At 35.7% G+C, this 115,791-nt stretch overlaps 10 protein-coding genes and 1 long non-coding RNA gene across 11 annotated transcripts; 3 read left to right on the forward strand and 8 right to left on the reverse strand.

The window, feature by feature from the left end:
- Positions 1–7,244: 7,244 nt before the first annotated feature.
- Positions 7,245–10,842, reverse strand: LOC110800271 (glycine-rich cell wall structural protein). The gene is made up of 4 exons (XM_022005576.2): positions 10,664–10,842; positions 10,351–10,395; positions 9,313–10,218; positions 7,245–7,750 (listed from the first exon to the last, which is right to left on the reverse strand). The coding sequence occupies exons 1-4, from the start codon at positions 10,764–10,766 to the stop codon at positions 7,536–7,538; spliced, it is 1,269 nt and encodes a 422-aa protein (XP_021861268.2). The 5' UTR covers positions 10,767–10,842; the 3' UTR covers positions 7,245–7,535.
- Positions 10,843–11,923: 1,081 nt separating this feature from the next.
- LOC130467107 (uncharacterized) lies at positions 11,924–13,163 on the reverse strand. Its single transcript, XR_008927272.1, has 2 exons — positions 12,867–13,163; positions 11,924–12,727 (listed from the first exon to the last, which is right to left on the reverse strand). It is a non-coding gene; the product is annotated as an uncharacterized lncRNA (long non-coding RNA).
- A 4,078-nt stretch (positions 13,164–17,241) lies between these two features.
- Positions 17,242–18,892, reverse strand: LOC110780087 (glycine-rich cell wall structural protein-like). Its single transcript, XM_021984517.2, has 2 exons — positions 18,820–18,892; positions 17,242–18,668 (listed from the first exon to the last, which is right to left on the reverse strand). Exons 1-2 carry the CDS (start codon positions 18,890–18,892, stop codon positions 17,242–17,244), a joined length of 1,500 nt encoding a protein of 499 aa, XP_021840209.2.
- A 17,044-nt stretch (positions 18,893–35,936) lies between these two features.
- Positions 35,937–37,628, reverse strand: LOC130467654 (uncharacterized). Its single transcript, XM_056836228.1, has 3 exons — positions 36,993–37,628; positions 36,514–36,775; positions 35,937–36,400 (listed from the first exon to the last, which is right to left on the reverse strand). Exons 1-3 carry the CDS (start codon positions 37,626–37,628, stop codon positions 35,937–35,939), a joined length of 1,362 nt encoding a protein of 453 aa, XP_056692206.1.
- On the reverse strand, positions 37,625–38,133 carry LOC110791489 (uncharacterized). Its single transcript, XM_056836229.1, has 2 exons — positions 37,836–38,133; positions 37,625–37,779 (listed from the first exon to the last, which is right to left on the reverse strand). Exons 1-2 carry the CDS (start codon positions 38,131–38,133, stop codon positions 37,625–37,627), a joined length of 453 nt encoding a protein of 150 aa, XP_056692207.1.
- Positions 38,134–44,468: 6,335 nt separating this feature from the next.
- On the reverse strand, positions 44,469–45,967 carry LOC110791468 (glycine-rich protein 3 short isoform). The gene is made up of 2 exons (XM_021996219.2): positions 45,778–45,967; positions 44,469–45,005 (listed from the first exon to the last, which is right to left on the reverse strand). The coding sequence occupies exons 1-2, from the start codon at positions 45,884–45,886 to the stop codon at positions 44,728–44,730; spliced, it is 387 nt and encodes a 128-aa protein (XP_021851911.1). The 5' UTR covers positions 45,887–45,967; the 3' UTR covers positions 44,469–44,727.
- An 8,337-nt stretch (positions 45,968–54,304) lies between these two features.
- On the forward strand, positions 54,305–56,056 carry LOC110791470 (glycine-rich cell wall structural protein). The gene is made up of 2 exons (XM_021996220.2): positions 54,305–54,487; positions 55,403–56,056. The coding sequence occupies exons 1-2, from the start codon at positions 54,373–54,375 to the stop codon at positions 55,846–55,848; spliced, it is 561 nt and encodes a 186-aa protein (XP_021851912.1). The 5' UTR covers positions 54,305–54,372; the 3' UTR covers positions 55,849–56,056.
- Positions 56,057–64,382: 8,326 nt separating this feature from the next.
- On the reverse strand, positions 64,383–66,955 carry LOC110791471 (60S ribosomal protein L23A). Its single transcript, XM_021996221.2, has 4 exons — positions 66,836–66,955; positions 66,702–66,739; positions 64,907–65,270; positions 64,383–64,688 (listed from the first exon to the last, which is right to left on the reverse strand). The coding sequence occupies exons 2-4, from the start codon at positions 66,718–66,720 to the stop codon at positions 64,604–64,606; spliced, it is 468 nt and encodes a 155-aa protein (XP_021851913.1). The 5' UTR covers positions 66,721–66,739; positions 66,836–66,955; the 3' UTR covers positions 64,383–64,603.
- Positions 66,956–71,522: 4,567 nt separating this feature from the next.
- Positions 71,523–73,780, forward strand: LOC110791472 (protein IQ-DOMAIN 33). The gene is made up of 6 exons (XM_021996222.2): positions 71,523–71,822; positions 71,921–72,211; positions 72,307–72,504; positions 72,690–72,803; positions 72,970–73,353; positions 73,460–73,780. The coding sequence occupies exons 1-6, from the start codon at positions 71,745–71,747 to the stop codon at positions 73,613–73,615; spliced, it is 1,221 nt and encodes a 406-aa protein (XP_021851914.1). The 5' UTR covers positions 71,523–71,744; the 3' UTR covers positions 73,616–73,780.
- Positions 73,781–73,976: 196 nt separating this feature from the next.
- Positions 73,977–84,157, reverse strand: LOC110791473 (uncharacterized). The gene is made up of 11 exons (XM_021996223.2): positions 84,001–84,157; positions 78,921–79,054; positions 78,459–78,540; positions 77,650–77,720; positions 77,295–77,396; positions 77,107–77,196; positions 76,591–76,665; positions 75,064–75,096; positions 74,894–74,974; positions 74,439–74,495; positions 73,977–74,362 (listed from the first exon to the last, which is right to left on the reverse strand). The coding sequence occupies exons 1-11, from the start codon at positions 84,059–84,061 to the stop codon at positions 74,183–74,185; spliced, it is 966 nt and encodes a 321-aa protein (XP_021851915.1). The 5' UTR covers positions 84,062–84,157; the 3' UTR covers positions 73,977–74,182.
- A 13,873-nt stretch (positions 84,158–98,030) lies between these two features.
- On the forward strand, positions 98,031–114,198 carry LOC110791475 (putative BPI/LBP family protein At1g04970). The gene is made up of 6 exons (XM_021996224.2): positions 98,031–98,573; positions 101,228–101,367; positions 105,215–105,629; positions 107,332–107,580; positions 110,640–110,765; positions 113,639–114,198. Exons 1-6 carry the CDS (start codon positions 98,124–98,126, stop codon positions 113,840–113,842), a joined length of 1,584 nt encoding a protein of 527 aa, XP_021851916.2. The 5' UTR covers positions 98,031–98,123; the 3' UTR covers positions 113,843–114,198.
- The last annotated feature ends 1,593 nt before the right edge of the window (positions 114,199–115,791 follow it).

Below are 115,791 nucleotides of genomic sequence, written 5' to 3' on the forward strand. Positions count from 1 at the left end.
ATGACATAAACTAAAGATTGACGGAGTGTTTATATTTTATTATTCAATTGATATTAATTGTCGAGGTTGTAATATTGTTATATATGCTATTAATTACTTTTTTTTTGGGGGGGGGGTGAATTTTAATTTTAATCTAGTTTTCTTAATACTATGTATGAGTTATAAATTTTATAATGTAATCATTTGTTTGATATTTTATGTTGTGAAAATAAAAGAACAATACAATAAGTTAATTGTACAATAATAAATTTCGATTTCTATTTTCTATTTAAATTTTTTCCAAGTTTATTTTAGCAGTTATGAATGATAGTTTTAAAAGTGGAGCGCTAAAAGCCGCCCCAATATACTCAAAACCGCCCTATTCTTTTACATCAATACCCTTATTTAATTTAAAGTAACTTTTCATTTTTCAACCCTCCCTCTCTCTTAGGAGAGAGAAACTCCCTTCACCGGCAGTGTAAAAAACGGACCACCACCACACCCTTCACCGTCCCCTTTCACCGGCACCCCTTTCACCGGCGCTTTCACCGGCACCCACTTCGTTCCCCTCGTCGGCGTTGTCCCCCTTTCACCGGCACCCACTTCGTTCCCCCACCCCTCTTCGTTCCATCACCAGCTCGCTTCCAAAATCTAGCAACGGAACCTGCCCATTTAAAAAAATAAATTCTTTAAACAAAGTAATTTTTATATTCAATATATAAGAAAAATACTAATTTTATTTTTATGACACAAACTTATGCAGTTTAAGCTCATACCATGGTAAGGACTTATGCATTTTAAGCTCACACCATGGTGTAGACTTATGCAGTTTAAGCTCCTGCCATGGTATGAGCTTAAAACACATAAGTCTGTCTCATGGTACAAACTTAAAATGCATAAGTCTGTACCATGGTCGGAGCTAGAATTGCATAAGTTTATGAATTGTTTTAAGTACACAAATTTTTTTTAAAAAAATCTTGTGAATTAACAGACTTGTGTATCGTAAGCCCACACCATGGTGTAGACTTATGCATTGTAAGCCCCTGCCATGGTACGAGCTTAAAATTCATAAGTCTGTACCATGGTACAAACTTAAAATGCATAAGTCAGTAATGTTTTTTTCGGAAAAAATTAACCAAATTAAACAACAAATAAAAAACTTAAAAATTTAACGGACTTATGAATTTCTAGTTCCAACCATGGTATAGACTTATGAAGTTTTAGCTCCGTCCATGGTTGGAGCTAGAATTGCATAAGTCTGTACCATAGTTGGAGCTGTAATTGCATAAGTCTGTACCATGGTACAGACTTAAAACTCATAAGTCTGTACCATGGTCGGAGCTAGAATTGCATAAGTCCATTAAATTTTTTTCCGGAAAAAAAAATACATCTTGTGAATTTGAAGTTCCTCCGGTAGTCTCGGCCATGTAAAAGTTGTTTCGCATTGTGGTGGTCGGCGTGGTGTTGGAAGTGGGTTCCGGCGGCGGTGCTCTAGCGGTGGCGATGGTGCTCCGGTGGCGGCGCTCCGGCTGCGGTGGTCCGACGGTGGTGCTCCGACAGTGATGTTCCGACGGTGGGGGAAACGGTAAAAAAAGAAATGGTAATGATAAATGTTAAAAAAAAAGGGGTAAATAAAGAGGGTTATACAAGTAAAATATTAGGGCGGTTTTGAGTAATGTGGGGCGGTAAATAGTAAGCCCCTTTTAAAATAGTCAATTATTATGTTTTTGTTAATATAGATTCCTTTTAATTTTTTTTTTATTATTATTTATCAATATTGACTTAAATAGTCCACCTCTTAAGCATTCATACCCCACATACATTTATATCTCATGATATTGTTATGGATAAGTATATAATCAAATTATTATTGGCGTAATTAATTAATGGTTAGTGATTAAGTTAGTGACCTATTAATTGTTTAAATTTTATAATCATCTAATAAATATTTAATAAAAAGTGCTTTAAAATTAAACAAAGTAAAAATTCATTTGTTAAGGTATATGATTCATATCATTAATAAAGTTAATCAATATTGGTGTCTATTTATAGAGCATACAACTATACAAGAATAAAGACATTTATAATTTTTTCTTTTTTGAGTTGTAATATTAATTTTGTGGGCATTGTAAATTTGCAATGGTTAAATATATATAACACAAAAAATCTAGGTCATTGAAGAGCGATTCCCGACAATAATGTTGGAAGATGTGTAAGTTCCCAAAATACGCCCAAAGTTATATAAATTCCCATAATACCGTCCACGTCAGCCAAATAAGAGAAAATTATATTTTTTTTCCCGGTTCAACTTTGAACCGCAAATCAATTGGCGGTTTGATTGTAGGAAAAACCTCCATTTGAATTGGTGGTTTAATGAAATAACAAAAAAAATTACAATTCATGATAATAACATCTAACGAACAAATTAAAATACATAACAACAACATCAAACGAACTTGAATATACTTTGATTTTGAATTTACAATTTCAAATTAAAAATACATAAAACAAATTAAACGAACCTAAACATACATAAATCAAATTAACAAAAAAAAGTTATGGTATATAATTTGATTGTAGCCACTGCGGCAGATGGTGTTGCAACAGAATTAATTGCAGACAGGGAAGGAAATGCGGAGGCTAGTGGTTCCGGCCTCGCTGCTTGTGCTAAGAGGAATCCGTTGAGGATCGGAGGAAGGCTACTTGTGGCTAAGCGTTGCTCTGGGGGTTCTGCGGACTCCGCTGACGGTGGAGGCAACAACGACCGATGATGGGAGGGGATTTTCCAATCAGACTCAACGGTGGGTGGGGAGTTGCAAGTCAGACTCAATGGTGGATTGGTGGTTGAGCGGGAGAGGGGAATGTTATGAGTTTTGGTGAGTTCTTTGTGAAAAATATTTTTGTAATGTTGTGGGTTTGCAGTGCGTGGCGAAGGAAGAAGCCAAAAAGGTTTATACTTAACCGCTATTTGTGATAGCGGTTCATTTTTATACAAACCGCTCATTCAGTTAGCGGTTTATATAATATAACCGCTATTTCAATTGGCGGTTTTACGCTGAATAATAATAATAAAAAAGGCAGAACGATTTTTTTGATTACGTGGACGATAGTGTGAGAATTTATATAACATGAGACGTATTTTTGGAATTTACACATTTTCCAGCATTATTGCCGAAAATCGTTCGTCATTGAGATCACGTTGCATTTTTTTTTTTAAATCAATAATTTTGGTCCCCATATGACACATGTCAAGCTCTTCACACAAGAATTTTCTTTTCCATTTGGTGTTCATGAACACTAATTTTCTTTGGTTTCATTCTCTTTCTTTCTTTCTCACTCATCTCTCTACCTCTTTTATTATTTTTTATTTCCTTCTCTCTCTTGAATACCAAACCAAGGTGTTTGATAAACATACTCTAAGTCAAGAGGAAACTGTGGAAGAAGATGTTCTTGAGAGGCCGGAATAACATGCACCTAATTAGCTCGGTAATTAGAAAAAGTGTTACGATAGTTAATAACATATTAACATAAAAGATGTATATTCATGTCATAAAAATAAAAGAAATAAAGCATCAAAGATGTATACAACTAAACCACAAATTTATATATGTAATACTTATTTTGTCTGAACTTATCTTAACTTAAATTATTTAAAGAGATATTTTTTCAAAAACTTCCTTATAAAATTGATTTTTGTGAAAAACTACTTTATAGAAAAAATGTTGCAAGTAACTACCTTATAAAATTTTTATTTTGCAAGATACTAGCTTTCGTAGGATTATGAACATTAAATCATTTCAGGATTGACTTTACTATATACTTCCTCCGTCTTTTAATACTCGCAACGTTCCTTAGTTTCACGCATGCCAATGCACAACTCAGGGCCGGCTCCGACAATTTGGTGGCCCTGTGCTCAATACAAAAATGAGGCCCCATATTTTTTTTCCAAAGAACGACAACTACGGAGTATAAAAAATATTTCTACTCCGTATATGATTGATCAATATCAGCCCAAAACAAAAAAAACCATCAGTACATTGCCCCATTCCATTGCTATTAATCTCAAAGAACTGATGTAATTGGATCCAAGTTTTGTACCTGCTGGTACATCGAAGTATTATATCTCAATACAACTCAGACTTATCAAAAAAAAATATCAGCACAAATTTATTCAAAATTAGCAACCTTTTATTTTTATATCTCAATACCAACAATCATTCGCATAAATAAGCTTGTGTTTCATATGTAGAGCTCCCCCTTTATATAAGTTTAAATCTTCAGTTCGGTTATCTTTTTCAAAATTTCACAATCAAATTCATATTTCCTAATAGTATTAAGCATAATACAACAATTAGAAAACTAATACGATTACAATTGCAATTGGATTATGTCAAATTTTGAAAAATCAGAACTAAATTATACAAAAATAAAAGCAATAAAATCGTTTAAAGTAAGATAGACATACCTTGAATTGAACAATTGTCAAACGAAAAATAGAACAAATGAGCGCTTTAAACAACAATTCTTTCCCCTTTATAATGCAACTAATCGAAATTGCTATATTGATGAACTGGAAATAATTTAGTCAAATTAAAAATGTAAACCGGAGTAATTGGAAGTGCCATAATTTAGGGAATTAATTTTTTTGGGAAATCAAATCATAGGAATTGGAGAGAAGTTGAAGAAATTGTTAATGGGGATTTGGTTTCCACGGGGACCGGGGAAGTTATTTGGAGAAGGAGATGATTTTATAAAACTTATTTATTATACTCCCTCCGTATTTATTTAAGGGATACACTTGCCTTTTCCGGCCGTATTTATTTAAAAGATACACTTGCCATTTTTAGTAACTTATAAACCCCACCATCTAATTAAATAATATATTTACACCTCACCCCCACCCCTCACCACCTAAAATGACATGGTCCCCACTTGTTTTACTTATTAAAATATCTACTCAACCCCACTTGTTTTATTACTTTATTTCATTCAATTCTTCTTTTTAATACTCGTGTCCGACCAAGTGTATCTCTTAAATAAATACAGAGGGAGTAGCTGACAACAAATTTTATTTGGGCCCCCAAAAATTTGGGGCCCTGTGCTGTATATCCTATTGGACCTCCTAATAGCCGGGTCTGGCACAACTTTGATCATTTATATCTTAAATTCTCTTTATGCAAAAATTATAAAAAGTTGATATTTTGAAAATACACATTGAGACGAATTTAACAAGATCCCAGGTGACTATGTTTTATCTTATATGAAAAACACTAAAAATAGTCAAAGTAGATTATATGAATAGTGGCAAAAGTCCAAACGTTGCGAGTATTAAAAGACGGAGGAAGTATATTTCACGTGGTATCTAACTGAAAAAGGGTAATTACGTGGCACTTAAGATGCATATGGTAAAGGTCAATCCCAAAGCTAGTTTTGAGTCAACCTTCATACTTCGGAAAAAATGTAGTAACATAATTCTTTTTAATAAGATAGTTAATTAATTATTTTTTTATAAGGCAGCTTTTCGCAAAAACACAATTTTATAAGGTAGTTTTGACAAATTTATTTATCCGAAATTTTTTTTTGTCTAAATTAAACTTAATTTGTTTGTGAAATCTCTAAAAAAAAGTATTTTTTGAATTAATTTTATCTGAACTTATATAAACTTCATTTGTCTAAATAAGTCAAAATAAGTCGAATAAACCATAGCCTTATTTTGATTGTTAAACGTACTAATTAAGTACAGATATAAAAAAACAACTAAAGTTTAAGAAGACAATTTTTTCTCTCTCTCCCTCTTCTCTCAAAAACCTTAGCCTTCATTGTTTTGAATGTCTTTCATCGGTTTTTATCGGCGAAAAACCCTAAATTTTTTTCTTATTGCTTTCTTTTTGGGTTAAATTGTTTTTACCACTTAAAAAATTGACAAATTGTTTTTTATCACCTAAAAAAATAAAAATTATCTTTTATCACCTAAAAATAAAATAAAAAATTGTTTTTAACCACCTCTTAACCGAAAAATTGAAATGAAACGTTATGCGGATACATTTCACCGATTATATTTTTGATTTCCTTCCTTTCTCCCACGATTTTCATGCATATAAGCTACCATTTCCTACCATTTTTCCTTACTTCCCATTAATTCACATATTGTTTTCATCCATTTTGTAGTTAAGAGGTGGTAAAAGACAATTTTTATTTTTATTTTAGGTGGTAGAAAAATAATTTTTATTTTTTTAGGTGGTAAAAAACAATTTGTCAATTTTTATTTAACCTTCTTTTTGTTTTATTTATTTTGTTGGTTTGTTTTTTAGGTTTACAACTAGTGTGTGGCCCGGGCGATGCCCCGATCGCTACATTGAATAAAATTTTAGATTTTTCTTGAGCTCAATATTTGACGAAATGCATGTATACCTTAAAGTGAAAAACATTAATTAAGTTTTTCAACTACACAGACAGTCAGACACACTACGTCATTTATCATGCCAAGTAATTTTTCAATTAGATCATCTTACAATTGTATAATTTGTTTTCTAGTGGAACTAAGTGCTTCAAATTAATAACATCAAATTAGATATAAGCAGCCATGCAAGGTATTTCTATAGTTGATGCTTATGAGATTCATGACATCATGTTTCTTCATAGTTGTCCTAATTATTACTTTTTTATTTTTTTAAAAATATTCCATAGAAAATAAAAAATCAAATAAAAATTTAGTTGGTTTAGACTTCATGTTAACATTTATTTATAAATTAATGTGAAGAAATAAACCACAATTGGTGGTTGGTTAAGATGGTAATGAGAATTATCATTTAGACATGAGGTTTAATATATTAGTATAGATAATGCTTCCTTCTTCGCGAGGATCTTTTCTCCCTGGATGACAAGGTTTTTCTTTTCCTCCCTACGAGGGAAACTTTTCTTGTTTTTCCTATTGTCCAGGGTCGTCGCATATCACTGGATTTCCGTGAAATTGGTTGGTAGAAAATATCGCAAAAGTTATCAAATTGTCGAATGCACTCAGATGAATTAAATGAACCCCCTTACGACTATAACAAATTGGTAGATCGTCCCTTCGAAAATGTTGTATATTCTCACGGTATTTGAGAGAGATGTGCCAATGCAAATTTATTTAACGATCATAGCTAGTTTTGATGAAGACAACCTTTATTTGATCCGATTGGTATGTATTTGATGGATTCAAATTTCTTTTGTAGCATCTTATTAATGAAAAAAAAAACCAATGTTTAAGAACAATAATATTAGAGCAGTAGAACGCCTTTAGGGAATTATATTATGATTATAGTGTATCTGTTAAATTCACACTTATTTATCATACTCTGGTGTAGTGGTGGGTATTCATCCAATCCACATTTTCTTAACTTAGGCTAATGTTATACGTGGTACTAGCTACTTCATTGTTGGATTCTATAAAGTACTACATGTACGGATTAACATGCAAGGTACAGACTACCAGATTCCTTGTTGCCGGACTGCACTTCACTTGCCACGCCTTGGGCCTCATGTGTACCACAGATGCGGCCCCCATACCAACAACCTCAACACCCGCCATACCTACAACCTCCACCGTAGCCTCCTCGGCCACCACCATATCCGCCACCAGGACCATGGCCGCCGCCGCCATATCCATGGCCGCCGCTGCCTCCATATCCGCCACCAGGACCATGGCCGCTACCATAACCTCCACCACCATAGCCACCATGTCCACTATTCAGATTTGGGGATTCCATGGTGTTTGTCCCTTGGACATTTGCTGCACCATATTAAAAAAAACATGTTAATTACGAATTTACGATTCACTATATATACAAGAAGTATATCATACAAGTCAATGTAAAATTATGCTAACGTAATTACAAATTTACAATAATGACTTTGGTAGTAAATCTTACATGTTCCGTGGTTTTAGTTTACGAATCTTATTGGCTAGGTTTACAAATTAAAAATGTTGCCCAATAGCCCAACATCTATTTTGTGAACATAACATCACATTGACAAAATCCATACTCCCAGCATATATATTTCTATTTCTATTTCTACTCCGTATTTTTTTTAGGTGTCACTCCCTCCGTCCCTTAATACTCGTACCGCTTTTCTTTTTAATATAGAAGTTATGTATGCTAGCCGTATTTTTTTTAGGAGTTACATTTACTTTTTTGGATACGTAACTTCTATATTAAAAACTTACACGAAAGGTCTCCAACCCCCATTATTTCTTTCTATTTTCATGGCGGACTAACGGCGTGTCATTAGTAAGGGTAGTTTGGGTATTATATTAAAGGTGAGGGGCATTTCGTGAAAATTGAGGGGTATTTCATGAAAAATCCGAATTATTTATTGTAGTAAAAAGATGATGTAAGTAAGTGCACAATAAGAAGATAAATATTAATATAATTGGAAGTGGGGATCATGACATGCCAAAAAAAGAAAATAATGAAATATATATATCCTTTAATGAGATACGACAGTTTATAAAAAGTGTATCATTTAATAAATATACGGATAGAGACTCCGTAACATATTTCATGGAAATTTTGGTACTAACATATTTCCTCAATATAATTGGAAGTGAGGATCATGACATGTCAAAAAAAAGAAAAATACGAAGTATATATCCTTTAATGAAATACTACAGTTTATAAAAAGTGTATCATTTAATAAATATACGGATAGAGACTCCGTAACATATTTCATGGAAATTTTGGTACTAACATATTTCCTCAGTTTCTTATTAATCAGCAAAATTTAATTTTGACATTTATATTATTCATATGAGTTCATTTGACTTTCTTTTATGATTTATGTTTAAGAAAAACAGTCATGTAACACTTTATTAGATTCGTTTTAATGAGTACATTTAAATACCAATTTTTTATAATTTTTTAAAAATATTACTCCTTACGTTCCTAAATAAGTGTCACTTTTTCATTTTTGGCGTTCCTTTATAAGTGTCACATTTCTATTTTTGAACATGTACTTTTCCCACTTTTCTACAAATCATAATTACTTTTACTTACACATTCTACACTTTTCCACTTTTCAATCCCCACATACACTTTTATTTGTACTTTATGCAATTAAACAATTATCTTTATCCTTTCCCCAATAAAAACATTCACAATCATTAACTCTTACACATTTTACAATTTTCTTAAGCACCGTGTCGAAGCCCAAAAGTGACACTTATTTAGGGACGGAGGGGGTAATATTTAAAATTATGCATTGACAAACGTGTGTAAAAAATTATCTTTAAGATTAAAAAAAACCGATAATGTATTTCATAATGATAGATAGAGAGCAAGTTTCGATACTAACATATTTCATGGTATCCTCCACCATAGCCACCACCTCCACCACCCTTACCACCGTGTCCACCTTTAGAGCCACCTCTTCCACCTCCTCCATAACCACCCTTGCTACCTTGGCTTCCACCACTGCTACCTCTATGACCACCTTTGCCTCCCCCCGAGCCACCTTTTCCTCCTTGACTACCTCCCCCTCCTCCATAACCACCTTGTCCACCACCGCCTGTGCCTCCTTGACCGCCACCTTTACCCCCTTGTCCTCCTCCTGATCCTCCCTGGCCACCGCCTCCACCACCTCCTTTACTTCCTCCTCCACTTCCACCTTGACCACCACCTTTACCTCCTTGTCCTCCTCTTGATCCTCCCTGGCCACCGCCTCCACCACCTCCTTTACTTCCTCCTCCACTTCCACCTTGACCACCACTGCTACCGCTATGTCCTCCAGAGCCACCCTTGCCGCCACCTCCATATCCACCTTTGCTTCCTCCTGAGCCACCTTTACCTCCTCCGGTTCCGCCATGACCACCACCGCTACCTCCTTGTCCCCCTGAGCCGCCTCCTTTGCTTCCTCCCGAGGCACCTTTTCCTCCTCCATGACCACCTTGTCCGCCCCCACTTCCGCCTTGACCACCACCACCTCCTTTGCTTCCTCCCGAACTACCCTTCCCTCCCCCATGACCACCTTGCCCTCCTCCGCTTCCACTTCCGCCTTGTCCACCACCTCCACTCCCTCCTCCTCCTTGACTGCCTCCACCACCTCCATAACCACTTTGCCCTCCTCCAGTACCACCTTGTCCTCCGCCTCCTTGTCCCCCTCCGCTTCCACCTTTCCCACCACTACCTACTTGTCCTCCTCCTCCGTATCCTCCACCCCCTTGTACATTATCATTGATGATCTGCCCATCCACTATACTCTCTATATATGCAAAAGATGCGCATTATGCAAATTGAACGTCAATTTGATATTCATTAATTTACATATTACACCGATCAGCTTAAAATAAAAATCATTAATTAAAAGCCCATTTATGCTTAATTATGAACAAACCTTTTTCCGATGTGGCCTCACTGTTAATATCTTCAGTTTCATCCCCTGCATAAATTTATAATAAGGTACCATGATCATCATTTGTCATATAATAAATTTAGAAACTAATTGTATAAATCGCTCTATATTTATGATGGCATATCATATCATAACCTTAATTAGTCTATAGTCGATACTACTCTTGTATGTAATTGTGATGTAACTTAATTTTATAGGGATTATAACGATGCGACAACTATTATCGGTAGATTCGAACATATTATATTATATTATATCACATAATATCATATAATATCATATACGGAGTACTTACGCTTGTGTATTTGATTAGCCGAATTGGTATGAGCTCGAGCGGGCAAACAGACGAGGACTGCGAAAGCAAGCAGTCCTACAAAAACATAAGCCTTAAACTTCATCGTGTTCAATCAAGATATACAAACTAACTAAAAGGATATGATCGAGTTAGCTAACTTTAATTTTAGAAAGTGTAGTGTTTTAATTTACTGATATTATTACACTAACTTCAACTATGAAATTTATAGAGGAAATTTATGGGACAAAAAAACGGATTGCTCTTATCTGTATCTGGTCCACAATAATATTCGTGCGTACCCAAAATCAATTATTTTCTTTATCACTCTTTTAATGTACATAGTGGCCTCTATTGTTCATATTAACTATAATAAATTAAATACCAAAATTCTTAGATATAGTAACCATTTTTCAAATTATAGTAACCGTATGGTTTTAAAAGTGAATTATGACTTAAAATTAAATTATTCAAGCACAGATTTGTATCAACGACATTAATTTGATTTTTTTTCCAAAATAATCATAAAAAACAGACCAAAATAAATTAGGAACAATTTATTGACCTTTTTTAGGGCATTTTCAACAATAAATATAATATATCCCTCAAAAACAATAAAATTAGTATAGGATCAAGTCTATTTAAGAATTACGATTAGATTAAATTAAATTAAATTAAATAATAGTGCTTTGAATTCTGCTGCGCCCTGTAATGCTTGCGGATATAGATGGACCGATCAACATATTCTGCTCAATTTCGGATTTATCATATGCTCTTGTTTTTCCACTTTGTTTTTTACGACTACCACTACTAGAGTACTAGTAGCTACTTAAAGTTGTGTCAACAGCTTGGTGTTTCATGTTATACGTGGCTAAAAGTGTCTTCTGAGAGACACGTGCCATGAAAAAAGCTTTTGCGTAATCCCATTTTTAACAATGCTAGTACCGTTTTTTCATGAAATGCTCTTGAGGTTTGCAATAATGCACCAAATACCTCTGCGCGTTTTAAAATTCATATAATACCCCTATTTTTTCCAAACTGTTCATAAAATACCCCTATTATGACTTTCCGTTAGTCCTCCGTTAAGTCATGTTTATAATTCATAAAATACACCTATATATAAAGTTATTGCATAATATACACCAATTTATAAAGTTCTTTGCACCAAATACCCAAACTCCTTTAAAACTGCAGAATTTGAATTCAACGGCTAGTTTGAATTTCTAATTTTCCTAGCAATGAAGTAGAACCGTTTGTAACAAATTTCCAGCAATAAATAGGAATTATATTCCATAAAAAGCCGATTAATTTGCAGAGTAGCTTTACAAAAACTCTGATTATATTGCCATTGCCATTACATTTGAAAGTCTATAAAAGCTCTTGAAAATTCAAAGTAAGCCGGTAATAATACCCTTGCAATGAACATTTACAATCACTCTTGTACTACAATGCATCACATTCTTGGTTACCTTGCTTGAGCCATTTCCACCCTTAAATAGAAAGAACCACACCGGTAGAACGCAAATTAGTCATGCAGTCCCAATTGGTCGAAGATATAGGTACAGCTAGCGTCCAGAGTCTCTAAACCGCATTCATTTCGAGCACAATACTTCAATGCTCCCAAAAGCACCATAGGTTGCGCAATTGATATGATCATACATTCATACTGTCGCATCCACGAAACTCAACCTAAATTCTAACTATACAACCCAAAACACAAAGAAAAACCACAAACCTAATCCTAAAAAGAAATCTCCTTCTGAGTTCTAATTGCTTGAAAATTATCCCTAACATGAGTAATAAAATTGGAAAAACAAAATTACAGAACAATGAACAATCAAAATTGTCAATAATAAGCACACCACACTCAATCTAGCTTCAATTCATTATAATCCAATAAATCAATAACATTTTAACAAAATATTCTGAAATTTTAGCCGAAATTTTATAAAATTTTAACTGGAAAACACTAAAAATTACCTGGTGCACCGCAAACTGAGGTCATTGCAGGATCTATCACACATTTTCTCTCCCCGTTATCCGTTTATAATTATGCAATTCAACTTCCTGGTCATTATTTTTGCACAAATTGTTCAACAATTCAACGAAATTATAAGAAAAATTGAATCAAACCAAAGATAAAAACACAATTGGCAATTTAGCAGCTCACAACTTGAATAAATAAAGAAGGAAAGTTGAATCAAACCTTCATCCTCGTCATCCTCAGGCAAAGGGAAATCAATCCAAGTCTCAGGATGCATAGCATGATAGCAACATCCCTAGCAAACGACCCGGTCTCAAAACCCTAATTTCTCCCACCGAAATCGCCGCCGAATTCACCCACCATGACCACGCCAACAACAGACGTTTCTGGTGTTGCCCCTCCTCCGTCATCTCCGCCCAACGATGGTGGAAGCTCCTCTTCCTCCGCCAACCCGATTTTTTCTAATTCTCTCTCCTCCGCTCCGGGATCAACTCCTCCCGCCGTCTTCTCCTCCCCTTAATCAACGCCTCTCACCTTGATGAAATGTCACTCGTCGACAACGCCAATGGAGGAGATAGAGAGTTGACCGGGTCACCGATGCCATCGACGGTGCACCAGAGAAAGTCAAATCCTGACCGAGGTTGGCGACGGTAGCGGGGGCTAAGATGGTGACGGGGTGAGGAGTGGTGTTGGTTCAGTGGGAGGAGAGAGAAAGTTTGGGTGGGTTGGGTGGGAGAGAGAGAAAGTATACAGATGAATGGGATTTAAGCCACATAAGGGTAAAAACGTAAATTCCTACTAACGGAGGACTAACGGACGTTAAATCCAAGTGTATTTTATGAACAGTTGGAAAAAATAGGGGTATTCTATGAATTTTAAAACGCGCAGGGGTATTTGGTGCATTATTGCAAACCTTAGGGGCATTTCATGAAAAAACCGATGCTAGTATTGAAACCCGTACGATGCACAAATATATGAAAATTGATAAACCCGTGTATATATTTGTTTTATTATATGATCACATTTAAATGACAAATTTGCTAAAATAGAACTTTTATAGTCCAATGTTTGCGAAAATGGACCTTTAAAAAAAATATTGTATAACACACTTAAACGTAAACTAAGAAATTACATTTGTCAACGATTGTTCTTTCCTCGTGAATACTAAAAAGAGTAAAAACGAGTGCTGGATAGGATTATGTGCTTGTGACCAGCTAGCTGGTGGGTTTGTTCTAAGTAAACGTTCTTTTCATATGAATAATTCGGTTGATTAATATGCGTACTTCCTCCGTATCTTAAATATTACACCATAATTTACTTTACGTTTTTCAACATATTAACTCTTAATATCTCGAATTATGTATAAATAAAAATTATAAAGTTTATATGTAAAATATATATCGATACGAATCTAACAATATCCCACATGATTATGACTTTTCTTATGTATGAATCACTAAATATGATCAAAGGTTTAGTGTGAATAGTGTAATTGTGTAAAAAACAAGGGCTCTGTTTGGTGATTAGCGGTTAGCTGTAGCGGATTGAATTAGCAGTTTTGACTAGCTTATTGAATTAGCAGTTTTGACTAGCTGATTGGATTAGCAGTTTGTATAAAAGTGTTTGGTAAATAGCTATTAGCTGTTAGCTGTTTGAATATGTAAAATGACAAATAAGGACATTGTCATATTGAATTGTTTAACTTAAAAGTACAAATTTTTATTATGATAGATATACATGTAAAATATATTTTTGTGGAAATAAATGTACTACATATATCATGAAAATAATTAAACAATATTGCAAAAATAATATTTACATGTTTGTGCAAATAATTAAATAAATAAATATTTCAAGAAAAAAAATCCAAAATAAATAGAAAAGGGCAGTACATAATAAGAAAAAAAATTGGGAAAAAAAAATTACAAGGAAGGATTCTTACCTTGGATCTACTATGGAGGTGAAAGGTTTCGTTTTGAACCGTAGGTAAGAGAATGAAATAATGAAAGCAGTATGATGAATTAATGTAAAACACTAGGTTGTTGAGGACAATGTGGTAAATTCACGTTAAAATCCCAATCCTCTAATGAAAAAAGCTGCTCTCAGCTACTTTTTGGATTTAGAGGTTTGAGAAGAATCAACTATTCCAAACCTCTAACAACCAAACACTCCAATTAGAGGTTTTGAAAGGTCAAACCTCTAAATTGCTTCAATCCTCTAATTTTCTACCAAACCTCTAACAACCAAACACCACCAAGATGTTACGATATCTATGGAACAGAGGAAGTATTTGTATCCTTCTGTCTATGTTTGTTCTTCTTAGGTTTATGCCGAATACTTTTCTCTCTCCCTCTTCTCTCTCAAACCCCAGCCTCCATTGTTGATTTAAAGGGACTCTTAACGATTTTTACCAGTGGAAAGTCCCCGATCTTTATCTTTTTGCTGCTTTTTCTTTATCTTGTTTGTTTTATTTTTAGGTTTTTAATAACTTATCCTCCTTCCGCGAGAATCTTTTCTCCCTCAAAAGACTTTTTCTTGTATTTTTTTCCTTTTAATAGTCCATGATCGCAAATCTTTATAGATTATCGGGAAATTTGTTCATTTTTACATAATTATACGGGATTGTAAAAGTTATTAGTTTGTCGAATGCAATTATATGAATCAGATGAAAACCACCATCGCAACTGCAAAATCATTAAACTGTCCCTCCGAAAAGGATGTATATATATTTCTGCGATATGTGCGAAAGATGTCCCATGGTGCAAGATCTTCTCAACGATCGTAGTTTTGATGAAGGATATCATTTATTATATATTTATTAGAATCAATTTTCTTTTGTAGATGCCATATGACTATTTATTAATGAATTATTTTTACTATACTATCAAATACGTGTTCTTGTTACTTTGACTTTTTGTGATGAAAAGTTTCTATTTCGATTGTAACCTTATCAATATACCTTTTTATCTTAGATTTAGGACAACCGAGGAAAATATTCCAGATAAAAAACAATAGACTTAAATTAAAAAAACATCCACCATCAGCTAAATATAAGTATATACTACCTCTATTTATAATGATCCTTACGATTACTATTTGTATAAATATTAAAATAAAAGAGAAAGAGTATCTAAAAAGCAGGTGATTGAATAAAGTATAGATAAAATAAGATAGATGTGTAAAAAGATTGGTGGATGTAAAAAATGAATGAAATGGGAGAAAATGAGTAAAAATTTATAAATGATGTGGAATAAAAGAGGAAAGATATGATGGTATATTTTTATGTTCAAAAATAAAATACAATACAATATAAAAACATTAAGAGGCAGACTAAAATGAAAATATAAATATCATTTGACTCGTTTCCTTAGAATACTGCAGCATCACTACTTTGAATTGATATTGTAACACATACGTAGTATATACAACTTTCATTATTTATATATTTCATTATTTCTTTAATTCTTGATCAGTAACCGAATACTCTGTAATGCAGAGTACTATAAGAACTTTGACTCTATATTCAAAAAAATTGAAATACTTTGGCTAAAATGTTTGCCAAGATATAATTTATACTTTTTTTAAAAAATCTTAAAAATTTAAGATTATGAATAATAAATTAGTAAAAATATATAGTCAAAGTTGGTGTATGAATAATAGCAAAACTAAAATTGTTGCAATTTGTATGAAACAAATGAATTTTAGACTAAACCAGTATGAAATTAAATATTTCAACCTTTGTTTTCATGTTCTAGATTACTATTCACGTATTATAGTATAAGCAAAAATTAATATATGTGATCTTGTCACACTATTCATATGTATGTTCCGTCATATAAGTTTTCATATTATTACTCACATGAGAGTATGAGACGGTCCAAGTTATTGCGGATTCAAAACCTAATAATATGAAAACTGGAACATTTTTAAATTCATGGAGCATGTGGATAATGTAAACGTCTTATTGTTGCAATATAAATGAAACAAAAAATATATCACAAAATGTACCTGAAAATTCATGAAAAAGACAGCCTTATCTATAAGATAACTGAAAAGAGTACAAGATATACAAGACAATCTGTTTCTAATACTTCTTCATACATAAGTTTAAGATTTGATATAGAGGACATTCTCATCTTATTATTCTTATAATTTTACATCTATTTACTCCATTTAGCCCATATATATTAGACCTACATGATACTACGTTACTTAAACCCAAGGTGCGTGCGCCAGACTTGCCGCTTCATTTCTAGTTATACTTGTGCTTCAGTCCTGTATTTCCCACCACGCGCCTCATCAACCATTTATTCCGGCTAAACACGATAAACCATATTAGTGTGAGGATTAATTTTAAAAAATATGACAATTTATAAAAGGAACAAAAATAACTTTGCTCAAGGAACTTGAAGTTTAAAACTAGCTAAGTGCTATCCGATATAAGTGCAAACACTTCCTCCTCCTATGGGATTTGTTTACGCGATATCAACATTAAAAAGGGTAACACAATGAACATGCATCAATCTTCGGATTCAAAAAAATGAAACTACGTAGTATATTCAAGGAAGATACATACATTTAGAGGACACTAACCATTTTAGTTCAGTCCTCCCCCCCTGCCACCTCCAGAGCCTCCTCTACTACCTCCTCCACCTTGACCTCCTCCTGAGCTGCCTCCTCTACCTCCACCTTGGCCACCACCGGAGCCCCCTCCTTTACGTCCTCCTTGGCTACCTCCAGAGCTGCCTCCTCTACCTCCTCCTTGGCTACCTCCAGAGCCGCCTCCTCTACCTCCCCCTTGGCTACCTCCTCCACTTTGATTGATGTCTAAGACTTCTTCTTCGCTTCCACCTCCTCCTCTGCCTCCTCCACCACCACCCCTTCCTCCTCCTTGTCCACCTCCACCGCCGCCTCTTCCACCTCCTTGTCCACCACCGCCGCCTCTTCCTCCTTGGTTGATGTCTAACACTTCTTCCTCGCTACCACCTCCTCCTCTCCCTCCACCACCTCTCCCCCCTCCTTGCCCACCGCCGCCACCACCTCTTCCTCCTCCTTGCCCACCGCTGCCGCCTCTTCCTCCTTGGTTAATGTCTAAGACTTCTTCCTCGCTGCCCCCTCCACCTCTACCTCCACCACCCCTTCCTCCTCCTTGTCCACCACCGCCTCTTCCTCCTCCTTGTCCACCGCTACCGCCGCCTCGTCCTCCTTGGTTAATATCTAAGACTTCTTCCTCGCTGCCACCTCCTCCTCTGCCTCCTCCACCTCTTCCTCCTCCCATTCCACCACCACCACCCCCTCTTCCTCCTCCCTGTCCACCACCACCACCCCCTCTTCCTCCTTGGTTGATGTCTAAAACTTCTTCGCTTCCACCTCCTCCTCTACCTCCACCACCCTTTCCTCCTCCTTGTCCACCACCGCCTCTTCCTCCTCCTTGTCCACCACCGCTGCCGCCTCGTCCTCCTTGGTTAATGTCTAAGACTTCTTCCTCACTGCCACCTCCTCCTCTGCCTCCACCACCTCTTCCTCCTCCCTGTCCACCACCACCACCCCCTCTTCCTCCTTGGTTGATGTCTAAACCTTCTTCGCTTCCACCTCCTCCTCTACCTCCACCACCTCTTCCTCCTCCTTGACCACCACCGCCTCTTCCTCCTCCTTGACCACCGCCGCCACCCCCTCTTCCGCCTTGGTTGATGTCTAAAACTTCTTCGCTTCCACCTCCTCCTTGACCGCCACCGCCTCTTCCTCCTCCTTGACCGCCACCGCCTCCTCTTCCTCCTTGGTTGATGTCTAAAACTTCTTCCTCGCTGCCTCCACCACCTCTTCCTCCTCCTTGTCCACCACCACCTCGTCCTCCTCCTTGACCACCACCACTACCTCCTCTACCTCCTTGGTTGATGTCAAAGGCAGGTACTTCATCTTTTCCTCCACCACCTCGACCTCCTCCTCCTCCACCTCTTCCTCCACCACCTCCCCTACCTCCTTGGTTGATGCCTTTAGTCGTGTCTTCTGCAATCTCCCCATAAACTACGTACACATAATGCATGCAACATGCAAAAAGAAATCATTAAGTACCTCGATCATAATTAAAATTATACTTCATTTTATATTATTAGTTACATTACTAAATAAATCCACATAATAATATAATATAAATGTATAAATAATGTATGCTCACCTTTCCCTAGTGAAGAAATGAAGAGAACCGAACCAAGCAAAAGACCAAGCAAAATGAACGTCTTAAACGTCATACTCTTTTGTCTAGCTATTTTTTAAGTAATGTTTTTGCCTTTGTTGTTGCAAATTGCAAAGTAGTACACTTGATATACTGAAAATAGTAACGTAATGGAGTCGTCAATTTATAGGGCAAACAATTTGGGTAAGTATTCGACACTTAGACAGTACACTTTGTCGTAGCATGTGACGACACCTTGATGTTAAGTTGTTGGGGTTTTGACATTTGACATTGTTGAGATTGACACGTGGTCATTTCGCATGTCAACATATCACCTTGGACGTGGTGACTTGCCCATGAGCAACTGCGACACTACTTCAATTCACTTTGCTTATTTCCACTATTCCATCAATTCATTTGTCGTTCCATCAAAATGTCAATTCGGTGGGATTATTCTTTTTTTAGATTTATAGCAACTTTGATGTTGGGAAGTTACGTGAGACAAATAAAACAATTAGGCATTTTTTGTGATTTGGTAAATCCTACTCCCTTCGTCCCTTAATATTCTAACCGGTTTAACGGTGCGGAGTTTAAAACATTTGAATTGACTTATTCATTTAATGAGTGTTAGTTGATAGTGGTGTATTTTTTTTAATATAGTTAGTAGGAAATGTGTAAGAGGTGGGGAGTGGTGAGTGGGGGTGTGAATTTTTAAATGATTTTTTTGTAGGGAATAGGGGTGTATGTGGGGTTAGTAAGTAAGTGTGAGAAATAATATAATATTAGTATATATTTCCATTTATAGAAGCGGTGCAAGTAGTAAGGGACGGCCGAAAAGGAAAGCGGTGCGAATAAGGGATGGAGGGAGTACTTATTTTCTACTCCGTATTCCCTAGTTAACGTACATAGTATATTGTAATTAGAGGAAAGTTTTTTTTGTTTTTTTTATCCAAATGAGTTACTGGGGGGATGTTGATTATACTTCTTCAGCTTCTAAATGCACGCAATATATAATTTGACTTTTCAAGTGTTTAACTATTAAATTTTGACTTTAAATTTTAACTAATGTATTAAAATTATGTCATATATTATGTAAAAGGTTGATAAATTTGTCTCAATATGTAAGGAGTATATATTTTCTGATCTACTTATTGACCCTTTATAGTTTTATTAATAATATAATTGAAAATATATATGGTTAAAGTTAAACATTAAAATTGACAAGTACGTACTACCTCCGTTTTAGAAAATTCTTTACGCTTTGGAAAATGTGTCCAAAGTATAAAAACTTTGATTGTAAATTCTCACCATTATATACATCAAAACGTTACATGTACGATCTTGTTACATTGGTCTCGGGATGTATTTTCAGAATATCAAATTTTTATGATTTTTTGACTTACGAAATTGGATATATTAGTAGTTAAATATTGCATTGGAGTCCGTGCAAATAGTAACTGTAAAGATCTTTATGAAACGGAGGTAGTATTTGATAATGGAGGAAATATGAAAGCGGATTAGTATTTGAATTTTGAATTAATTTTGGCGTACATTAAAAGCTCATGACCCGCCCCATTTATAGCTAATGAGTCCCATTAATTAATATTCCCTCTATCTCAAATTATTTCCACCAGTTTGAAATGACATGTTTTTCAATGTGCACTTTAACTACCAGTATCTTGAACTACCTATTTCCATCAGGAAATTCATACGTTTAGCCTGTAATAGGTTAATTTGGTCACGAGTCGGGTCTAGTGAGGCAGACCCTTAATGAGACAATTAGTTTTTTTTGTTTATTTTCACTACAAGAAATTGTACCATTTATGACGGGAAATCCCGTCGCTAAAGGCCAATATTCGTTGATTAATGACGAGATTTTCTGTCGCGAAACCATCATAAAAGGAGACCGTTATTAATGGAAAATCTCGTCGTTAACCCGTAGTAAAAGACAACAATTGTTCCTGTCCTTGTTTGGTTGTTAGTCCCGTTGCAAAAGACTTTTGCGACGGGATTTTTGACTTGTCGTTATTAGGTTGTCATTAAAATACAAATTATTGTAGAGTTTAACGTAATTCCTAAATTTGAGTATTTGTGTATTTGTTGTGGCCTTTTTTTTTTTTGCGAATGTGCCACAAGGGCAATATAAATTACAAATAGAGGTAGAGAAATTCGAAACTGATACCTATTATACATATGTCCTCGGTCTTAGCCACTAAGCCAAGACTTTATTGGTGCATACGTATTTGTTATGGACTTGTGCGGTTATACTTTCTATTGGGTTTGCATGTATACATATTACCTTTGTATATATATTTACTTAAATGAATTGGAATTGATTGTCTTGAACGTTCTTTGACCGACCCATAAGACCCACTTAACATTGATCCGACCCCAACCCACCCCACCCAGGCCCGACCATTTCCCGACCTGTTAAATAGGCCTTGTTAGATTGCAACCAACTCCTTGTATACAAGTACAACATTATTTATTTTACGGTTATTTCATGAAATGCCCTCGAGTTTTGCTGTAATTCACCAAACGCCCATCAAATTTCAACAATTCATAAAATACCCCTCACTATCCGTACAAATGCCCACCATACCCTTACTAATAACGTGCCATTAGTCCGCCGTTAGCTAAGTTTCTAATTCACCAAATGCCCCTAAATTCAAACTTATTTCACCAAATGCCCCCAATCTCAAACTTATTTCACCAAATGCCCTAACATGAAATTTAGCTAGTTTTGTTGTTCCAACGGCTAGTTTTTTTGTATGAAAAGTAGCCGTTGGTTCTGGTAGGCTATAAAAGCCCCCTTGTTGGGTTGTTCATGTACTTTTGTTGTTGTTTTGCTTTGGTTTTCTAATCTTATAAGATTTCTATCATGAGTTTTGTTTCAAAATCATCTTCCACACACAATGAGTCCACATATATTAGAGTACCTAACAAATTTTGTTATTGTGGTAGGAAATTTGTCATCCAAAGCTCTGATACAACGCTCAATCCACAAAGGTTGTACTACAAGTGTGATCCTTGCAACAATCTAAGATGGTGCAAGGGAGTAGTTGAGCAAGAAAACAGGGGGCAGCAGCTCGAAGGACAACACAGGGGAAGCTTAGACGAAAGAGAAAGTGCTGAAAACAGGGGAAGCAATAATATGCAAGAGGAATTGAAGCAAATGAAGAAAAAGCTAAAACAACAACAAAAAGTAGTTAAACTTGTAATTCAAATGGGGATATTGATGTTTGTAACCCTACTATTTGTAATCATGAAGTAGACACAATGAATAAGAAATAAAATCACATTTCATAATTGTTGTTGCATAAATTCCACAAAATACCAAAATGGGAAGCATATCTGTTTTTTAGCTTCACTTACAACACATCTTTGCACTAACTACATCTGTTTTCTACTTAATGAATATGTGCAAGATCAAAAACTACCCAAAAAACCCACTGTGCTCCTAAAACATTCCCCACCTCATGCTTGCTTTGATGTCTTCCCTTTTGGTGCTGCCTTGGATGTGCTTGCTCCATCATCACCAGTTTTCCTCTTCCTTGTTGAAACCCTCTGTTTTGGTGGTGCCTTGGAACTGCCAGTGCCAGACTTGCAAGTCCTTTCATTGTGGCCCATCTCCTTGCATTTGCTACACTTTACTGAAGTGTGCCTCTTCCTCTTCTTAGCTTCCATGACACCCCTCTGTAATCTCCCGTAAATTTATAAAATTATTAATATATTTTAACGTTTAATTAATTATATTCAGATGAAATATATATATATATATATATATAATGTATATTATTTTATTGAATGTATTATTTTATTGAATGTATATATTGAAGGAAATAATGCCCTTGGTCCAAGTATGCATTCTATGTTAAGTCTAATAAATGCGGTTCAGTATTAATTAACAAGTTAATAATTCAGTGAGATCAAGTGAGCTGAATGCCTAGCTAGAGGCCGCTTCAGTTCAAGTGGAATTAATGATATTAATCCACAGCTTACTCTTGACTGAACCCGTAGGGTCACACAAATAGTACGTAAACGGATCAAGTATTTAATGGCATTAAATACTCCATCTATGAATATTCGGAACCGACGGATCTTGGTTTCAGTGGGAGCTAAGATCGTCACAGGCAAGAAATGAATACTCCGGAAACGATGATATTGCCGGAAATGGAAATATGGATCGTATCGGAAATATGAATATTATCCAAGTCGTAGATGTTGCCGGAAACGGAAACATGGTACGTATCGGAAAATATTATTGGAAATGGAAATATTACCAGAATCGGAAATATTACCGGAAACGGAAATATTGTCAGAATCGGAAATATTACCGGAATCGGAAAATAATTCCGGAAACGGAAATATTAAATATTTGTTCGAAACGGAAATTAATTCCGGAATCGGAAATGTTAAATATTGTTCGTATCGGAAATAGATTCCGGAAATGGAAATTTAATCGGAAGCGTATCGTACGAATTAGCATCGGACGAGGCTTGCCGGACGAAGGCCCAGCACGAAGCCGGGGCCATCGCCCAGCAAGCATGCGCGCCACAAGCCCAGCCAAGGCAGCGGCCAGGCCTACCGCAAGGCAGGCCCAGCGCGCGCCAAGGGCCACGGCTGCGTGGGCCGTGCTGCGCGGGCTGCTGCTCGCACGCGCATGGGCAGCCCTTGTGGCTGCCGTGTGTGTGTGAGTTTGTGCTCATGCGTGATTCCTGAATCTACAAGAGTCAGTGTATGATTAAATTTCTATTCCTAATTGGATAAATTAATTAAATAGAATTCATGTAGGATTCTAATTCCAATTAATTCGCATCCTACTAGGATTACGATTCCTTTTCCATAACTCTATAAATAAAGGCCTAGGGGTCATAATTTATACACAAGTTTCAAAGTATTCAAAAGTGAGTTTTTGAGAGAAAATTAAAACACACATCTTGCTCATAAAGTGCCGAAATTTTCTAGTACCTTAAGGGCGATTCTAGTTGGTCAATCTTAAGGCGGATCCGGACGTACTGTGGACTATCTACGGAGGGACGACACTTGGAGTCCTAAAAGACTTGTTCTTGTTCGGCTCGGGCGCAGCTAGGGAGGGCACGCAACAAAGAGTATGCATCTAAATTATGCTATATGATTATGTGTAAATAATATGTTGTCCTGGGTTAATGGTTGTTTCCGCATGATCTATGTAGTGTCATATGTATCATAATCCAACAGTGGTATCACGAGCCCCTTATTATTTTCATAATCTAAATTGCATGAACATGGTTAAATATTACAAATTTGCAAGAATTAAAGGGGGTGATTAATTTTCGTAATTGTTAATTAATTGCAAATTGCGTTTATTTAATTATATGTACGCAGTTTTTCGGCAGTTTCTTCATTACTCATCCGAATTGAGTGATTTTTGTGTCAATTCCGCATGTAAAAGGCATTCTAAAATTTTGACAAAAATAGTGTTTTTCTGCCGAACCCAGAATTCTCAAATTCGAAGCCTAACTATGACTTTTCGAAGGTTTTAGTTTTTCGAATGCAAAATTTCGTAAATTTAAGATGTTAAATTAAATATTTGCGATTCTTGTTGATAAATCTTGAATTTTTGATTGACCTACTGCATATGTTTAACAAGTTTGAATGCCTAGTCTTGTTAATTATGCAATCTAATTTGTAATTATGATTAATTTGTTGAAAATTAGAATAATTTAGAATTAATTTGATTTTCATAATTAATTGTAATTTAATTAGAAACCTATGATTAAAAACCACCATAAAAATTGTAAATTTACGATAAATTTTAAATTTTTATGACCTAGACTTGAATCCATATCAATCGGAAATCAATTGGATAATAAATTTTCGATTTTTTCGCCCTAAAATTATGAAATTAATAATATTTATTAATTTGTCATTAATTTTAAATATAAATTTTAAATTTTTATGCGATTCGTTCAAATAACTTGCACGCACGAAGCAATGGACGCTTCGTGTTACCCTTAAGGGGTGTTGTATAATGCGGGCATGCGACGACGAGCAAGGGAGCTCGTCGCCCGTGCGGCACGAATGCAATGAGCAAGGGCGTAGTGCACGAGCACAAGGCAGCAGCCCTGCCTTGTGTCGTGTGCCACGAGCAATGAACGAATGGGCATGGGCGAAGGGCGAGCCAAGGCAGTCGCGTGTGGGCAGCAAGCGAGCTGCGCCACAACGCGCGCTGCCTCGCACAAGTGCGCGCAGCCTCGCGCGCAGCGAGCGCAAGCTCGCGTGCCACGAGCGCTGCGCCCAGCACTGCTCGCGCGCGCAGCGCGCGATGTCGCTCGCCCAGCGAGCGATGTCGCGCCCCAGCGAGCGATGGCTCGCGCGCGCAGCGCGCGATGTCGCTCGCCCAGCGAGCGATGTCGCGCCCCAGCGAGCGATGGCTCGCGCGCACAGCGAGCGAGCCAGCGCGCCCAGCGAGCGATCTCGCGCACGCACTGCGAGCGATAGCTCGCGTGCGATGGGGCGCTGTGCGGAGGCTTGCGATAGGACAGCAGCAGCTATGCGACGAGCGCATGGGCTGCGCGCACATGGCCAGCAATGGCTGTGTGCGTACGGCCCATGGGCGTGCAACGCGTAGGGTGTTTGCGTTACGATTAGATCGTTTTGAATGTTTAATTTGAAAATTTCAGTTCACGTAATTTTAATTAATTTTAAAATTAATAATTTGAATTAATTTCTTGGATTTTAATTTTGAATATTATAATTATAATAAATGGAATTTATTCTAATTATTTTACTAAAATTAAAATCATGAATTAATTTAAATACGACTGAGATTAAATTAAATTTTTGGATTCAATTATAAATTTATATGAGCTTTAAATTTTAATTAAATTTGTATGTTTCCGGTTAGACTAGAAATACAATTTTATGTTTAAAATTAGTAAAGCATATGAATTTATTGGTTTGAGTGGGAGCGCTTTTTAGTCATAAACTCTTGATTAGGTCTACAAATCCTTAAGGTTAAAACAACTCGATTAGAATTAATAAGGACTGAATAATTGGTAGATTATTGGTGCCCTTGATTAATTGCTGCAAATGTTTACGTGATGCATAATGTGTTTTACTAACCAGCTATGTGGGCCATTCATGATAATGAATGGGTGAATGGTATATATTGTATATGTACTGTTTTGCAGGTTATGAAGTGACTAGTATGGCCCAAATAGGATAGAAAATATGGTCTGCGTACCATTAATTTGAATGTAATTGGTCTAAAGCACCAAAGTTATTTTTCAATTCAAAATGGTCTGCGTACCATCAAATAGTTGTAATTAGTTATAGCTTATCCTATTTGAAGAAAATGGTGCCTCCCACGGAGATTTTCAAGACGGACTTTGAAGTCAAAGCTTCAAGATGAAGTCGGGCCATACTAGATCACAAATATCTTATGCATGTTTTAAGTTATTTATTGCTTTAAATATGTCTTAAAATGCATGAGATCAAAAGCTTGATTATGTTGCATGATTAAGGATTTTAGTTCACTTAAAATCTAACCAACATAGTAAGAGCCTTAAGTTCCAAACTTAAAAATTGAGTTAAAAGGTGCCATGCCAAAATATACACTTGCTTGGATATCCTTTACATCAATCTAGTAATAGTTTTCGCTCAGCGAGGTGTTACTTATTGGTCCTAAAGGGGCAAGGTACACAAATAATTGTGAGTACATGTTAGTTTTGGTGAAACTCAACGATATAAGTAAGGAGTCCTTTTATGTCGTGGCAAATTCGATAGGTTTACCTAATAAGTTCTTAGACGTACCTATCAACCAAGAATAGTTTCTAGACTATTAGCAAAAGGCTTTTGCTTACCTAAGATGTTCTAGGATTAAGTCGACAAACTGTGCTTAGTTCTTCAATGATTTTAGGATCTTGGAATCATTTTATTCACACCTGCCGGAACACATAATTTGAATAAAATGCTTAATAAACATTGAATTATGCATGTATGCTAGAATTTAAGTTTATTAAGAGAAACTGTGAATGGTTATTTATTTGTTTATTCTTTTCAATTGTAGTTTTTAATATGGCAAACAACAATTCATTCAACATTCGATCAATTCTCGAAAAGGAGAAGTTGAACGGGAAAAACTTCCTTGACTGGCAAAGGAACTTGCAAATAGTTCTTATGCAGGAAGAAAAGGAGTATGTCCTAGATGAGGCGATGCCCGAAGCTCCTGGCGACGGGGTCACTCAGGCTGCCCTCAATCGTTGGATTGATGCCAACAAGGATGTGAAATGTCTAATGCTCGCCACCATGAGTGCGGATCTGCAGAAAACGTTCATCAACTCAGATGCTTTCACAATCATCAGTGAGTTGAAGAACATGTTCCAAGATCTGGCTCGAGTCGAAAGATTCGAGACTCATAGGCAAATTCTTGAGACCAAGCTTAAGAAAGGCGAGCCCGTAAGTCCACATGTTCTCAAAATGATTGGACTCATTGAGAATATGAGTCGGCTGGATCAGCAATTTTCTGAGGAAATGGCTATAGACACCATCCTCCATTCTCTTCATAGCGGGTATGATCAGTTCAAACTGAACTACAGTATGAATAGTCTGGACAAAACGCTCACTGAGCTTCACGGTATGCTGAAGACCGCTGAAAAGACGCTCAAAAGTGATAAGCAGGATGTGCTTATGGTGCGTGGGGGCAAGTTCAAGAAATCTGGAAAGAAGAGGAATGCTAAGAAAGGTGGCAACAAGGCCAGCCCAACTAAGCAAACTGGCGCCAAATCTGCAAAGAGGAAGGTCAGTCAACCCACTTCTGAATCCGAATGCTTCTACTGCAAGAAGAAGGGGCATTGGAAGAGAGATTGCTTGAAGCTAAAGGAAGATCAGAAGAACGGAACAGTCGTTCCATCTTCAGGTATTTTCGTTATAGACTGTATACTTGCTAATTCAACTTCTTGGGTATTAGATACAGGTTGTGGCTCACACATATGTTCCAATCCACAGGGACTAAGAAGAAGTAGAAAGTTAAGCAAGGGTGAAGTCGACCTACGAGTGGGAAATGGAGCACGGATTACTGCATTAGCTGTAGGAACTTACTATTTGTCGTTGCCCTCCGGGCTAGTTTTGGAACTGGAAGAATGTTTCCATGTTCCAAGTCTTACAAAAAACATCATTTCAGTTTCTTGCTTAGATGCTAAGGGATTTTCCTTTATAATAAAAGACAATAGTTGTTCGTTTTATTTTAAAGAGATGTTTTATGGATCTGCTAGATTAGTCAATGGACTTTATTTATTAGATCACGACAAACAAGTATATAACATAAATACCAAAAGGGCCAAAAAGGATGATTCAGATCTCACCTATCTGTGGCATTGTCGATTAGGCCATATAAACTTGAAACGCTTAGAAAGACTTCAAAGGGAAGGAATTCTAGAACCATTTGACTTAGAGGATTATGGTAAATGCGAATCATGTTTACTTGGCAAAATGACAAAGCAACCTTTCTCTAAAGTTGGAGAAAGAGCAAATGAACTATTGGGTTTAATCCATACAGATGTATGTGGACCAATGAGTACAAATGCTAGAGGTGGTTTCAGCTACTTTATCACTTTCACTGATGACTTCAGTAGGTATGGTTATGTCTACCTAATGAAGCATAAGTCTGAATTCTTTGACAAATTCAAGGAATTTCAGAGTGAAGTAGAGAATCAATTAGGCAAGAAGATTAAGGCACTGCGGTCTGATAGAGGCGGTGAATATCTGAGCTATGAATTTGATGACCATCTGAAAGAATGTGGAATTCTATCAGAATTGACTCCTCCTGGAACACCACAATGGAACGGTGTGTCAGAACGGAGGAACAGAACCTTGCTAGACATGGTCAGGTCAATGATGGGTCAGGCCGAACTTCCATTAGAATTTTGGGGACATGCACTAAATACAGCTGCACTCACTATAAATAGAGCTCCGTCTAAAGCTGTCGAAAAGACTCCATACGAATTATGGTTTGGAAAGCCTCCAAATGTGTCTTTTCTTAAGATTTGGGGATGTGAAGTATACGTCAAACGATTAATTTCAGACAAACTTCATCCAAAATCTGACAAATGTATCCTTGTGGGCTATCCAAAGGAAACAAAGGGGTATTACTTCTACAATACATCTGAGAACAAAGTGTTTGTTGCTCGAGATGGTGTCTTTTTGGAGAAGGATCACATTTCCAAAATGACAAGTGGGAGAAAAGTAGACCTCGAAGAAATTCGAGTCGAACAACAAACTCTAGAGAATGCTCAAGATGACATTCAGGATGAAACTCAGAGATCTTTAGAAGAATCTGGTGAGAATCATGGTCAATCTAGAAATGTTACCCCGCGTAGATCGCAAAGATATAGATCTCAACCGGAAAGGTACTTAGGTATTTTGACGAACGAGAGCTATGAAGTTCTATTACTTGAAAGTGATGAACCTGCGACTTACAAGCAAGCTATGACGAGCCCTAGCTCCAAGCAGTGGCAAGAAGCCATGCAATCTGAATTAGACTCCATGTCTGAAAACCAAGTATGGGATTTGGTCGATTTGCCAGATGGCTACCAAGCCATTGGAAGCAAATGGGTTTTCAAACTGAAAAAGGACAAGGATGGGAAACTTGAAGTTTTCAAAGCTAGATTGGTTGCAAAAGGTTACAGGCAAGTCCACGGTGTGGATTACGATGAAACCTTTTCACCAGTTGCAATGCTAAAGTCTATTCGAATAATGTTAGCAATCGCTGCATATTACGATTACGAAATATGGCAGATGGATGTCAAAACTGCTTTCTTAAACGGCGTTTTAACAGAAACTGTGTTTATGACACAGCCTGAAGGTTTTGAGGATCCAAAGAATGCTAAAAAGGTATGCAAGCTAAAGAAGTCAATCTACGGATTGAAGCAGGCATCCAGGAGCTGGAATATACGTTTTGATGAAGCAGTCAGTGACTTTGGTTTCATCAAGAACGCAGACGAATCTTGTGTATACAAGAAGGTCAGTGGGAGCAAAATTGCTTTCCTAGTATTATATGTCGACGACATATTGCTTATCGGAAATGACATTCCTATGTTGAACTCTGTCAAGATTTGGCTTGGGAAATGTTTTTCGATGAAGGATCTAGGAGAAGCACAGTACATATTGGGCATCAAGATTTACAGAGATAGATCTAAAAAGATGATTGGACTTAGTCAAAGCACTTATATCAATAAGGTGCTTGATAGGTTCAAGATGGCGGACTCCAAGCGAGGCTACCTACCCATGTCTCATGGAATGACTCTAAGCAAGACTCAGTGCCCAAAAACACTTGATGAGCGTAGACGAATGAGTGGGATTCCATATGCATCATTGATTGGTTCAATAATGTATGCTATGATATGTACACGCCCGGATGTTGCGTACGCACTCAGTGCTACGAGCAGATACCAGTCAGACCCAGGAGAGGCGCATTGGACTGCTGCCAAGAACATTCTGAAGTACCTGAAAAGGCACAAAGATGACTTCCTGGTCTATGGTGGAGATGATGAATTAATTGTTAAAGGCTATACGGACGCAAGTTTCCAAACCGACAAAGATGATTTCAGATCACAGTCTGGGTTTGTCTTCTGCCTCAACGGAGGAGCAGTAAGCTGGAAAAGTGCTAAGCAAAGCACCATTGCGGATTCTACAACTGAAGCGGAGTACATTGCTGCACATGAAGCAGCAAAGGAAGCTATATGGCTAAGGAAGTTCATAGGAGAACTTGGTGTAGTCCCCTCCATTAAAGGACCAATAGCCCTGTATTGTGATAATAACGGAGCTATTGCACAGGCAAAAGAGCCTAGACACCACCAGAGAGTCAAGCATGTACTTCGTAGATTTCACCTTCTACGAGAGTTCGTTGAAAGAAAAGAAGTCGAGATAAGCAAAATTGGAACTGATGACAACATATCAGATCCATTAACTAAACCTCTGCCGCAAGCGAAACACAACTCGCACACTGCAGCTATGGGAATCAAGCATATTGGAGAATGGCTTTGATGTCTCTGTTTAATGTTTTAAAGTTTTAGAGTTTAAATCTTTGTAAAACATTATTGGTTAATCATTCACAATAAATGAAAGAAATTCATTTTTCCATTTAATTTGTGGTTTATTAAATGATGAGTCCCTTCAATTTGACGATATATTCAAGATAGACTGTCAGGACCAGTCCTGTGACTAAGAAATGTCTATCAAGTGAACTTGAATGTCAAAGGTTGAAAATGGTCCCTAATCGGAGTTTTCTATAAAATTGGACGCATGGAAAACGTTAGACGATTAGAGTGCAAGATGACTAGTAGTTCTGTTTCTTGAACTATGTGGACATGGCAATGTCATAATCATTTGCATAGATACTTACTTTGGGAAGACTAGTATCGGACAAGACCTATGAAACTTTACTGTAAGAGATGAAAGTCTGTCATAAGTAAATTTCATTAAATTATTAGACACTAAATCCTCAATACCTGAGTGATTTGAGATTACTTGTTTGAGAACTGGTTGCTTTGACGTTGACCAACCGTCGCACCGTAAAAGGAGGCTATAAAGGCAACGCTCAGGTAATCACCTATCAAACGAAGTCTAATCTCAAGATCGCAAGATTGGGATTGTCCTCCCATAAATCGGGATGAGATGCTTAAAAGTTGTACAAGGCCACTCGGAGAGCTAGAAACTGTGAAATGCATGGCCGTGCTCGGATGAATCATAGGCTATGATTATCTGTTTATTTGATCAGTTGAACTCTGAAACCGAGGAACACCTCTGGACATAATAAGGATGACAACTCTTACCTTATGTTCAAGAGCAAGCATCGAGCGACAAAGGAATTAGGAAATGCACACTTGTCCCTAAGGACAAGTGGGAGACTGAAGGAAATAATGCCCTTGGTCCAAGTATGCATTCTATGTTAAGTCTAATAAATGCGGTTCAGTATTAATTAACAAGTTAATAATTCAGTGAGATCAAGTGAGCTGAATGCCTAGCTAGAGGCCGCTTCAGTTCAAGTGGAATTAATGATATTAATCCACAGCTTACTCTTGACTGAACCCGTAGGGTCACACAAATAGTACGTAAACGGATCAAGTATTTAATGGCATTAAATACTCCATCTATGAATATTCGGAACCGACGGATCTTGGTTTCAGTGGGAGCTAAGATCGTCACAGGCAAGAAATGAATACTCCGGAAACGATGATATTGCCGGAAATGGAAATATGGATCGTATCGGAAATATGAATATTATCCAAGTCGTAGATGTTGCCGGAAACGGAAACATGGTACGTATCGGAAAATATTATTGGAAATGGAAATATTACCAGAATCGGAAATATTACCGGAAACGGAAATATTGTCAGAATCGGAAATATTACCGGAATCGGAAAATAATTCCGGAAACGGAAATATTAAATATTTGTTCGAAACGGAAATTAATTCCGGAATCGGAAATGTTAAATATTGTTCGTATCGGAAATAGATTCCGGAAATGGAAATTTAATCGGAAGCGTATCGTACGAATTAGCATCGGACGAGGCTTGCCGGACGAAGGCCCAGCACGAAGCCGGGGCCATCGCCCAGCAAGCATGCGCGCCACAAGCCCAGCCAAGGCAGCGGCCAGGCCTACCGCAAGGCAGGCCCAGCGCGCGCCAAGGGCCACGGCTGCGTGGGCCGTGCTGCGCGGGCTGCTGCTCGCACGCGCATGGGCAGCCCTTGTGGCTGCCGTGTGTGTGTGAGTTTGTGCTCATGCGTGATTCCTGAATCTACAAGAGTCAGTGTATGATTAAATTTCTATTCCTAATTGGATAAATTAATTAAATAGAATTCATGTAGGATTCTAATTCCAATTAATTCGCATCCTACTAGGATTACGATTCCTTTTCCATAACTCTATAAATAAAGGCCTAGGGGTCATAATTTATACACAAGTTTCAAAGTATTCAAAAGTGAGTTTTTGAGAGAAAATTAAAACACACATCTTGCTCATAAAGTGCCGAAATTTTCTAGTACCTTAAGGGCGATTCTAGTTGGTCAATCTTAAGGCGGATCCGGACGTACTGTGGACTATCTACGGAGGGACGACACTTGGAGTCCTAAAAGACTTGTTCTTGTTCGGCTCGGGCGCAGCTAGGGAGGGCACGCAACAAAGAGTATGCATCTAAATTATGCTATATGATTATGTGTAAATAATATGTTGTCCTGGGTTAATGGTTGTTTCCGCATGATCTATGTAGTGTCATATGTATCATAATCCAACATATATATATACATATTGAATGTATATTATTTTATTTAAATGCATTTCAAATATTTTAATGATTTATGAAATCAAATATTTAGAATCATAATTCGAAAACGATTTGAAACATAGAAACAATTCGGTTTTAGAAAAGTATTTCCATCCGGGTTCGGACTCGAACACTATTAAACTAGAAAAAGAATCCTAATTCTAGCCCAATTAAAATACCCAAGCCCAAATAAACCTCTAAACCCAAAAGTTTACCCATACAATTTCTCTCTCATCTCAACTCACAACCTACGTTATCTTCTCTCCTTTCACGTGAAGCCTCAACACAAACCTTCTCACTGCTTCTTGCGCAGCCTGCCGCCAACCACCGCCGCCGGTGTCGCTTCCCCGCTCCTTCTTTGATTGGTAATCTGCTCCTCCTCCTCTCGTTATCTTGTTGTTTATTCTTTTATCACCCTAACTTCTCTTTTTCTTTTTCTTCTTCCTCCTTCTGTCTCTGTTCTTTTCGTGCTCTCCCTCTCACGGCCAACCGCCAGCCTCACTGCGACGCCACCGTGCTCCACCGCGTTGCACATCCGCTGTACCTGTATAGCCGGCACTCTCCTTCTCCTCCTCTCTCCTTGCTTGTTGCTTACCCACGACAGAAACTGCTTTGCCCAGTCGCGACCAAGAGCCCAACCGCAACCACCACTTGCGCCCAGCCGTGTCGCCGAGTTCCCCTGAGCACCGCCCGCTGCCGTAGCTCCCTACCGCCGGCCAGCACCTCTCTTCCTATTTTCTTGGTTATTTCTTAAACCCTAAGTAACTAATTATTTTAATTAATTATAGTTTTTAATTTTAATTATGTTCTTAGTATTAAATTTATTATTTTTATGGCTTGAATTTGATTTTCAGTTTTGGTGTTGCTAATTATAAACGTATTATTATTAGTTTTGGTTAATTAAAAAATTTAGTTAGGACTTAATCATGTTTTGTTAATCCGAGTTATGTTTCCTTGAATTGAAGTTATGGTTTTTGTGATTTAAATTATAAATTTAAGATTATACGAATTATATAATAAAGTTATTAATTTTCAGATTATCTAATTAATTTGAAATATTGGTTTTTGATTGTTTAAAGTATGAAATTCAAGGTTTTATGATTGTAAATCATGGTAGGTTGAGTATGGATTATTAAATTTATTTTTTTGACGTACTAGGAACGTAGATTGACCTTGGTGAAGTTTTTAAATGAATTTATATTGCTGAGAATTTAAAGTACGATGTTTGCAAAAAGTTTTCGACGAATTTCAATCACTAGTTCAATAATTATGATGCTAGGAAATCAAATGTTTAAGTTTTGATATTGGGGAAAGTTCTAAATATGTTTAGGATGCATTTAGAATGCTCTCTTATGGTTGTCAATGATTAGGAATTGATTGGGATTATTTGTTGGTTGTTTTAGGCGGAGAATTCTCTTTAGGCGACTTTTGAAAGTGTTAAAGTGGCCTATCAGTTTGTTTACACAAGGTACGTACATACCTGTGTGCTTGGAATGTGTGCTAATTGTTGAAACCATGTTGAATTTGTTGTTGAACTTGGTTATGTTGATATTATTGTTGAACTTGGTGATGTTGATATTATTGACGAACTTGGTTATGTTGAAATTGCATGTTTAATACTGTTGGACGGACATATTGAACTTATATTGCATTATGAAAATTGTAACATGTTAGTATGGATGATTGATACAAACATGTTGAACACTAGATTATTCTATATGTTGGTTTGGATCGATTGATTATTGTTCCCTTTTAGCTTTTCACTACTTTATGAGGGCGGTGGACCTTGTTGAGTAAGTTGAAACTTTATACCCATATACAGGGTTGATCATGGTTAAAGGAAAGGTTGGGTAAATTGGAATGAGTCTTGATTGATGCCTTTATGATCACTTACTTAATTCCAAGATAAAAACAGTTGTGAACAAATGTGGACTGTATGCCTTATGTGATTGTTGAGTCATAACATAGTCTCAATTTGTAAATCATGTAAAGTGAAACTGAGTAGCAATAGCTTTAGACTGTGCACGTCTAAAGTGACGGACAAACAGGAGTTGGGGTTCATGGTGGTAGCCCATGGCCTTTTCTGGGACCGGATTGATCACCGTGTTCTATTTTTATTCAAATGTTCCTCGATATCGCAGGTCTCTGAGGTTACGGAGTCGCGCCCGTACCTCGTCTTCCTTAGTGAAGACTGCTGGACGGACAACTCGGTCCATTGTCTATTTCAACTAAAATAATATTATTGTTGTAGGTCTAGCCTAGTCTAGTCAAGTATGGTCGTCAAATTAGCATGTTATGTCTACCCTTGTTTATGTTCATTAGTATCATGTTAGGGTTGTTCGTTAATAGTATCATGTTAGGATTATTATTGTTTTAGTATGTAGTACTCAGCTTTGCTGATTACGTGCTTTGTTTGTGTGTGTTGATCATGGCTATGCCCTATTGATCCTGTGATGACCCAACTTTGGTGAGCAGTCTCTAAGGATCAATGAGCGTTGCCCATCTACAGGTTTGAAGATGATGCATCATTGGGATCGGGATTAGAGAGCTTGTAGTTATAATTGCTTTATTAAGTGGTTCGGTTTGTTAACTTAAAATTGAAACTGTCGTACTATTCGTATTTCCTTATTTCAGTTAATTGGTTTTGGACCTAATATGTAATAAGATTATTTATGAACCTACAAGTTAGTTTTATGTTTTCCGCTGCAAAATTCTGAATAAGCCGTTACGTTTTCACACGGGCGATAATGCCTTGATAATTCTCTACGTTTTATATTAAAAGGTTATTTTAGAAAATAGAGAATTGTCGGGGTGTTACACCCTCTTTCTTTGTTTAGGGGGTCTTCCAGCAGTCCTCTTAATTCCAGGAGGGTTAATGGTGGGAAGGTTGAACTCAGGCCACTGAGTAGGGTCAGGCATAGGGTGCATATGTTCTGCATATGCCAGCTTATAAGCAACACCCTTGAAGAAATGGGACACAAAGTCCAGAGGGTCTAGTCTCTGGTTGTAAATGACCCTCAAACCATGTTTGCAGGGAATACCAGACACCTGCCAAACTCCACACCCACAGGTTCTGCTGTCAATCTTGACTGGGAATTTCACATGGCCTTCCCTCACCTCATACTCCCCACCACCACATGGAGTAGAGTAGCAAAACCTGGATTCAGCTGTTCTCAACTCCAGTTCAACTTTGGCATGCTTAGTTAAGTCTTGAGGCTCCATGTCTGCTGCTTTGTCAAATCTGACCCCAATTCTCTGCATAGACCACTCCCTAATAGCTGCATTTTAACATAATAACCAATTAAACATAAGAACATAATCACTGGTAAATCCCTGTAGGGCTTGGTGACAACATTGAATGATTCCACAAAGTTTGTTGTGTTATGATCACAACACACTTCTGGCTCAAACTGATGTCTGGACCACTGCTCAGTACATGTATCCAAGTACCGTGTAGCCCTGGGATCAAAGTCAGTGATCTTCTCCATGGCCTTGTTGTACACATAGGGGTTGTAAGCATTAGCAGCTATCCAGAATAGTTTGTGGAACAAGTCTCCACTCCAACCACTATTCTTGCAGTTCATGTACAAGTGCTGACTGCAACACCTTCTAGTGGCCTTAGGGAAGTTCTCATGTACAGCTAAATCCACCCCCTAAGATTAAACAATGGCAAAGCAAACAATATTAAACTGTGGGATTATTGGTGAATAAGTTTTAACTTTGGGGTATTTGGTGAATTAAGTTTTAACTTTGGGGTATTTGGTGAATTAAGTTTTAACTTTGGGGTATTTGGTGAATTAAGTTCAAACTTAGGGGTATTTGGTGAATTTATAAAAACTTGAATATAAGAGATAAAAGTTCAGAATTTACCCTCATTCTGTCACTGATGAATGTCCAGTCATCCTTGTTGCAGCCTTCTCTCTGAAACAGTGCCCTGAGGTTCCTCATGAAATAGGTCCAGCTCTCTTGGCTTTCAGTGTCAACAACCCCATAAGCAAGCAAGAATATCTCATTGTTGCCATCAATCCCCAAGGCTGACAGCAGAATCCCCTTGAAATACCCACTAAGGTGAGCTCCATCAATTCCAATAATAGGCCTACACCCCTTCAGGAACCCCCTTACTTGTGCACCAAATGAGAAGAAGCAAGCCTTAAACCTTGGGTCCACATTCCCACCATCATTATGCCATGTGATCAATGCATAACTACCAGGATTAGTCTCTTTGATCATCTCTGCATACCTAGGTAGAAGGGCATATGACTCACTAAAACTCCCATGGATAATCTCCTTAGCCACTGCCTTAACCTTGTAGAATAGCCTCTTGTTAACTTGTAGCCTAAACATTTTTTGAGTCACATTCTGCAATGTTTCTACAGGAACATCTAGGTTTGCTTCAATCTCTGGCAACAACTTCTTCACTAACCATTTGGTGGTCACTATGGGGTTCACCTCTAGTCTACCACACTGTTTATGCTCCCCAGTTAGTGATTTTATAGCCCAACTCATCTTATCAGCCATCTTTGAAACATGAATCCTCCAATCCACCCCTCAATTGCACAAACAGCAGTGTATCTTCTACTGTCTGCCTTCTCAACACTTAACCCAAACCCCTCCTGTATACAATAGTCCTTAAGAACATCAAGAAAAGCCTCCCTATCTGTAAATATCAACCAAGGCTCAAGCTTAATTGAACCCCATTCCTGCTCAACATACACTTTCCATTCTTGTAATTTTTGTCCATTTTTGAGCTCCCATCTAAACAATCCTCAAATGACTTCTCATGGATTTCATCCATCAAATCCTCCAACCCCTCCTCTTCAACAATGAAGTCACCAATGTCTGTTTCATCCTCACTGTCTTCATCACTCCCATCACTGCCAGTTTCCTCAAAGTCAACATCTTCACTGTCCTCATCATCCTCAACATCAGATATCACATCACTACCCTTACCCTTCCCATTCCTAGCAGCCCTTGTGTTTCCCCTACCAGATTTAGGAACATATGTTCCCATTTTGACTTGTGTTTTTTTCCCCACCCTAAACCCCTTAGGTCTAGCCCTTCCTGATTTTTTGGGTTTGGTTGGGACCACTGGTTCAGGTCCTGCTTGCTGTGATGGATGTGGAGGGGCAGTTTCAGGTGCTGCTTGTTGTGATGGAGGTGGGGGGCAGTTTCAGGTTGTGTGGGCTAGGGTGCTTCTTGTGTAGGTTGTGTTGTTTCAGGTTGTGTGGGCTGGGGTGATTGTGGGTCAGTTTCAGTAGGCTGTGGGGGGGCAGGTTTTTATTTCCTCTTTTTTGGGGTAAGTTTCTTCTTAGGTTTTGATTTGGTAGTTTTCTTAGAGGGGGATTCTTGTGCTTTTTGGTTCTGGTTCTGGTTGAGATAGGCCAGGAAACATTTCATCAGCATCATCTGAGGTAATTATCCTCACATACTCAACCCCATCATTCTCCACATCCACCACTGGGACCTCTATGGCAACTGTGAACCCCATTTGTTCCTCCATTTCCTTCCTAACCCTCTCCTTTTCCTCCTCTGTCCTCCTCTGTTCTTCAGCCTCTTTTTGCATCTTCAAAACCTTTTCCTGTCTCTCCCTCATTTTCCTTTCATCCTCCTTCCTTTGCCTTTCAAGCAGAGCTACAGCAAACCTAAATGCTACCCCAGGACTGTCTGATTCCTCTACCCACAACTCTAGGGTGTCAGTCCCCATATTCCACCCCCACATTCTCAGCATTACACTATCATCAACCAATTCTACCCTCCCAGTGGGTGAGTTAGTGTATAACCTAAACTTTTCAGGCAAAAACACATTTTGCTTAGTCGATTCCTCAAAAATATCTATGAATATGTCTATCAACTGACATTTATCAGTGTCTACAACCCTCACATCAAAGTCATTAGACTTATAGTGCAGTAACAACCAAACAACATACATCCTAACACACAAAAGCAAATCAACAAAAAACATAAATTTCCATTAACAACTTGACATGCATGTCATTTAATTACTCAATTCCTACTTTATTTCATGAACACAAACAAACAAGTCATCATCCAACATCAAATTTTCCAGAAACCCTAAACCCTAATTTTGCGCAACAAAAGTTTAAAAAAGCGAATAAAAAGTTCAGCGATTGACATTACATACCTTAAACGATGCGTAGGTAACCTTAGAACACGAAATTCAACACTTGAACTTCTACAGCTTCCTTGCCCAATTCGCCAAAATCCCCTTTCTGAGAAAGCGTGTGTGGTTCAAAACCCAGAAACCTACTCCACCAACTAAATGCGTACCAAAATTCAGAAGCTTTTAGTGAGATTGATGATGCAGTTATGGTGGAAGAAGGAAGAAGAACAGGGGAGAGAGAGAGAGAGAGAGAAGCAAAGCAGTTACAGGGTCGCGATTTTTTTGAACTTTGGAATGGGTAACAAGGGTAGGGAAGGGTTATGGCGCCCAAAAGGAAAATAAGGGCAGAATGGTAAACTACCCGTAACGGAGACTTAACGTCTGTTAACAGTAAGGGTATGGTGGGCATTTGTACGGATGGTGAGGGGTATTTTATGAATTGTTGAAACTTGATGGGCGTTTGGTGAATTACAGCAAAACTCGAGGGCATTTCATGAAATTTCCGTTTATTTTATTTCAATTACTGTATCATTTTATTTGCGAATTGAAACGCATGTAAATTCAAGAAGTATATGTTTTGGATGAATCTAGCCTTGATGTCATACTACGTACCTCCGTTTCAAAATATATATTGTTTACGGTTATTATCTATATAAATATTAAGACACAAAAGTAAGATTGTGTAAAAATGTGGGTAAATGTAATAAAGTATGGATAAAATAATGAGGGAGTGTAGAAAGGTAAGTGAATATAAAGAAAAAATGAATAAAAATATTGGTACTTATTTAAACTTATTGGAACTTATCTAAATTTATTGGACATGAAACGTATTTTTTAAGGTGAAAACAGAACGCACCCTTACAAACATAGGATTATTCTTGCATGAACCTGGTCTACAATAATATTAGTGTGGACCCAAAATAAATATTTTCTCTAGCACGCTTTTTATCATCATAGTGACCTTTATTGTTTATATGATAACTATAATAAATTAAACACCAAAATTTTAAGACATAGTAACCATTTTTTGAAGCATAGTAACCCTATGTTTTAAAAGCGAATTGTGACTTAAAATCACATTATTCAAGCACAAATGTATCAACGACACTATTTTGATATTTTTTGCATAAATAATCCTAATAAAATGCCAAAATTAATTAGGAATAAATTGTTGACTTTATTTTAAGGCATGGTCCACAATAAATTTAGTGTGGACCAAGTCCATTTAAGAATTGGTGACAAACGTATAAATCAATCTGTATCTTTTACCTTCACTTACTTTCTTGTTCTTTTTTTTTCCCCCTATTCTACATAAATTTTACAATATAGTTGATTTCTTTAACCTTTTTATCTATACTATGAATCTTGTTGTTCAAAAGAATGTAATTTCTTGCTTGACAGACTTTATACACGATTGAGCCACTGCACAACAAACTAATTAATTTTCTTCTTGTCATGGAGCCTTTATAGACTATTATAATATATTTGAACATATATTAACATTATATGCTAGGTTGCGAAAATGTCTAAGACAAATTTTCTTATTGTGTCACCATGTAACAGCGCGGTCGACTTTGTTCCTCAAATTTCGTTTCTTAATAGATACTTCGTAAATCGTATTGACTTTTACACTATTTACAAACTAACTCGTTCTTAAGTATATTTCATAACATCAATTATATTTATAATTTTGTTTATATATAACTAGAGATATTAATAGGAAAATTTGTGTAAAAAAATGAAAAAAGTTAAACTGATGCATACTCTGTATCAAAGAGTAGACTTTATTTATTTGGAACAATTCTCTATTTACGTGTTTTAATTTGCGCATGAGGATATACATAAAATGTGGAGAGAAAGATGCGATGGAGTGTGTAAACTGTAAAGCACACCATTTCTATTTTTATTTATTATTTTTTTATAAGGAAAGAAAAATCAGGTTAAACCTTTTGAAAGGGCCAACCTAAAGCATTCTTACGGATGATGAGGGAAAGGGAATGGTCAAAAGACGAAAACCACAACGACATAACATTACAAGAAGTTCATTTTGCCGCCATAAAATCCGCCGCTTGATTAGCTTCCCGGTAACAATGGTTGGTCCTAAAACATTCGATCTTGGCTAGATCCGCCGATGCATCCTCAATGAGGCCACTAATTTCCCAAGGTACCTGCCAGACTCGATTCATGGAGTTGATGACCACCAAATTATCCCCTTCAATGATCAGTTTTTTATAACCCAAAGCCAGGCCCGGTGACATGGTTGTGCATCCAGCCCAATAGCACAGGGCCACCGAAAAATTGGGGCCTCAAATTTTGAAACAATTATACTATAATATTTTTATTCAGCCGATGTATCCTCAATGAGGCCACTAATTAACCATGTAATTTTGTCCATCAGACGTCAATATCAACACAATGCTTTTCATTTTTGGGTGTGAAATCTCTACCCTTCCAGCCTTATTATTAACCATGTAATTTCCCATTAATTTTATTCATCAAGCGTCAATACCAACACAATACTTTATTTTTTATAGAATCAATATACTAATCAATAGTCTGTGAATAAAATCATAATCTTAATACTGCGTACTACTTGTATGCATAATAATATTTTGAAATAACTTCTTACACGTATTACTCTGTATCAAAACCGTATATTTGTATATATTAAGGGCCCCTTTTTAAGGATTAAAACAGGGTCTCCGAAATGTTTAAGACGACCCTGCCCAAAGCTAAAGCACACTTGACCCCTTCTCTAAGCGCCGACGCTTCCGCAAACAAGATGGAGGCATCCGGGTGTAAAGCCTTAGCTCCAGCAAGTTTAAGCTCCCCTTTTTCGTCACGGATGACGAAACCCAAACTCATAGAGGAAGAACCTTTTTTGGCACCATCGAAGTTGAGCTTTACATAGTTTGGGGGTGGGCATGCCCAAGTGACTTGCTTTGGAGACACACTCTTTTTCTTAATCAATATTGTTGTAGAAGACTCTTTATCAACAATACTAGAATTTATTTGCAAATGGTTACAAATTAGCTTGTAGCTCTCTGTGATTGTAATGGACTCATTACGAAATACTAAAGCATTCCTTGCATACCAAATATGCCACCAAGCAGTGGTGATTCTTGATGTGTCTTCCCAACCTAACGAATTTTTCAAGTGGAGAAGATTATCTAGCATAGAAGAGTTGGGCATTGGCGAGAAACCATGCCAACCTTGGGAGTGTTGGAGCTTTTCAAGTAGATTTACACCATAAGGACAATGAAGAAAAAGATGAGAGTTATCTTCGGTGTGGTGGGAACAAAATTGACATTGGAGGGGGACTGCTACATGACTTCTAAACAATCTTTCCTTAGAAGGAAGAGCATCATTACAAATTTTTCATAATTTTTTTTTTATTTTTGGAATGACATTTAACTTCCAAATCCAACTAAAGTTGACCTTGTCATCTTGGGCTAAAGAAAATCCTTGAATTAAGCATGCTGCTGATTTAGTGGTGAAATTGCCACTTGGGTCAGGACCCCAAAATAATTTATCTAGGATCTCATTTCTAGGAATCGGGATTGATATTTAGCAACTAAACAAGTAGGTAAAACCTGCCCGAGCTTAGCCTCATCCCATTGTTTATCTAAGTTGATGAAATATGCCACTTTTTGGCTAAGAATAGGCGAAGGGTTGCTCACCAACTCTGCTATTGGAGATGAGAAAGCCCAATTGCTTTTCCAGAAGTCTAACTCTTACCATCCCCTACTTGCCAACGGAGCCCTTTTAGAAACATGGGTTTTAGCTTCATTAAATTGCGCCATTGCCAAGAACAGTTGGAAGAGGGAGCATATTCAATAAGAGAAACATTTTTAAGGTACTTTTTCTTCACCAGTTGGACCCAAAGATTTTCCGGGTTAGTAAGAAGTCTCCATAGGAGCTTAAATTGCATAGCCTTATTATTTACTTCCGCTTTCCTAAACCCTAAACCCTCTAGGCATTTGGGTTTGCAAATTCTATCCCAGCTTATAAGGCTTGGAGCTTTGGATGCGGGGTCTTTGTTCCAAAAGAAATTTCTATAGATTTTATCAAGCTTTGAATTCAAGGAACTAGCTAGGAAGCGTAAAGCTTTGCATTTGGCAATAAGCTTTAGAGGCTAGATTAGATTGAATTAGGATTGATCTTCCTGCTTGCGATAGAGAGTTTGCCTTCCATTTTGTAAGTTGGCTTTGGGTTGAGGTGACAATGTTAGCAAAGGTTTTATTTGTGACTCTACTATCTATAATAGGACAACCAAGATGGTTTCCCAAAGAATTATTTTCATCCATTTGGATAATTCTTTTAAAATCATTTCTTCGTTTTGACAGATATTTTTTATACACTGGAAAGCCGATTTGTTATACTCCTTCCGTCCCGGAATACTCGACCCGGTTTAACCGGCACAGAGTTTAAGGGACTTGAATTGACTTATTTAATTTAATAGGTAGTAGTTGATAGTGGGGTATTATTTTAATGTAGTTAGTGTGAGGTGGGTTAAGAGGTGGGGTTGGGGGAGAGTAGGGGTTGAATTTTTAATTATTTTTTGTTTGGAGTAGGGGTAGGTGGGTTAATAGGGATGGAGTGAGAAATAATATAATATTGTTAGAATATTTCCATTTTTAGAAACAGGTCAAGTATTAAGGGACGGCCCGATAAGGAAAACAGGTCAAGTATTCCGGGACGGAGGGAGTAGTTCACTAATTGGCCGGACATATTACAATATTTATCAAGAATGTTCTTAATGATTGTGCAACTTTGCGAAGTAGCTTTTGCAAAAATCATGGTGTCATCCGCAAAGGTTAGGAAAGGGATTTTTATGCGGGAATGATCCGGAGTAACACCAATTAATTTTTGATAATTCATACGTAGTACTATGAAAGTGCAATTTTCTAGCAAGCAACTCAGCACAGAGGATGAATAAGTATGGTGATAGAGGATCACCTTGCCTAATTCCTATTATATAGTCTAACTATCATATACTCCATACTCCGTGTGTATATACTCCGTATATACTACTTTTTTTACAAACTACTCCATATTCCTTTTATGTATACACTTTTATACAAACAGTAACTGTAAAAATCATTTTAAAACGGAGCTAGTAAAAAATATATTTCGTATATATCATATATGCACGTGTTCATTAATTAAATTAACATGGAGTAGTTAATTTGAACAAAGTACAATGAACATATATAACATTAGGGTAAACGAAAGAAAAGATAGATGCATATCATATAGTATAAACAAAATGCCAATACACTGATACAGTAATTAAAAGATCGAAAACCTCACACAAACACCATACATTATACGATCGTACGTACGTACAACGTAATTATAACGTAATTGATCGATAATACGTACAATAACTCGGTCGTACATAATACATTATAATTAGGAAAACAGCTTATATATATATATATGGTATTTAAATAAGCCAGAAGGCCTATTATTAATTCCTAGCTAGTTATGAGGCTTGTTCTCAACGGCCTCACCAGCATAACCACAACACCTTCTGCAGCCATTGTAACCGCGGTAGCAGCAACCATATCGGCAACCTCCTCCATATCCTCCTCGTCCTCCGTATCCACCTCGTCCTCCATATCCACCACCTGGGTAACCACCATATCCTCCACCGCCAGGATTCCCACCATATCCTCCTCCAGGATATCCACCGCCATATCCGCCTCCTTGATATCCTCCGTACTTGGCATCCTCTACCTTGGTATCAGCTTTCTTATCTGCATATATAATATTCTTAAACTTGTTACTTGTTATTACCTCTGTTTCAAAAAGATCTTTACGCTTATTATTTGTACGGACTACAGTGTAATGTTTGCCCGTTAATATATCCAATTTTGTACGATAAAATATTATAAAATTTTGATATTTATAAAATACATTTTAAGATGAATCTAACAAAATATCTCATGATAATTTTTTATAGATATAATAGTGAGAATTTATAGTCAAAGTTTTGATTTTTGAACACATTTTTCAAGGCGTAAAGAACTTAATGAAACGGAGGTAGTCTACGTTCCACACATATGAATATTAGTAAGCTAGACACTCCATAAAATATTAAAATCCACGTTTAGTTTTTCTATAATTAAGCCTATGTATAGAGTACGCTACATTATTACTCCGTATTATAATAATATACTACTCCCTTCGTCCCATATTTATAGTTCCGTTTGATAAAAAACACGGGTTTTAAGAAAAATGGAATATATATATTACATGAAAAAAAGTAGAATAAAGTACAAATGATGATTGAGTTGGATGAAAAAGTGGAGAATATAGTACATAGAAAAGTAGAATATAGTACATGGGGTGAGGTTTTTAATGCATTTTTAATTAATACAGTAAATGAGAAAGTGAGGGTCTTAATAACCAAAATTAGAAACATAACTATAATTTTAGGATGCCGGATTTGAAAAACATAACTATAATTTTAGGACGGAGGGAGTAGTAATTATTATTACAAAAAAGTACGTGAGAAAGTTGGCTTACCCGTAATGTCTTGAGCGGAAGTTTTGGTCACGTCTCTAGCTGCAACCTCAGAAGAGACGAGGAGAACAATAGCCAAAAGACCCAACAACAGAAAAACCCTAGAAACCATTTTTGTAAACTCAAATTTGATTTATTTATAAATGTAATTCGATTTTTGATGAAGAAAAGAATGTGTTCATATCGAGGCCTTATATAAGCTCTAGGAAAAGGTGGTGAAGAAACAAGAAGTTATGGCCAAAGTTAAGTTGTGGTTGGATGTTGAAATTATAGACCTAAATTTATTATCACAAGACCACATTTAATGCGATCTGCCATTGGATATAATATATATAATCAACTCCAACACTTAATTATTGTTCATGCACCCAATTTAATTTGATCGATTAGTTACATTCACCACCCATGCACATATAGATTCAAAATCATGATCTTACGTTGTATCTAGTGATGTTTGGTTGACATGAAATACAATGGGAATTATGACTTCCTAGGAAGTGAAAAGATTGTAAAGTTATTAGTTTGACAAAAATATAGGAAGTCGTACTTTCTAGGAAGTTCTACTTCATACAAAATGGAAGAAGTTGGAGTACTTACCTAGGTTCCCCTAAGTAAGTGGAAATTCCCATGGAAATTTATCTCCTATGTTTAACCAAACAATATCATCTAATTCCTAGGAAATTCTAATTCCCACGGTCAACCAAACTACCCCTAGGATTACATACACTATATACTTACTACCGCCGTCTTATTTTTCTTTCTCAGTATGCCAAAAAATGTGAGAGTTTATTTAGTTACCGGAGCAAGTAAAATAGAATGGAGTCTTTAGTAATAAAAATTACTCCCTACAATCTAATTTGTATTCAACACTTGCTACAACCTGTAAATACAAAGCAGATCTCCTTATATTTGTCTACTACAATTAGACTTCACAAATCAGGTAAGTTTAAATAAAAGTTGTATAAGTCGAAATTAACATATTTACAGGCAGCGCGCTAAGTCGAATTGTCCAAGTTGTAACATTAATCAATTGTACTATTCATTGACAAAGAGAGTCTTGCATAAGTGTTAAGATATGTTAAGATATTAGATATTATTCTGTGAATATTCTGTAGAGTCCTAACTATGGTAAGTTACCTAATGTGTACCTAGAGTTTAGGTAACTGAGTTGTACTATATATACGTGTGTGATTAATGAGAATGATACGAGATTACACAATATTTAACAATAAGTGTTACTCGTAAGAGTCAAACTAATAACTATTTTTGAATAATTTCCATCTTTAGCTTAAATCAGGGGGCCACGATGTGTCTAATTTCTGCCCTATCTAGAAAGAGATAAGATTTTACTCCAAATATATAAATTAATCGTTTAGTTGACTGACTGTAAAGTCATAATACCTGATATAGTGCCCCCTTTATTTACACAATTGGTTGAGGGAAAAATATATCATGAATGGAGTACCCCCTCTTTATTTTATAACAAAAATTCTTATTTATAAGTAATATATAATAAATATTATGCACTAGAGTGAAAGCTAGTTTAAAATACTTAAAAGTCATTTACTTTTTAGAGATAAATTTTTTCATTTTAATACAAATTACTTCTTCAAAATTACTCCCTCCGTATTTATTTAAGAGATATACTTGGCCGGACACAAGTATTAATAAGAAGAAGAATTGAATGAAATAAAATAATAAAGCAAGTAGGGTTGGGTAGATATTTTAATAAATAAACAAGTGGAGACCATGCAAAATATGGTTTATGCACCCGGGTGCACAATGTTCACTGTGCACCCTGTTTTACAAAGAACATATATTTCAAATGCAAATAACATATTGTTCATACCCAAATAACATATACCCAATGAACATATACCCAATGAACATATAGTTCAAATCTATAGAACATATAGTTTAATATTTCACTAGTACATGTACATTAAAATCGTTCTCAATGTTCATTAGATTTTCAATAAATGTTCAACAGGGTGCACAATGAGCACTGTGCACCAGGGTGTATAATCCAAATTGCGGAGACCATGTAATTTTGTGGGGTGGGAGGTGGAGTGGGTTTATGAAATTATTTGTTTAATAGGATGGTGTGTCATAAGGTAAATTAGATGTATTATTTAACACCAATTCTTAAATGGACTTGGTCCACACTAAATTTATTGTGGACCATGCCTTAAAATAAAGTCAACAACTTGTTCCTAATTTATTTTGACATTTTATTAGGAATATTATGAAAAAATTATCAAATTAGTGTCGTCGATACATGTTGTGCTTGAATAATGTAATTTTAAGTCACGATTCGCTTTTAAAAACATAGGGTTACTATGCTTCAAAAAATGGTTACTACGTCTAAGAATTTTGATGTTTAATTTATATAGTTACTATATGAACAATAAATGTCACTATGAGTACAATAAAGGTCACTATGAGTGTAAAAAGGTGCTAAAGAAAACCGTTGAGCTAGTTTTGGGTCCACACTAATATTATTGTGGACCAGGTCCACGCAAGAATAATCCATTATTTAATTAGATGGTGGGGTTGATAAGTTACTAAAATGGCAAGTGTATCTCTTAAATAAATACGGCCGGAAAAGGCAAGTGTATCCCTTCAATAAATACGCAGGGAGTATTAATAATGTATAAAATTATCGGTTTTTTCATGAAATGTCTCTGAGGTTTCACGAAATTCACCAAATACCCCGTGCGTGTTTCAAATTACATAGTACGCCCCTATTTTTTTCGTATTGTTCACCAAATACCCCTATTATGACTTTCCGTTAGTCCTCCGTTAAGTCATGTTTATAATTCACCAAATGCACCTATATATAAACTTTTTGCACAATATATTCCTATTTATAAACTTCTTCTCACCAAATACACAAACTCTTTTTAAACTGCAGAAATTGATATGGTTACCCATTGATATCACATATCAATTTTTGATTGATTTAAAGTCATAAATTGATGAGTTGGAGTGGTGGTTAAAACTTTACATCAATGCAAGCAAGATCACAAGTTCGAGCATTGATACTAACAACTTTTTATGTGAGGCCGATAGCAATATATGTAATATGTGCGCATGAAGCATGGCGCCCTATTAATTTCCAAGTCATGGGGACACGTAGAGAGATATCATGCATTGCCTTGCAGATTTAATAATATAGGAGTACTAGATATACTGTGCACACAGAGATATTCTTAAATTATTATTTGACCATATTTTTTTTACTCCGTATAAAATATTTCTCCCGTTAAAGCTAACGTATAATTAATAAATCTTGAACATACTTATTTATTCATCTAATATGAAATTTTTGTCCTACTATGTTTACATATTTTATATGCTTAATATGCTATTTTTCATTATTGATATACCGATTTGACTAAAATATTTCCAATATAATTTTGAACAAATTATTATGTGGTACCTATTATTGTCATATTTTGTAATCCTTATTCCAACATAAACCATTTATAAAAAAAAAATGGTAGAAAAAAAAGTAGATATATTTTAGGAAATAGGTTCTTGGCAGGGGAAAATTACGCTAGAAAGTGACATGTGTCGTTTCAGGTGTCTGTTTTAGTATAAAGTAATAGATGGACTAGTTTTTAGGTCCGGACAGTGTCCCATGTTACTACGTTAATAGCATTCACATTTATTTATATTATTTGTTTTTGCAATGGCAATATGACATGTGTAATAGTTTAGTGGTAAAATCTTTATTGTTTAAACCCAAGGTCAGGGGTTTAAACCTTACGCAAACCATGTTTTACATTTTTTTTAATGTACATGAAGATTTCATGAAACGAACGACCCATAAGCAAAGCGCCACATGACACAGATACTTTCTAATATCATTTTCGTAATATCTAATACCAATTGGCAAAAAAAATTCTATTTATGAAAAGAGATAATAACAAAAAATTTAAAGGGGGTTGCTAAATGCAGCATGATTTTACTTAACGCAACCCTTTTTTCTTTCATTTGTTTCATTCTGGAAAAAAAAACCTAACCCCCACTTTTATTGTTTTCTCTCAACCTTTTCCCCTATTATTTTTATTCACGTAAACTTGAATTTTTTTAGTGTAACGTGTATGTGATAAAATTAGAATACGTATTTGGATTGACATGGACGATTTTTTTTGAATTGGAAGACCTTGGAATTGAGGTAATATCCGTTTTTTTTCTGTTTTTTTCGAGTCACTTCATGTAACTTATATGAAATATACACTTCCATTTTGTACATATTGAACAAAACAGAATTAGCTATTTCGTATAGATTGAACATAGTGGAACTAACTATTTCGTACAGATTGAACAAAATAGAGTTAACTATTTCATACAGATTGAACAAAATATAGTTAACTATTTCATACAGAAACCAAAGAATTAAAAAGGGTATTTCTGATTTTTTATAGGGGTGCGCCAAAGTAATTGAAGGTTGCGTATAGCAACCGTGAATTTAAAAGCATACAAAATTTAATCAGTAATTAATCAGCGTTGTCAAAATATGGAACGATTAATTACCGGAAAACTTAAATTTACCAAAATATTATGTATTTAATATTATTTGATACTTAATTTTAATAATGTTCATGCAATTTTTTTTAAATTGAATTTGATATTATATATATTTCTTATGTAATTGACGCATGCATCACATGCATATAATATAAGACTAGTCACTTAATAAAACACAAAGTGAGTAATAACTTTTGATTTGCTAGTTTGTCTTCGTTTTTCTCTTTCTAATTTTGAAGGTTGGCTTTCTCGTTATTTTTTTTTTAACAAAAAAACACTTAGACTTGTAAGAGGAAATTTTGGCACAATAAGTTTATTTAGGAAGATAACAATACTTGTATAGACTTGTTTAAATGTCTTGCACGCATAAGGTGCACAATAAATTTTTGTACATTCGTATAACTTTTCCCTAGTTTATTTTAACTTTTTATATGTTTTTTGTAACTTTTATATTAGAAAAACATGGATAAATATTTTAATTAATTAAATGGTTAAATAGTTACCTTTATATATTATTAGTGATTTCCTTTCAAAAAAAAAATGTTATTAGTGAGTTTGAAGTAATAAGTTTTATTAAAAATGAAAAAAAAATTATTACTAAAAAATAGATAATTTTTACTTTACATTAAGGGTAATTTTTACACATTTTGAGTTAATTTTTACTCTAATGTACAATATTTATTGTACACCACCTTTAAATAAGAATTTGTTTAGTATTGTTCCCCCTACAAAAGATTGTACCCTGCAAAATAATGCCATCCGTATCAAACACTACAGGAATTTGTACCTTTAACGACAACCTAATTACGACGGGTCAAAAATCCCGTCGCAAAAGCCTTTTGCGACGGGACAAACAACCAAACAATGACGGGAATAACCGTCGTAAATGTCTTTTACGACGGGTTTACGATGGATTTACGACGGGATTTCTATTAACGACGGCCCCCTTTTATGACGGGTTCGCGACAGGAAATCCCGTTGTTAATCAAAGATTATTGGCCTTTCGCGACGGGATTTCCCGTCGTTAATAGTACAATTTCTTGTAGCGAAAGTTACTCACTTTATTTATTCTGCAATTATAAGTTTATAAAATTAAAATTGAGTTACACTTTTATTTCATCCGAATAGATCTGGATATGGCGTTAACTACCTATGTACTCCCTCCCTTTCATAACAATGTTTTACAATTTTGACACTAGTTATAATTGAAGATAATGCTGTAAATGTTTTTCAATATATAAGAAAAAACATATTCGTATGAGGGTCTTGTTTGATTCGTCTCAAAAAGTATTTAAAAAATAGGAATAAGGAAATTTTGGTAATACTAATCCAACTTTTCGCCAGTTTTCTTTTGTTAAGCCCACATGCGACATATTTTTTTAATAATCCCACCTCTACTACACAACGACTTTTATTGGGCCCAACACGTCATAAACCTATTGTAGGCGGTAATATGTCCCTACGTGGCAGTACTCTCTCTCGATATGTTCAATCATCATCATCAATTCATCACCATCTCGATGACTTTTTCACCGATTACCGGTCACTACTTAAGCCCAATAAAGTCGATGAGTAGTAAATTTGAGATTATTAAAAAAATATGTCGTATGTGGGATTAATAAAGAAAACCGGCCAAAAGTTAAATTAATATTAACAAATTTTCCTAAAAAATATCAAAACTTTATGTTGTTACTAATATATAATTAGAGATACAAATGTTATATAAATATGCATTGAAAAATGTGAAAACATAAACTGTAACATAATTATGGGACACATAAATATGCTGTATGTAAAGTGATTCACGCATATTACATTCGTTCCTTAATGTTTTGAACACTTTCCACATTGGCTAGTTCATTAATGTTATTTAAACTTCTACTTTATTTCATTTTTAATTTAGCAAAAACTTATATGATTATACTCTTACTTCATCCACTTGGATTGTTGGGAAATTAATAACCACTTATTTCTCCGCTTGTAACTTGTTGTCCACCTTTCACATACCCCTAAGTGTTAGGCCCTGTTCTGTTCACTTTATTTCCACTTATTTCAGGAAAAATAAGTTCAGATAAGTTCAGATAAGTTCAGTTAAGTTTAGATAAGTTCAGACAAGATAAGTTCAGGGAAAATAAGGGTTGGCCAAGTACAATTTATAACTAAAATAAGTTTTGATAAGTTCTAATAAGTTCAGATAAGTTCAGTTAAGTTCAGTTAAGTTCAGATAAGTTCAGATAAGATAAGTTCAAGAAAAATAAGTGGAAATCAGGTGAATAGAACGCAGCCTTAATCTTCGTGTAAATGGTAAGCAGTGGCTGGCGGAAGTACCAGGGGTGTTAATGAGCCGAGCCGAGACCGAGCCTTTATAGGCTCGGCTCGAGCTCGAAACTCGTGAGCACAGGCTCGGCTCGAGCTCGAAGCTCGTCGAGCCTGGGAAACTGGGCTCGAGCTCGAATTATGAAAACTGAATGCGGTTCGGCTCGAAGCTCGATAGGCTCGCTCGAGATTGATCATCAAATGTTTAATTAAGTAACATGTTTATCAACTTTTTCATGTTTTATATGTTAAAATTAAATATTTATTAAAGTTCATTTATGCAAAAACTTATTTTATACAAAATACATATATTAAAAAGAACTCGAGCTTGTTCACGAGCTTTCGAGCCGAGCCATTGATAACTCAGGCTTGGCTCGTTAAGTACTCGAGCCGAACCCGAGCAGGAGTCAAGCGTGCTCGAGCCGAGCTTTGACCGAGCTTTGTCGAGCCGAGCATCGAATAGTTCGCGAGCAGGCTCAGCTCATTAACACCCCTAGGCGGAACCATAAATTATACATGGGGGGCTAAATTTTAACATATAATTTTTATAACATTGAAAAAAAAAAAAAAAAAAATTAAGTATAAAATTGAGGGAGTTAAGTATTGAACCTTGAACCTCAGGTCATTGCACCTATTGAGCTATACTAAACATGTACTTTTGTAGTGCATATTTAATACTTGAACATATCATGGGGGGACCATGGCCCCTGCCACCCCCCCCCCCCCTCCTAATTCCGTCCATGATGGTAAGTGTCAAGAACAATAAAATCGTGTTAGATATAGATTTTTTAAGTGAAGAAAATGGAATTTATTTAAATATTTTCATTACCCATTGTCTGGTGTGAGAGGTGTGGTAACACAATTAATCCATTTCCTAATTAAGGTCGGGTAGTCATTGCTACAAGTTGTTACCTTTCTCAAACCGATGGAAATGAAGTTTTTTTTTTTTGGGTGCAAGTGAGCCACAAATGCAATAAAAATTACAAAGGGAGTGAAAAAATTCAAACCTAAGACCTATTATACATAGACACTTAGTTTTAACCACTAGATCAATACCTCGTTGATATGGAAATAAATTAGCTTCCCTCCTCAACTCCAATTTGTTAAATGTGATTCCATTCCAATGCCATACCAAATAACTAATAATGATAATAGTTAGCATTACGCTTTCCCCTTCTTGGTTGTTTCCTTTCCATTTTACTTTCTACATTTATACCAACCATGCACTAAGCAACAAAGGGGGAAATGATAAATCCAAGGAATAATTCACTTCTTCCAAGGAAATCATCTTTGAAAAAATGTGGATTTCCTTGGAAGAAGTAAAAATTTCCTTGGATTTATCACTTCCCAACAAAGGTGTTACATGCATGTATATCGCTCAAACAAAAAAACAAAAAAAAAAAAAAAAAAAACAAAACAAAAAACTATATTGCCCTACCAAGAGGGATAGATTGATCATGACTCCAATTTGAATGTGTGATCAAAAAATGGGAAGAAGAATAATAATAATGAAGTTTTCCAATTGCTTGTAGACAATGGCAATTTTGCATTAAATGTTAAGATAATTAATTTAGGTCTATCATTCCAACACCCAACTACAACTTAACTTTGCTCATTAAATTACTTGTAATTAATTTCTTCACCACCTTTTTCTTATATAAGATCGGGAAATTAACACTTTTTTTTTCATCAAAACCTAATTATAATTTTTTTATAATTAAATCAAATTTGATATTCTATTTTAAAATGGTTTCTAAGGTTGTTCTGCTATTATGTCTTTTGGCTATTGTTCTCTTTATCTCTTCTGAGGTCGCAGCTAAAGACTCCACCCAAACTTCTACTACTTCTCAAGATATTAAGGGTAAGTTAGCTTTTCCCTCTTTCACTTCTTGAAAATCCGATTTATTTTTGGATGCCAAATTAACCAAAAAAAAAAAATTCCGGTCTAGGGGAAAGTCACAAAAACAAAATGTAAGTCAGCCCGGGAAACTTTTAATTTATTAATTTAGAGTCCAGTCATTACTAAATTACATAGTACTTTTCTTTGTGGATAGGTTTTTAGTATTTAATAATAATTTAGTGTGAGACAGTATCACCTAATCTAGGCAACACCACCATCGTCTTATGGCAGATTGTTGGCTATAAAATGGTTCCTAAAGTTCATGTGTGTTGTTGGTTATAATTATACTCATAATCTTTATATAGAGTATATTGTTTACGAACATACTCGTATAATACTAATAAATAAATAAAATTAATTTTGTGACATAGCTTCTTATTCTTATAGATAAACTATACTACAACAATTCTACGTACATATGAAGTACTCCCTCCGTTTTTTTTTTGTTCTTTACCATTGGCATTTTGCACGTTTATTATCGTGTAATTAATATGCATTTAGATTCCTATGCTTTTTTATTCAAACAAGAAAAATTACGTTTATTTATAATGTTTTCATTTTATCAAAAATCTGATATTGAGGAAATGAGAAAATTTTAATGTCCCAATAGAAAAGTGTGAGAGATTAAACGACTCGATGAATTTAATTGATTAAACTAATCATTAAACACAAATTTTTGATATTAAAGCATTTATACGATAATATAAAAGGAAATGTAAAGAACATTTTGAAACAACAAAAAAAAAAAAACGTAAAGAACAAAAAGAAACTGAGGAAATATCAATTGTACATGGAGTCATATATAGTCTTACTTCATATGAATGTTATTAATATATACTTAGTATATTCATATGTGAACGTTACTTCATTTTGTAGATAAGAAAGTTGACACCGAAATAGAGGATGCAAAGCACAGAAGATTTCCAGGTGGCGGATACGGTGGTGGATATCCTCGCAGAGGGTATCCTGGAAGAGGATACGGCCGTGGGAATCCTGGAGGAGGGTATCCTGGAGGAGGATACGGTGGGAATCCCGGAGGAGGGTATCCTGGAGGAGGATACGGTGGGAATCCTGGAGGAGGTTACGGTGGGAATCCCGGGGGAGGGTATCCTGGAGGTGGGTACGGTGGGAATCCTGGGGGAGGGTACGGTGGCTACCCAGGTGGTGGTCGTGGAGGAGGTGGGTATGGAGGCGGAGGTGGACCTGGAGAAGAATGTAATAACGGTTGCTGCTACCGTGGATACAATGGCTGCAGTAGATGTTGTGATTATGCTGGTCAGGCCGTTCAAACACACTTTCACAACAAGCCTCTTTCTCCTTAACCACAAAATATTTCCTACAACCAATTTATTCTTTTCAAGCCAATTTTAATTTAATCTTTTAATTAAAATTAATTTAAGTAGGCCTTTGTGCCTTTGGCTTATTCAGTTATCAGGCAGTTGTTTTCATAGGTTATTATATCAGGTACGAGTGAGGTGTATTATCAATTACCAGGTATATATATGTCGTATATGTGTGGTGTTTGCGTGAGGTGTTATGTTTATTATTGTATTGTGTATGTTGTTTCTCTTTTAACAAACTTATCTTGTAGATGGGTAACAGATTGAACAACTGTTGCGTTGTGAGATACCACTGTCTTAAAAGACGATTATGCACTCCTCACAGTTTAGTAGAATAGAACAGTTGCCTCCAGGATTATTACAGCTTCAAATTTTTGTGCTCTCATAAATCCAAATGGAGTCAGAACTTTGCCCAAAACCTATTGGAGGAGTATTTTTGAGAGAAAGTTTTTGGAATTTCTATAAATTGTGTATTGGCTGAAAAAGACTCGATTAAGCAATCAAGCTAGGAGAGGAAACAGACAAAAACGGGCAGAAATATTAAAGGAGTAACACACCAATAAGGCTAATTAATTAATCCACCAATCACGTAATCGAAAGATATGACTTAACCCAAAATACAAAATAGTTGAGTACAAAAAAGAATAGGTAAGGACCACAACCCACCCCACTCCCGAGCATCGCATTCCCTGAGTCACGAGGCCAGACTAGATCGGCGTGTGTGTGTCCACCAAGACCTCTTTTCCGCTTTCTCAAACAATTAGTAATACACCAACACCCCAATATATAAACAAGCGGACAAAAATATATTCTACCAATGTGGGACAATTCTCACCATTCACTTTTCCACTTTTATCTTCGGCTTTTGTCAACTAGAACTTCCAACGAATGTATATAGGAGATATATAATAATATTAATGCATATATGACCAAGTTCCAACGAGAAGATAATTTGTGTGTGGACCCAAAGGTCACACATGCCAACTCCTTTCCCGACTTCTTACTGCCTCGATCTCACACTCTCACATTCTTTCTCCTCACTTTGCCCTACTTTCATGAACACCAAATATCTAAGAAAATCCGATCGAAAATCTTGGTTCAAACTCATCAAATCGAATGGTGTACCTCGCTTAGTGCTTGCAAAGAATTTTGGAAAATAGGGAACGATATTCAAGATATTACAAATTCATGGTAGAATTACATATATAAATTAATCGTTTTCGATCAGAAACCCTAATTTCCGACATTTTGATCTCCATGCATAATATCTTCCCTCCTTTCTCTCTTGTGGTTAATTTGATTTCATTGTTTGTTCTACAATTGTAATGCCCTCAATTAAATTAAATTTTGGGGTTTTTTTTTATTCATTTCGCTAAAATCAATTATATCAATACGTATTGATTGATCATTTTGCCGATTATGGTGATATTTTACTTAAGTTTAGATGAATTAAACTAATTTTGCTAGATCTCGTGATATTTGATTCTTTTGGACATGTTTGTTTTTTATTTACTTTGTGTTCAATTTTTGATGCACTGTGCAACAAATAAAGGTAACGGATATTTCATGAAATGCCCCCGAGTTTTGCCATAATTCACCAAACGCCCATTAAGTTTCAATAATTCATAAAATACCCTTCACAATTCGTACAAATACCCAACATACCCTTACTAATAACGGACCGTTAGTCTGCCGTTAGCCAAGTTTCCAATTCACCCAAAAGCCCCTATTCTGAAACTTATTTCACCAAATGCCCCTATTGTGAAACTTATTTCACCAAAAGCCCCAAACTTAAATATAGCTATTTTGATGTTTCAGCGACTAGTTTTTGTGTTTGAAGGGTAGTTGTTGGTCACGGTTGACTATAAAAGCCCCTTTGCTGAATGGTTCTTGTAAGTTAGATGTTATTTTGATTTGCTTTGCTAATTTCATAAGATTTTTGTCATGAGTTTTCTTTCAAAATCATCATCCACACCCAATGGTCGAGTCCACATATATTAGAGTACCTACCAAATTTTATTATTGTGGTAGGAAATTTGTCATTCGAAGCTCTGATACAACACTCAATCCACAAAGGTTGTACTACAAGTGTGATCCTTGAAATGATCTGAGATGGTGCAAGGGAGTAGTTGAGCAAGAAAACAAGGGGCAACAACACGAAGGACAATGCGGGGGAAGCTTAGACGAAGGAGAAAGTATTGAAAACAGGCGAAACAGTAAGATGCAAGAAGAATTGAAGCAAATGAAGAAGAAGCTAAAACAACAACAAAAAGTAGTCAAAGTTGTAATACAAATGGGGATATTGATGTTTGTAATTTTACTATTTGTAATTATGAAGTAAACACAAGTAATGAGAAACAAATTCACATTTCATAAATAATTGATGTTGCATAATCTGCACAAAATACCAAACTGGGAAGCATTTCTGTTTTTAGCTTCACTTACAAAACATCTTTGCACCAACTACATTTAATGTTATTTTCTACTCAATGAATATGTGCAAGATCAAAACAGATGTGCAAAAAACTACCCCAAAAAGCATTAGCAGCTATCCAGAAGAGCTTGTGGAACACCACTTCAACCTCCATTCCTACTACAATAACAAAATTTGTTAGGTACCCTAATATATGTGGACTCATTGGGTGTGGAAGATGATTTTGAAAGAAAACTCATGACACAAATCTTATGAAATTAGCAAAGTAAAGTAAAATAACATCTAAAATACAAGAACCATTCAGCAAAGGGGTTTTTATAGCCAACCATGACCAAGAACCAGTTTTCAAACACAAAAACTAGCCGTCGGAACATCATAATAGCTATATTTAAATTTGGGGCATCTGGTGAAATAAGTTTCATAATAGGGGCATTTGGTGAAATAAGTTTCAGACTAGGGGCATTTGGGTAAATTGGAAACTTGGCTAACGGCGGACTAACGGCCCGTTATTAGTAAGGGTATGTTGGGTATTTGTACGAATTGTGAGGGGTATTTTATGAATTATTGAAACTTGATGGGCGTTTGGTGAATTATGGCAAAACTCGAGGGCATTTCATGAAATTTCCGTAAAGGTAAGTATACTTATAAACAAAAGCTCTATAGGGAAATTAGATGATATTGATCGACTGATTGGAGTTTGATCTTTTAAGTATTTCTGCCTATTGTTATCTTTTATTGATTTTCTATACTCCCTCCGTTCTGGAATACTTGAAACGCTTTTCTTATCGGGCCGTCCCGAATTACTTGAAACTCTTCTGAAAATGGGAAATTTACATAATATTTTATTATTTTCTCACCTTACCTAAGGGCCCACCAACAACCCTACTACCCCAAATAAACATTAAAAAATTCATGACCCCCACCACATCCCACTATCTATATTAAAAAAATACCCCACTACTAACTACCTTTCAATTAAATAAGAAGTCAATTATAATAAATTAAACTCCGTGCCAGTTAAACGGTTTCAAGTATTCTGGGACGGAGGGAGTATTTTGGTTTGTTGGTTGATAGGTTAAATAAGCATTTGAATTGTGTTGGATATGGCTTTGATCTAGAGTTTTAAAGAATTAGCGAATAGGTGTCACATATTTTAATAACATTCTTTAATCACTATTACATAAACCTTTCTAGAAAAAGGAAATCATGATCTTATGCCGGAGTATTATATTAATTATGATATTAATATCAAAATATCAAGTTGTGCAATATCTGATTGCATCAGTAAGGTAGATCTAACTCTGGTCTAAATCTTATGGATTCACTCAATCCCTTACAAAATAAATCTGTTTACAAAAGATAGGAAATACTCTAGTGTATGTTAAGAGAGGAATTCAGTAGGAACACTTAGAGGATCTGATCTTAATGAGAGCAAAGAGGCTTAGGAAAGTGAAAGTTATTTTTCTCAATAAAATCAGGTAACTTTTTCTGAAAAACTAAACCGTCTATTTATAGAAATAGTTTGCGTTTTATTAAAGCTAAGTCTAACAAAATCTTAACCACTTTTCCTAGGTTTAAGGCATGTTCCATCTGACCGGTTTAACCCAAGAAAGGTAGCATGGAAATCAAGCTTTCGTGAAATATCTCTAACAACATTGCTTAGGGAAAACGCTAACAAAATAGTTTCTACTTTTAACTTCGTTTTGACGCAGTTACTATGACCATCAGCTTGATTAGTACGCAACCATCAATGAGAAAATCAAAAGAACAAAGCGTGTGATAAACAAAACATTTATTTTATTTTACTAACAATAAAAACTCATTATTTAATTTAAAAACCAGTTTGGAAAATAAGCGGACCAAAACAGTACTTTAATTTTATTAATGCTCTAATGTTCCTTTGCCCAGTTTAGATCAGATACTACAGAGTTCCTACTATTCATTAATTCTCTCCAAACACTTACACGCAATCTGGTGTTCCCTCTCATGAACTCTCCAAGCTCCTTCTCTGGAACTTCACTTTTTCTTGATTATTTGACAGTTCACCAAGTTCCTATGATGGATCATCTATACATCTTACTCCAGACCCTAAGAACACCTTTCACATACACTTGGAAACTTGTTAGTAAAGTTTGCATGTCATCATCAAAACCTAAGGAGCAACATAGTTACTGCAAAAATCATATAGTTGGTATAGTTGTACTTATATGTAATGTAGTTACTACAATAACTTTTTGTGATATATATAGTTATTATTGTTATTACACACAAAGAGTAACTATATTATTAGAAAGAGTAATTATAAATTCATTCTTGTTTTTTTGCTGGTATACTTTCATTACAAGAGGTGAAAGTGCAAACCATGTTGTTGGATTCAAAGCAAATAAAAGTACTACATTGGTCGAGTTCTGTGGCATTTTTCAAGCTACAATAAATCGTTGGATTTATATGGGTATTCTTTCTCGCCAATTGAAGAGATATCAAGCCACCAAAACTAATTTCTTCAACAGCTTTCTTCTATTGTGGTGTAAAATCTTTTATTAATTCATACAATGTATCACCAGTATATGTGTATCAAAAACATACCTGAAAATAATAAATAATATATCAACTATGTTAATAATTTATAATCTAAATATGAAAAAAGAACATAATAACTATTTAAAACGTATAATTACTATTATACATGATATAGTAACTTTCACTATTAATGATGGTCATACAATTGTAGAGTTGCATATATAGTTATTTTTATAATCATATATTTGATGTCATCATAATATAGCAACTCTTATTACGAGTAATATAGAGTAGAATAAAAAACATATAAAAAACATAGTAATACACATAGTAAGTATTTCATATTTTAATAACCGAGACATTATTTTTCGAAATTCTTGCGTCGATTTGTAAAAGAGCGCAATCCTATTCGATTATAGTCACGTAATCATGAAATTTATAGTAAAAAATAGTCGATAAATCATTATACCATACAATAAGCAAATATTATAGTAATACTCAGAATATATCATATAGTTATAGTTATAATCGCATAGAAACTCTAAAACACATAGTACCTTTTTAAATCATAAAGTTATTGTATAACTCATATAGTTACTATTTAAAATCGCGAAGTCACTGATCGAATTCGCGAAGTGAAAACGATATTTCGGCAAAACAACAAACATTTTCAACTTTAAATAAAAATAGACTTAAAACACTTTAAAAACAATGAACCAAGATATGATCTCTCAAAATTCTTGCATTGATTTGTATACGAGTGCAAATTCTTCGATTTGGTTTCGGTAATGACGAACCTCCTTCTTGATCTACTACTTCCTCCATTTTTCCTCCTCTAGTAGATCCTATTATGAGAATTATAAGATAATTGCGAAAAAAATTGAACAAAAATAGACAAACCCTAGAAAATTGGACAAAAATATGAAAAGTATAAAGAGAAAATAAAGAAAGAAAAATGAACATAATGCAAATTTGAATTTTTTGAAAAATAAAAAAATTTAAAACTTATATAAAGTAGACTAGATATAAATCGCATAGAAACACTATAAATTACATAGTAACTCTTTAAATCACATAGTTACTATAATACTCATATAATTGATATTTAATATCGCGAAATAATTATCACATGACAGTTACACATATTGCCCATCCAAAATTACTTTGTTGCCCTGATTAACGCTAAGATAGCGTGAACAAGGTTTATAATAGTGTTTATATCCGCACTCTTCTTTCCCCAGCAAGAACTAAATTTGCACAAAGGTCAACATCAATCAATACCTAGTATTTAAAAACATAACCATCTCCATTTCAAGGACACATAAACAACACCATTTGGAAGACATGTGGCGAACACGTAAGCAAACAACATTTTGAAGACACGTGGGCTTCAATCCTCCCTTTCAACTTCTATAACCTCCAAATTTAATTCAATGAATTAATTAATGAATTAATTTCTTCAATTCCTAATCTTCTCCTCTCCTCCCTCCACCTTCCCTTCCAATGTACTCCCTCCGTCCCGGAGTACACGCACCGGTTAGACTTTTTGCACTATTCACATAATTCACTTTGACACTATTTTATTTCTAGTATATGAAAACAAAAGTTAGCATATAATATATTGTTGGCTTCATCTTAACATATATTTTCAAAATATTAATATTTCATAAGTTTTTATAATATGTAGTTAAAGATATTGATGGTCAAAGTTGTGCATTGGCAAGCGTGTCGACTCGAACCGGTGCGAGTATTCTCGAACCGGTGCGAGTATTCTGGGACAGAGGGAGTAACTGAAATGAGTTTGTCATTTAACTCATAACGTCCCTTACAAATTCAACATCCATTATAAGTACCTCACTTTCAGATACTCACTTGGATCGCATTTCTCATCCCAAACGATCAAGGCACAATTGAACGGTGTCGACTGCCTCAAGATCTCTGGTGACTTTCTATCTCTTTCACTCTATTTTAAGTTGAATTCCATTTATATGTATATATGAGCAGTTGATAGTTGATATTTTACTGCTGGTTCATAATTATTATTGAAATCAATGTGCAGAATTCAACACTAAGATATTAATTCTATCAAAGGATTGGATTATAAGGTGAAAAAGGGACCATGTTAAACAAGGGGGTGATGAGAGACTATTTTAAATTTTTGGAAAATGGTTTCAGTTATGAGAGACTATTTTCTACAATTTTAGACAGCAAAATCATTGATCCATTTTAGATGAAACCATTCTTTTGCGGGCTTTAATTGACATTCTCTTTGTAAATATATGCATTCGTAGGTAGATTGCCGTTATTTTTACTTTTAAGCATTATAATACTCTCCCCATCCCGGAATACTTGCACCGCTTTCCTTATAAGCCTTCTCAGATTACTTGCACATTTTCTATAAATGGTAAATTTTTATTAATATTATATCAATTAACCCTTCACATATCATGGTCCCATGCACCCACCCCACTACACCTTACCTCCTTTGAAAAGTTGACACATATCCTCTATCTTTATCAAAAAATACCCCACTATCAACTACCATCTAATCAGATAATAAATATCGTATTAAAATATGTGCCCGTCAAACCGGTTCAAGTATTACGGGACAAAGGGAGTAGCAGCTTGTGCAATTGTGCTTGATGTAACTTATCATTTATTCGAAAAATTGTAGTTTCTCCCTCAAAAAAATAGTTTCAACTTTCAAGTGATTAAAAACCCGTGCGAAAAACGGGACCAAAAGCTAGTTATCCAATAAAACACTTACAAACTCCTTCAGAAGTTATAGCAATGCAGACAATGCTTCAAGAAGAAATTTCAAGCCTTCGTTCAGCAATCTTTAGATACATAAGACGGCATTTTAATTAGGCGGTAATACTAAGGTGGGAACACTAATGAAAATTTCAGTACCACATTTTAGTTGTTACTCCCTCCGTCCCGAAATACTTGACCTGTTTCTAAAAATGGAAATATTCTAACAATATTATATTATTTCTCACTCCACCCCTATTAACCCACCTACCCCTACTCCATACAAAAAATAATTAAAAATTCAATCCCTACTCTCCCCCAACCCCACCTCTTAACCCACATCCCACTAACTACATTAAAATAATACCACACTATCAACTACTACCTATTAAATTAAATAAGTCAATTCAAGTCTCTTAAACTCTGTGCCGGTCAAATCGGGTCGAGTATTCCGGGACAGAGGGAGTACTTCAATAAATTTTATCATTGGATTATTGATTTCGTTTCTCCTCCAATTTTAGGATTTGATTTTCCTATCTGTAGCCATTGTTCTTGCAATTAGGTCGGCTCCTACGCTTGCAACTTTTCTGTCATGAGTGGTAAACTACCGAATTTGAGCTCCATCACTATCAAAAGAGAGTATCAATAAATTGGTGTGCCATATTTGGCTGGAACGGTCAAAATCCAAACAGCTTATGGGAGACAAGGAATTCCAAAGTAATGGAGACAACAAATGCATTTTATCAAACATAATCACAAATCATTAACCTCGAATGCTGGAGAGAAGGCTCTTTTCTAGTAGATAAACCAATCCAGGAACTAAGACGACTTGTGAAATAATATAATAGATTTGAAATACAGAAAGATCCTAAAATAGCATAGCATATACTGGCAAATAACCACAATTACACTCAGACTACCACATGGAATCGCAACATCAAATAACCTTTTTTTTCTTTCTATTGAGCATGTTCCTATCAAAAATGTCAGAGGAGATAATCTACTTGAAACAAATATGAAGCAAAACACAAACTATATGATTCCAATCTTGTTTGCAACATCCAAGGCGTCATAGTCTGGTGTCAAGCGAACATAAGCCTTCTTGGTGCCATCGGGCCTGCACAAGGGGGTTAATCATAACAAGATCTTAGTATTCTTAAAACAAGCAGCAAAAAGTAATTGCATTGCAAAAGCCGACCAACAGTTATCACAAAAAGGAAGAGGTTGGCACGACTCTTTAATCTAGGGCTTAATATCAAAAGGCTGCCTTAAGTTGGAAGTATTTAGAATTAGAGGAGCACAAGTTAAAAGAATTGATGGGCTGCAAATATGTACCTGATCAAGGTATTCACTTTCTTGGACTGAATATCATACATCTTCTTGACGGCGTCTTTAATTTTCTTCTTGTCAGCACGGATATCAACGATGAAAACCAAGGTGTTGTTGTCCTCAATCTTCTTCATTGCAGACTCAGTGGTCAAGGGGTATTTAAGGATCTGATAATGATCCAACTTGTTTCTTGGTGTTGCACTAATACGAGGGTACTTGGGGTTCCTCTCCTTCTTGAATGTCTTTGGCCTATGGAAAGTAACCTTGGTCCTGATCTTCTTACTAGCCTTCTTCTTCAAGATATTTGAGCCAGATTTCACAGCTTTGGCAGCTTTCAAGGCCTGTGCCTTGGGATCAGCCTTCTTTCCATCTGCCACAGAAATGATATCAGGCTCCTGCCATATTATACTTCTGGCCTTTTAAAAATAATAATATCGCTATCCTATAGTAATTGTAACACCACCACAAGTACAACACAAAACAGTTATTGCGCGGTTAAGTAATTCCAAGTACAAAAAACGAAAGGATTTTTTCCGGTCACTTTATAACTGATCAGAATACCAGTTTTCAAATTATTGTCAACCTCAGCCTCACCTAAATATTAAACCACAACCAAGATATGCTCCAGTAGCATAACAAACACTCAAATTCACATAATCTTGGAACGCATTACCACAACTGACACAGTTCATAATTTAACAACTCTCAGGTCTCAACAAACAACAGGGATATACTCCAAGTTCCCAAATTGGCAATTGTAAATGTCTCAAAATTAAATATTTCTGAACGACCAAAGACTCAAACTAATATGATCTCGGAAATGCTTCACCACAGCCAACTCAGTGCATAGTTAAACAACACTCGAGCAACAGTATAAGGTATTAAACCAGAGAGTATGGCAAAATTTACATTCCTCACCAGCTTTCCTGACTATTCACAAAGAACTTCTCAATATATAGCTCAAAGTGCCAACGCCCATATTTCAAGCATATCTCTTAACATTCAATTTCGCAATATCGCATTACCAAAGAATTAGCGACTAATATTTAAAACTGCAGTCAACTAATCTCAAAAATGAATACATACCCCAAGGGTACCATGATTTTAAATTTTTGAACCATGATCAAACATTTCAACTGATATAATCTTGAATTGCTTCAACACAATAAACACAGTTCGTAGTAAAAGAAACAGTCAAGCAATAGTAGAAGGCTCATTAAACCCATGAGTACGCAGAAACAAGCATTTCAAACCAGCTTTCCCCACTAATCCTAAAAGATTTCTCAACATATAGCTCAAAGTGCGAATACACCTAATTTCAAGCACATCTCTCAACATCCAATTTGCTATTTTGCGATATCGATATCGCATTACCAAAGTATTGCAACTACAGTAACAATTAAAACTGCGGTGATCTGTTTCACAAAGAGGACATATTTTAAACCCAACGTTATTAAATCACATGAACAACCAAATAAACTTGTTAATAGCAGCAAGCATGAATTCCACGTATCATCAAGATTTAGCACATTACTGTTAATAAAACAATAAGCTTAGGTAAACAAAATTATTAAGACAAAAGCTAGGAAAATCTAGGTTTTCCAGAAAACTAATCCAGATTCAACTTGATCATATGTTGTTACAAATACACATAAATCAACCCCAAAAAAATCCAATAATCTATATAATCCTATGAAATTAACAACTAAACAAATAAATAATGACAAAAACAGTTCAAATAAATTAAATAAATAAAAGGATTGAAAATGGAAGATTAGAAAGTGATTAGTGAAGGAAGTACCTTTCGCAGGGGGAGCCATTGATGCTGGAAATGAAACCCTAGATCAACACAAAGAAACCGTGTTTAGTAAGAATGCGAAAAGTTGATCGTAAAACCTCGCAGATTATGGAGGAGAGAGAAAGAGAGAGCAGAACCTGATGAGAGAGAAGAGGAATCCGGCGGGGAAAGGCGAGTAGGGTTTATTGAAATGAGCAGCTTTTTTATTTGAGTGTTGTTACACGGTCGTCTACTCTTTCTTTTGGGCTGGGCTACTGATTAGTACGGAGTATTACTGACCAAACTAGGGCTGGCCTAACAAATCCGGTCTTAGTGTGGGGCTGTCAAATTGCGGAAATGTTTGGTTGTACCCGTATACAGTTAGAGCTGGTTGTACCTCGTTCAAAACGACGCCGTTTTGTATTTTTTAAGATGAACATTAATGTGTTGGTATGAAAATGAACATTTACTATTTTGTAAATGAACATTTATTTATTTATTTGGAAATAAAGATTTACTATTTTGGAAATAAACATTTATCTACCTATTCGAAGATGAACGTTTATCTAATTATTTAGATATCCTCATTTGTTCAACCAATTTAGAAATTAACATTTATCTACTGATGGTAAAATGAGTATTTACTATTTTTAAAGTGAACATAGTTATTGTATTACTATGTTATTACATTGAGCATATGTTCAACTAAAACATGTCAAATAACATACTTTACCCCCAAAAAAATGAACATTTTAGGCATTGCCTGTGTAGGATTGTACTTGAAGTACAAGATATTGATACAAATCGTCATCTTATTTTTCTACTCCCTCCGTCCCAAAATTATCTTCCTGCTTTCCTAAACGAGCGTCTCAAAATTATCTTCCTGTTTCTAATTTTGGCTACTAAAGTCCCCACTTTCTCATGTACTATATTAATTAAAATTGAATTGAAAACCCCACCCATGTACTATATTCCACTTTTCTCATGTACTATATTCTCTTTCACATGTACTTTATTCCACTTTTCCATACAACTCAATCATCATTTGTACTTTATTCCACTTTTTTAATTATGTACTATATTCCACTTTTCTTAAAATCCGTGTTTTTGATCAAATAGGAAGATAATTATGGGACGGAGGGAGCATATCTTCAATTTTCAATCTTGCTTTTGATGTAGGTTCGAGTTCTAGTACTTTTGAATGTGTCCATGAAGTGTGGTTTGAACATAATATTTGACATTCACGGTTTCAATTTTCTCATTGTTGTATGATGAAAATGAAAATAGTAAGTAATTTGATATGATAATCACAACTAATTTTGAAATGAACATTTACTAATTTGAAAATGATGAGCATGCAAAATGTGCGGAACAAATAGGTTGACTCGAATTGAAACCCGTTATCTAACAATTCTTTATAAAATTGGTAGGAAAAATTGACATAAATAATCCCAACTTTCACTCATCTTCTTAAAATAATTCCAACTTTGGATTATTTAAAAATAATCCAAACTTTAGGGGTTACCTTCTGAAAATAATCCAAACTATCAATTTGCCTATGTAGAATAGACCCAAAATGGATTAGTAATGACAAGAAAAAAAAAACTTCGGATTATTTTGAGAAGGTAACCCCTAAAGTTTGGATTATTTTAAAATAATCCAAAGTTGGGATTATTTTTAGAAGATGTGTGAAAGTTGGGATTATTTATGTCAATTTTTCCAAATTGGTAAGGATATCTAACAATTCTTTTCAAAATTGGTAAGGAAAATGAATCTACTGAACTAACACCTCTCAGTCTCTCATAGATAAGTCAGTCTAACTATATGTATCAACTCGTAAGAGTAGCGAGAAAATATAAGGAAATTCGCACCCCCGAACACAAGAAGATGGTGAGATTCTTGAATTTCCAACATGCTAGAGCCAATAGAATGCTTTTCATAACTCGGGTCGCCGGTGAGCGTCTGAAATAGTTCTAGTGGTAATTCTCGTCGGCGAAGCTAGCTAGCAACAAGGATTTCGACCAAATTGAAGTTAGGCTTTCGATTTGGGTGGCCGAAGTAAGATCGGTAGACTTCCTCTGCAGCTCTGTAGTTAAACTTCGGCTTGGTTTGAGAGGGAAAGCCTTCAGATCCACTTGTATCAACTTTCTGGATTTGGATTTAATATCGGATCCAACTAAATCGTCGTCGTCTTGTAGTGTCGGAGCACACCCATCTTGGCGGTAAAGGTAAAAGTTTGGCTAGGGTTAAGTTTCTTCCTTACAGGAGAGTTGTTTTTTAAAACTCAAGCGCCTCCCCTAACGCCGCCGTCTCAACAGTAAAGGTAAATTTAGGGTTTGGGGTTCAACTTAGGGGATTATTTCGTTTCTTACCTAGTTCAGTCGTGTAAGGTTTGTGAATTAGGGATTTATGGTCTCTAACATCAGGGCTCATCTTATCGCCGCCGTCACGAGGTCTCCGAAAAAGTGGAGCTTTGGCGGTAAAGGTGTAGATACGGTGAGAGTGTATAGCTTGGTGTTCTGTCCGAAATCAAGGCTTCAATCGATTGTCCGGTTTTGTAAGTGATTTTGTCTCTCTTTCATGTTTCTAATTCTCCAAGCCTAGGTTGTAGGAGTATCGTTATTATTTTTCTAAATTAGTTTAAGTAGTTGGTTTTATTAATTGTTGTGGTTTAGGAAGTGTTATTCTCTTTTGAGTGTCTAGACCACAAGTTGTGAAGTTGTTTTCCTTGATGGATCATTCTGCCAGGATGTTGTTGTGGCCTATGTGGGTGGTGGTTGTTTGGTTTCTCTTTGTTTTGGTGTGTTGGTACCCATACGAGGTTGTTGTTTTTGTTATTAAGTTGGGGTTTTCAAATATGTCGGGTGTGTTTGGTGGTTCTGTATGGGATTTTCCAAATCCGATGTTTGAAGTAGTCATGTTGGTTTTAATGAATAGGTGTAGAGAGGATATAAAATTAGATGTTCCTTCTTCCTCTGAAGTTTGGAGTGTGGATTTTGGAGGAGGCGTCATGTTGAGTCTTGGCAAGGAATATCCAATTGCCTTTGGTAGTGGTCTTGGAAGGTTTAGTTTGAGAATAGGAGAAGTGTGTAGAAAGGGGTTTTGGGGTTCATGGGGTTGGGTTGTAGTTTGGTCATTGAGATTGACTTTGGTTAATTTTCATTTTACGTTAGCGATGAGAATGTTTCTCAACCCTTTCAAAAAACTGTATTTGAACGCTGCTTTCCATTTTTTGGGATTCATAGCATGCTTTCCGAATCCTTTAACCTTTTAAGGATTCATGTTGCTTGTGAGTTGTGAGACTATCATAAGCTCTTTGCAACCAATATGTGGCGTTACTACTCTTCCTCTCCTTTCTTTGGTTTCTGAGTTCCACATGTATTCCAAGGGGTTTCTCTATGTTTACCTTCCCAGCTTACTCTACTATAAGGAGATCACCTGCAATAAGGGCTTTGGCACGCTAAACACTATTTGGCGTCGTAAACAAAGTTGTGCCGACAATCACGGGTTTACCAAAGAAGAGAATGCTTCCCTTTCGGCTTTTAGTAATTTCTTTTTAGTTTGTTGTGTGAGTGTTTTGTATGTTTCTGGTAGGCTTTCTTTCTCGGTAGTAATAATAATTTACAAATTAAATCCATATCAAAAAAAAAAAAAATGCTTTTCATGTGTTCGTAATAATAATAATTCATGACACAGTCGAACCTGCAGATTAAGATCGATGAGAAAAATTAGTGTGAAAAGAAATAAGAAGAGTGATAGAACCCACTTGGGTTTTTTATTTATAAGATAAGATGGAGAAAAAGCAGTGATTAACAAAACAAGGAACTAGACAAAGCAAGCCTCCACTTGAAGCAAGCTTTTCTAAAGCTCATTCTATGCTGTAAACCCATGTGCATTAAAGCAATTCAACATTTATTAAGAAATTTTATAAGTAAATTTTTTTTTTTAAAAAAGTGACAAAATTTATTCACACAAATCTTATTCCACTTGATCCCCACAAGGTTCAGTTTTATTTTATTTTATTATCTCTTAAAATTGCAACCGTATGATGCAAGTGAAAACGATCACCAATATGGAGTTAGTAAGCAGTTTGAGGTCGTTTAAGGGAGGTCTCGGATTCGAGTCTAATCGTATGCAGACTCTTATTAGGAGACCCATCCACTATAAGTAAGGTGTGCAACCCGGATCAAATATGGATGTTGTCGGATCTAAGATGGGGGAGAACCGAGTGTGCTATGCATAAAAAAAGTTGAAAACAATCAAATAATGTGACGCACTTCCTCAGTAGCCAAGTGTTAGGAATGTTTAGAAGTGTTGCAAGTATTTATAAATGGCCGAAAGAGCCAAGTGTTGCAAGTATTCTTAAATAGAGGGCAATTACAATAAGACTAAGAGCTTGTACAAGGTAGGCCACAAATTCAAATCCCCCCTCCTTCACTGATAATATATATTGGCATATTGCCCTTATAACTCAGTCACAATATTAAAAAAAAAACAATACGGAGTACTTAATAATCTTCTCTAGAATCATAATTATTTTAAATTCTCTCCACTTTATTATGCACACCATATTTAAAACCCTTTGTCCAGCTCTAAAGTTATGAGACCCTGCAGGATCGTTATACAAGTAGCAAATTTTTGATTAATTAAGCTTTAGATCTGAACCAATCAGTTTACAATTTTGTGTTCACTAATCACGTGTACTACTACAATATTGACAGACTAATCTAAACTTTAAACACTTAATTAATGCATAATACATGGGTATTAGAGTATAAAGTCATGGATTATGGATAATACACCCTGATCTAGCTAAAGCTTCATGGGTTGACTGATGCCCTCCAACCTTATGGCTTACTCTACACATTTTTATAATTGTCGACACATAACTTTGACCGTTAATATCTACATTGTTTATTAGTAAACATTAGAAACAGTTATCTGTTTTACTGTTTCTTGCTCTTGAAGCATGGAAAATACATATGTAAAACAATTATAAATAGGCAAGTTGAGAATATCATTGGAAAATAAGCGCATAATAATTTTTGTTAAAGTTTGTCAGGTGAAATGGGTATAACAGGAGAGCTAGTTAGGAGTGTCTTCTCAAAGAGCAGGTCTATTAAGATTAAGACTGATGAAATCAATGTAAGTGCATCTGTTTCCTAATAAAAAACCCGGGATTCGGAATACTGATTAGTTAATTATTGCTTGAATGTTACTGTAATTGATATCCATATTTATAGATGAAATTCAATGGTGTGGAGAAGAAAAGATGGAAAACATCAGTTAAGTCATACCTGTGTGGGGATGAATTATTCGACTCAGTTGTAGCAGAAGAGGATTCAGCTTCTGTCAGGAGTAGGAGTTCTGAAGCCACTGTTATGCAGATGCTTCAGGATGATGGCTATTCAACTCAAGATATTGAAAGCACCAAATATGATAATCCAAACAGAGATCATAACAGTTTTAGCTCCAATTCGTTTGACGAAGATACTGCTGCCACCATCATTCAGTCAGCTTTTCGAGGCTTTAAGGTCATCACAGCAAATCTTCAGTATTAGTATAAGTATTATTAAGACATTTCCAGAAAAGTTTTGTAATCATCAATCGAAAAGTTTCGTATTTGCAGGTTAGGAGTCTGAGGGAGACTACAGATTTTCAGAATGACTTTGAAGAAGGAATGAAGAGTCCCGGCAGGGAATCTATGGCTACATCCATTGAAGTTCAAACTGGGAATTCGATTGGAGTCGTTTCAATTCAGGAAGAAGATACTTCTGCTTCTACCAAACTTCACCATAAACTCAAGTCTTCAGCTTATAAACCAAAGGTTAAACAACTATCTGCTTATACTATATAAATTTACAACCATTCAGAAAGTCTTACTCCAGTATGTGTGTCTGTCTTAAGTTTTACTAATCTGGAAAGGGATTCCAAATCCTCCCTTGTTTAGAAAACTCGTCTTTCGCACTCTATAGTTTTTTCATATATTGTTATTACAAACGGAATAAACAGGAAGATTGGAATGATAGCACACTAGACAGTACCAAGTCGAAAATGAGGATTCAGAACAGACTAGAAGCGATGACACGACGAGAGAGGGCACTGGCATATGCCTTCAGTCAACAGGTAAACCGCCTTTAGATAATTTCTTCAACTGTATTATTATTTGTCCCATAAAAATCACTATACATGCACAAAGATTAGAAAGAGTGAAAGAATGTGTAATTGTGGACAAAAGTGTCAAAGTTTTTCCTTGGATGAGAATAATATGATCTGGGTAACTTTGATTCAGTTAAGAATCTGCTCAAAGAAGAAGCATACAAAATCTGATCCAGACATGGGATGGAGCTGGCTTGAACGATGGATGGCCACTCGCCAAATAGAAGTTCCCCTGGTGGAAGAGGAAGACTACTACACCAAGCAACTCACTGAAAATGAAGCAGTAAGTAGAACGAAAGCAAGACCGTTTCTGAGGAAGAAGTTTCTAGACCTTTCATTTGAAGAAAAAGAGAGCTGTGGTTCTAATGAGATACCTGTCCAAGTTGACACTTCAACAAATTCAAATGGAGAAGATAAACATGGCTACGACTCACCTAGGAATAGGCTAAAGAACCCAACAAGTATTTCCAGAACGAAAACTGTACCAACCTACCACTATCAGAAAGAGTATTCTAAGGTAGCATTCATTAATCTACTCCTATATCTTATAAACCAAGCACTTGCACATTTGTGAGTTTGGTTCTTTATCAAACTCTTTGATAGATTATTCCATTTTGAAACAGGTGAGCAAAAAAAATAGATCAAAGGAAACTGAAAACAATACAAGACAGAAGGCCAGACAATCAGAAAGCAGCAGCAGCATTTGCAACGATGGTGCATCTTGGTCACCACCACCTGATCATTCTGTATCTGGTCACAACTCCAAATCAGATCCTTAATTAAAATACAGGCAAAAGCGTTAGTTACGTTGGTGCATGTTTATATCAGAACGCGTGTGTTTTCAAGAGCAATAACTAGATTAAGTCCTCATGTAAATTGTACATTGGTAGTATGCTTTCGAATAAGAAATATCATCCAGCAGCATGTTTCCTTTAGTGCTTTAACTGATAAATGTCATGCAGTGATATAAGGAAACTAAAATTTGAGAGAAACAGAGTAATAAGTAAACAAAGCGCAAAGCTGCTTACAAATTGAGGTACAAGAAAGCAAATATAATGAAGTCCTAACCGCAAGAAGATTAACAAGGGGAAGACGGCAGTAAGTTTCGGGCATGCTCAAGCAGTTGCAACATAGTCCGGATTAAGTTTTGGCAATGCCAAGTTTTTCTCTTATTCACAATATACAGTTACAAACAGTTTACAAGACCAAAATCGAGCAAGAATACCAATAAATAGATACATAATATGTACCTCCAGCAAGCAATTAGCCCGAGAAGCATCAATAAAAATAAGTTTTCTTCACTCACAGCTAATTATAAAATGGATAATGAGTAATCACTAATCAACTCAAATAATATCATGTGCCAGAGAAATTCCAACTGGATAGGACCTGTGTAATCTTGTTTTCACTTTCGCAGAAGAAACAGTTTTCACAGCAACTCGATCAAAATCGTCTACCTTAGAGCTTGTAAGTGGTTTCTCCACAACACTTTCAAATAAAGTTGAATCCGTTAAGAATTGCAGGCCCTGCGGAAAAGTGGAGAAAAATATCAGGAATGTGAATTCATCAAAGGAGAAGCAATGGATCTAAAACTCAACAAACCTTCCGAGAGGTGTCCTCGCATGTAACTTTTGGTGGGTCAAGCTTTGAGCCGACGTCCTATTAAAACAAAAAGAACTTCAAACATTCCATGCCAAACATGTCTTCCAAGTTTATACTTCTATACAACTTTGATTAGACAAAAAAAAACAGTTCCAGTCATCCCCCCCCCCCCCCCCCCCAAGCCCCCCTCCCGCGATGGTTCACATGTATGTTGGTGAAGGACCTGAAGGTTTATATCTTTGAAGCTTATGTAAATGCAGACCTCTGTCTCAGTATATTTGCATGTTCAACAAGGACAACACAGACACATAAACTAAAAGGACAACGCAGCAGGAAAAAGGCAAGAATTATGCAAAAATAAAAAGGCCTATCTTTTTAAAAATCTCAGAATTCACATTAAGTATTATATATCAACTATAAAAGAATGAGACGAATAAAAGTTGGAACCCTCTAACCTGGACAAGTCTAGCATTTGGTCCCCCCGTGATTCCTCCGGCTACTTGGCATAGATAGTATACACCTGAATTTGTCAAGTCCTGTGACATAGGAAGAAGACAGGGGTCATGAATCATTACAGGACCATTCCTGCACAGTCACTTGCCCAAATGAGAAGATAAATACATACCTGTTTACCTTCAAGAAGTTCAAGCTTTCCTTCCTGTCAAAAAAATGAAACAAAAATACCATGAGATGACAGCAAAATTTCATAATTTTCAAAAGTATTTTCATAATTCAAAAGGAAGTTGAACAAGTAAAACCTGTACTACTGAACTTTCTAAATGAAGTGAAGCAGCTTACAGTTACATAATCACAAAGGTTGTCTATATTTTCACACGCTTTATGCCTATAAGTTATAGCTAATTAGAAGTATTACTCCATCATGTCGCATCCAATTTACTAATTTAGCATATTCAGTCCCATTTAAACTCCAGACTGTAACCCTTCAGTTTCCTTACTAATTTGTATGAAGTACTTGACAATACAACCTAGTATGGATAGCAGCATTTCTCAGTATATCACTTGGAAAATTTCAACACCATATACATTAAAACAATCATATCTCATCACATTAAACCCACCAAAGTCCTAGAGTCAAGCTTATATCCCACATGGAATTAACAAATGCTTTTAAAAATGAAGACTTCAAATCTCATTTCTTCATCTTGCATGATCAAGGATCTCTCCAACATTGAGCTAAATTCTGAATCTATATTGAGTTGATTAAAATAAATTTAGAGCTTGCATTTGTTCGAGATTGCTGGTTGCATCAATAAATGATTAGAATTTGAAGGAAGCAATATTGAGTGAGGGGCTAGTTTCACAAAGGGAATGAACTATGTACGGAGTAACTAATTTGGAAAAAAAAAAATTATAACCTCTTCTATTCCATATTAATTGACATTTACCTTACTTGAAGTTTCAGATTAATTGCTACATAGTACATACCCATATATGGTAAGTTTGTTGGTATAAATAGACATACATACCCTTAATTTTATCAAATATAATTAGTTGCCTCACATTCTCTCTCCAAATTATCCTCTTCCAAAATGGTCCCCCTCCACCTTTTTCCCTTCATTAATATACGTATTTTCCATACATGCTGCCATTTTGCAAATTAGTTAAGGAACAGAGGAAGTATATTATTAAGATGGATATCACAAAGTCATTATAAGTCTTCACGTTTACATCCTATAATAACTACCCTTCCCAATAAAAATGCAATCGTACAAGTTTTATAGAAAGCAATAATTGTAACATAGATTCTAAAGCACCGCTGGATCACCCTACTTCCAACACTCCCTCTTGAGACAATCAGACAACACACAGAAGAATCCCTGATATAAAAGGAGTTGCTCTCCAAGGCAAACCATTATTTACTTCAGTAACAACATTGTTCACCTCAAAATCTAACAAAATTAACATGAAAAAAGTTATAATAAAGGACATTTTGTTATTTCTATAGGCTATGGCACGCAAATCCCATTCTACCCAAACAAAACCATTAAATTTGCACAAGGAAGCTTTTGAAACTAAAGAACTTTAATCCCTACTTCCCACTATTACCCAAAGAGAATCTACAGAACAGCAGTTTTCATGTCAAGACAGATTTCAGTGACCAGGTTTGTCAACTAAAGAAAGATCGCCTTACCAGTCCATTTATCATTTCACGGATTGAGTCAATGTCAAAACCAATTTGGGAGATGTTTGACTTGACACCAATAACCTGCATAGGCACAAAAAGTAAACAGAAAGTAAGACATGCAAGCGAGCCAAGAGAAATTTGTGATAGTAGTTCCATAGTTCATTTATCAATAAATATTAACAGAGTACAATCTGGACTAGCAAACAAATAGATACATACCCCAAGATTTTTCGGCAGCTTATCCATGAATCTTGACATTTAATTAAATGAGCTATCTTATGAGGGTTACTTCAAACCAGAGAAGTAGGTAAAAAGGAATTGTCACTTGAATGGGCTAAGTATTCATGTAATGTAATACGTAGTTGAATTGGATAAACGTATGAACTATGGAGCCATAATAAGCACGTAAAATGTATCTCTAATGCTTAACCTTGACACATTTATAGACCATATAATAAAGTAGAAGAAAACAGATGATTAAGCTACATTACTGAATGAAATAATTCGATTAGACATACATACATCATCATGTATCTGACCAGAGATCTCTTTCTGCTCTTCCAGCTTCCAATCCAAGGTCTCCAGCCTCTTTGACAAATGTTTTTTTGTCGTCTAGACAGTGTGCAGCAAGTAGGAGTTAATAAAAATGGAAATGAAGTACGGAAGAAAGTAACTAGCCTAAACAAAGACCAAGTAGAGATGAAACTAACTGCCAATGCATCAGTCAAGTTGTCCAGCTGTTTGGAAACACTAGAAACAGCAGTTGCCATATTTTGCTTTGTCACAAACATGACATCTGAAAATGACAATCCCTGCAATGACGACACAGTACACATAACACATTAGAGGAGAAAAGTTCAATTCTCATTATAAGTACCATAGATATAGAGCTTATGAAAGAGGTTGAAAGACTATTGCATAAAAGAAAAGATCATCAACAACAAAAACTGAAAGCACATAAGTTTGACAACATGGATAGATTTTTGATAAACAAATCATACAGAAAGTAGATCAACATACGACTAGAAAATATAATGGCAAGTAGGACTGTGGGTGAAATCAGACCTTCCACCACATGTAACAGTATCCCATTGCTCCAAGAGCAGCGGCTGGCACCAAATAGGAACCGTAGCCCCCTACAGTCAGCAAGAAGAAATGAGGTATTTTACATTAATCAAAGAAAAAATGGGTGGAAATGCTACCTTAGGAGATAAAAGAATTATTATTGTATAAAACAAAACAGAACTAAGCAATGACGATCCGATACTCTGATATACTTTAGAAACAGAATTCGAATACTACCTTTCCCTAACCCAAAAACTAGAAAGAAAATAATACTAAAACTAAACATTTTGTAAAATTGGAGGCATATCTATGGTTTTCCCAATTCCCATCACAACTAAGGAGACAAACCTCACAGAGAATATATTTGTCAATAATATTTGAAATATTTTATTATTTAATTATAGCCTTTATAGGCAGTGGTATTAAAAGAATTTAACACAGTAACTGTATCCAAAAAAATTAGGAATATGTAGACAGCCAAAGAAGAAAGGAATTGAGACATTGAACCACTGTACCCAAAAAAATTAGGATCATGGTCTGACTGCTGATAGTAATCTATCTAAATTTTATCTGCACCATTAGGTATAATCACCGACTGTTGAAACCAAAGAGCAGTCAACTGATAATAGTAGAGACAATGACAGCCTGTCCACAAGGAAGGCTCCCTTGCAACAATAAACTTGCCTTTTGAAACTAACACAGTGAGAAACAACTGAACTGCCTACTGAAGGAAACGAAACAAATCAACCAGATTTCACATATAGCTGAAGATATAAGCAAAGGAAGATAAAAGAGAACTAACTTCATACCACTAGAACCAGATCCTCCATTCATTATAGTAATGGGATTCGACAGAGATAACTCCCTAATCTCCTGAGCCAATTGGCGAATCTGAAGGTAACAAGAACAGCAAGTTAACAGCCCGAAACCAATAAACTTTTATCGACAGCTCATTGAGTCATTTCTGTAGAATGAAAGCTACTTGTTGGTGATCTATAAAACTTCAAATAACCTTATTTTCAAATATAACCGAAAAAACTTAAAAGCACAAAATTTAAGCCACGGGATGCATTTTGGCCAACCTACGTAAGCAGTTTTAAAAAGAAGGTGGAAACCAAGAATTTTAAGCATCTCTTTTATGCTACAATATTCATTACATAAAAATTTGGTATTTGGTGATCACATAGGTGAAAAGGGGAACCCAAAAGTTACGTTTCTCAAATATTATCTACCAATAGTTCTTTCTTCTCATCTTAGGCAACCAATATTACCTGTGCTGCAAGAAATACGGGATCAATTTTGGTTGAAGAGAAATCAACATCATTGATGCCTTTTATATATTCCTGAAGATGCAGAAGGACATCAGATAATTGTCCGTTCTTCAGAATTACTGAACCAGTCAAACCTATTATGCAAGGAAAAAAAACATAAGGCCAGTAAAATACAGAAACATTCAACAGAAACAATGCGACTGTTGTAGCCTTGGCAATGGAGGCATCATATATGAGAAAGTACAAAAGAAAATCTCATGTACAGAAGTCTGCAACCAACAAGATCATCAGCTCACAACATATTCCCTTATAATGAATATAAATATTTAGTATATCATAAACACAACAACCAAACAAATACATTCTTCCTTGAGTGAGTCCTAGACTAGGCGTCTAGGCCTGAACACGCTTCACACCCTTGTCCGTTAGGGCCTTAGGGGTTAGAGTGTTGGCCCTGCACATGGATTATTATGAGTTTTTTCCTTGCACTGGACAGGAGAAAGGACATTCTGATTTTGAGCTATTCCGTACTCACAATCACAAGCATCACGCAAGCACCCATCAACAGATTTGCCAGATCAATCATCAACAAAAAACCTCATCGCATCCACAAGAGCATACAGATCTAGACAATATCTAACCCCCTGTCCTCACCAGAAAAAATAAATAAATAAAGGAGAGAAAAGGAGATAAATTTGTTTTAATTTGAGCTATCACTTTACAGTGGAGCCAAAAATTCTATTGTTCTATGGCGGATGGCTCTTAATACCAATGTCCGAAGCTAAAAAATACTCATTAATATGTCTGCACTCATCATTCAATGTGAAGAAGACTGTTTGTCAACTTGTCATTTGGGCCAAGGGTCTCATAGAAATACTGTCTCTATTAAAGGAGGTATGAATATGTATAATTGAACCCCTTGTCATGTAGGCATGTAGCAGGGGCCGTTTTAAAGCATTAGCGTTGGATTGTCATTCAAGTACTTGATCCATCTTCTAAGAAGAAATATTTGTATCCTTATGTGCATAAATTGCATATTTTAAGTCCTTTCCTAATATCTGAAAACGTCAATAGAACCTCTACTTCCCTACCCACACCACAAAGTAACTCTTAGAGACTTGGAGTCTCGGGAACAATAACCCAATAGCATTAACACAAGTACACAACAACTATAATAATCACACTAATATATATGAAGAATTGTTGGGATAGGGGAGTACAAATGTTAGACACTCAACTATTTTATCTTAATGACAAAAATGTTATTTATTTGTACTATTTAAAAAGCTAAGACTTTTGCCGTGTTGATTGAGGAAGAGGACAAAAAAAGATGTACATGAAGAAAGGAGAAACAAAAGCAATATAAAACCTAAATGACTTGCATGAACAAAGTAATAATAATAGAGAAGGTAAGGAACAATTGAAAAGAAAATCCTCAACAATTAAAATACATCCCCACTCATTATTCTCAATGTCTAATTGTCTATCAAAAGTCCAAAACCTGCTACGGTCCTCTTTTTCTTAAACTTCCCCTTGGGTCTTGGTAGCGTTTATACACCAAGAGTAGTTTTGATTACCACCTTTACTTGTGGGTAAGGGTGTTTGGTTGTATGCATTTAATTGCAATCCGGACTTGTGCATAGATCTTACCTAAGCCCTAAGTCTTATAAGAATCCTCTTGAGGCTTCGAACAGTTATATTAGCAAAAGTTCTCAAGATATATGCGTTGTAAGGCGGATGTAAAGTTACCCTGATCAATGTATAAAAAGGCTCAAGGCGCAACAAGGCGATTTGGAGTTCCCAGCGTCTTAGGCGCGCCTCGTTGCGCCTCGATGCGCCTCGTTGAAGTGAGGCGCCCTAATGAAAAGTTTAAAAAAAAGTGAAAAAATGGTCTGTGCCGTGTAAGTGCGCCTTTTTGCGCCTTTTTTGCACCTCAAAGTGCGCCTTTGTGCGCCTTTTTGCGCCTTGGTGCGCCTTAGGTGCGCCTCATCGAAATCGCCGCGCCTCATCCAACTCTGATTCCAAGGTTCACTAGTGTTTCACGGACACGGACTCCGTTGTACTAACTTAGCTTCCCAATGCTGCTATTGGCCTAAAAACCAGTACACCTTAGGTCCCATAGGGCCTTCCATTTCCGTCAAATGACCTAGCCTCTCCTGGTTTTTCCACCGTCCGGGTTCCTCTACCCTCCCTCGACTCCACACTTCACGCTTACGGCGTCTTCGTCGGACGGTCTTTGCCAGTAGTGTCATCCTCCCCGTTGGTTGTATGGGCGGGTTGTCCCTCGCTGTTGCGTTCTGTTAGGCTGTTGATTAGAGGAACAAATGTAGTTAAATGGGACAGGAGGCGCGGAAATCTCTAGCCTTCATAGCTCTTGTGCCAACCCCCTAGGAAGATTGTTTCCCATGCTACCAATACCATTTTAGACGAACCAAACCAGTTTCAGTTCTTTGAGATTTTAGTTCACGATGTTGTTTTGGAGTAGCAACATGTAAAGGAGCTTCCATTACGAGTTGTGTTCTAATCACTACAGGTTGTGCTGACCTCCGTTGGACGGTAGAAGAAAGAAGCTAATAGAGTCAAATTCTCCTGCCTTCTCAGCCAGCTTTTACGATCGTACTGACTCTTACTCTCATTCCCAACCGTACCCTCCCACCGAGCTTGTCATTGAGTAGTTCACTCTAGGACTCCAACCCTTCGAGAGAGCAAGATGTCGGTCGAGATGGAGCTGGGAATATCCCCTTCAAAATCACTCATAAATCATAATGTACAAAGATAATCATGTAACCCTTTAATAAGTTTACGGTTTTTTCATGAAATACCCCCGAGGTTTCACGACATTCACCAAATACCTACTAAATTTCAAAAATTATACAAATACCCTATTTTTACAAAAAATACATCCAAATACCCTTAATGACTAACGGTTGTTAACTTTGTTAGCCATGAGCCCCTAATTATCCTAATTAACTCCTACCCTTAACACTAATTTACTAATTTACTCCTAATTAATCAAAAAAACACATATAATTATTGACCTTTTTTCTTCTTTTTTTTCTCTCTCCTTCCCTTCCCTATCCTCTCCCCTTGTTTTCTTTCTCCTCTGACCACCATATCCACCAGCAGCAGCAGGCCAGCAGCACCACCACGCCTGAGTTACTTGCGCATGTCGCCGCCGATAACCTCACTCCTTGCCTCAATTTATCGATTACCCTTTTCTTCCCATAAAAAATAAAAGTTGAACCAACAACAATTAATTGCTTGTTCTTCACAATTGAACACTTAATCAGCAAAAATACAAGTGACCTAGAAATCAAAAGGGACCTAAACAAAAAACCCCAAACCAAATTCAAATTTGCAATTCAGGGATAATAGGTAACTTACTTTGGATTGAAGAGTCTAAGCAAGAGAGTAGGATGTAAATAGAAAAATTATAAAAGAGAAATTAATTTTGAGGAAAACCCCATGCTTCTCGCTTTTTCATTGTTGTTTTTGAAGCATCTCCACTTTCTCTCTCTTCTTTCCGTGTTAACTGTTAAGTTGAATGAACAAGTGAATCGAAATTTTCTGTGTTATCAATTAAGTTTGTGTTTTGGGATTCAAATATGGTTTCTTGAGTTTTTGTTCCCTTGGATCAATTTCTGGAGTAACTTGTGAGTTTTCTGATTTTAGCAATGTGAGATTGGAAGTAAATGAGGTAATTGGAAGGATATTTGCATCAATTTCTTGGTAATGAGAAGCTTACACATGCCACCGAAATTGAGGAGAAGGAAGGAATGATGAATATTAATCATGGAAGGATTGAGTGGGGGAGCAATGAAGGGGATACGAATAGTAATAATGGGAGGAGAAAGAAGTGATGTGTGTGATTGGGGGTTAATGATTAATCAATTAACTAGGGATTACTATGTTTAAGGATTAATGTGCTGATTAAGAGCAAGATTAGCGCTAGTCTGAGCAATAGTATGAGTAATGGTCTAATTGAGTATTAACCTAAGACTTTCCATCTAAGTGGGAGAGTATGAAAAAAGTCTGAGTAAGAGTCTTGGAATATCAAGACTCTACTTAAGACACTTAAACAGTAAATTATATGTTAACTGTTTTTTTTTACAAGTTTGAGAAGTCTTGAATGAGTATGAGGGGTAAAGTGAAAAAATTAAGTAAGTCTGAAAGGGATCTGAGAAATTAAAAATAAATAAAAGTTAATAAAAATATGATGTGGAAGTTTTAACTTAGACTAGCGCTAATCTTGCTCTAAGGGTTAATGTTTACAGAGATAGACTTCCGTTAGAAGAAAGGGCACTTGAATGTATTTTTGTAAAAAAGGGTATCCGGTGTTTTTTTTAAAACTGAGTGGGTATTAGTGAATTTCGTGAAACTTCTGGGGTATTTCATTAAAAACCGAAAAGTTTGTCCATCAAAAATTACTTATAATATAAAATATTAATCAAAACATGTTAAAAGTTATAAAAAAAACTGGATAAAATTTTGCCTCTAACTAATCAACCAAATCAAGTTCAATGAGCTACCAATTAACTTTCACAAATGTCCATCACATCAAATCATCTACTTCAAATTGAACTTAATCCAATCAAGCTTTCTTCTTCTAGTATAGTACGGAGTAATTACTATCCATGATATTAAAACAGCAAACCTAGCAACCCCAGAATTCCCAATTTTCCGGTACTATCCACATTATTAACTCCAATTATATAGCCCACCCAACCAGAGCCAGTCCAGATACCCTAATCTAGCCACCATGGATTATAGGTGTTAAACCGATCACTCTGATCATGTAATTCTAACCTTCATAAAATGGGGCACCCGCCATATCATTTTCTTTCATAAATAAATTAAAAATTACATTGTAATACAAAAGAAATACGAATTATATCAAAACCCCAGAAAAGAAAACAACAAGACAAGAACCTGGGCTCGATTAATGGAGACTAATTATCTACTTAAGGATGTGGGATGATCAAATTAATAATTGAAAAAAAAGAAAGTAAATTGGGTTTGGGAGAACAGAGAAATCTGAAAAGGGGTAACTAAAAAGATAAGAGAGAGAAAAAGAAAGAACCTGCTCCCAAAAGGATTAGAACTTTGGAGGAGGCAACCCCAGTTTGCATCGCCATAGCCATCTTCAGAGCTTAAGTCGAGCTACCGCGCATTATCTGTGAATTTCGATTGCAAATCAAAAATGAATACGTAGTCTCAAGTCAAGTTTGGGAAACTTTAAACTTTTCTTACATTCCTATTTGGTTAGGTAAAATTGCCAAAAACAACCTTTTAAAACCATTTTTTTGGAGAAAACTTTTAAATATTTTTTTGCGAAAACAGACTTTTAAGTAAAATTAACTAGTTTTTTATCCCGGGCGATGCCCCGGGTCATTACACGAAAAACCATATTTATTCCATTACATACAAAGAACGTGATTAAATGCTTATATTATTTTTATTCTTCATTATTTTTCCATTTGCTATATTTTGTTTGGAAAGAAATAAATCAAACATGATATATAGCTTGGTGGATAAGTCTTTATTGTTTGAAACCTGCGGTCAAGGGTTCAAGTCTTACATAAACAATATTTCTATTTTTTTTAATTGTATGTAAGTGCATGAAGTACCACCCTTTATGAAGGAAGAGGGAAGCGCCACATGGAAGATAAACTTGATTGTAAACGTCTTTTAATGTATAGTATAGATTTGCGAGATACAACCTTTTAGTGTTTTCAGACGTTGACCAAACAATTTTCGGTTTGACTTGGCCTATGTCGGTTACATGCTCTCTTTTTCTTATTCAAGCTCTCTCTTTCTCTTATTCCCACCATTTTCCCTCCTTTTACCTCTCATATAAAAGGGAATTGTTTAAAAACCTAAAAAAAAAGAATCTGAAAAACATTTGGAGTTCTCTGCCTCCACCATTAATGAAGCTCAACCATCAATTTCCATCCATTGAATGTTGTAAGTCATGAATTTCGAACGTCACTTTGTTCACCTACTTAAATTTAATGTTTTTTTTCCATTTTTTGTTAAAATTTATGATCTCATCTCACTGTTTGTTTCCGTTTTTTGGCTCTGTTTTCTCTTGCTTTTGTACTTCAATGGCGCCCAATTTCATTGTCCCTGCAATTTCAGCCAGAAAATCGAGTCATGGTCCCTGCAATTTCAGCCAGAAAATCGAGTCATGGTCCCTGCAATTTCAAATAGAAAATCGAGAAAATTAAATCAATTCACAAATTTGGGGGGAAAATCCTAACTTTCCTACATTAAAATTAGGCAAAATTAATGAATAAAACTTACCAAAAATTTGTGGTAGAGTGCCGACAATCACTTAATTGAGAAGCAATCTACCAATTTCATCCAAATGATTCAGCAGGAAGAGAGGGTAAAAAATTTTGGTGGGGGAAGATGAAGAGAGATAGAAGACTGGATTTTTTGGGGTTTTTTTTTATATTTTGATTTATGGCTCGAAATTGGTGTAAGTGGGAAAAGAGGGGGGAAAGAGGGTGCAAGTAGTAAAACCGGCCAAGTCAAACCGGAAATTCTTTGGTCAACGCCTGAAAACACCAAAAGGCTGTCTCTCGCAAATTAATTTTACTTTAAGGTCTTTTTTCGCAAAAAAAAAAAAAATTAAAATGTTGTTTCTTGCAAAAAAAAAAAGGTTTTAAAAGGTTGTTTTTGGCAAATTTTCCATTTGGTAATCGTATTTTCCATCTCAAAACAAGTGTACTCCGATTGTTATTCGACGTCAGCGCTTTCTAAAAACACCCCCATTTAAAGAAGGAAAAATATGATTTTGCCCTTCTAATATTCACTCTTCTCTAATAATAATCTAATATACTCCGTATATAATTAAAGCGGGCCTATTTACTGAGCTTTTAGAGCGCCATGTAGGAAATCATTACAATTCAACCAATGAAAAAATAGATTTTCAATTTATTTTAGAATGAAAAAATTGAATGCCACATAAGTAAATACTAACAAATTAGATAAAATATTTTGAACAAATTTAAAAAATGTAAAAAAATATTTTTTAATATAAGAGAGGAACTTTAGTTAGAAGTAAGTTTGGAACAAGATGAATAATTAGAGTTAACCTCTTTTGTGTATGAGTATATAAATTCATGAGATGAATTGTTAAAGTTACTTTCACCAAACCAAACTGTACGTTTACTTGAGGTGTTTGGTTATGAGAGGCTTGAGAGAAAAAGGCTTTTTGGGGTGAATTAGAGGTTTGACCTTTAGAAAAGACTAATTGGAAGTGTTTGGTTAGAAAAGGTTTGAAAGAGAATTTTGGGATGAAAAAAGCTAATTTTGAAAAAGCTCAATATATGAGCCTTTTGCAATTAGAGATTTGAGAAAGTGGATGACTATTTTGTCCTACTATTGCCTATAATTACAACCACTATTAACCTTGGTACCCTAAATTATTTTTCTCCTAAAAATATTACTCCATTCACACTTTCTTTTTCATTTCACCTTGTTTACTAGATTCGTTTTTTGTTGTAATGAATTTTATATTAGTACTGTGAATCAATTGAAATATATTGCAATCATGCTTGAAATATATTGCAATCATGCTTGAAATATCATTAGTAATATTTCTCTATTTGAAAAATATATATTATTAAAAAAATTAAATTAAAAATATTTTTTAAAATATTTTTATTTTATATTATTTAGTCAATGTTTATTAAAAAAAATAAAGAGAAAAAATTAACACAATAAACTATGTGTCATATTAATAAGAAACAAAGTATGTCAATGTCCTTAATGGTCATTTTACATATTAAACATCTAACATCTATCAGCTAATTTAGCAAACACTTTTACACAAACAGCTAATGTAACCAGTTAGTCAAACCAGCTAATGTAAACAGCTAACAGCTAGTCAAACCAGCTATCAACTAACAGCTCCTAACCAGATAGGGCCAAGCTTTTCATAGGGTTTTCGTTATATAATTATTAGTCATCTTATAACTTACAACAAACTCTAATTGATATAGTAAATTTAAAATACTCGTAAAGACGTAGATTAATAGCTTATTAATCAGAAATAGAATGAAAACATTAATTGAAGGAAATAATGCCCTTGGTCCAAGTATGCATTCTATGTTAAATCTAATAAATGCGGTTCAGTATTAATTAACAAGTTAATAATTCAGTGAGATCAAGTGAGCTGAATGCCTAGCTAGAGACCGCTTCAGTTCAAGTGGAATTAATGATATTAATCCACAGCTTACTCTTGACTGAACCCGTAGGGTCACACAAATAGTACGTAAACGGATCAAGTATTTAATGGCATTAAATACTCCATCTATGGATATTCGGAATCGACGGATCTTGGTTTCAGTGGGAGCTGAGATCGTCACAGGCAAGAAATGAATACTCCGGAAACGATGATATTGCCGGAAACGGAAATATGGATCGTATCGGAAATATAAATATTATCCAAGTCGTAGATGTTGCCGGAAACGGAAACATGGTACGTATCGGAAAATATTATCGGAAATGGAAATATTGCCGGAATCGGAAATATTGCCGGAAACGGAAATATTGTCAGAAACAGAAATATTATCGGAATCGGAAAATAATTCCGGAAACGGAAATATTAAATATTTGTTCGAAACGGAAATTAATTCCGGAATCGGAAATATTAAATGTTGTTCGTATCGGAAATGAATTCCGGAATCGGGAATTTAATCGGAAGCGTATCGTACGAATTAGCATCGGACGAGGCCCGCTAGACGAAGGCCCAGCACGAAGCTAGGCCATCGCCCAGCGAGCCGCACGCAACGCACGCCTCGACCAGGCCCAGCGCAAGGCCAGGCCCAGCCAAGGGCGCGCGCGCGCACGCAGCACCGCACATGGGGTGTGCGCTTGTCGTGGGCCGCAAGGCCTGCGCGGGTGCACGGCTTGTGCGATGCGTATGCCGGAAATCCTAATTCTATTGGGATTCGTGCGAAGATTAAAATCCTAATCTTATTAGAATTTCTTTGTTATTTAGAGTCCTAATAAAGTTCTAATTAACAAATCCACATCCTAGTAGGATTACAATTCCTTTTCCATACCTCTATAAATAAGGGCCTAGGGGTCATTATTTATACATAAGTTTTCAAGTATTCAAAACTAGGATTTTTAAGCAGAAAAATCAGCCATAACTCTTGCCCATTTTAGCCGAAAATAATAGTACCTTAAGGGCGATTCTAGTTGGTCAATCTTAAGGCGGATCCGGACGTGCTGTGGACTATCTACGGAGGGACGACACTTGGAGTCCTAAAAGACTTGTTCTTGTTCGGTTCGGGCGCAGCTAGGGAAGGCACGCAACAAAGAGTATGCATCTAAATTATGCTATATGATTATGTGTAAATAATATGTATTCTTGGCTTAATGGTTGTTTCCGCATGATTTATGAATTGTCATATGTATCATAATCTAACAGTGGTATCACGAGCCTCTTATTATTTTCATAATCTAAATTGCATGAACATGGTTAAATATTACAAATTTGCAAGAATTAAAAGGGGTGATTAATTTTCGTAATTGTTAATTAATTGCAAATTGCGTTTATTTAATTATACGTACGCAGTTTTTCGGCAGTTTCTTCGTTACTCATCCAAATCGAGTGATTTTTGTGTCAATTCCGCATGTAAAAGGCATTCTAAAATTTTGACAAAAATAGTGTTTTTCTGCCGATCCCAGAATTCTCAAATTCGAAGCCTAACTATGACTTTTCGAAGGTTTTAGTTTTTCGAATGCAAAATTTCGTAAATTTAAGATGTTAAATTAAATATTTGCGATTCTTGTTGATAAATCTTGAATTTTTGATTGACCTACTGTATATGTTTAACAAGTTTGAATGCCTAGCCTTGTTAATTATGCAATCTAATTTGTAATTATGATTAATTTGTTGAAAATTAGAATAATTTAGAATTAATTTGATTTTCATAATTAATTATAATTTAAATTAGAAACCTATGATTAAAAACCACCATAAAAATTGTAAATTTATGATAAATTTTAAATTTTTATGACCTAGGCTTGAATCCATAATAATCGGAAATCAATTGAATAATAAATTTTCGATTTTTCGCCCTAAAATTATGAAATTAATATTATTTATTAATTTGTCATTAATTTTAAATATAAATTTTAAATTTTTATGCGATTCGTTCATATAACTTGCACGCACAAAGCAATGGACGCTTCGTGTTACCCTTAAGGGGTGTTGTATAGTGCGGGCATGCGACGACGAGCAAGGGAGCTCGTCGCCCGTGCGGCACGGATGCAATGAGCAGGGGCATGGTGCACGAGCACAAGGCAGCAGCCCTGCCTTGTGTCGTGGGCCACGAGCTATGGATGAATGGGCATGGGCGAAGGCAAGGCATGGCAGTCGCGTGTGGGCAGCAAGCGAGCTGCGCCACAACGCGCACTGCCTCGCGCAAGCGCGCACTGCCTCGCGCAAGCTCGCGTGCCACGAGCGCTGCGCCCAGCGCTGATCGCGCGCAGCGCGCAATTGCTCGCGCACAGCGAGCGATGGCTCGCGTGCATCAACCGCTGGAGCGCGCGCAGCAAGCGCTGGCGAGCGCGCACAGCGAGCGATGGCTCGCGTGCGTCGAGCGCTGGCGCGCGCGCAGCGAGCACCACTTGTGCGATGGCTTGCGATGGGAGATGCAGCAGCTATGCGACGAGCGCATGGGCTGCGCGCACATGGCCAGCGATGGCTGTGTGCGTGTGGCCCATGGGCGTGCGATGCGTAGGGTGTTTGCGTTGCGATTAGATCGTTTTGAATGTTTAATTTGAAATTTTCAGTTTACGTAATTTTAATTAATTTTAAAATTAATAATTTAAATTATTTTCTTGGATTTTAATTTTGAATATTGTAATTATAATAAATTTTATTTATTCTAATTATTTTACTAAAATTAAAATCATGAATTAATTTAAATACGACTGAAATTAAATTAAACTTTTTGGATTCAATTATAAATCTATATGAGCTTTAAATTTTAATTAAATTTGTATGTTTCCGGTTAGACTAGAAATACATTTTTATGTTTAAAATTAGTAAAGCATATGAATTTATTGGTTTAAGTGGGAGCCCTTTTAGTCATAAACTCTTGATTAGGTCTACAAATCCTTAAGGTTAAAACAACTTGATTAGAATTAATAAGGACTGAATAATTGGTAGATTATTGGTGCCCTTGATTAATTGCTGCAAATGTTTACGTGATGCATAATGTGTTTTACTAACCAGCTATGTGGGCCATTCATGATAATGAATGGGTGAATGGTATATATTGTATATGTACTGTTTTGCAGGTTATGAAGTGACTAGTATGGCCCAAATAGGATAGAAAATATGGTCTGCGCACCATTAATTTGAATGTAATTGGTCTAAAGTACCAAAGTTATTTTTCAATTCAAATATGGTCTGCGTACCATCAAATAGTTGTAATTAGTTATAGCTTATCCTATTTGAAGAAAATGATGCCTCCCACGGAGATTTTCAAGACGGACTTTGAAGTCAAAACTTCAAGATGAAGTCGGGCCATACTAGATCACATTTATCTTATGCATGCTTTAAGTTATTTATTGCTTTAAATATGTCTTAATTATGCATAAGATTGTGGCTTGATTATGTTGCATGATTAAGGATTTTAGTTCACTTAAAATCTAACCAACATAGTAAGAGCCTTAAGTTCCAAACTTAAAAATTGAGTTAAAAGGTGCCATGCCAAAATATACACTTGCTTGGATATCCTTTACATCAATCTAGTAATATTTTTCGCTCAGCGAGGTGTTACTTATTGGTCCTAAAGGGGCAAGGTACACAAATAATTGTGAGTACATGTTAGTTTTGGTGAAACTCAACGATATAAGTAAGGAGTCCTTTTATGTCGTGGCAAAATCGATAGGTTTACCTAATAAGTTCTTAGACGTACCTATCAACCAAGAATAGTTTCTAGACTATTAGCAAAAGGCTTTTGCTTACCTAAAATGTTTTAGAATTGAGTCGACAAACTGTGCTTGATTCTTCAATGGTTTTAGGATCTTGGAATCATTTTATTCGCACCTGCCGGAACAATAAATTCGAATAAAATGCTAATAACTTGTTTTAATTGCATGGTTGCTTTAATTTTCAAGTTATTATTCATGATAAATGTTTAGACTTTGCATGCTTCAATGTATGTTTTAATTATTGTTTATAATTAAGTATCTTGCACTGCAATAAATCCTTTTAGAAAGGTAACAGTAAATTTCCTCGATTGGTAATGAATCCAAGAACGATTCACGGAAATGAGAGAAAGTGAGCAATTTAAAATGTACGTTTCTTATAGCGACTTTTATGGTTGTTTTCGAACATCAAAGTCGAATGTCAAACCAATTGGTGCTTGTGAATTCAAAATACACTGTAGTTTTGAGATCATAAAGCATTGAGTTTAATACGCTCAGCTTTACCAATGATTAACAACCTAATATCTTTGTCCATTTAATTCTCGAATGAGTCTAGTCCCTAGACATTCGAATAGATCGATGCTTAGAGAACTTTAGAAGCTTCTGGTAAGATCATCTAGTTGAAACTTAATATTCAACATAAATTAAATGGTAAGAACCTTGTTGGGGTGACATTGGACATGTCTAACAAAGTATAAAAGTCAACACTAAAGAATTCAATTCTTAAGACTATAAGAAAGGGTACAAGAAATAAGGAAAACGAGGAACAAATGAAAGGAATTTACGATTCCGTTTCTACCTATAAGTTTATGTTTAAAGAGAAGTGACCTAGCAATCAAACTTCCTTGGTATCATATACCGCTTGAGGTTCTTACTTCGGTAATAACTCAAACAATGGAAGCTAGGATACACTAATGACCTACAAGTGGGAAATGAAGCATGGCAATGCTACATTAGTTGTAGGGTCATCTAGTTTGTTTTAAGTCCTTTCAAAGGCTGGAACTTAATGGCTATTTTGTTCCATAATCAACATACCTAAATTTCTGTTTTCAAACACAGAAAGACTCACATTCAAGAAAAACAAAAACAATGTTTGAATGAAATGGTCAATTACAGGTTGAGTCAATATGCTTGATTAAAACAAACAACTCTTTAAAGAACTTTACTAGGTTCAAATCAACCCCTTGATTTGAGTTCCACTAATCTTTGGCATTGTTGCTTAGACCATATCAACAAGTTAACATTCAAAAGCTCTATTTTGATGGACTTTTGAAAGTTGATTGATTTCTAGATCATTTTAAGACAACTAGTCTTACTTGTTGAAAGTAACAAAAGATATGAACTATTGTTAGAACGCCTAGACAATAGAGTTCAAAGCTAAAGAAAGATTTTATGACTTTATTATTTCACATGGATTTGAGTAAATATAGGTTCATTTACTCAAATGTGATATAAGTTGAATCTGTTTGGCTAGTTCAAAGATTCAGAAGTATAAAATCCACTTGGCAAGAAATCATAAAGATCTAGGTTAGATCATGTTGATGATTACTTGAGACCAAATATGATCATCAATGATTGTGTGTTGTAATTTCAAAATCTAGGTCCATAAGATATGGCATATCTTAGTTGGAATAATCGAAGTCAATTAGTACTTGATTCGATTAATGATGAATCATAAAGACTTTTCCTATAATTTCTAAAACAAAATGCTCAACTACCACCAAACTAAACCAAATTCGTCAAAGCTATTGAAAAGTAATTTCAAAATATCTTTTCATAATATATCTAAAGAGTTCCTAAACTCAGTGGGAGCTTAGTGTTTGTTATTCAACAAACTAAGGCCCCAAGTATAGATATATGTTTCATTGTGATTTATTCAAATGAGACACAAGGGTATTGTTTCTACCACGAATTTTTGAGAACATAATGTTTGTTTGCTCGAAATAATGTCCTTTTGGAGATTCGTTTCCAAAATGACAAGTGGGAGAAAATAGACCTCGAAAGTCTTCGAGGCGAACAACAAACATAAACGGACATTCCGGAGGCTTTTCGAAGTGCTTCAGAAAACCCGAACGTATTCTTTAAGGACTTTAGAAGTGGCTTTTAAAGAATAGACATCTCTTAGAAGACTTTACAAGTGCTTCAAGGAGAATAGAATATTCAAAGGACTCTCAAAGTGCCTGTTGATATTCTATTGTTTGATGTTCTATACCCAAGTAGGCATAGAATTCAAGTCACTGAAACTATGAGATTCTTCTATTAGATAGTGAAGAAACATAGAGATCAGGTCAATGAAACTATGAGATTCTTCTATTAAATAGTGAAGAAACCTACAACTTGCAGTCAAACTATTATCATATAGATTAATGAGTTTGTGACTTGTAAGAAAGCTATGACGAAATATAGATTCCCTAAAATGGTTAGAGGCCATATATAGACTATATGTTTAAATGGTTAGAGGCCATAAAACATACTCAATGTTTTGATGACAAAATTGAAATTTTGTTGATTTGCAAGAATAGGTTCACACCTATTGGTTGCAAGTTTGTTTTAAGGATAAAAACCATCAAACATGAAATTGTGTTCACACACAAAGCGAGATTAGTTGCTAAAGGTTACAAGCAAATTCATGGCATGGATTGTGTTGAAACCTCATGCAAAATCGTAATGCTTAAGTCTATAATTCAAGCAATGATTGCATATTGGTACATATAGCAATTGGATGACAAAACGTATTCCTCAATCAAATGTTGGAATATAATATGTACATGGTATGTCATAGAATTTGTGGATCCAAATAAATGCTTGAAAAGGAAAGCTAGCTTATAAAATCTAAGTACAGATTTAAGCAAGCAATTGGGAATTGGAACTGTATTTTAAGTGAAGCTAATAAGCATTTTAGTTTCATAAAATATACATGATTCTTATAGATGTATAAGAAGTTTAGTGGGAGTACATAAACACTTATTTGGTCCTATGTGTATCACACACATATATCTCTATTGTGAAATAACATTCAAATGCTAATGACTTAGATTTGAAATTATTCATCAATAATGGACCATGGCGAAACTTAGTACATATTGGGTATTAAGATCTATTTACAAAGATCTTATAATATTGTTTTAGATTAAGTAATGGCATTTACTAAATCAAACACGAAAGTCTCCATTGGAGATATTCGACCCATGTGAATAAATCTAAGTAAAGGATGTTTGAACTATGTATAAGCATTTACTAAGTTAAACATCAAAGAGTCTAAATGAGATTCTTAACCTATATTATATGTCAAAGAATTTAGCTGAATTTAGTATCTACTGAAACTAGATGAGCTAAAGTTACATGAATAGAATTCAATTGGGAAATATTCTGCAAAAGAATTTATCATGTATGATATAATATGAGGATCGCCAAAAACGTATCGTATGACTTTAGGCATGACGAACATATACCAATCTCTATTGATCTAAGTGAAGATCAACTAGATTGAGATCAAGAATACTTATGGTACTTGAAATGGTACATAGGAATAGTTCTTGATTCAAGGAAATAAAGATATGCTAAATATTGATGCTACACGCATAAACACTGGCAAAGGATCAAGCAAGACCCTTTGGAGTTAACCATTGATAAGGACGAGCTATAGAGCATCGTGTTTTGAAAATGGCAACATGGGTTGGAGACCATGAGTTGTTGCGTGGGAAATTAAAATAATAATTTCTATGTTCTAAGATATAGTTGGAGAATCTTCCACATATCTATGAACTGCCTGGATAGGTAAATCCAAGCAAAGCATCACTAGCAACCTATACAGTTGAAGTAAAAGTAATTATTGCCTAAGAAGCAATAAAACAGGGTTGTTTAAAGTTCTTCACTGAACTTGGGTAGATCACCTATCTGCTGGCTTGATGGTTCTTCATTGAAAAATGCGTAGAACCACTCTTGAAGCAAGAAAAACGTCTGCTAACTTGATGGTTCTTCATTGCAAAATGAGTAAAACCACCATCGAAGTAAGAAAGACTAGATCACATAATAAACAAACTCGAAAAGATCTTATCATCATATCTCGAAGAACATTCGATGAAAAGGATATTAAGATTGGCAAAGCATGATAACTAAACCTATGCAACAAGTGAGAAGCAACACTCACGTTGTAGCACTGGAAATCAAGCATAGCTTTGAATTCCATGAACTGTTTTAAAGATGGGTTTGAGGCCCATGGTTGTAAAACAATGGGGTTGAACATTTATCATATATGAAATGTATTTTCATATTCCATTTAATCTTGGTTTAGTATTAAATGATGAGTCCCTTCAATTTGACGATATATTCAAGATAGACTGTCAGGACCAGTCCTGTGACTAAGAAATGTCTATCAAGTGAACTTGAATGTCAAAGGTTGAAAATGGTCCCTAGTCGGAGTTTTCTATAAAATTGGACGCATAGAAAACGTTAGACGATTAGAATGCAAGATGACTAGTAGTTCTGTTTCTTGAACTATGTGGACATGGCAATGTCATAATCATTTGCATAGATACTTACTTTGGGAAGACTAGTATCGGACAAGACCTATGAAACTTTACTGTAAGAGATGAGAATCTGTCATAAGTAAATTTCATTAAAATTATTAGACACAAAATCCTCAATACCTGAGTGATTTGAGATTACTTGTTTGAGAACTGGTTGCTTTGACGTTGACCAACCGTCGCACCGTAAAAGGAGGCTATAAAGGCAACGCTCAGGTAATCACCTATCAAACGAAGTCTAATCTCAAGATCGCAAGATTGGGATTGTCCTCCCATAAATCGGGATGAGATGCTTAAAAGTTGTACAAGGCCACTCGGAGAGCTAGAAACTGTGAAATGCATGGCCGTGCTCGGATGAATCATAGGCTATGATTATCTGTTTATTTGATCAGTTGAACTCTGAAACTGAGGAACACCTCTGGACATAATAAGGATGACAACTCTTACCTTATGTTCAAGAACAAGCATCGAGCGACAAAGGAATTAGGAAATGCACACTTGTCCCTAAGGACAAGTGGGAGACTGAAGGAAATAATGCCCTTGGTCCAAGTATGCATTCTATGTTAAGTCTAATAAATGCGGTTCAGTATTAATTAACAAGTTAATAATTCAGTGAGATCAAGTGAGCTGAATGCCTAGCTAGAGGCCGCTTCAGTTCAAGTGGAATTAATGATATTAATCCACAGCTTACTCTTGACTGAACCCGTAGGGTCACACAAATAGTACGTAAACGGATCAAGTATTTAATGGCATTAAATACTCCATCTATGGATATTCGGAATCGACGGATCTTGGTTTCAGTGGGAGCTGAGATCGTCACAGGCAAGAAATGAATACTCCGGAAACGATGATATTGCCGGAAACGGAAATATGGATCGTATCGGAAATATAAATATTATCCAAGTCGTAGATGTTGCCGGAAACGGAAACATGGTACGTATCGGAAAAATTATCGGAAATGGAAATATTGCCGGAATCGGAAATATTGCCGGAAACGGAAATATTGTCAGAAACGGAAATATTATCGGAATCGGAAAATAATTCCGGAAACGGAAATATTAAATATTTGTTCGAAACGGAAACTAATTCCGGAATCGAAAATATTAAATGTTGTTCGTATCGGAAATGAATTCCGGAATCGGGAATTTAATCGGAAGCGTATCGTACGAATTAGCATCGGACGAGGCCCGCTAGACGAAGGCCCAGCACGAAGCTAGGCCATCGCCCAGCGAGCCGCACGCAACGCACGCCTCGACCAGGCCCAGCGCAAGGCCAGGCCCAGCCAAGGGCGCGCGCGCGCACGCAGCACCGCACATGGGCTGTGCGCTTGTCGTGGGCCGCAAGGCCTGCGCGGGTGCACGGCTTGTGCGATGCGTATGCCGGAAATCCTAATTCTATTGGGATTCGTGCGAAGTTTAAAATCCTAATCTTATTAGAATTGCTTTGTTATTTAGAGTCCTAATAAAGTTCTAATTAACAAATCCACATCCTAGTAGGATTACAATTCCTTTTCCATACCTCTATAAATAAGGGCCTAGGGGTCATTATTTATACATAAGTTTTCAAGTATTCAAAACTAGGATTTTTAAGCAGAAAAATCAGCCATAACTCTTGCCCATTTTAGCCGAAAATAATAGTACCTTAAGGGTGATTCTAGTTGGTCAATCTTAAGGCGGATCCGGACGTGCTGTGGACTATCTACGGAGGGACGACACTTGGAGTCCTAAAAGACTTGTTCTTGTTCGGTCCGGGCGCAGCTAGGGAAGGCACGCAACAAAGAGTATGCATCTAAATTATGCTATATGATTATGTGTAAATAATATGTATTCCTGGCTTAATGGTTGTTTCCGCATGATTTATGAATTGTCATATGTATCATAACCTAACATTAATCGATAATGACTTGGAAAGATCTAGACTGAAATCGAACTAACCCAAGACCTAACTGAAATGACCATAACCGAAGTCGAGCCAGTACTGAATTGATTCGAACTGAAATGACTTGAGTCAAGGTCTACCCTACCCAAAGATATCCGACCTGATTTTGACCCGACCAGATTCGTTAGAACCCAACTTGAGTTCACCTGGTCCGTTTTTTACCAGAACCGAAATTGACCCAGATTCGACAATAATTAACCCGAACTGAATAGACCCGACGTAAACTCGATTTGATCCAAAAACTTTGAAACCGAATTGAATAGACTCGAACTGTCCTAAGGCAACTCACAGTTCGTTTGATGATCCAATTTGACACCTCTAAGGGTGCGTTCTGTTCACCTTAAAAAAATAAGTTTCAGGTCCAATAAGTTCAGATAAGTTCAGATAAGTTCCAATAAGTTCCAATAAGTTCAGATAAGTTCAGATAAGTTCAAATCAATTATTTATTATTAATTATTTATTATTTATTATTTATTATTAGTAAAAGTTTCAAGAAGTTCCAATAAGTTCAGATAAGTTCAGATCAAATAAGTTCAAATCAGATAAGTTCAGATAAGATCAGATAAGATCAAATAAGTTCAGGTCAAATAAGTTGAACAGAACGCACCCTAATATATCTTAACAAAAATCTTTTATAAATGGGTCCACAATTCCAAAACTTAATTTGCGTTTGCGTGACATCTAAATCAAACTTAGAAACAACTACGGAGTACCAACATTGCCATTGCCATTGCTACCATCTCTATCCTCCGACTTCCTTGACTTCCTTCCACCTCCCATGAAACCCTCACACTCACCATCTCTCTCTCTCCTCCTTCTCATCCTCCTCATTTTCCACCCATCACCACCACCCACCGCCACCGCCACCGCCACCGCCACCGCTACTGCCGAACCCTCATTTTTCTCCTTCCTAATCTCAACCGAAGGCTTAAACTTCCTGAAAGACTTGCTAATTTCTAAAGCAATCTCCACCCTCACACCTCTTCAAATCCCCCAAATTGATCAATCCCTCCAAATCCCCTTCCTTGGTAATGTCTTCGTTCGATTATCCAACCTCTCTCTCCACCAAATTGTTGTTTCTGATTCTTTTATCACCCCCGGAGACGCCGGCATCGCCTTTATCGTCTCCGGGGCAACTGCTAATATGAGCTTGAATTGGTATTACTCTTATTCTTCTGGTTGGTTTTTGCCCTTCCAGTTTTCTGATCATGGCCTTGCTTCCATTCAGGTACTCTAATTTTTAATTTGATTTCTGCTTTTGAATTTGGAATTAGCTGCTTTCTTCTATTTTTATTGAACTTTATTTGTTGCCGATTTGAATTGAATTATGGTGAAACTGTTGGTGGGTAATGTTGATTGATATAATTACTATGATGTACTGAATTACTTAAACGATGAATGTAGTGGGAAGAGTGTAATATTAGTAATTTAGTCGGAGTTGGATAACAATAGCCTTAATTAAATGTAGTGGTAATTTTGGCCTCCATTGTGAATTACTGCATTAGTAAACCGATCAATAGCATTCCAAATGAAAGGCATGACGAAAATAACATCCATATGATCATACGGGGTGAAGAAGAATGCTTATATTTTACCATGATCGGATCTATGCTAGAGCCTGGTTAGTGGTGATGCACTAGGGGAAATGGTAATGGAAGTGAATGGTCATTCGGGGAGCTTAGGAGAAGTGGTACTAGTTAATAGTGGTAAAATTAATATTGGCAAGTTTAGTCGGCTTTGGATTACAATGGCCTTAATTAAGTGTAACAGTTACGTGAAGAATTGCAATTTCCAAAAGAAAGGCATGATGAAAATAGCCTTCATATAATGATATTAATAATATGGGGACGGGGAAGAATGCTTATATATTGGAAAGGGCATGGACTTATATGTGTGAGAACTTCATAAAGCACTAGGGGAATTCAAAATGGTAGAGGATGGACATAGGAGTATTATTTAATACTGTTAATAGTAGTATAAATAATGTTGTTATTGGTTGCAAGTTATATTCAGTCTCTTTAAATAAAAAATGTATGTTGCTCCAGCATTCTTGGTGAATGTTTGGCTCAGAGTTAGTGTGGTGGTGCACCTAAGGATTTTAGCTGAAAGAAGAACTTGTGTAATCGTACATTCGTACTACTGTGTCTTCTCAGCCTCTACTCTGTCTTTCTTGAAGTTTTAGTCTGAAGGCAATGCTGCAGTGCGTATTGATTTATTTGTTGAAGATATTTGTTACTACATTTGCATAAAGTTGTATTTATGGATAAAATGGTTTCGATGACTCATAATATTTTCATTCGTCACTCGTCAGACCTTGCTTTATCTTGAATACGGAAAAATTATTTTGGGAATGTTTGTGTTAGTTTTGTCATGAATCACGATGCAGTTAATCTGATTAATGTTCTTAGTTCTTACCTAAGATTTTATACAAATCGCATTGTTTGTTTGCAAGTTTCGTGTCTGATATCCATAACTCCATGCTGAGAAGGGTCGTGGTGCATGCGCTCCATGGAAAGTGTATGGTGAATTTGATCATGCTAAGAAGATTTAAAAGGAAAACATTGGCAACACTTTTACTCTTTCTATTCTTGATGTTGACCTGAAGCTGGCTCCACCGAACAGTCTTCTGTAATTCTGTTGACTTGAAGCATCTAATTACTTAATTAGAATGCAATGAGCACCATAAGTCCATAATAGACTTGGCTTTATAAGTTCAATGCCTTCCGTCAACGCTGTTAGACTGTTACTACAACGTAGTTATCATGTTAGTACTCCCTTAATTTATCATGTTAATGCTCCATAAATTTCCTTCACGTTTTGGGTTGGCTTGGAGATAAAAGGTAATAAAACTAATACTCCCTCCGTCCGACCGTCCCACATTAGTTTTTAACACTTATCACGGCACAACGTTTTAGAAGATAAGTTGTTTTTTGATTATCAAATATTATTTTATTGGAAAAGTAGATATGAAATTAGATAGTGGGGCATTATTTTATTGAAAAGTTGACTTGATAGAAGATATTATGTATTTTTTAATTGAATACTTTCCTTCGTTTTTTAATTATTGCACCATTTGGGTTTTTGGTACTATTCACATACTCTTATATGGTCATCTTTTGTGATTTATATGTAAGAAAAAATATATTTATGTGAGATCTTGTTAGATTAGTCTCGAAATATACTTTCAAAATATCTAATTTATTATTTTTCTAATGTATAATAAGAGATATTAGTGGTTAAAATTGTGCATTGGCAAGCGTGAAACCTCAAATGGTGCAATTATTAAAATAAAAAAACCAGAGAAGTATGAGAAAGCGTGAGACGCCAACTTTTTGGTAGTGGAAAGAGAGAAGTATTAGTGTAAAAACTAATATGGGACAAATGTAAATGTAAAGTGTAAAACTAATATGGGACAGAGGGAGTATAAAACACTAGAAGGGGATAGTGGGAGAAGGTTGGAGAATAATTGTTGAAACGGAGAGAGAAAAAGGGTGATAGAGGAAGTGAAAGAGTTACCTTAATTCAGATTGACAGTGAAGAAAATTTCGGGACAGCAAAAAAAGAAAGTTGGAAGAGAAAATTAAGGAATTTAGGGAGTAACTGAATTCATTTTCGAATTATTCTCTTTATGATTTGACATATGTGGATATGTTGATGAGCGGGAATTTATTTACATAGCCATAATAATTTGAAGTAGAAGCATCATCCTTGATTTATTCCATTCTGGGTTAGCTTACTCGCGTCCAAACACTAGTCTTTTGAAGTTGACTAATTGAAAATATCCTGATCGTTGGTCAATTATCTTAGTCTAACACAAATGTATGAGTTTTCATGACTAGTACTTTCAGATTAATGATTCTGTGAATATTTGTGTTTTAAAAGGTTGAAGGGATGCAAGTTGGCCTCACCTTGTATTTGAAAATTCAAGAAGGAAGGCTGGAACTCTCTCTTGTTGAATGTGGTTGCTTTGTCGAAAATCTCTCTATCAAATTGGATGGAGGTGCATCCTGGCTTTATCAAGGGTATTTTTCTCTTAATTTCTTTTGGTGATATATCTAAGAGACATTTTGGCTCTCTTTACCATTTATTTGCTTGTGCATCTTTGTTTTTTTATGAAATTATTAGCCGTTTCATAGATATGTATGACTAACAAATACGACAACAATGTCAGAGTCTTAATCTCAATGGATGGAGTCAGCTGCAAGGCCAAGATGTCATCTGCATGAGTTGTTCAAGCGGATCAACTGTTTAGTGTCCTTTTAAGCCCCTTTTGTCCGATCATCTCTGGTCTCCCTTGCTCTCTCCTAATATCCTTCAATTTAAATTCTCTATAATATCCATGCTTTCTGATGTTGGCGCGTAACATAGCGCAACCACCATTCCATCTTATTCACGGCTACTCCAACCATTGATCTCTTCAACAGAGATTCTACCACTTCTTGTGTTACTACAACCCACCTTTTATGTATGCATCTTCCACATATATTTTCCGGACATGATCTTTCTTGAAGATTGAACTTTCCTACTCATAATCTCATATTGTAAAGTTGTACGAACATGCTAAGAATTGGATAGAATTAAGAGATCAAATTTGAAGAATAGGGGTTGAAGATGAAGATTGATTGATTAATAACCGGAAACCAACAACATTCAAGAGGCTTATTTTCTCACCAAAATGTAAAACGAATTAAAGTAAATTCTCAATAATATTCAGCATACCCTTCTTCTCTAGTATGCTCTATTTACAGAGCTTCTACCTTACCAACTAGCCATCTTGTTCTTCAAGACACTACCAACTAAATTATTATACTTCTACCTGAAGTTCCCTCCCACCTAACATTTTGGCTTAGTAGATTACCAGTCTTTTAAAGTTTGCCATTCATCTTTAGAGGATCATTGCGGTCCTATGCCAGATGTTCTTTTCCATTTCAGCCATCTGGCTTCTAGACTTAATCCCATGCTAATCTTCTTGATCACTGGTAGGAACGTCCATAGTTTCATCCCATACAGTTTCATAATTTCTTGATCTTGTCTACCAAGTTTCAATTTCAATTGTTCCATTACTCAGATCTTATCATTAACATTTGCCTGAACATAATAGACCTCACCGTTCCAGAGAGAAAAGAACTTAGTGCAGAACTGCGAATTCTTAATGTAACCTAGTCGCAATGAAGAAAAGATTTACACGAAAAGCTTCTTATGACTAGGGTTTGTAGCCCTTGCCCTTGGTATTTGGTTTCTATGGACTGTGTCACAGCCACCCTCTGAACGCAATCCAGAAGCTAGCAAGGCAAGTCAGGGAAGCTAATTGCGACAGTTAAGCTATTTCAAGTTTGTAATATTTTGAAAGCTTACCCTGTTACAGATTCTGTTAGCAAGCCAGTTCCATTATTGATATTGATTGACAGAGAGCAAAGAACTAACCGGTGTTAGCAGTCTTTCTGGTCTTGCGCATTTCTCACTGTACATGCCAGTCTTGAATGCCAGGAAAAAAAAGCTTTTTAGGAACAATGACCCTGTATTGAGAGTTAGATTATGGGATGACTTAAAGGGGATTGGAAGGTCCATGGCAGCTGCTTGGATGGTGGATGGTGGGTGGTGACTTTAACACTGTCCTGCATCTAAATGAGAGGATTGGTTCTCCTGTTACTTTGCAAGAGGTGGAGCCATTTAGGCAATGTTTAAGTTACTGTGAGTTGCAGGAAGTGAGTGCTTTTGGGTCTTTCTTTACCTGGAACAATAAACAGGGGGGAGGAGATAGAGTTTGCACTAATCCTAAAATAAGTCACACATAGAGAAAGTGATATTGGAAACAAAAGTTTTCAAGAATTTGTGACGGGTTAGTTTACCTTATTACTTAAAAAATATGAAGTTGGGCCAAGGTTCATAGTTTAAGTTCAATCACAAGATACATTTTCCTTGTATAAGGGTAGATGGAAAGGTTTGAAGGACCAAGTACCAAAATAAGAGCTGAAAATACTAATGAACTAGTGTCTACTAATAAACCTAGAGTTTTGAGTTATCAAGTAGCAACGAGTAGAACAAACATCCTCTTGTCTGAAGGATGCTTAATTAAGTGGATAAGAAGTTTGTAGGATGCTGGGATGGGCCACCCCAAATAGCTTGTGTGGTAGGGGTGAGCACACTAGGATACTTGTCAAAATTTTAGAAACCGGAATCAGTACCTGTTGCTACCTGTTGCAACACGGTCCTCAAAATCAGAACCGGAACTGGAACCTGGTGCAACAGGTTCCTGAAAATGAGTAGATTTAAATAAAATTATTGCCAATTTATTAAAAAAATATATAATTTATGATTTGGGCTTTAATTGTTTTATATTTTGGGCTTTAATTGTTTTATGTTTCGGGATTATGTAGCATTTTTATTTGGTATGACTTCCAGATTTTGGGTACTCGATATTGGAATCGGTGTTTATCGGGTACTCAACACGGTAAGCGTTCCAAAAACTTGTGAACCGGAACATGTTGCGAAAGGTTCTAATTTTGTTACCTGGAACCTGAACCTGAACCATCAGGTTCCGGTCGCAGGTTCTGATTCAGGGTACCCTCGACTTTTTGCTCACCCCTATTGTGTGGTGTGGGACTGTAGGGAGAGACCTGCATTTACTTTTTTGGGGGATAGGGGAACTGATGAAGTACTAACTTCGTCTTCAAACTGTATTCTGATCATTTAGAGGACATCACTTGAAACTGAAGTAGTTGAGTAACTTGAGTTCCTTAACTTCCTTCACTTAACGACTTATTTGTCTATAGTTTTTTTCGTTTTACTATTTTAGTGCTCAAGCTTGAGCTAATGCCTGCTCAATTGTTCAAGAGGCCTTTCATCTTGTCACTAGAGTTCGTATAAGCAAAACTCCTACAGTTACAATTCTTTTTATAGTTGCAACTATTATCATAGTCAACAAGTGCATTAGGCTTTGGAGGGCCGATTTTGTACTTGTGTGACTACTCTCTTACTATTCTTTGATTGCCGGTTCCCTAAATTTAGCTGTAGAAACTGATCTGCTCTTAAGATCTATATCTATTAATCACAATTTTAGATTCTGTCCGATAAGCAACATGCAGGGTTGAAAGCACGGAGCGAAAGACTAACGAGAGGCCAAGATATTAGTCGATCTGTATAATTGTTTTTTAACGTATTGAGTTGGCATTTACTGAGTAATCAAGGACCACAAATTCTTATTTACATGGGGTGTACGATAGACATTGTACACTGAAGTTAAAGTTAACGTAAAATGCTTAAAAGTTACCCTTATACTTCCTCCATTCTTTTTTAAATGACACAATTGTACTTTTGGCACTATTCTTATAATATACTTTGACCATCAATTGTGATTTATACTTAACAAAAAATATAGTCATGTGGGGTCTTGTTATAATCGTCTCATCCTATAGTTTTATAATATCAAACTTTTATAATTTTTAACCATTGATAATAAAAGGTATTAATGGTTGAAATATTGCATTGGCAAACGTGACAAAAAAAATGTGTCATTTAATAAAGAATGGAGGAAGTATATGTAAAAGTCATTTATTTTTTAATAATAAAAATTTTCAATTTAATAAAAAATATTTCTTCAAAATTACTAATAATGTATAAAATTAATCATTTAACCCTTTAAAATGTTTATATATCAACTTTTTTTTTTAATAATATAAAAGTTAGAGAAAACTGGGTAAAAGTTAAAGAAAACTGGGTAAAAGTTATGTTGGTGTACAATAAATTTATTGTACACCTTGTGCATGCAAGACCTTTTGGGACCACAAATTGGCTAATAAAGTGTTAATAATTATTAAATTCGCGTCAGTTCTTCTGATAATTATTAACTTCTTACTTCAATTTTCTAAGGATTGTAGATGTGTTTGCTGGACAAATTGAATCTGCAGTGGAGGAAGCTATTACCGAGAATCTTAAAGAAGCTATTTTAAAGCTTGCTTTGTCTCTTGAGAGCTTACCTAAACGGATCCCAGTTGATGATATTGTGTCCTTGAACATCACTTTTGTAAATGATTTTGTCCTAAGCAATTCTTCCATTGGATTTGAGATCGATGGTTTATTCACTCGAAGAGATCAAGCATGGGCATCCAAATACTACAAGGAACATTTAGTTCATAAAGTTTCATCGACTCCAACAGATCAGAACTTAAAATCGAATATCTATGAGGGGCATTTCCAAGCTTTACCATGTCGTGATTCATCAAGAATGATAGGAATTTCAATTGATGAAGCTGTTTTTCACTCAGCTTCGACCTTGTACTTTGAGGTAAGCTCAAATTTAGTTTGGTTCATGTGTTAGTGTTCAGCTTTTGTTTCTCATTTGCATTTGTTTATGGAGAATAGCAATGAAAATCTTGTGACCTCCCATCCTCGAGATTAAAACATATCTTGAAAGCAGAAAAGTGAGCATAGCCTGTATATGTTAATATGAACTTTCTACTTGTGATCATCAGAAAATTAACTTTTCATCAAATTTTTCTGAGTTGTTTACCATTATCAATAACCAATGATTACACAATTTAAAAATTTCCCAAACTAAAGTAAAATCTCTTTCTATTACTTTTTTTCTTTAAAAAAAAAAAATGTCCTGGAAGGTATGTTGTTCGTATCCATAGATTGAAGTTGTAAACGTTTCCTCATCTGCATATAAACAATCAAATATGAGTAATGCCCCTAGCCCCCCTATAAAAGAGGTGGCCTATAACAAAAACTTGAAGTGAAATCTTTAACACCTCTAAATAGTGAATGAATGTAGTTCAAGGGAGAGAATGGGATGGGATAAAATCCTAAAAGTGACTGTAATGAAGTGGCGGATCCAGGAATTTAGAAATGGGAGTGCCGAATGACAAATATTTTCGGACATAAAGAAACCAGAAAATTTTGGACCAAATAATATGTAAATCGTAATTACGTTCACCATTTTGTTAGTTGTTGATATACTTACTCTTCTATATTGATATTGACTAGAGACCTAGAGCTGTAAAAAGGATTTGTAATTTTATAACCGTTTGTTGTGTTATTGATCCATTAATAGAATAATTTGTCACATTGTTAGATTAACATTTAATAATTAACGATTATACGTTTTACCAAAAAGAAAGTTAATTATTCCGTATACATTTTCCATATGTGTAACGAAATCGACATGTACCAGAACATAATATTCCGGACACACAGTGAGAACAAATTTATAAATATGAAAAGTGTCCCAAAGACGGAGCTATTGAGGATGCGAGGTTAACCAAAAAAAAAAAAAAAGACGGAAAGGAGTTAAGGACTAGAGAAAATGTAAATAGAGGAAAATTCTTGGAGCAAGGTTTCGAACCCTGAACCACCGTCCCCACTAACGAACTTTAGCCGCTGCCTCCGCAGCCACTGTGTCATGCATCAATACATGATTTTATTTGCAACTATTAGTATAAACATTTTTACTGTATTTTTCAGTTTTTTTTTTTCCCTTTGTGGATTCCAGGGAATGTGAGGGTACATCTGTACTCCTTGTACCCCCCTTGAATCCGCCACCGCTGTATGGCAAGTGTTTTCTGTGGGCAGATTGGTTATCATATGAATAGTGGCTTTGCTGTGCATCTAATGTGTATTATAGTATGCCTTATTTGAATTGGCTTGAGTAAAAATAAATGAAAGCAAGGAAATCTTCTACGTGATTCCATATTTTGTTGCCACCATGAAGATAAAATGACAATATTTTCTTCATGCAAGGGAATTTTCGTCCAGCCACTAATTGTTTTATAAGGACTTCAATAAGGATTCTAGAATATGAATTTTAAATACTAAATGAAGATGGAAAATGAAAAGATTTTGTAAAAATGACTATGATAAGGAAAAACCCCTTCACCCATTAATGACAATTTGATCGTTGAAATAGCTTAGGGGAAGTCTTGTCATTCAGAAACCAAAATCTAGTTGGCCATCAAACTTATCGGATATGTATTTGTATTTTTGGCCAGGCAGGTTATTTGCAATGGATTGTGGATAAGATACCAGATCAGGCTCTCCTGAACACCGCTGGTTGGAGGTTTATCATTCCTCAGCTTTATAAGAAGTACCCAAAAGATGATATGAATTTGAACGTCTCTTTCACTTCTCCTCCAGTCTTAAGGATTTCCCGCCAAAACATTGACATTATTGCAAATATGGACTTGATAATTGATGTCTTAGAAGGCGGGCAAGTAATACCAGTTGCATGCATTTTACTGGTTAGTTTTTCGACTTGGGCTAGTTGGCTGACTAGTTGATCTATCGTGTTTTTGGTATTTGTGCTCTTTGTTTTATAGCAAGTAGGAGGCCTGACAGTTGCAGGTTCATGACTTATTACTTTCATGCTGTATGCAAATTGAAATAGTTATTGTAGTCTGGCAAGCATGTTAAATGCTAAGTTGCTAACATGATACTTAAGTGGTGTTTGATAGTAGCTATAATGACCTACTGTGATGTTTTCTTGAACTACCCCATCTTATGGGGATGGAGAATTCAATTGGGCAAGAGTGGAGACTGGCAGACCATTTGGTAGAGATGTTTTGGTTTAGATATCAGAAGCTTCATTCTATAAATTAAATGGTGTTTGATAGTAGTTGGAGGAGGGAGCTCTTCTAGCTAATTGGTGCTTAAGCATTTTATTTGTTGGGGTTGGGGGGGGGGGGGGGGGGAGAGTAGGAGTTACGACTTACATGCGTAGATCTTCTGAGGGTAGGTTTTTTAGTTTTCATTTGAAGGACTTCTGTGCTATTGATTGTAATTCTTAACAATTGGATCCAAATACGAGTGCAGTCACACTTTAAATAACCTGCCTTTTTTTAGTACTAGTTGAGAGCGTGGCTGTACTAGGGAAGGGGTTTCAACTTATTAAAGGGAACATCAAAGTAGAGGCACCTCCTCTCTAAAGCAAACCAGATCATTTGTCTGAATTGGATTGAAGTTTCAGAATTAGTTGAATGCTCTTGTTTAGAACTGCACTCGTATTTGTGATACTAATGGGTGAGACACTACCCCAACCCCATCTATCCACTCACTCTAATATTTGGGCTTATGCTAGTGGTAATGATGAGGAAGGTGGGGACTACAATCCAAAACACTGAAAGTCACAACCATAAGCATCAGCCCTCTATTCTTGTTGCCAACATCTTTTTTTGTTGAAGTGACACTGACAATGAGTAACTCCCCGGTCTAAATGTGAATGTCAATGATTGCGAGGCATGGACCAGAGAGGGCAGGAGTCAAGCTCAAATTGAAATATTCAGTTACGAGTTGATTGATAGTTAAATTTATCAATGAGTTCCTTACACGTGAAGGATAGGTTACAAGGCCTATTAATGCCTGAGTGTACTGGATCACAACAAATGCGTAACTGTTCTCATTAGTTTAAGGCTCTTTGAATTTTTACGCTACTAGAAATCACTGTACGTGAACGTGTATTAGATACATATTCATTGTTTTATGTTACAACTTGCAAGCAACTCAAATATGTCATGGTTAAAACCGAGGGTATGTGTATGATAGGTCACAGTTTCGAATCCCACCTCCCCCCATTTGCAATTTGAAGGAAAAGCATCTAAATGACAATGTATAATTTTCTTTTGAGAGTTTTGAATAATATTGTACATTGGTTTTGATTCATATTGTTGTATGCCTGCATCTGTGCTTCTATTACTTTGACTGCTTATTTAGTCATACTTACAAAATGTCAAACACTCAACTATCTGACAAGGGTTCCATCAGTTTCATAATTTCTTGATCGGGATCGTCCTGGCTACCAACTTTGCACTCTATTTGTGCTATTTTAATTTGACTCAACTCATCCAACTCTTGTTCCAAAGTTCTAGCTTATCATAAACACGTGGTCTAAACTTAATAAACCTTGTCAAGTTGTCCTGTTGTCCATAACTGTTGCATATAGAAAAGGACTTAGTGCACAAAGATCCTGAGTGTAGCCTAGTCATGATGGAAGTTGTCTTATTACTGTCAATTTGTCAAATAACTCCTTTTATTACTACATGGATAGTTGTCTTAACCCCTTGCTCTTGGAATCTGGTTTTACTGAACTGTGTCACACCCAGTCTAAACCCAATCCTAAACTACATCATGCATAGCCAAAGTGATGATGATGATTTTTGAAGAATAAGAGTTTTCGAGAACTTGTGAGGGGTTGGTTCAACGTATTACTTTAAATTATACTTGTATGAAATTGGGCCAAAATTCATAGTTTAGGGCCTTTAGGTTCAGATTCATTTTCCTTGGATAAGGGTAGGTGAATAGGGTCTCAAGGATTGAGTAACAAAATTAGAGCCAAAAATATTAATGCACTGTTGTCTGCAATGGCCTAGAGTTTTGAGCTATCAAGATTCAAGTAGCAGCGAGTAGAATTCTTGCATGAACAAACATTCTCTTGTTTGAAGGATTTTTATTGCTTTGGTGATTTTGCTTCCTTGGGCAAGCAATCTTATTTAAGTCTATAAGCAATTGCTAGGAATGCTGGGTTGGACCATCCTAAATCATAATCCACATCAGGCAATGTGGATTTTAATTTTCCTTTTTCCTTAGGGGGGGCTGGGGTTGTGGTCATGTGTGGCATTGGCTATGAGTTATTCAAAGGCATAGTCTGTAATGGCAATTTAAGGGTGCAGATAGTCATGAGTTATGTTATTCCGGTATTCCCTCTCATGAGTTATGCTCGAATCAACACTGTAAAGTTTTAGTTAATGCATCACAAAGTCTCCTAGAACCACTCTCCTTGCCCTCAAATAAGAAAAAAGAGCTCCCGGAAAAGAAAAAAATATATATGTATATATAAAAAAAACTGAATGAGAAACTAGTCCTTATCCCCCCAACCTATGCTACTTACAGAAAAGGGTATCGTGGATCTATTTCTATAGATATTGGGGGTTAATGTTGTAAATTATGACAGTTTATTGATTTGAATAACAATGTCTTTGTCCTTGGTGGTTGTTAATTGAAATTAGCTTCAGATTATTAAGCTTTGCCTTATAAAGCAGAATTCTTGAGTTTTACATTCTGTTTTGTCTTTGTGCTTCATAACATGTGATTGTTGTAGATATCTTTGTTGCATTTGAAGTGTGAAATTCCTCTCTGTATCAAATCCTATCAATCTTGTGCAGTTTGTGGATCAACCATTCAAGCTTATGCGTCATTTTGTTGAGGGCCTGTATTTTGATTTATTTTCTGCACTGTTATGTAGGTTGCTCAAGTTGGCTTTCTTCTTTCCATGAGTAATGGTATTCATTTTGTGTATTTATCTTAGGAAATTCATGCTTCTGGCTATGTGAAAATAAGAGGTAATGATCTTGGGGGCAAGGTAAAATTGGATGATTTCAAAATGGCATTAAAGTGGAGCAAGATTGGTAATTTGAAGATGTTTTTGATACAGGTAAATGTCATTCAACTTGTGTTTGCTGGTTTTTAGGATTTTTGCTTTCTGTTTTTCCTTGAGGTATTTTGTGAAGAAATAGCCGTTTCTAATGTATTACAACAAAAACAACAAAGCCTTAGTCCCAAATGACGATCGGCTAACATGAACCATCATAAGAAACCGTCCGTCAAACATGAAGCAAGAAAAGTAAAAGGTTTTGTAAAAAGAGTAAACAACTATACACGCAAAATTGAGAGTGAAGGCGAGGTTAACAAGACACGAAAAATAGGAAACAAGAAAACGTCGGTTTAAAAAAGAGACACAAAGATGTTTAGGGAAAAAAAATTCATTTTTATTATGAAGTAGGTCGTTTCTAAGAGCATATGCAATGGTGAGTAGCCACTAACTCACAATGCTCTCTCTCCGCTTTGTGAGTTAACTCACCATTGTAGGTGGTGATACACATCTTACCCATGGGGAGGGGAAGTAGTGACTGCCGTGTCACTGACTTCATCGGCCCACGAGCCACTCCCAAATAGAAATAGGACGCGTGGCGAAAGGAATATGTTCTTTTAATTATTATTTTTGCTCGTTATTCTGTCAAAACGAAGTCGTTTTTGCCACAAAAAAAAGTAAAATTTGTTGCATTCTAACGCGCGTCACGTAAAAATGGGGTCCAAGGGAATCGTGATATGTGTCACATACTTTGTAAATTCTGCCAATATGACTGCTCTTTGTTGTTGTTTACAACGACTATTTTTTTTTCTTTGTTAATTTTGCTAACAGTAAAATAATAATGCATTCAAAAAAATCATTACACCAACTGCATTCTTATAATTTTATCTATAAATAGAGTCTAATATTGATATAGCTTTTTACCCTTCAAATTTTACCCTTCTTTTTTTTCCATTGTAAAATCTGTACATATAAAATACTTCATAATTATGGATCTTAATAATCCTAATTGTGGAAGTGGTTCCTCTCAAAATAATCCAAACTACCGACCTTCCAATTCTCCAAATTTCCAAAGTAATTTTCCTTTTGATCCAAATAACCTTACTAATCCAAATGCTTAAAGGATGTTATTTTATAAGATTCCTAACCAACCAATGCATCCAAACCAACAATTTGTACAACCATTCCCAAATCAAATTTCAAACCAAAATTCCCCACCACAATTTTCAAATCAATTTTCAAACCAAAATTTGTACAACAATTCCCAAATTAATTTTCAAACCAAAATTTCCCACCACAATTTCCAAATCAATTTTCAAACCAAAATTTGCAACAGATTCCCCAAAATTATCCATCTGGTTTTATCTTCCCAATGTCACAACATTATGGTGAGAGCCAAATAATTCAAAATAGTCCAACAACTCCGGGGGGAGAAAGAAGCAGTAACTTAACCCCAACCCCAACCGAAGATCCAAGGGTTCCACAATAAGCTGATGATAATGTTGATGGTGCTGCTGCTGATGATGATGTTGTTGAAGCTCCCGCATTATCATCAACACCATCAACACCATCATCCGCTTGTTGTGGAACCCTTGGATTGGAAGACGGTAATTTGGATTATTTTGAGAGGAACCACTTCCATAATTAGGATTGTTAAGATCTATAATTACGAAATATTTTTATATGTAAATACTATGTAGATTTGATTTTACAATGGAAAAAAAACGGGTAAAATTTTAAGGTGAAAAACTATATCAATAATAGGATCTATTTATAAATATAATTATAAGAATGTCGTTGGAGTAATTAAAATGCATTATTATTTTTCTGTTAGCAAAATTAACAAAGAAAAAAAAATAGCCGTTGCAAACAACAACAACAAAGCGCAGCATATTGGCAGAATTTGCAAAAGTATGTGTCACATGTCACGATTCCCTTGGACCCCATTTTTACCTGTCACGCGCCAGAATGCAACAGATTTTACTTTTTTTTTGCTAATCGATGTCGTTTTGACAGAATAACGGGCAAAAAAAACAGATTCCTTTACCACGCGTCTTATTTCTATTGGGGAGTGGCTCGAGGAAGTCAGTGACGCGGCAGTCACTACTTCCCCTCCCCATGGGTAAGGTGTGTGTCACCACCTACAATGGTGACTTAACTCACAAAGAGGAGGGAGAGCATCGTGAGTTAGTAGCTACTCACCATTGCATATGCTCTCATAATAGTGAGTCAAGATAGTCGAAACTGATGTGGAAGAGAGGGAAGAGCATGAATGGTTGTGAGGTAACTCACCATTGGTCATGCTCTAATGTATTACGTAGTATAATCTTTATGCCGCTCAAGCATTATATTTGACGTTTATTTATTGATGAAGCAAAGACAATTAGGATTTTGATATGTGAATTTCATATCTGAAACATACTTCCTAATAAGAATTAAGTGGTTACGAAATGGGCTTCTTACATTTACATCTTGTTTCCCCCAAATTTTGCTAGTGGTAGAACCGTAGAATCCATACATGTTGTAGCTTGTTTGTGTAGAAGTTCTACATTCAAAGCCGAAATTTCTCTAAAATCCATCTCTATATTTTAGTGGCCCCGTTCCTGTATGTATCCCCTTTTCATATGTTGTGAACCTGCGTCACCCTTTATAAAACCTGTGTGCATATTATATGATTGAAGTAACAAAACTATTCGTGATTATCTAATTGCATCCATTTATTGACTGGACAAAATATCTAGATGAGATGGAAAGCTGTATGAATAATCGGACCAATTTTGACAGATGAAGTCATTTTGTAGATATATATTTTTCGCAATAGTGTTCTGCTTTAGGATCTCTTTTTATTTAAGAAAATCAAATATCTTACATGAATATAATGCTAGGGTGAGTGAAGTGTATAGTGTTGGGACTTGACATAGTTTTTTTGTATGCAGCCTGTTATACGGACAGTTGTTGAAACAGTTTTCGTGCCATACGTCAATGCAAGACTTTGGAAAGGGTTTACATTGCCCATGTTCCATGGTTTTACCCTTGAAAACGCCCAAACAAATTACCTAGACTCCAGCCTCATTGTTTGCAGCGATTTATCATATTCGGAGTCAGATGATCATGCTCAGGCTTTGGTACAAATATCATAGACCATCTCAGAGGAATGAATATTTGCCCGGGGTTAAAGTTGCATATATTCATACAACCATTTGGGAGCCCTGCTGTCCAAGTAACTGAACTTTGCCATACGAAACAGTCAGATTTTCCCTTCGTACAACTGTATATTTGATTATGATCAATTGCAGTTAGTGTAATTTTTATGTGTATTATGTAAATTATGTATAAGTTCTCATAAATAAGTTAGTACTACGTATGTTAACAATTCTCACTAGGAAAACGCTATCAACAAGTTGTACATTAAAGTTTTTTTTTTTTTTTTTAAAAAAAGTTGTACTTTAAATGTCACAGAAATTTTGGGGTAAATATATATACTTTGTAGTCCGTACGAAGTATAATTTATTTCTTGTTAAGTTTTTGAGGGTAAATGTACTGATAGTGCTAAATTTCTTACCCACATAATTGGCACTACACTTGCGTTGACCCTGTTAGTAGTTACAGTTGGTCGTGCGTGTGGCAAGCCACACCGCCAACTAAATGGTGTGACGTAGAGTTGTCAAAAATTAACCTGATCCGAGAAATCAATTTGAACCGACCTGTATTTGTAAGGACCCGGATCTAACTCGAGACTAGAAATATTGTTAAAACAGGAAACTTGTAACCCGATCGTATCTAACCTGTTAAAATGGAAGATCGATTTCGACCTACTAATGCATGACCCGAACTCGACACCCGATCGGAATATAACGGTTAGGCTAATATGGTTTTAATGATGACAAACTAAAGTAATCAACTAACGTGGTTTTCAAGTGTATGTGTGTAAAGATCATAAATGAATAGTTGTGCCCAAGTCATAAATAATAGAGTTTACTAGAGGTTGATGATTGTGAGATGCTTATAACAAAGAATTAGCAAAAAAATCCGTGGAACTCTTATAGGTGGAACTCAGTCTAGGAACTTGGTATGCATTCTAAATTAACGTCAGTATCCATTCATATTTTGGAATAGAATAATTAAATTAATTAATTAAGTAGAGTCCTATTAATTTGTGAATTCTAGCTAGTCAAAGATTAATTTAAGTAACTAGGTAGTTAATTAGTTAGGTTCCTATTAACTTGATAATCCTATGAAGTTGTGGAATATATCACGTTATATTTAATTGACATTTAGTGGGTTGGTTTTAGGAACATGGAGATCATGCCTAGAAATTAGGACGCAATAATTGTAGTGGTTTAAATCACGGAGTAGTAACCAAGGCATTCTTGAATGCTACGTTTAGGAGTTAGTTCCTCTGAAAGTTCCATGTTCCACTAAAGCTCTAGTTCTTTATGTTCTTCTACGCTTCACATATTTTAACAGGAACTTGAGTGAGTTCTTGTTGTATTTGGAAAGGCTTCGAGTGAAGTCTTGAGAGAGTATTAAACACAACAGAGCGTGAAAGGTATAATCTTTGTATGGAACCTAAGTTCATGGGAAACATAGGTTGATAGAGTTTCCTATTAAGTCGTAACAGGGTCGTTAGCTTGATGAATGTAGCTCGTCGTTAAAATCCCACTAGTCGTGGTTTTATCTTCTTGATAATATTATCAAGAAGTTTTCCACGCTAAATTCTCTCTTGCATTATTTTCTATACTTGCTTTGAAGTTTCTTTTATAATTCTGCAAAAGTTAGAAGCAAGTTCCAAACTACAATTCACCCCTCTATTGTACGTGTTCCGTCCGAATAACAATAACTGATAACAAAACTGGCCTGACCGGACAATGATCCCAACCTGATTCTACACCCGACCGGTTGTCAACCCGTTACCTAATTTTACCTGACCTATTGACAACTCGATTTGGCATTGATCTAACTAAATAGTAACATAAATCAAGTTAATATAATTTTTTTATAATTACCTAATTAAAACAAGTGAAAAGTGTTGTAGTTGTTATTGAATATACGAAGCATAACTTATAGTCCGCATAAAGTTATCGTCTTA

The sequence above is a fragment of the Spinacia oleracea genome, chromosome 2 (genome assembly GCF_020520425.1).
Source record: "Spinacia oleracea cultivar Varoflay chromosome 2, BTI_SOV_V1, whole genome shotgun sequence".
NCBI classification, from domain to species: Eukaryota; Viridiplantae; Streptophyta; class Magnoliopsida; order Caryophyllales; family Amaranthaceae; genus Spinacia; species Spinacia oleracea.

Excerpts from the sequence above, each read along its gene's own strand:
- LOC110800271 (XM_022005576.2), bottom strand. The coding sequence starts at position 10,766 with ATGAAGTTTAAGGCTTATGTTTTTGTAGGACTGCTTGCTTTCGCAGTC. Across the intron at positions 10,396-10,663 it reads GGCTAATCAAATACACAAGC|GGGATGAAACTGAAGATATT; the intron begins GTAAGTACTCCG and ends AAATTTATGCAG. Across the intron at positions 7,751-9,312 it reads TGGAGGATACCATGAAATAT|CAAATGTCCAAGGGACAAAC; the intron begins GTTAGTATCGAA and ends AATATGGTGCAG.
- LOC110780087 (XM_021984517.2), bottom strand. The coding sequence starts at position 18,892 with ATGACGTTTAAGACGTTCATTTTGCTTGGTCTTTTGCTTGGTTCGGTT. Across the intron at positions 18,669-18,819 it reads CATTTCTTCACTAGGGAAAG|TTTATGGGGAGATTGCAGAA; the intron begins GTGAGCATACAT and ends ATGTGTACGTAG.
- LOC130467654 (XM_056836228.1), bottom strand. The coding sequence starts at position 37,628 with ATGAGTTGGGCTATAAAATCACTAACTGGGGAGCATAAACAGTGTGGT. Across the intron at positions 36,776-36,992 it reads TCATCAGTGACAGAATGAGG|GGGGTGGATTTAGCTGTACA; the intron begins GTAAATTCTGAA and ends GTTTAATCTTAG. Across the intron at positions 36,401-36,513 it reads GTTTGAGCCAGAAGTGTGTT|CTATTAGGGAGTGGTCTATG; the intron begins GTGATCATAACA and ends GTTAAAATGCAG.
- LOC110791489 (XM_056836229.1), bottom strand. The coding sequence starts at position 38,133 with ATGGGAACATATGTTCCTAAATCTGGTAGGGGAAACACAAGGGCTGCT. Across the intron at positions 37,780-37,835 it reads AAATTACAAGAATGGAAAGT|ATAGGGAGGCTTTTCTTGAT; the intron begins GTATGTTGAGCA and ends TGATATTTACAG.
- LOC110791468 (XM_021996219.2), bottom strand. The coding sequence starts at position 45,886 with ATGGTTTCTAGGGTTTTTCTGTTGTTGGGTCTTTTGGCTATTGTTCTC. Across the intron at positions 45,006-45,777 it reads TTCCGCTCAAGACATTACGG|ATAAGAAAGCTGATACCAAG; the intron begins GTAAGCCAACTT and ends TTATATATGCAG.
- LOC110791470 (XM_021996220.2), top strand. The coding sequence starts at position 54,373 with ATGGTTTCTAAGGTTGTTCTGCTATTATGTCTTTTGGCTATTGTTCTC. Across the intron at positions 54,488-55,402 it reads TACTTCTCAAGATATTAAGG|ATAAGAAAGTTGACACCGAA; the intron begins GTAAGTTAGCTT and ends TTCATTTTGTAG.
- LOC110791471 (XM_021996221.2), bottom strand. Across the intron at positions 64,689-64,906 it reads AAAGTGAATACCTTGATCAG|GCCCGATGGCACCAAGAAGG; the intron begins GTACATATTTGC and ends CCCCTTGTGCAG.
- LOC110791472 (XM_021996222.2), top strand. The coding sequence starts at position 71,745 with ATGGGTATAACAGGAGAGCTAGTTAGGAGTGTCTTCTCAAAGAGCAGG. Across the intron at positions 72,505-72,689 it reads CTTCAGCTTATAAACCAAAG|GAAGATTGGAATGATAGCAC; the intron begins GTTAAACAACTA and ends CGGAATAAACAG. Across the intron at positions 72,804-72,969 it reads CATATGCCTTCAGTCAACAG|TTAAGAATCTGCTCAAAGAA; the intron begins GTAAACCGCCTT and ends ACTTTGATTCAG.
- LOC110791473 (XM_021996223.2), bottom strand. The coding sequence starts at position 84,061 with ATGGCTATGGCGATGCAAACTGGGGTTGCCTCCTCCAAAGTTCTAATC. Across the intron at positions 77,721-78,458 it reads TGGAGGATCTGGTTCTAGTG|GGGGCTACGGTTCCTATTTG; the intron begins GTATGAAGTTAG and ends TGCTGACTGTAG. Across the intron at positions 77,197-77,294 it reads ACTTGACTGATGCATTGGCA|ACGACAAAAAAACATTTGTC; the intron begins GTTAGTTTCATC and ends CACACTGTCTAG.
- LOC110791475 (XM_021996224.2), top strand. The coding sequence starts at position 98,124 with ATGAAACCCTCACACTCACCATCTCTCTCTCTCCTCCTTCTCATCCTC. Across the intron at positions 101,368-105,214 it reads GCATCCTGGCTTTATCAAGG|GATTGTAGATGTGTTTGCTG; the intron begins GTATTTTTCTCT and ends CAATTTTCTAAG. Across the intron at positions 105,630-107,331 it reads CTTCGACCTTGTACTTTGAG|GCAGGTTATTTGCAATGGAT; the intron begins GTAAGCTCAAAT and ends ATTTTTGGCCAG.